We start from the raw sequence: 144,179 nt of genomic DNA on the forward strand, positions 1-144,179 counted from the left end.
ATGCTTGAAAGAGAAGAGGCTGACATTGAGTGTTTGACATTCAGTGCAATTAATTTATAAAAACCTGTTGTTTACTAAGCCCCCACCCCCTCCCCCTGTAAATGTACAGTAACTTACTAGGCCATGTACATTCAATGGTTGTGTACGGTAACGTTATATGTGTCATGTAAAACTGCAGTGAATATCTAATTATGTTGATCATTTCCATTTTCAAGCTACCAGATTGTTCAAGTCTGTCTTCTTTAGTTGTCAGTACTTGTCACTTATATTTGGTTTACGGTTATCCTTTCCTGACATTAACGCATGCCTTTGATCATCAGTGCTATTTTTAGACTGCAGCTGATCAACAAAACATGTGTCATCTGATAACGGGTATGGTTTAATACAATTAAGCAATATATCAGGAGGACATATTAAAACGGCATCTGTCTCAGAATATGTACAATAGACTGTCAGTTTACGAGTTGTTTTTAGTCCATGCAGTGTAGCCTACATTAGCCTTACGCTTGATTCAGTCACTGTCATGATCAGACTTGGTAGGCATACGAAAAACAATCATAATAAACAACAGCAATCTCAAATATTAGATAGCGAATAATACTAACACCCGCCGATATTGAACAACTTAAATACATAACTAGTCTCACTTACCGTTATTGCCGATTGTAACTTGAAAAGCGAAGCGGCTTTCAACATCAATCTGAACCGGTTCAAACCGGATACACAAGTGACACAACGTTACCATGCACATTCCTTCTACCAGATGGCGCTGTCGTATTGCATTCCTTTGTGCGGTTGAACGCCCCAAACAGCACACATTTCCACAATACACGCAAATCCCAAAAAATATTTGGATATCGTTGCAAGATTTATAAAACTTTTTTATAAATTCAAGTAATTATATAATGAAATAAACAGATTTTTCATAAATACGACCCATTTGTGAATGGTCCACTCGTCGATCCAGTCGGTCAGAAAAGCTTTGAAGGAAGGAGGCCCACAAGTCCCGAAATCTCGTCTGCCGTGGAAATTTACTGAGAACCTGCGAAATACCATCAATTTCCAAGAACGTCTTGTGGTCGTTCTGTATAATATTTCCAAAAACCAAAAATACCGTTTTGTTCAGAATTTACTTTTACTAATAATGTGTGGATTCTCAGTTTGTCAACTATGAGCGTTTGTTCGCTAGGACGAATTAAACAGAATCTAGCGATGAAAATGTCGATTTTTGCGTGTTTGACTCAAAATATCTTACTCAAATGAATTTTCGTACAGTCAACATCTATCTCAGTAGATAGATCACGCCAGGATTTACTAAAATTTAAATATCGTTTAAAAGTATCTGTCAGTTTCCTTATTACTCAACTTGCGGTTATAAGCGTGTTGATAGGTAAAAGTTGTCGTGTTAACATTCGTTCCGAAGGAACGATAACTCTGTTATCGCACCTTACGTCTCTCATTTCATATGAACTCCTTTTTCCAAAAATCTATATGAGAAAAAAAGTTTAATACAAGAAAATTTTGACTTCTCAGAGGTGTACATCCTTAAATATGAAAGACATGTTATGTCTTTTCATATTACAGAGTTACCTCCCTTGCTGGTAGGTATCCATTGTTACGTCATGATTTTGTGATCGCAATTCACGTCGTTTTCTCCGAAACGTATGACCTTACGCTCGAAAACGCATGGCGTCACAATGCGTCACAATCAACACCTACCCGCAAGTGCAGATAACTCTGTAATATGCAAATTCGGAATATTGTGTCCTAACAACCAAACAATTTCTTCGCATAACCTGGTTTTCCCCTACCGTATATCACTTTATCAAACATGTAATTAATCACTTACTGGTAGGGGTTGACGAACGAATATTACACACCTCTCACCCAGGTGATTATAAAACAAACAAGTCCTTGTGTATGATCTGTGTGTTAACATGACTCCTAGCAGGTCAACATGTAGAACACAGGAGATAATTCATGCCATATCACACAACGTTATCGCCAGGGGTTCGGTAACTTAAATCGTGATAACCTTGGAGGAGGTAAGTATAACTGTTTATGGTATTACAAAATGGAGCAAATGCTGATAACAACAACAAATAGCACAGTATTACTCTGTGATTTTTCATTATGAAATAGCTAACATAGATAACTCGTACTTTGCTATCTTCTTTAGTCGTGTTACCTAGTGTTATTATACAATCTGAATGGTGTATTGTACTCACTCAGCAGGCAATGGTTCAATGGCAAAAGGTTCATCAACATCATTCGTGGGATCCATGATATATTGACTTTTTAATATAATTTTGCCTCTATGCTATTAATTAAAATCATGCTTGACCTCTAAATTAAATTTCGTATAGTACTAATAAACAATATCTTTGTTCAATTCTGCTAAAAAATTTAAAGTAAATACTGTATCATTATTTTATTTGTGATTGGGTTTTTCGCGGTCAAATTCATTTTCGTCATTTCCGCGAATTTAAATACCCGCAAATAAAATGTAAAGAGTGGTAACTGAAATAACCTTTACTGGCAAGCAACCGATTCTCGCCATCGCATGTTTACTTGTATGATCACAGACGAATTCTGAGACATTTTTTGTAGAAATCAGCATGATAGTATCTTCTCTCACAAAAATGCTTTATTAGCTACATTTGCTTGGAAATCGTACAAATACAGATGTGATGGCGAGAATTGGTACTCGGCGAGACCTGGTCGCCTGCCAGTATAGTTTGTTACGTTCAGAAATTTGCAAATGCGCGAATATTTCTGAGAAAATCGCGAAAATAAATAACAATACAGTAAGAGCTTGTTTTACCTTCTAAACCAGACGTGAGACGTTACTATGGAGATCCGGAAGATCGAAGACAGAGGAGGGGAAGTGCTAGTCAGTAAACACTTTGACGGGATTAACTTTCCACCAAACGTACCCGGGAACGTTAAAGACCATCTGGAGGCAATAAGGAAGGTGAAGTACAAGGAAGGCGATGTATTTTTGGGCACTTTTCCTAAATGTGGTATGTAAATTACCAGTTATATAATTTATTATTATTTTAGGGCAAATGCCCTAAGGTATATTGCTGGGGTTACCATGATTTCCATATGGACAAATATGCAACGCAATGAGACAATTCCTTATCAATATATTGTAACGAAAATGCAAATATTGATACATTTCTACCGGCATTTTTTACAGATTAATGGCTGTATTAAAATTTGCTTTACAGGAACACACTGGGGCTTCGATGTCCTTTATATGTTGCAAAAAGGAAAGGCGGAGTACAATATTGGTAAAATAAGTCCGTTAGACTTTGACCCTGCCGACGCCATCGATATTTTAGAGAGTCCTAGAGTATTGGTGTCTCACTTCTACCCTCAACACATTCCTCAGTCACTCATAGACGAGAAATGTAAGATGGTCTACATATACAGGAACCCTAAAGACGCTACTGTATCAATGCAGTCTTTCATCAAGCGACTTCAGATAAGAGATTTGAAACCTTACAACGGCACGTGGGAGCACTACTTTGAGCTTTTCATCGCAAAGGATTGTAAGTATGTTTAATAGACTTCGAAGTTACTTACAGTACACTTAGATTGTTGTGTCATATTTTCATAACATTAAAATCCTTATTTGCAAACGTATTTGAGATGATACATATATGTAAAACATTTGTTATAATAATTCATGTTAGCATGTGGAATTAAGTTATATCATTTATGATTAATTGCAAGTTTATGTTTATATCTCATTGCGCTACTATTTTCTTGTTCATCATTATTGTTTGAAAGGTACAAACAGGTTTATAGCGCAACCCAATTTCCAAAGTTTCCAATGTACTGAAAACATGATAGCTTCTTCTCTAAACTGAAGTTTGAAACCTGTAAAAGTAATTATATATAGATATGCTGGGATTATATTTCTAATAATAAATGCATGCCTATAAATAGAACATTTCGTGTTTCAATGCTTTCCTACAGTACAATACAATTCCTGGTTCGAACACGTCAAGTCCTGGCTTGACTTCAGAAAGACACATCCAGATATACCAATGTTGTTTATGTCATTCGAGGACATGAAGCAGGTAATATCAAAACTTAAATTCTTTCTTTAAACATCTTTATTGGGTTCTCATATGACTTATATGTTATCACAACGTTTATCAACATCCACATATATTAGATATGCGAGGGCGGCGTTCTTTGACCAATGCTTTCCATGTGATTAATAAACACATAAGATATTGTTTTTTGACATTTCTTCAAGAAACAACATATCTAATATAAAAACTAAGAACTTTTGTTCCGGTCCATAAGGTGTTATATCGTCCTTGTAGAATTAAAAAATAATGACCTCGGGCATTAGTTAGTCTACTCGGGCGATATAACACCATGTGGCCTCAACAAAGGTCCATAATTGATGTATGTTAGAATATTTTATCATACAATGCGAATAGCCAAGAATCAACGACACTCGTATTGACAGTTGTTCCCGAAAACAAAAAGATGTTGATAAGCAATGAAACAATGTCGCCTGCTTAATAAAACTTATTAATTCTTAGGACTCACACTACCATTTTGCACTATTTATACATATACGATAGCGAGTGTTCATTGTATATGAGATTTTCTGAATCGAGTCAAAGACGTTTTGTATTTTTCCGAGCCTTGGCGAGATTAGTCCTACTTTTATACAGGGTGTATCTTATGATTACTAGATATCAGGCGAATTATGTGATAAAAGACCATTTGCGTATAGAGACCACTTTCCCCATTTTCCCCATTTTCCCTTTGGTGGTTATTATAGACAAAGTTTCTGTAAACGTACAGAAATAAACTAGTATTTCATGGAAATACATAAGTAATGACAATATTAATGAAAATAACATAGTTTTTATGAGTCGTATCGAACGTAATAAAAAACCTCCAATGAAGCATTTATGACCATTACATAACAAAGATTCAGATGCCCACATATATTTTGTATTTCTTAAATTTGCTGATGATAGTGAAAAACGTATTTTGTTTAGGATCTCCGAAGCTGCGTTCAGGAAATGGCGATTTTTTTAGGAGCAAAACAGGATCCTGAATTCCTTGATGAAGTTGCAAATAAATGTCAATTTAGCGCCATGTCCAAAGCGAAAAGTTCGAATAAGGATGAAACATTGTATAGTAAAGACGGCAGCAATCCATTTTACAGGAAAGGTAAGCTTTATTGTTGATATCGGGCATTAAGTAATTCAAATAAAGTTTACATGGTATCATTATTATTCAAGTATATACGGTTCTGTGATATACATGTAGCACTATGACATGGACAATAATTTCCACTATTGCAGAGACAATAGATACATACATACCGCAGCCTTCCAAAATATACAAATATGCACACAAACACATTGCATACGGTGAAAGCCGTCCTTAAACTTCCTTATATGTTAATAAAATAGGACGTAAGTAAAGCAACCAACCATCTAACACAATAAGCCTTCGATTTTGAAATTGAAAGTCGAAGCATGGTGATCTTCATTATTAGGTAAAGACTAATGCGATCTGGTCCAAATACAATGCTGCATAATAGTGATAAACATGAAACATCGGCTTTCATGTCAAAGACCACTGTGGTAGACAAAGGTGAAGAAAATGTGTGTGGATCTATGCCGCCTGGTCATTTTCCAATAAAGAAGACACTTTTCACATCGAAACATCACATAAGAAACTTCTCTGGGGTATACCAAATAACATAGCCTAACCATACACCAAGTAGAGGATTCTACTTCCTTTTCCAATTCCTTATCATTAATTACCTAAGAAACCTTTGAAACAACAAATACAAAATGATTATTTTATAATTTAATCCTAACTGATAAATAAAAAACACATACACCAATATGTATTTATATATTATAAATGGTTCGATTTGGATTTTTGTTTTCGTGCTATTCTATATTCTAGGTGAGGTGGGTGACTGGAAGAACTGGTTTACTGTCGCACAGAACGAAATGTTTGATAAGGTGTTTGGGGAAAAGATGGAGAATATTGATTTGGAAATCAAATACACAATATGATTTAAAGTGAATGGAATTACAATGACATACATATATAGCATTGTGAGGTAATGTGTATATTCAAGAACACAGCTAGTCTGCATTTTACATGAGACTGCAGTTGCCGTTTGCTGTTCTCTCCACTTCTTGGTTATGGGTTCGAAATCCACGAGCGTTACTGACCGCAAGTCGACGGGGTTTTCAAAGAAAGACATGTTTTGAAAAAAATCAATTTCCTAATTGTAAACTGCATATAATGAAAGTTTAGAAATATGCATATCGGTTTGTGATAAAAGCTCATACCAATGTTTATTGCATTAATTCCTGGTTACATATACATTACGTGGTCTTTCATATGTATATACATATGTAACTGTTTGTTTGATACCTAATAAGGAGGAGGTCTAAAAGAAACCTGTATCACGTGATGTGCTAACTAACACTGTAACTTATACCTTTACATATTATACACCATAGAAAACATTAATGCAAGGTCAATGCAGAGAGTATTTGCTCCATAAATTGCCATAAGCATTCTTGTCTGATTTGTTTTTCGTGTCAGCTTGCGTCGTTGGTTTGAAAACAGTTTAGGTAGACACCAATTCCAAAGTTCTAGGTGAATATACATTTTACAGGTATAACCGCCAAAGGAATGATACAGTAAGTGTTGTTGTTTTCCCAGAGTCATTATTTCGCGATTTGACCGAAAACGAGAGCATTGAATTTTAGAGGTTTCAAAATCGCATGGTATTTTCAGTATTTGTCCAGTATACGTAGTAGTTTCTTCACTAAGATCCCATAGTGTAGAATATCTGTTCGTGAGTCGTGGTCTCCGCCAATTGGGAACGGGTCCAAAATCAAGCTAGCGCGTGTCACAAGCTGTGTATGAAAGAAGACAGAAACGCGATATTATGCGAGAAATCTTTTAGGGTTATATACTATGAGTTAGCAAATTAATCTGTGTAATGGCTTCAGGAATATACATTGTGTTTGATGTAGCTTTTTTACAATGTTATAGTGATTCCATGAGTGTGTTAAGACGTTAAGGATATTTTGACTGCCTGCTTCTAAAGCTGAACAAACAATGCAAGTGACCACATCAGTCCATAGTCCGTTAGGTACTGGACAGGCCAACATTGAATGTTTGTTTCATTAGATAATGTCCTATTAACATTCAGGGTCATGTGAGTACAGCCTCCCATGAATCATGAATGCGGAGTATAACGTGTTTGAAGCGCAAGGAGCGTGTTTTGGGAGACTGCGGTATGTTCGTGTTATATAGTGGAACTGTTGCCCTTTATATAGTGCTATATCACTGAAGCATGCCGCAGAAGACACCAAGCAATACACCCACCCGGTCACATTATACTAGGTAACGCACAACTTTGCTAGACAAGAGTCAAAAATGAGTAGAATATATGGCTCAAGAGAGTTATTCAAACTGAGTAGATAAAATAAAATGTCGAACTGACAAGGCGGTCTTCCCCTTAATCAAGATACATATAAAACAGACACGACCATATATATCATTGATAATATAAGACGAAAAAGACTGAGGTAACACATAATATGATAAAGTTTTAGCAGCAGCCGAAGGCTGGATCAATCGTGGTTTAACCAAAATAAGGCTACAATGAAAACTGTTTAAATTGCCGAGATGTTTGAAACAAAAATCCAAACCTAATGAAGTATATCTACCCTTGTGTTGTCATTACTGATATGAACAGTTCTGTCGGATATGTTGCCATGGATAACATTCCTTCTGTGGAGAAATACGACTGCCTCCATTATCCTACTGGCGACCTGATGGGCTTGTCTCGGCGATAACTTCTTGTTGTGCGAGAAGTTTTCAAGGCTTAAAGAGTCAAGACGAGTTTTAAAGAGAGTACTAAAGTATATCTCTTTCAGACGATTGCTTTGATTGAAACCTGAAAATAACATAAAATACGATTAAGTTTTTCTCAGGAAATAGTATTGCGCCCTACTTTCATTTAAAACAATGTCATTCTTAATATTATGCTAATCAGACATTGCGAATCAGGGATGCGGCAAATATAATCAAACAATTCCTAATTTGACGATCTAACTATCGATCCTCAACTTCAACCATTAAAAGAAATTCTATCAAGATGTTACTTTATAAATACTACCTGCATTAGATGGTGACAGTGCCTAGTATGATAATCCGAGGGGTGACACTAGGCACTGTCACCCTATAATGCAGGTAGTATTTATTTTATTATACCAAAACCAAAAGTCTAGAAACAAAAGTAGTTTTCAAGTATTTACAATCTATTGAGACATTTTAACTGATTTTAGCAAAAGTCGAACAGTCACCGTCGGCAGTAGAATAGCATATCAGTTTCTACTCTATAGCGCTAACTAGCATTGCATTATAAAAAAAGAATACTCACAATAAGCATTTAGTGAAAATTCTTGTTGTCTTGTCTCCTGCGTTTGTTTAAATCTTAACGTTTTTGAAAATCTCAATGAATTTTGGTTTCGTCCCGTCGTCTGTTTACAACATTAACAATGTCACGAAGACGCTTGAAATCGCATGTCTTCCGTTCACCTAATCACCGACGGGTTCATAAAAACCAACATATAGCGCTTTGACGGTAAGCGAAAAGACGTGAACGGAAAGTTCCGTCCTTAATATGATTTTTTTATTGATAAACAGACTAATTTGGCAAAACTATTACTTAATAGCACCAGATAAAGTTTGAAGCGTCGCTTCAAAAACAAAGATGGCGTCGAAAAAGGAAAGGAGTGCGTATCTTTTTGGGCGGTTAATATTTTGCACTGTCAAAAATACACGATCACCCGTTGCTAGGGGGTTGCTACGAACGTGTCTATTGTTTCCTATTGTTCTAATGTTACCTCCTGTGTGATAGTGTAAAATACCAAATATCAGAATGCAGAATTCTCACTTGAGGTATAATAAAAAAAGATGTTAAATGGTGATGAAAATACTGTATCAGGTCAGTAATCGTTCTTCTACATGATACATATTTGTGGTGATATTTAACTGACAAAAGCCAAAAGGAAGATTGTTTTCCCGTCAAGAAACATTTTACTTGTGATAATCATGCTTTGATTGGAACCAACTTTCCGTCGATACAGATTTAATAAATACTTTTCAGACTAGGATTTGGAATTGTAAGATGTGCTTAGTTGAATTCTGCATAAAACTAATTACTTGCATGTAACGTTATTAAAGTAACGTTGGAAACTACTATTGCACACCTACAGATCGTAAGCTAGTAACTGGGTGTTACTGACTATAGATATATTATCTGATATCATCAATATATAACTCAAACTCATTTCGCATCCTTCAAAAATATAAGTATTGTGTAACATATCTTTATATACATTGGCGTGTTACCGACATTGACTATATATGTAACATTGTGCTTAAAGTACACCATTAAATATGTAGGTAGCACAATGTATCTCATAATAAGGCAACCGCCCCATTATTGGCAATGAATGGAAATCACATACCATCAGACGATGAGTTTGTACCCCTCGAAAGCTTCATTAGAGGATTTCCAGCTTTGAAAGCTGCCTGCAAAACAAATAGTTGTTGGCAAATAATTATTAATAAGTATATCAACGCAGTTACCAAATTATATGTGCTTGCAACAAGTCTGATTAAGCTGTCTCATGATATGTCAACAACCAGTATCTAAAAAGCGCTAAAAATTGGGCTAAGCAATGGCGTATGCTATATTAATAATGAAATCCAAACATTTAGGACATATTCAAGACATATTTAGGGAGACGTAACTGTATAAGTGTTATGATTTCATTGATTTTATATTATTGCATTGTCTTCCTTATATGGTTATAATGTTGGATAACGCTACAGCATACATCTACATGCAATAAACATGGGACGTATCAAAACCTTTCTAATCGAAGTTCATTTAAGTTTTCGTTCGTCTCTGTTACTAAATCGATGTGCCTTTTGAAAGTTGCACTATCGGAAGTTACACATGCATCACTCACACGTATTCCCAATCTACGTCTGATATTGATGAAGGTATAGATGACGGGGTTAACTGCCGAGTTGATTGGGAGTACGAACACCATCACCCATGCGTAAACGTCTGCAGATACAGAACCACCCAGCTGTGACCATACACCTGGATTAGGAAAGTAGAGAAACTGCTATATATCACGATGTGGCATTTCGACTACATTATTAACTAGAATATAATTATTCAGTATTCAATCATGCTGGCATTAAAATTAACCTTTTTACAGCAATACCAAAATAAAGAATGTTTTATAATTTCAATTTAGACTGCAACATCTTTGGTATACTGTTATTCGTAGTGGCGGGGTAAATTTTTGTATCAACAAAAACCGTGAAATGTGATAGGCTGTTTTCACATGCCGTAAAGATGATTCTTGGTAAAGGCAAAGTATCCAAATTCGATTTTTTTTTCATTTACCAATATCATTCTTACCGATGACAGCTATTGGGAACCAGCACAAGAAGTCGGTAGCTACTACCAGGAATAGCGATCGTGCAAGAGCCACTTCCTTTTTCCGGTTCTGAGTCGTGTTGATACTGCTGCTGTCTTTGCAGTTTCTATGTATGCAAGTTTGCAAGACTAGAATCGTCAGGAACATCAGACCGTTTAGTCCTATGAAGACCGCGACGGAGTACTCTTGTCCCGGCATGTGGCCTGCTGTTAGTGGAAGGGCGAGACAGACACCTGACCGCGAGTAGAATTCTCCTCTAAAGTAGCCGCGGAACATCGTTTGTGGTATGATAGCTAGCATCAGAGATATAATCCACAGTAGCGCAACAACATATAACGCAGCATTCCAGGTTATCTTCCGCAAGGATAATGGAAACACAATAGCGATAAATCGGTCTACAGTTATCATTAATATGGAAAATGCTGACATTTGACTTGACATAACTGACAAACATCCGGCGACGATACAAAGTGAGCTTTGTCTCCACTTCCGGTCATTCACAACGTACCTCCCACTTAGCTGAGTATCGACGGACGCAACAATCAACAGGTACACACCCATTATAAAATCAGAGACAGTGAGATTCAAAACAAAGATGGAATGACTTTTCTTAAAATTGTTTCTATCAATGATTACACGATATACAATGACGACGATGTTTCCCAGTAATGCAGACAGACCAATTATCCACAGACAATATCTCAGGAAATCGGACCCTATCAGGTTAGAACAGGATGATATAGCATCTTTGGGAGCGAAACAGTTCTCCTCAAGCACCGACATAGGTTTGATACAACACAACTTGTACGAGTCCGCGTATAGATATTGAAGATTTCTCAGACCATCAAACATAAACTCTTTCGCTTCGATATCAGTGTTTTGTATGTCTAAAACTTCTAAATTTGTAAGGTCAGTGAAACTCCCCACACCAAGATTATGAATGCCACTTGAACTCAAATTCAGAAAGGTTAATGCACGGAGACCACGGAACACACCGGACGCGATCATTTCCGAATGGATTTGTGATAAGTGTAAGCTTGATAGAGAGTAAAGTCTAGATAACGCATGGGTATCTATGTATACCAAAGGGTTGCCATCAAGTGTTAGTGTTTGTAATGAACTAAGCTTACTGAAAACACCGCCAGGTAATCTACCGATAAAGTTTGCTGACAGGTCTAGGTGTTCAAGAGATTGAAGTCCAGCAAACACATCAGAGCTTAGTTCGCTAATCTTCGAATGAGAAATTTTTAATATTTCAAGAGATTTTAAACCAGTGAAGACCTTATTGGAAATAGACCTAAGCGGGTTGTAGCTGATCATAAGAGTCCGTAAATCCGCTAGGTTCCTAAAAACATTTTCTGATAGTATTTGGATCTTGTTTGAAGAAACATCGAGAAACCTAAGAGCTGTAACGTTATTGAATATCGACTGGTCGCTCACTAGGAGTTTGTCAATTGAGCATGATTGAAGAATAAGAGTCGTAAGCAGCGGGAAAGATAAAGGTAAATGGTCAGTCAAGTTCTGCATATTGGCTTTCATGTTAATCCACCGAGCCAATTTTGGGATCGTTTTTAGGTAAATATCTCCACTCTCACCATCACAGTGAAAGGTCAGCGTCTGACACGTGCATCCGTCCGGACACACGTCATCACAATGGCTCTCATCGTCACCAAGGGGACATTGTCGTTCTCCGTCACACAGGTAGGGAAAAGGCACACAAGGACTGCCTGTTCGACATCTGTAGTGATTTGTACAGTTGGTAGACTCTAAGTAATGGAAGTCGACTGGTATAAACTACAGTATAACCATAAATAGATCATATGATAATACGAAAACCAGAAAACTGTACAATTATACATTAACCTTCATTATGAAAAAAGAGGAATAATGTCAAATAATGTAAACCAACTTAGTTTGGCACTTCTGTTCATTACGACCTATCCACGGTAGTTTGATTTCGCAATTACTATTCGAGGTCATTCATCATTCCAGAAACAAGCGATATTTAATCGAATACTACAAGAAGTTACAGTAATAAACATAATAAGGAATTACAATGAGCTTTATAATTTCTGTTTACCCAAAAGAGAAGAGTTCATAGACAAGTTTCAATCTTGAAAGATATACAATCGGTTATTGTACAATTTAATGTTTAATATGTTTACTAACCACAATCGAGTTCGTCCTCTCTATGTGGACAGTGGCTAACTCCGTCACAGATATACCTCATGTGCAGACAGAAGGACCCTGGGCACTTCACATAATGTTCCGGACATGTCATGTCTTCTAAAACCATCATATCAGAAAAAATGTTTTATAACAAAAAATGGAACTTTCACTTGAATTTTAAATTATGAATCATTGATGGTGTAGAGGAGCTTACATTGTTGACTTTGTAATATGAAAAGCGCAGAAGTACTATGAGCCACTTTCAGCCCCATAATGTTATAAAAATACAGCTTTCCACTGGGGTTAAGGTTGAGAATTCATATTTTTGAAATCAAAAGACTTTCCACTTCTAGGGCATATCATCAAACTATTTAAAGATTTTAATAAATTTCATATTACGTAGATACGCGTGCAAGATTATATTTATCAAATAATTAGGATTTATGAAAATGCAGACAAAACTTTCATTTTTGTGTGTGACGAAATCAGACATTAAATATTTATATAGGTGACTACCACAGAAACATACACAACTGTATTGAAGAAAATATTATTTATGGAAATTGAAATTGTATAGTAAAATTTCGATCCCACCTCACACCAAACGGTGACGATATTTCCGGACCGCCTGCTTCCGTTTACTTAATGACAATATCCCATCTTAATATTTCAGTTCGGACTGCAGTTTTCCGGACTAACGCCGTTCGGATTATCGCGGTTTAAGATAAAGTTATTGACAGAAGTTGAAACAAGATAACAAATCGACAAATAACATGCTTATTACAATATTACCACAATGCTCAAGATGGGTAAGGTCTCGGCAAGCAATTGGCTCCCCCGTAGGGTCAAAGTTCATCAAGCACCTCAATGAAGAATCATAACTGTGATGATTCTTGCAGTGAAGGGAACGGGATACATGATGTGTGGTGAGGGTGTGTCTATCTGAAAGTTAAACACAGTCACGCAAGATACGTGTATGGAAGTAGAAGCTTGAATTATACTTGTATTGAAGTAGTGAAATATATTTATTTATTTTATTTCTTAAAATTTTCAAAAATGTGGAACTACGTGTAGACCTGTATGAAATGTCTTATTTGTTGCTAACATCGTGACTGGTATTGTATATTTTTACAGAGATGTCATATGCATTCATGCTAATACTTACAACAATGGCCAATGCATTAGCAGGACACGGTAATAGCGAATGAAACAAATAAATCTTTCAGTGCATCACATCTGTTGTATGTATCTAAATATCAAAATATACTTAGCAATATGTTTACCTTCAGAACAGATTAAAGATGAGACCCCGAACACTGTAACAAACGATGTCCGCACGGCCATGATTGGTAGCTGTTGTTTGTTAGTTATCGCTATCCACCCGAATGCTTCACTCCCGTCAAAATACGGGCCAGTTACTGCATCATCTTGTGTGAAATACACAGAGCATTTGCTAAAATACAAGGAAAACAAACATTTTAACGCAGCCATTATCCAAGTTTAAAGTAACAGATAGCACACAACGCATAAATCATACAGCGAATTTTAATCCTATGTCAAAGTTTAAAAAAATACCAACACAACTGAAAAAAAAATAGTATATTGAACAACCAGTATATTTCGAATATCGATACTGCACCATCAACGAATGGTTATTTTGTATCCTTTAAAAACAGGAGCAATTGAATATTTGTCTTCAGGAACAAACAAAAATACTTACTTTACACTATTGCCATCAAAGTACGTCTTATTTGACTCAAATATTAAATTACTTAAATCAAAATAATTATTTGATTCCTGTAAAAAATATCCATGACACTATGCCCAATATGTAATGAACTACTGATTGCGCAAACACCAAAAGCGATGCCTAAATGATAAATATAGTGGTTCATCATATTCTGACAACAAATACTTTTTTATTTAATATTGGTCTGGGTACCTCCCCTATTTGTATATTGCGTGATTCTGAAAGAGAAGCTATTACAAACGTTTTTATGTAATCGGTATTTTTTTGACTTCAGTATTGAAATGACAAACTTCAACGGTGGATATTACGACAGTGAGAGTAAGAGTAATCTCTGGTATATCTGAGGGTGATATGATATACTCACTCTGGGCCTATGCAATATGCTGTACAGCCGTCATATTTATCGACTGTCATGCTGTGTATATCACCACCTCCATTCGTCCACTCCACGACTACCCCGGGTATATAGACAAAATAACTACAGAGGCGGATGTACTGTACACAGGTAGAACTGGACGATAACATGGCCTTCTGTTGGTATGGAGATAGGTAGTTTATCGCCTGGAACTGCCATTCTGTCTATTTAGTTTCGAACCAGAGAGCAGCAGATGAGACAGACGGAGTGTGGTATTTTATCGCTATATCTTGTTGTTGGGAAAATGGCCATGTTGTGTCGACCTTCCAGTCAGCAATACTGCATAGCACTTCCAGTCTTCCTGAAATACAGAGAAATTAACCAAATGAGGCAATTTGGATTTATAAAGTAATTGTGCATAAAATATTTGATGTAAGTAAATATGTCTAGTTCAGCAACAATTGTTGACGATTTTTGACAAAAATAATATTCACATCAAACCCGTCTCATATATGAATATTGTTAACTATTTTATTTTCGCAATACTCCGTCTTATCGCTGCTTGGTGCCTTCGGCGATATGTTTCAAGGAGATTGCACTATAAAAAGGACAAAGGCTTCTCTATTAAAAGGAGACAAGACATATACCGCAATCTCACAATCTACACTACATAAATACAATATAACATCATAAACATGGAAGACCGGCCTTGAATTACCCTAACTGATCGTAGGACGTTAACACAAGCTATTCTAAACATATTTGCGAATAAAAAATATGCGATCAAGGATTCTTACTGACAATATTACATTCATATATACATGAACGTTTCATACATTTTTGTGCAACATAATTACCATAATATGGCATATCATAGTCAACAGAAACCACAGACGAGTTGATGCCGTTCTCTGTTACGGCCCAAGATAAACACGAGTAGTATGTTATCCCTGCCGAGCAGGACGATTCGTCTGAACCAAATTTGTCCGAGCAATCTCTCACACCGTCACATTTTCTGGCCAGTGGAAGGGCGCGATCAGGTTCGTAACACCTGAACGTATAGTCGGTCGGCAGGGCGTTGTTATCTGTTAAAACAAATGTAAAAAGTGGTTAGTGTGTATGTTAATTAATTTTCTGTTTCATATTATTGGTATTTAAATTTACTTCAATCAGATAAAGCAATCACTATCTAGATTGCATACAAGTCCTAAACTTCTTACACCGTAGTTATTCATTATAGATAGAAATATTTTAATAAATATTTGAATTTATCAAAATAACCAAATGATATTTTATCTGAAGATGTTTGCCTATTACAGTTACAGGTAATTGTTTCATATATAATTGTTTTTTAACAAACGGAATGTCTTTCATAGTTATACCAATACAGAGCTCTTTAGCTTCGTCACTTCCGTCTACACATTCCACGTCACCATCACATACGTCATACACTGGTATACACTCTTTATTGGCACATTGCCAATACCCGTCCTGACAAGGTGGTAGATCTGTAAAAGCTTTGATGTGTGAACGTCTTCTTCTTAAATACTTATAATATTGTGAAATTAAAATGTATAAAACTATATAGCGTGCTACTTTTTGTATTTGACGATTTTCCATAGTTTTATATATATTCATCAACAGAAATTGATTAAGGTTAAGCCAGAGATGCTGATAATAATGTTGTTATCACATGAACACGTAACGATAAATAATTCTCAGAAAATGGATACAAATTTGCCATCTAAAACTATAATTTTACGAATTTCGTCTGTTACTGTGAAATCATATTTATTTTCGTTGGGCTCAATTTTCGTGGTTTCTAAAATTTTACAATTTCGTTTGCACTTAAATTCGTGGAGAAGACCTTACACATTACCGTTAAAATATACAGTCGACACTGTCATCTGTATTGTTTGATCTCTCAAGCGGAACTAAGCTCTACCACACAACACAGTTACAATCACAATCTAGAGTCGGTACTCAGCCAGTGTTTTTACAGATGTGTCCAACAAACAATAATCGTGTCACATTGATAGAGTCATGATATACCCAATCAATTATTTGTTGGTACATGTAGATGAAGTCTACGAAATTCTGAAAACTATCTTTGTTGGAACAATATTTCCAACTTTGAACTTGTCATGCTTGTCCCCGAAATAGACCTTATGTAGTTAGGTAATAATCATCCTACAATGTATGAACGCATAAACTTACATGACATTGGTAAAGGTATATATATTTTCGTGGGGATGTAAATTAATTGATTTTGGTCAAATAACGAAATTCACGGAAATTAAACCCCCACGAAAATTAATGATTTCACAGTATATAGCAATGACAAACAATGAAGGAATCCTTCAAATTTCAAATACTTCGGAATATCAATCTAAGATATAATACATCGTTGTGGATGAAAATCAAAGTAATGTTACATACGACGTCGTTATCTTTTAAATTATGAGGCGTCCAACCAATTAAAACGCTCGTTACAAAGACAGTTGAAATTCAAATAGAGATTGAACAGTGTTTTTATTGCGTTAAAGGAGGTATGAACGAAATGGGATACAGACATATTCAATGTAGCGCTATATGTAAAATATGTCTGTATCCGCCATATTTGATTTTCAACCGAGGAACGAGGAAAGTTACCGGGAAAGAGCCTATTGATGGTATGACCGTTGAGCTACTGAATGTTTGTCATGTATGTATCGGTCTAAGAATGTGATAAAGACTCAATTCTTCATAGTCTTGACTTTTATTTTATGGTACGGATGACAGACAAGTGATTGCGTGAGTGTAGGGGGTAAGGTAAAGCTGATGATACTGTTTCGTATAGGCAATCTGTAATGTTTTTTTCTTCTTCTGGAAACCTGTATAGCATCTGTTAACCTATTGTTCGCTTAGATGCTCCCAGAATTGTTCATCGACAATCAGATGTTCTGTATATTTAGGTGAGATGAGTGACCGTACACACATGTACTACTGAAGTAACTATGTAAATTCCCCGAACATTCCTGAGGAAAAGGGGCCGCGGTGGCCGAGTGGTTAAGATGTCCCGACATATTACCACAAGCCCTCCACCTCTGGGATGCGGGTTCGAATCCCATGTGGGGCAGTTGCCAGGTACTGACCGCTGGTCGGTGGTTTTTCTCCGGGTACTCCGGCTTTCCTCCACCAACAAACCTGGCACGTCCTTACATGACCCTGGCTGTTAATAGGACGTAAAAATAAATAAACCAAACTGAGGAAAGCCCTCTGGTTTTAGCCCCGACCAGCGAATCATTTTGTTGTTGGACATGCATATTTAATTGGATCAAAATAAAAATTCTTTATTGTTATATTGAAATCCGTCAACTTATGACGCAAAATCTTATCGAAGCGTGAACTACAAGTAGTCCGAACCTGTACTGCTTTTATATTCATACGTCGTTGCAATTACGTTAATTTGAACGCAACTTATTGACTATATAGGGGCATATGTAAATATATAATTATGATATACATATACACTTACTGCATAACAGTTCGTCTGAACCATCTGTACAGTCCTTGATAAAGTCACAAGTTTTTGATGCAGGAATACAATCTCCGAAATTACATTGAAATGTTGCTCCATCACACCCATGATCTATCAATAGATAACAATATAACCAGTCTTAATATACAATGCTTTTGATAATATAAACCCGCGAATAAGTCTAATGGGAAAACTTCTGTGGACATAGCCAACGGTATCACTAATGCTTTTTCACTGTAGTCCTTAATGATAACCATGAAATTGCAATGCAAGCGAGGCAATATTTTAGTTGACAACAAATGAATCATGGATGGCATCAATGCAACGACAGAAAATTGTTTCAAGGAATTTGAATTGAGTTTTATGGCATTGTTGAAATGAACTAGAACCTTTGTCTACGGTGTGAAAAAATACGGCTCTACCGATTGAACCAAGAAAGCAAGATCCGTCATCTAACTGACCAAATTCATAATATAATAATATAAATGTTATACTCCATGCAAGGCACGCTGACCTGTCCCATTTACATAAACAATATTGTTAATATAAATATATACGTATAACATCAACAAATGATTGAGGGATACATTTATGTAAGTTGTGCTATTTTGAGTCAATATATTTTGTAGTGCTTTAGAAGTTGTATTATTCAACAACAGGTAACTCATTCACTACTATAACTTTATAATGGGCGATTCCAACTTTAGTTTTGTGATGTTCAAAATGATTCTTCGATGTAATATATTCAGTTAGGATATACACCAGATACAAGTAATTAAGAGGCTCGAATACAGTTTACGTACATGTAGCCTTATAAAATCAACAAATTTAAGAAAACAACGAAATCTACTGATGCTAATAAAGATTCTGACAAAGCTATGATCTTACCACAATTAAGTTCATCCGATACGTCAACACAGTCAGCTGTCTTATCACAGACATATACGGCCGATATGTACTCTTCGGACGTACACTGAAACAAAGCTTTAGTTCCCAGGTAGGTTGACGTTCCGGCCGGTATACTCAGACCTGTGTAGAAATAGTAGTATGCTAAGTAATTTGGAAACTGATTTTAAAGGTGTTACTTGGCATGGAAACTGATTTTAAAGATTTTGCTTGGCAAAAAACAGAATGCCTCCGCTAGACTTTCCCCATCCGAACATACTGTTTCAAGGAATGTATCACAATTCAAGAATATTAATAGATATCGATACTGTTAGGATCAAATAATTGGGTCCACTGTCCTCAAAACTGCTTTGGGGGCAACCGTTATCTCTTTCTCCGTCGGAATGAAAGGGCATCTGTTGAAATAGTCAGGTTGCAATGGGCAATACATTTTTGGTAAGAAGTCTGAATGCAGGTGTTTTCAGACAAAAGCGAGAAAGACGTCAAATGCGCAATGTCGTTTTAGCCGGAAGCTTAAGGTTGGATGTTCCGTTATTCTTCCTTAAGTCATACACATATTGGTTGTATGTTAAATGAAGATAATGATCGTAGGCTAATTGACTGTTCTCTGAGTATTCTAGCCTTCGACCACGCACTTTCTTCAGTGAGTCTTGGTGTCAATAGCCTCTATAACTCAGACAAATAGACACATAATACAAAATTAGAGTAAGGTCGACTGTTAGTTTTCAGTTGAATTGTTCAGCTGGTTTCTTCCTTTAGTGTATCAGATTAAATATCAGATCCTTATTCTCCCTCCACTTCATAATGAATCTGACACCATTGCATTAGGGATCACGTTCTTGTGACAGAATGATTTTCGTGCATGAAGTCATCTCGCCTAATTGCATTATATTATATCAGCTGGCACGAAATTTCTTTTTCATGCCTTGTGGCCGAGTGGTTAAGATGTCCCGACATATTACCACAAGCCCTTCATCACTGGGTTGCGAGTTCGAATCCCATGTGGGACAGTTTCCATGTACTACCTGCTTGTCGTTGGCTTTCCTCACGGGTTCTCCGATTTTACTCCACCAACACAAATAGCATGTGCGTTAAACTTATAAACCAAACTAATGCTAGGTTTACACTATGTTCCCGGCGACCACGGTAGCCCCGTTTACCCGAAACGTGGTGCGCCGTGGAATTTTGGCTACTTTTGTCTCTGCATTCAAGTTGAACTAGGTCTTGTGAAGTTTTGCCACGGTATTTTACGGATTACGTGGTGGACCGTGGATATAGGGGGAAGTGCTATTCCCGGAGGTTAAAGGTACACTACGGCTATAGCACGGTCTATCAAGGATACCATTACGTTCTCTCTAGGCCTGTTACGATATGATGAGATCTGCTACGTTTTACACGTTTTGATCAAGCTCCGATACTTTTTTCACGGTCCGCCAAGGCTTACTAGGGATGAAAGTCTGATGCCGGGCTTTTTTGGAGCAAATGAAACAATATTTATTGCCGAAAATGTCATTTCAAACACGTTTTGATTACAAAATTATAATTATTATAGCCAATGGTTCTCACTTAATCTGCCTTTTGCAATAATAGTCTTGGTATGATTTTATGGTTTAAATGTGTTTGATAATGACTATTTCTATTTATTAATACAAATAACTCCATGAAGTAGCAAATATGTACCAGGTCAGGCAATGATACTCCATCATATATATCTTGCAACGTAAGACCGTAGTAAGACGCAACACGTCGTATCACGTCGGGCTTTCAACCGCTACAAGCCGTGATGTGCCTTTACAGAACGCATCGAAACGGCTATCTTTCACCTTGGCTTGCCGTCAAAACCTTGACAAACCTGGAAAAACGGCACAAAACGTGCAGCCAATCTGCATCAACCGTGATAAAACGTGGAAAAAACTCAACAGAACGTCACAAAACTTGAAATCACCGTGAGATTTCGGGGAACGTGCTTGCTGCCCGTTCCACCACGGACCGTCAGGAAGTTTTGTTACGGCCTCGTACGCACTGTTACGTTTTGTTACGTCAATCCCGTTTTATTACGTCCTGTGGCGTTCACCATCTTTACCGTGACTGCCGTGGCAAATTTTTTGACAGTTTAAAAATCTGGCAAGGCATCCACGGTATTCACGACCGCTTACGTTTGTCTATCACGTCCTTCTGCGCTGTCTCACGTTGTCTCGCGGTCACCACGTTCAGTCCACGGTGGTCTGAAACGGGGCTGCCGTGGCCGCGTTAAACTTATAAACCAAACTAAAGGAGTTTTCAGTAAATGTAGCAAGGTGGTAAAAATGCATTTCCAAACAAACAAACACACTTGATCTGAAGTTCAGGTGGTATGTAAAAACCACCGGATAACCATCCATAATGGGATGCTGTCAGATGCTCTATGGAATGCAGTGACGGTACAGATCTGTGTTTTAGCTAGATTGTTTTACAGTAAAGTCAGACTAGATATATCAGACCATATTACCTGCATGGTGGGACTTAAGTCGCCATTCACAAGCCACTTGACTATCATCTAAAGCTGGAACCCACGTTATATCTCCCATAGCCATTTTGTATCCCATGGCTAAAAATGTTGGGTAGGTCTCGAGGCAAACGATACACTCAGGGTCGTTTAAACTGGGAATTAAAAATTTAAATGTTTTGGCGGGAATCAAACCTTTTGTTTTCAATAGCTTAATGAAGATAAAATAGCATTTCAAAATGGTTCTCAGTTACGGGACATACATGAACCTTAAACATTTTGCATTAGATTTCTTCACAGATAAACCACGTTGTTTATTTGTTCAGATATGTTGTCTTTATCACAAGGAAGAGGAATATTTACATTTCTCTGTACGTTAGTGATGTGCCGTCCGTCCACAGGAAACTTTTCCAAGTAAGCGTACTGGTGGTCAGAATTAAGCCTGAATAAAACAAAACGTGCAAGCTTGGGTGTTATAATAAAACATATTATAGCAGTAAACTAAATGTGGTAGTTTAACCACATGTGGATTTGTGGCGAAATGTATATCTTGATAATACACAATTTACTAACGGTCTTTGCTAATATTATTCAAAATTATATATATACATGTATTAATAATAAAGCGCGTGCAAAACTTCCCACCCGGTCAACAGTCCAACTATTGATAGATCAATAGTTTCTAAGGATTTGTAAATATACAGCGATTTTAAATCAACTTCGTATGAAAGCAGTCTAACATATTATATCTGCATTTACATGTATATAGAGAGTCCGTTAACAATACACAATTGTTTCATGCTTTATTAGTCAGCAGTCAAAACTCTTTTGACGAGGTGTTGGGACAACCCACAAGAACTGGGCCAGAAGCGTTAATTTTGAAATTGGCTAGATTTGTATCATATAACGTCGTGCGAAATTGTACTTCCTGGAATTATTTTTTCCGTATTTATAGCGATTCTAATTTCCATATCTTTCTGTAACGATGTTTATATGGTATCAACAATTTAGCGCGTCCAAAACTTCTTCTCTGGTCAACAATCAAATTATTGACCGATCAATAGTTTCTGAGAATTTGTATATTTGTAAGGATTTTCATGCAATTTCATGTGAAGACAGTCGAAGATATTTTATTTATATTTGTATAGGAATTATAGCAAGTTTATTGTTTAATAATGATCGAATTGTTCGCGCTTACCGATATTAACAGGTGCTTAACGAATTTACCTATATCAAATGTACTTGCTGGTTATACATTATCGATATTAACATGTGCCTAGGGTGCCTACCTAAACTGATATATGATAAGCGAGCTTACAGATATTAGCGACTGTTTAGAGAGCTTACCAAGATTAACAGGTACTTCTATGTGAAGAACATGAAAGGCGAATCCGTATACCATGCTTGATTTGTGAGCAGTGTGAATAGATGCCAAAGTTCCATTTTGAGCTGCACATGACTTGGCACTTAATACCTCAATACAGCCTTCCCTTCAAAAACAAAGTAAAGATAAATAATCATGGTATGCAATTATTATTATTGTTTATAGTTTTTAGAAAGGTCGGTATTGAATTCAGATTTTTTTTGAAATCTTATAACTATAATGCGTATCTTATTAAAACAAAAATGCAACACCCTGCTATGAAATAAAATGAATTAATATACTGCTTTTCCACATGTATGGAAAGAAACTCTACTCTCACTTACCCAGCCACGTAGACGCCATTGTGTCTGCATGATTCTGAATCAGAAACGTCAATTACTACATGTTTTGAATCGACATATATCATACAATTAAAATTATTATTATCAAACTGATCAATTGAAGTAACATATATTGGAGTACATATGTACGCATAATATGAAATGGAAATAAATTAAAGATGCTCCATTGTTGACAAATGGTATTTTGTCTCTATCAAAAACAGGAGGAGGCGAATAAGTAATTTTCTTGAGTAACACAAGTTACTTAATTTACACCATTATTTGTACCACCATTGAAAAGTTTGCGTTTCGTATTTTACTCCAAGATAAAAATATTAAAAATACATAATTGTGTACCGGAAAAAATTAATAGCACTATGTCCTATATGGAATAAAGTACTAATTGCGCATGCACTAAAAGAAAAATAAACTATTTTATATTATTTTTGTGTTAGTTAACACATATATACACAAAACTTATTGTTCAAACATTGGGTATCGTTTATTCTCTGTGAGCGGCGGAGCATCTTTAATAAAAATTAACTTTAAATTTTAATGATTTAATAAACGATGGAAACAATTAAAGGAGCTTATTTTTGTAATTTATGTTGCACTTTTGAATGATATATATTTGTCTGTTTTAATGATCTTACATAAATTAATAAAATTTCTGCAATGAATGAATACAAATTCTATAAGTCAATGTAAATGTATTATTTTAAATTTTGTGACGAATTCTATGATGACACAAGGAAAAAATTACTGAAGATCTTTGCAGCCGACGGCTTATTTTAATAAAAAAAACATTTTATATAAACCATAAGGCTTGCATTGAAATCCAAAAAATAATGTAATTATAATCCTGTACTAGTCCTATAATGATAGTAAAGTGTTAATTTTGAAATATTTTCAATTTCTTGATATTTTATGAACAAAGAGATGTTTAAATGTCAATTGGAATAGACATCATGCATATGCTATTTTACCCTTCTTCTGATACCCATAGTACAAAGAAACAATACAAACATGAAACATATATACATGTACATGGTGATGTTTATAAGATAGCAGAAGGTAACTCCTTAATAAATAAAATGGTTAATAATATTTATTGTAACTGTAAATTAACATTTGTTTTTTTCATTTTTAATGTAACAGCCGAATTTTGACATGATTCTAAATACACTTGATAGTATGTATATGTTGTGATATTGGTTCTGTTCGCCACTATAAAGTCCATATGTGTATAACACATTAGCCATCCATTGATGGGAATCAAGAACCAATCTCACAAAATAGACAAGTTTGATTTGTGGAGTTACAATTGTTTTCATAAACACAAGTGTTTATCTACAATTAATTTAATAGGAGTTATCTCACTTAAATAATTAATGATATTAAGATAAACTAGAAATATGTCTGTTAGACATTAAGTACACCCTAACAATTCCTAAAACGTTAATTTCTAGAACGATATGCATCTACATTTATAAGGCTTCTGCGGTGAGATATTTTGCACGTACAAAACTGTAACACCTAATTAATGAATAACCCGCAGATATACATAAATACTCACAAGCTTATATGAAATTATCCACGGCAAAATGTATACGCACGTTGTACTATAGCTCATTATCCTTGGGAGATGGTTTATGACTTTGTGTTCTTTGTTACGTAAAAGTTTATTTGTTATCTATGTGCACGTGGTAACTTACCTGTGTCATGCTTGAATGACTTTCTGGGTGTTCGGCACCCCCACTGATATTGTATATATTTTTTTTATTCTGTTTCTCTTACGCAAGGCTGGGTGATTTTATAAATATATATTAGAACCGTAGCAAATGCGGTCTATGGTCACTGGGGTTAGTAAGCGATTGTACAACGTATATGTATACCTAGGAAAAATATAATCTGCTGAGTAACACTGTAAATGTCTTTGGCCGTTACTAAAAGTTATCCGTTTCGTCACTTTCTTTTATTGACTACATAAACCTCTAAACCTCTATACGCTCGCCCTAAAAAGAAGTTCATGTATATATAAACAGTGATACAATTTAAGATAAAGGCAAATTATGTGTCATATTAGTTAAACATTACGAAAAGTAATAATAATATCCGAGTCATACAGTACAATCATATTGTGATTTGCAATATTAAATGATATTCTCAACTTAAGGGATATATACATCGCTTCCCATGAGAAAGGTTTAGAAATGTACATCCTTTACACATCTAACATTTTCCTCAGGGTTTCAAAATGAACTTAACAGCTTCACTTACCGTACGAGACATCCAAGAAGAATGTTTGATTGTCATGTTGATGGCTGATTATTCCGGTGCATTCGAATAACGTACACGTATACCAACCCCTATGGATCAAAGACACTCTGGGTATATGGTGTGTAACGGACACCACGTCTTCACTTTCCTCTTGTACAGAGGGTAAAGGCAGCCATATTTCGGTGCGAATGCGCCGGAAGTACCATCGGTGTTGTTGGTTACCGTTGCTATAGCTACAGGTAATATTGAATTCTTCGTCTAGGTGGTAGATTGTACGTTCTGGCTTCAACACTGACGGGCCTGAAAATGAGTGCAAATACCATTCAGTAAATCACTTTATATTCGCGATACACAAATTTAGGACTGATTTTGGGAAAACGCTCGGGCGCGAAAATTATTTACGCGAAGATAAAATGCTTTACAGTACGTCGACATAAAACAGAAAATGAGTGACATGTAAGCCAAATGGCTTGTTGCTGTAGATATGATAGAAGTAAAGTTTACTTACGAAAGGAAATGTCTTCACATGGACCAACTTCGGTTACTGCAACTGTGCATCAAGTAAAAAATCAAAAACACGTAAAAAGGGCATGTAAAAGGCAAATAATAGCGGTGATCTGTTGGTTTTTTTCCCAAACAAACAAGAGACCCAGAGCGCCTGTATCGCTCACCTGTTTGTAATGTCAGGTAAAGTGCAATTTCATGGTTCCTTTTTTCAGGAAATTAAACATTTATCTCTAATTTTCCTATTTGAACCAATTATTCTGCTCCATGGGGTCAAAGCCAAAATTTATACAATCTCTGTTTTTCTCCCCCCAAGAATGTTTCTGGCCAAATTAAGTTACAATTCATGCAGAACACTATGATTAGCAACAAGTTAAAGAATTTATCTCTATTCTCCTATGATGCCCCACCCCTCCTGCCCCCGGGGGGATCAGAGCCAAAAATCATAGACTCTCGGTTCCTATTCCCAAGAGGATGTTTGGCCAAATTTGGTTATAATCTATGCAGAGCTCTATGTCAAGTAGCGATTTAAAGGATTTATCTATATTTTCATATTGGTATTGGGAGGGTCAGAGCCAGAATTAATACAAACTCTGTTCCCCTTCCCCCAGGAATGTATCTGGCCAAATCTGGTTACAATCTACGTATACTATATTATTAGTAGATAGTGTAGTGGATATACAGGAAATTCTGACAGACGGACGACGGTCGCCGCACAATGATATAAGCTCACTGGCCTATGTCTACTATGACAAAGTAACAGTTATTTCAAACAAAAAATAAAACAATACTTTCCTTAAATAGCGACCAGCAACGAATTAGAGGTCAGTTAGTTTACTTGTATTTTGGTTTGTAAAATTCATCGGGCCACATACGAATATAATAGTGAGTACTAGCAAGGCTAGATAACAATGCTCTTCCAATTATATGGTCAACAAGGTGTGCTAGCGTGCACCATTAAAAACGCATCTCAGAACTATTAAAACCAATACGTATATTTACAAATAAGCGAATGAATGACGTGAATTTAGACATAACATTGGTTCATCCGTTTAAATACAGAGAACAACGAACAGTGGACAGTCTAGAAGTATCATTTCCTGTTAGTTAATTAATTAATATTCTATAAACAACCAGGGCTAAGTAATTACGGCCCCCATGTATACTGTGTGTTGCGTGTATGAAGTGTCTGATGCGTGTGTTGGGAGACTGTTGTATATTGTTGTGCTATCTTGTATAGTGGAATTGTTGCCCATATTAATACTGCTAAATCACTGAAGCATGCTGCCGAAGACACTTAGGAACACACCCAAACGGGTTTCATTAGACTGACAACAGGCAAACCAGTTGTCCCACTCCCTGTATGCTGAGCACTAAGCAGAAGCAGAAGTTATCACTTGTATAGACTACGGTGTGTTTCGGCCAGGAGACAGAACTCAGAGCCTACAGGGGCAAGCGTTCAACAAAGATCATGAACATTTTCAAAATAAATGACGTAAAATCTAAATAACTTACCTGGAAGGATAACAATTTTGTTCATGAGACTGTTTTCTTTTAATTGGGAACATTCTTCTTGTGGTGTCTGGGAGGTGTCAGATGCCCAGCACCATATAGCGATGGGTTGTGTGAAGTAAGGAACAAATAACACTGCTGTTGATTCTCCTCTGGCGTTACAGCCGTCTGGTTCTATTACGGTGGTCGAAAAGGTTATCATAGACACCTCCGCCTCGACGTCCTGTAACAAGCAATACTGCATGTGACCAAGGATCCTTGTATTGACTAGGTGTCCAGAACACAACAAATGTTTCGGATATATAGGTATGGTCATTGGTATTTGTATAATTTATCAAACAATGTCCTAAGAACAGTCAGGGTCATCTTAGGACGGTCTCTCGTGTATGCAGTGAGTTGATTGTTTAATTTGCCTCATGCGTATTTTGGGAGGCGGTGGTATAGTCGTACAGTGTCTTGTGATAGAGCAATTCTTGCCCAATTTTACGTGGCTGAGGGGGTATAGATTGACCAACATTTGATCATGGAAGTCATACTATTAGTCCAGTACATGCTCCGTTCTTTGTTCAACAATAACGTATACTTTTTATAATATTTTATGATACAATGCAATGATATCTTACAATAATGTTGTTATGACATACAAAATACTTACTTCACACGGATTCCCATCAGTTGCGACATGCCATTTATGTGAGAGTCTGTCGCTGCCGATGGAGCCTGAACATGTGAGTGTTACTCTTGTTCCTACTGGGAACTCGTGCTGCTTATAACCGTTGATGTGTCCCTGAGGGGATACTTCTATGTCGTCAGTAAAGTAAGGTTCAACTGTAACGAAAACCAGAATTATCGGCAGAGTGGCCGACTAATAACCTCGCTGCACAAATTAAGCAATGACTCCATTAATAGGGGACATTTCATAACCCTATGTAGTTTAGCACTTAATTCCCCTTTATGTCCGGGTTCTGTGTACCAAAGTGTATTTAAATCTGGCAGGTAGTTTAGGAGGAGTTCTCCGGAAAACGCTGTGCCTACAGAGGGACAGACGCGATTCCAGTATACACCCCTCATTGCGGAGGTATAACAATACCAAATGTGTCTGATATATCGTTTTACATTTCACAGACATAACTTGTAGGCATAACATTATCCTTAATGACCTGGCCTTTGTGTAAAAGTAATAAATGTGTCTGGTATTCTCTTGTTGAGGAATTGAACTGAATCTATCATTGGTGGGCTTGTAGTTCAAACGGTGGGGCATCCGTAAGTCCCTGGTTCGAGGAATAAATATAAAATTGCATCTAAATATATGTGAATTAAACCGTGATTTAACTGGTTCGTAACAGGTGTGCAGCCGCTGCTATAACGCTAAAATGGAACGTGTTTTACCAGGCATACCATCCAGCCTTAGTGATTTGTTTAGGGAAGCGAACAAATTAGGTGCAAGATGGTAGAGTCATTATTTTAAATACTCTTGATATCGAGTTGTTTTGTATGTTGAAAAAAGGACATAACGCATTCATATTCAATGAATTACATAAATGTAATCAAAACGTATTGTAACGAATGTTCATTTGAGATCAGCTGACTGACGATCAGCTGTCTGTGTTTATGCTACTGAACTGTACCCCTGGTGTGTTTACATGGAATAAACGTGTATAACGGTTAAATTATAAATGAATAACAGTACATGTCAAATGGCAATGTTTTTATCTGTCTGACCATGCTATCAGATGGTAAATGTATGTAATATCAGATTGCATGTGAAATATTTTGTTAGCAAGTAGCGTATCACTGGCTACGATAGCCGCCATATTGGATCATGACTAAGCAGGCGGTCTGAATTTGAATTAGCTATTTTGTCTATGTAAGCTTCATGATCAATCTTATGATTTAATTCAGTGATCGTTAAGACAATAACAATACTATTCATCAAAATGTGTTTAATACGTACTTGTGGCGTACAAAGGTCGATTTCAAGACATATTCGGTCTGAGCAGTTGTACTGCTTTCACGGTGAAACTGTTGACGCTGACGTTCCGGTCGGTTTTTGTGTACATTTTTAAATACGGCTCGGAAACGGAATCAGAGACTTGTAACTATATTTTGTGTATTTACACATCATTTTTCAATCGATAAACAGATTGTTTACGCTATGTATAACATTTTCTTTGTGATTTCATTTTTGGCACTATATTGTGACGTCGGCAATATACAACTGTTATTGTTGTAAACAGTCTGGAGGGCCTCCACTTTGCCTCCACATTGCCTCTACTTTTTTCATATAAGGAAATGTGGACGCCCGGAGGGTATTTAAAACGGAGCGATAACCGTGATTTTTAACGTCTCCTCCCGGCATCGGATACGTATTCTTGCGCCATTTTGGTTCATTAGTAGCTAGACCTACAAAAGTTATCTCCCTTATATCAATTATAGGAAGTTGGCATAACTTATAATTCAAATCGAGTTACAAATATATCACAAGGTATTTATAGCTGAATCTTGTAATAAAGGAATTGATGACTTGATAAATTTCCATAAATAATTTGTACTTAGGATAATACAAGAGTCTAGTGTACTCTTGTATTTCTATTACAAGATATAGTAAATCTTGTAATAGTGAAATTGATTATTAATTGATCAATTTCTATAAATTATTCTTAAACTTTATAATATTTGAATAGGATAACACAAGAGTCTATTGTACTCTTGTATTTCTATTACAAGATACATTGTATAGTAAATCTTGTAATAGTGAAATTGATTATAAATTGATCAATTTCTATAAATTATTCTAAAATTCTATAATATTTGAATTGGATAACACAAGAGTCTATTCTACTCTTATATTTCTATTACAAGATATAGTAAATATTGTAATAGTGAAATTTATTATTACTTGATCAATTTCTATAAATTATTCTAAAATTCTATAATATTTGAATAGGATAATACAGATATAGATAGTTGTGTTTATTACAAACACAGTGGTTTAAAAGCCTTGAGTATTTCTATTACAAGATATTTGGATTGTGAATCTTATAATAGGGAAATTGATGCATTGGTCATTTTTCATAAATAATTGTAGATAATTACATGTGTTAATACAAGAGACTAGAGTTCTCTTGTATATCTGTTACAATATATTTGGGTTGAAATCTTGAAATAGAGAAATTGATGCATAGTGATCAATTTCTATAAACTGCTTACTATATATACAGAGTTGATATTATCTTTATTCTGTTGTCGCGATTGTTGCTATTGCATCTTAGTTATCATTTTGTTGTTTCTTTATTAAAAAGACAAGTCATATATTGTAAAAGGGAGTATAACCATCAATTTAGATAATTTTACATTTGTACTCGCTACCATTTATAACTTCTATATTCTGGCACAACCTCTAATTGTACAATAATTAGAGTGACAGAGAGTGTGATTACACATTGTGACTCTGCATCTGCAGAACCAGAAACTATATGTATGAACTTGTATTGAGTTATTCTTTCCAATAATTGGCTAATCAGATGATCTGTGATCACAACCCAGTATAATAGACTTGAGTGAGGAACCCTCAAGTAGAGACGAGGACGAAATTCGTTTCAGTATGTAAATAGCATGTAGGCCTGTATTAAATCATATTTATATTTGTTTAAGATAGAACACATTTTATATTCGAAGCGAATATAAATATAAACGCGTTTCATTATATACTGCTGTACCTATTCAGTGCAGCTGCTACATATTTGCTAATGGAATGTACGATAAGAGAAGTCACGAATGCAAAGGATTAATAATCACACAAGACTTACCTGGAGGGTAAAGTTCCATCCTCCTGCTGACAGATACAGCCGTTATCTGACTGTCCTCAGCTGTGACGGACATGATACATCTGTACTCCTGTGCATCGTGACACAGAGTTTCGGTAGGGTCAATGACCAATTCCAGGAAGCAGGGGTCCGAACTTATATCCGCCGATACGGTGACACCTCTTCTAGTCTGAAGTGTATCATCGTACCATTGAATCTCTGTGGTCGTATTTCCAATTGTCTTCACTGCAGATACCAGCTTTGTCATCATGTTCATAGAGGCGGAGCCAGTGCGGTACTGTCATAGAGAAATTTGAGATGTTCTTTGTTGTTATATAATTGTATATTTTACCTATAGATGTGTTGATCAGTTTAAAATCTACCCTAAGGCATTGTGGTCTTATTTTTGTGGAGTAACCACCAATTACATATAGTATTCACATGTCAAAGTGTTTATAATCTTCCTTGAGGCAATGGTGTCATTGATAAGCTTAAGTAGATATATTTTATATCAAACTGTCGATATATTGTCAAGTCGTTTAATTGTGATAATATCTTTATGCTATTAATCTTGATTACATCCGGGTATACCTATTGGACAATGGTCATTTTATTATAATAACCCATGCCTGATTTATGAACATCAGTTGGATTTCCAACCTTCAAAGCGGTCACTACGGATACATATTGGATTACCAGATAGTGAACTGTGTGTGAACATTATTCAAATAGCGGACTTTTAATATGTTGGATCGCCATCTACGGACAAATAATTCAGTATCTACGTTGGATTACCAATACGAGTGAACTTTCATTTTATTTCTATGTAATGTGCCACATATGTTTGATATATGAAAAAGAAATACAATACAAGAGAAAAGCAAATTCCACTTGAATTCTTCGTTTTGTGTCCTGCAATATATATCATTACCAACGGTCCGAACCGAACCTGACAATAACATACATTTTCTTTATTAAAATTGGTGAGAGAATTCGGAGTAACTTGCCACAGGTAAGCCAAGTTACGCACAAGATCCTCAGGAACCTCAGTGAGACCTAAACCTTGGAGCACCAAGACTAGTACTGTTGCCACAAATCTGCTCCGCATTTCAACAATGGATACCACATACCGAAATGAAATGTCGTACCAAAGAGCATTCCTCTCAACGACACGAACAACGTTTCTACCAAATCTACCTTTCAACCGAAGATGGACACGTTCATCCGACGACGCCTGCCAAACAACGGCTACAAGACACCAGGAACCCCCGATGTCATCTATCAGGCCAAAATCGTCGCATCGGAATCAGTGTTTTAGATGTGGTAAGTGGGTATTCCATTGTTATCAAGAGCACGTTAAAATCACTTGTCAGGCAAAATCAGCCCAATGTTTCAGATGTGGCAAATTCGGACATTTCTCACGGGCTTGTTTTTCAAAGCGCCCAATTTCGGACCAATCAAACCAAAATCATAAATCAAAAAGTAAATTTCATAAAAGCAGGGACGCAAAACGCATGTCAGAGTTCATCTCGCGAAAATCAATAGTATGTGAATTTCCATTTTCGGACCTTTCTGACTCAGAATTCACAAAAATAAACAAAAGAAATCAAATTCAAGTACAAATTGTACCACAGATCAAAAGCAAAATTGGCACAAATGAAAACGAGCTGGAAATTAAAGAGCTCAAAATCACCAATGACAATCTTGAAGCTGAAAATGAACGCTTGAAATTAGAACTAAACGAGAATCAAACTTATACTAATGAGTTAAGAGTCAGCTTTGCAGAAACGTTTAATTTGTATCAGAGTGAACATGAGCGTTTAAAACGGGAGAATGCATTTTTTGAAAAAAGAAACGATGATAAATCTGGTCAAATAGCTCGTCTTGAAAAAGACATCACAAAATATAAGGAAACAATCGCTAATCTTGAAAGCACGATTCAGAATTTCGAAAGAGAAAATTTGCTTGTAAATTCTCAAACGTCTCGACAAAATTGTCAAAATTACGCACCTCCCAATCATAACCAACCATTTCGGCCAAATCGAAGACGAGGAAATTTTGGAAACCAATTTGGTTACTATTAAGTTTTTAGCAGTTTTTGCTAACCCATGCTTAAGCTTAAGCTAATTATACTTCTAGATTTGAAGGAGTCAATGAAAACCAATAACAGTCTCTTGAAAACAACAGTATCCACTTTTATTACATGTGTGTTAATTTGATGGACAATCTATTGAATGAACGTTATACAGTTGAGAAAAGCCTAGGTGTATTTAGATTATCAACACTAACTTGTTTGACAAATAATTTAGACTCTGGGACAGAGTCTTCCTGAGCGAGAAGGAAGTTGTCATAGAGAAATTTGAGATGTTCTTTGTTGTTATATAATTGTATATTTTACCTATAGATGTGTTGATCAGTTTAAAATCTACCCTAAGGCATTGTGGTCTTATTTTTGTGGAGTAACCACCAATTACATATAGTATTCACATGTCAAAGTGTTTATAATCTTCCTTGAGGCAATGGTGTCATTGATAAGCTTAAGTAGATATATTTTATATCAAACTGTCGATATATTGTCAAGTCGTTTAATTGTGATAATATCTTTATGCTATTAATCTTGATTACATCCGGGTATACCTATTGGACAATGGTCATTTTATTATAATAACCCATGCCTGATTTATGAACATCAGTTGGATTTCCAACCTTCAAAGCGGTCACTACGGATACATATTGGATTACCAGATAGTGAACTGTGTGTGAACATTATTCAAATAGCGGACTTTTAATATGTTGGATCGCCATCTACGGACAAATAATTCAGTATCTACGTTGGATTACCAATACGAGTGAACTTTCATTTTATTTCTATGTAATGTGCCACATATGTTTGATATATGAAAAAGAAATACAATACAAGAGAAAAGCAAATTCCACTTGAATTCTTCGTTTTGTGTCCTGCAATATATATCATTACCAACGGTCCGAACCGAACCTGACAATAACATACATTTTCTTTATTAAAGTACAACGAGATAGTCTTCACTCCGAATATAGGGTAATCGTCTGAGAACGCCTTGCACAAAATCTCAACTCCTTCTGTCCCTGGGGTCAGTGTCTCGGGAATCAATCGGATGTCCATTGTTGTTAACAGACCTGCGATAAAATTTAAGGAGTTTAAAATTATATCACGCTTAACGTCCTATTATCAGTCAGGTTCATTTAAATACGGCCTTCCTTGTATATGTTGTGTGTTAATATCTGTATATCTGGGAGGCTGTGGTATATTGGTGCGCTGTATCTCTTTGTATTAGTCGGATTCACGACATCTTTGTTAATGCCCCTCTTCAGTGATATTTGTGTAAAAGTGGAATTATATGTATCTCTACTTTATTTACACGATATCAAATAAGCGGGTATTGACAAAACATGTTACATGTACTTACAGTTGTAATGTCGAATACCTGTATGTGGTTAACTTCTCAGAATTTCTCTAATATATATAAATCCAGTGTTATACCTAGAGGTAGATAATACAGACTATGGGGCAAATCAATATTTAAGTCAATTCATACTTGTAACGTTTGTATGTATCTGTATATAAAAACAGTTACATTATGGGGTTGGCGGATAAAGCAAGTCCCTGGTCCCGATTTCTCGAAACAAACTTAAGTCAAAAACTGACTTAAGTCATCAATTTCATATAAGTTACATAAGGAGAAAAACATCAGTTTTGACTTAAGTCTGCACTTAAGTTTCGAGAAATCGGGGCCTGTTATCCCTCAGACTTGTCCATTTCCATCGGCTTCGCCCCAGGAAAGAAAAGAAACTTGCCATATCCCACAATCCCCCCCATACTAACAATTTTAAAAGATGAAGTGTCATAACTTCTTTATTGTATTGTGATATTGCTGTATGTCAACGCACAATGTTAATCAGTAAATGATATTCTTCGGTGAATATGTACTGTCAATTATCGTGAATGAAAAAGCTTGTTACGTACATACAATAAATATTTATCGTTGTGTGATACCAATGATATTACAAACTAAACCAAGTCTAATCGTTCATTCTACTACACAATGCAGTGTTGAATGTACCAAACTAATCGTTAAATAACTTGCGTCTTGTATTTTTTTTCCAATAGTGATTTTTGTCAAATATATTTATATTCTGTGTTGTCCATTCTTATATATCAAAATTCCATCATATGCGTTTGCCTTTATATCAATATTGCAACATATCAGTGTAGGGAAATATGACCATGTAGATATGTACAGGATTTATAAATACGGCTGTCACCATTATTGATATATTTTGGCTTTTCTTTAGATGTATTTTTTATAAAAATAAAATAGGTCCTAAATGGTGATAAGCGTCATTCAATGTGACGTTACGGCAACGTCCTTTGTCGCTCAACAATGACGGATACGGCCTACTAAGGGTTACAAACTAAAATACTTTGATGGAGAAAAATATCGTCATTTGCCAACAAGGACATAATTAATTTACGTCTTTTCGGTAGCTAGAACGAGTGTTTTTTTCTACGGAAAGAGTCAAAACCGGACGTTCATCGCCATCAGTTTCAAACCAAGTCATCATTACAAATCAATACATACATATGTTATTACAAATAGCATTCGGCCGTAACAGTTTTTAGTCAAATCAATCAGGAAAGTAATGAAAGTAATAATTGAATATTTTCAGAATAAAAAACCCATCAAATATGTTAATAGTTGAAACGTTAAATAACGTTTTAACCAGTATTTGGGAAAACAGGTTAAACTATATTTTCCCGGCTATCATATAGTTGATTATTTACACGGGTAAAATTTAAATGTGATTTAATCTAAGAAGTGAATTATCAGGCCTGATTACATACAGTCTTTGACTATAATACTTAAAAGTATATGGAAATATTTGTTCATGGGAGGAACTACATTTGTAATCAAACTAAGTTTACTATCTTATAACAATGTTGAGTTTACCGATAATAACGGGTTAAATACAAATACATATCATAACAATTCTATCTAGGGTACTTACGTAGATTATAACAACATTATATAAGGTACTTACGTGGATTGTAACAATACTATATAAGGTACTTACGTGGATTGTAACAACACTATATATGGTACATACGTGGATTGTAACAACACTATATAAGGTACATACGTGGATTGTAACAACACTATATAAGGTACTTACGTGGATTGTAACAACACTACATAAGGTACTTACGTGGATTGTAACAATACTATATAAGGTACTTACGTGGATTGTAACAATACTATATAAGGTACTTACGTGGATTGTAACAACACTATATAAGGTACTTACGTGGATTGTAACAATACTATATAAGGTACTTACGTGGATTGTAACAACACTATATAAGGTACTTACGTGGATTGTAACAATACTATATAAGGTACTTACGTGGATTGTAACAATACTATATATGGTACATACGTGGATTGTAACAACCACTACATAAGTTACTTACGTGGATTGTAACAACACTATATAAGGTACTTACGTGGATTGTAACAATACTATATAAGGTACTTACGTGGATTGTAACAACACTATATAAGGTACTTACGTGGATTGTAACAACACTATATAAGGTACTTACGTGGATTGTAACAACACTATATAAGGGTACTTACGTGGATTGTAACAAGTTTAACAATACTATATAAGGTACTTACGTGGATTGTAACAACACTATATAAGGTACTTACGTGGATTGTAACAACACTATATAAGGTACTTACGTGGATTGTAACAACACTATATAAGGTACTTACGTGGATTGTAACAACACTATATAAGGTACTTACGTGGATTGTAACAACACTATATAAGGTACTTACGTGGATTGTAACAACACTATATAAGGTACTTACGTGGATTGTAACAACACTATATAAGGTACTTACGTGGATTGTAACAACACTATATAAGGTACTTACGTGGATTGTAAACAAACTATATAAGTACTTACGTGGATTGTAACAATACTATATAAGGTACTTACGTGGATGTAACAATACTATATATGGTACTACGTGGATTGTAACAATACTATATAAGGTACTTACGTGGATTGTAACAACACTAATATAAGTTACTTACGTGGATTGTAACAATACTTATAAGGTACTTACGTGGATTGTAACAATACTATATAAGGTACTTACGTGGATTGTAACAACACTATATAAGGTACTTACGTGGAATGTAACAATACTGTATAAGTTACTTACGTGGATTGTAACAGCACTATATAAGTTTAACAAACTATATAAGGTACTTACGTGGATTGTAACAACACTATATAAGGTACTGACGTGGATTGTAACAGCACTATATAAGTTTAAGAACACTATATAAGGTACTTACGTGGATTGTAACAGCACTATATAAGGTACTTACGTGGATTGTAACAATACTATATAAGGTACTTACGTGGATTGTAACAATACTATATAGGGTACTTACGTGGATTGTAACAACACTACATAAGGTACTTACGTGGATTGTAACAGCACTATATAAGTTTAACAATACTATATAAGGTACTTACGTGGATTGTAACAACACTATATAAGGTACTTACGTGGATTGTAACAATACTATATATGGTACTACGTGGATTGTAACAACACTAATAAGGTACTTACGTGGAATGTAACAACACTATAAGGTACTTACGTGGATTGTAACAACACTATATAAGGTACTTACGTGGATTGTAACAACACTATAAGGTACTTACGTGGATTGTAACAACACTATATAAGGTACTTACGTGGATTGTAACAACACTACATAAGGTACTTACGTGGATTGTAACAACACTATTAAGGTACTTACGTGGATTGTAACAACACTATTATAAGGTACTTACGTGGATTGTAACACACTATATAAGTTTAACAATACTATATAAGGTACTTACGTGGATTGTAACAAAACTATATAAGTTACTTACTTGGATTGTATTCCTTCTCGATCTTAATCACTTTGTCCACTGTATTTTCAAAACCATATAGAGCCGTAGTTATCCCTTCCACTATGATATTTCGAGTGGTCAAGTTGTTATTAGTTGCCTCAGTTGTCATGCTGTCGTTGATATTCCCTGATGTCTTGGTCAAGGAGTCCGTATTGTTCTGAATAATGTTAGTATCTGTTCCATTCAAGTACATTTTAGGTGTCTCGTTACCTGCTGGATTAGTCAATTCAACCATAGTTGAATAATTTGTCATTGAATCAACTAAACTTCCCGACGAATCTGTCTGCAGATCTGTGTCTTCTGTTCCCGTGTCATGATTTCCAGATACATTTGACGTCCATGTTACGTTGAAATATGTTTGGTATGTTGGTGTGATGTCTGTCTGAGTATCGTGGTCGGTAACACCGGGTAGAGATATTGTCATGAGTACTGTCTTATTTTTATCCGCATTATTTTGAATGACAAAAACAATTTGTAATAACAACAATCGTCTCCAAAACGATAAAAACATTTTCGGTGCAATTTCTTACCACGTACACGTTTTTCAATCGATGGCATACAACCTCGAGTGAACCGTTCCGTTATTGCAATCAAAGCCTGTGATATCAATGTATGTAAACTAAAAAGATACAAACATAAATAATTAATATAGCTTTCGATGTACTGCGCAAATCCGACCAATATACACAGAGTATTATATATCACCATGGTTACCAATACGGAAAAAAGGTTTTTATTTCAGTATTGTTGACTCTACATACAAATATTAATTATTAAAAACCTTGGCCCTTTTCCTGGTAGTAATGATGAGATAAAGCATAAATAAAAGAGGCTGTGATGGGAACTGCGGTTGTCATTTTTATAATGTTTGAACTTACCCATGCATGATGAAAACAATTTCATGAATAAATACAATACTTCCGACAAGATGATCTATCAATACTTTTAGACGATAAAAAAGCACAGTTCAGTGACATCTGTGACGCGATATAGCATAAAAACAAAACTTACTATTGAAAAAAACAGTCTGAAGGAATAAATAAAAAACGTTTTAATGCGCATGTTTTTTGGGTTTTTTTTGGTTTATTTTGTTTGCATTTTCTACAATTGTATATTTTTATTCAATGAAATTAAAGTTTGCTTTTGTGTCAAGATTATTTCATGACGCCACCACCATGGATTCTTGGAAGAAGAGCTCTTTCCGTTGATTATTATTTACGTAGACGTAAAATATAATGCGAACTATCGGAAAATATAAGACTCTGGATCTTGACCTATCTTACAATTCTCGAATTAAATATACGTCTTTTTATCACATAACTGGCCCGTCCAGCCATGTCATAAATTTCATAAGACACTGATTGTATCAGAAGACGGAAGCGTCATATCCAAGCCGGATTTCTACTGTTTTATATAGAGACGAAATTTAAAGTTTTGCTGATATTTCTATAAATAATTATTATGTGATAAATAGAATATTACACTCGTGACTATGTGATATGATTTTTTTTCAAAATCGTTTGATAATTTGATATGTATATATATATAGATATATTTCTACACGAAGTATGCAACCAATCAATCGAAATACTGATAACAATTATCACAAGAGTGTATTACAAAATCGAATGATTCAGATTACTCTGATTCTAAATGGTGTAAAAGGTACAATCAATAATAATGGGATTAAAATAAGTATTGAAGCGATGTTGCAAAAACGAGTTTTAGTCCTTCAGTACAAATCACCTGACACACACATAATTTCGGACGTAACATGCAGACATTATTGATACGGGTGCAGGATTTGCCGATAATCTGTAAAAACTAATCATTTGTTCTAGTTGATTCCCTAATATACATTAATCTGCTCATATGGTATCAACCGAGCCATGTTTATTTAAGGGTGTTTAAGACTATAAAGTTAAAGATGACATAGTTAAGGAATCAGCTTCCAAATTAGCCTAACAAATAATTAAAGTGTCAATGTATGAACGTCTGATTTAGTTCTTGTAATGAAGACCTAATGATTTTAAGCACATATAAAAGGGGTACACATCCAGATATTAGGGTTTGTAATGCTATGTGAGCAAGTGCAAAACTTAAAAGGAATCGCAAAACTGCAGGTTCTTACAGAAGAATTATTCCGGTATACAATGAGTTGCGTGTACGGATGTACGTTTTGGGAGGCTATGGTATGTCAGTGTTGTTTAATATATTATAATAATTGGACCATTACCATTTTATACTGCTACATCACTGAAGCATGTCGTTAGAGACAGGAAACGGGCACACCCCAATCAAGCATAGTATAATGGCACAGTGAAGCACTTTTAAGGTAACACGTACATGAAAATATAAGAAAAAACCAAACCTTCAAAATCCAATCCTACACACTGACAGCTTCAGTTTGCGGCCGCAATTTTGTATACCTATGAGGAAGGGAATCATTGGTAATTACCATTGATATGATGCTTTGCAGTAGGCTCATTATATAATCGGGCGGTTCAAACGCTCTTATGATCTGATATACGTAATCTTCATCTGGCAGAAGATCAGTACTATCGCTCTTTATTTGAAAGCGTTCAAGAAATATAGACCACCTTTCAATATAATCAGTTGACCAAAAACGTAATGTCCGTTACCGAAATAAAATTTCTTCGTTCTCGAATGGGGGTTTCCTTCTGAGTGAAGAGTTTTGCAAAAGGACAGAGTGGGAATATATATAAATACAAAAATAAACATAAAAATTTGGCTCCGTTTTCCCATAAATTGCACTTTTTAACTTCAATGGGTGCTGAAACATCTGGCTGCACTCTTTACGGCCTAGCATTCCATCATATTACTAATTTAAAAGATGGCCAAGCCAGTCGTCACATCTTATTTATGCCCTAAGCATGAGCAGAAACTACGGCTTTTGTAGGCAATTGTGTGTCTCGGCCTGATGCTACAACAAGGGACCTTCCTCACAGGTACGAGCGCGCTATACTGAAGGCCAAAAAGTAAGGTGGTACCGTTAGGAAGAAGAGATTCAAACCTTTGTCGCATTTTACATTCTATCGGGACATCAGATACTATTATAACGCCCTATTTGCTTTTGTCAGTAAGCGGTCAACAGGCTGCTGCTGTCAGAGAAGTGTACTGTGTACTATGTTTGAATCCTATGATTATCATGACGGCGTTATAATGAAAACACATTATCTATATCCATAAACCAACATACGGAAATGATTTCCATTGTTCAAACAAAGTTGTTTCTATATTATTTTCTAAATAAAAACTAAACATTAACAATGGTAAAGTATGTATAAGTATGAATTCCCATAGTTGAGACCTATATCCACATAATAAATGATATCTATTAGTATCACGATCATCAATTTGGTTGTAATATTTACTTAAAGTGCCTTGGGTCTGATGAAAAATTGAACAAAATATTGACACCACATGATAGTATATCCATTCCTGCAATTTTTTAATCGTAATAATGTGGTTTATATTATAATAATAATTATTGGATTTCATACACTTGCAATTATTCGGTATAACTTGATTTCTAATCAATGCTCGAAAATCGTTTCTGTCAACACCTTAACAAACATCTCGTTCTGTGCGACAGTGAACCAGTTCTTCCAGTCACCAATTTCACATTAAGCAGGAGCAATAATGTCATTAATACATTGTACAAATACAGTGACATATCCCATCTCATAATGAAACATGCGCCTAGATACGTAGGAAGCACAAAAAACCAAACTATTTTTTTATGAATTAAATTCATAAAAAAATATGCTTTATCACGGTAATCAACTTTTTAAACAATCATCTATTTTCATTTGGAAGTTATGAGAGGATGAATGCCAACATGACAACTCCAAATTATTTGTTAACATCAAACGTCTGCTCTATGAAGATGACTCATCGTATATTTTATAACTCTTCTTACTAGAGACTTAAGGCATTTTAATGTCAGTCTTCAAGTACATTTATTTATCAATCTTCTAAATATTAATAATAAACATATTGGCAGTTAATATCAAGGTTGTATGACATGGATACTATTGACACTAACTGAAGCTTCCTTGCTAACATATTTATATAGGATTTACCTGTTTGTTTCAGTTTTACGGCTCATTGACAACTAAGGTCTTTAGGGCCTAACTACAAGACATGCATCAGTTTTAAAGATCCAGATAGAAGTAAAATAATGACTGCAGCTTAAAGACCAGGATACGACATAGGCTAGTAAGAACTAAAACACAGAATGTAAATTTTTATTTTGTAAAATAATTGTACGAGATAAAAAATGTTGGCTAAAGCACACGAGAAAACCCATGTTGATAAAACGATAAAAGTCTGAGTTGACCCAATGGTAAGATGGAAAAATGTTCATATTGAGTTTAAAATGCTGATTTCTTTGAGGTAAATGGAAATAAGATTATGTCTTTCGACATGGAACAAAGTGTACATGATTGAGTCTCTCCGACTAGACAGTTTAACATGTTTATTACAGACGTATCTCCCATACTGGAAAATATTGAATGTGCAGTCATTTCTGTAAGCGAATATCGCGTCAATTTATCCGAAATCATATGGCATTAAGCTCGCAAACATATCACGTCAGAATCAATACCTCCCCGCAAGGACAGATAATGCGCACCGGCGGCATACTTAGCGAAAAGTATACTAAGTACAACCTATATAAGTGTGCAGGTCCTATGTAAATATATATGAGTTAGACTTAGATTAAGTTAGTGGTCAATGAAGCCGAAACAATAATGTACCAGTGCGGTACTCAGGTATATGATTTCCTTTCAGTTAGCTATGAGTACAAGTCATGCTGTATCGTACCAGTATTGTCATCATTTAATTGAGGATGTATCACGGTCAATTTATCGATTACAATGAACCTCAACATTGGTATATATATCACATACTGTAGAAATAGGTCAAATGTCTTATAAATTACAGGGCATTATATCTATGCCGATATTTAAAGCTACATGTTCCATAGCTTTGTTTGTTTGTTCTGTATATATTTTGTTATTTTGTAATATATAGTAAATCATCAAGTTTGGTTATTTAAGCTGTGACAAACAAATATGTATGATAACTAAACATTGGTTATAACACTGAATTTATGTACTGTATAAATCATGTTTTTCATTCCTGAAGTATGTTTAAATGAAAACATACATGCAGACATCACCTTACAATTACAAATAACACTGTCAAAAAGTAAAATAAAACTAAACCACAACTTCATTATTTGACCGTATATTCGGTTAGATTTGGTTTATTTTTATATTTTATTGCATAAAACATTTTACATGTAAACAACGTGAACATAGTCATCATTCACTAACTTTCTCAATTTTAGTTTTTAGCATTTTGTTATATATGATCGTCTTAACTTCAGCATATCATCGCACTATTCTTTCCTTTTGTTGTACAGATATCTCTCATTCTCTCTCATTTTTATTACAATTTCTCAAATACTATCGTTCTCTTACTTACTCCTCGTTCATTCAATATTATATCTAATATTTCCGTAACGCTTGTTATGTTGTATATTGTTTTACACCCCTCTCATTGACTCATTCTACATTCTCTCATTCTATTACAATCACACTTCATTTTCTAATATCGTAGTCAATTTTTCCAATGGCCCATCCAATCCAAATATGTTTGCTGTTCTGTTTAAATTATTTTTAGTGTGCCTGAATATAAAATTTTCGTCATTAGCTTAATTTAATGTTCTGTGCTTACTATTCTTTGTATAAGTTACCATTGAAAACCCTTACATTTTAATCTGCTATTGAATATTTGATTGGTTGCCAAATTAGTTCCCAATTCATATCCTCGTTATTAATGTAGTGTTCCCGTTTGTTCATTTATTTAGTTTTTGAGCTATTGCTATACAAAATGTGTTTAAAAACTTTTGAGGTCCTAGGTGTATTTATAATTTTCTCATTACATATTAGACATAGATCGTCGGTGATCTTGGTTATTTCTTGGGCATCTTCTTGTTGGTTTTCTAAGATTTGTAACCAGTTACTAGGTATTGCCTTCTTTTTTTAAGCAAATTCTGATATCCAGCTATGTCTGTTGATTATTTTATTGTGTAATGCTTCTGACGTTATAAATCTTTCTGTATTATTCCATACATGTTTGATTTTAGATATCCCGCTCTTACACCACTGTTTAAAGAAAAGTGGTTTGTGCTTAATTAATATTTTGCTATAGCCAAAAAGATTAATATTCAATATGCCTTACCGGGTTTGATTAGAACATGTCAGGATAATAAACTGTCATTGAATTAAGGCCTACTGGAATATGGTTGGTATTTTCCGGAGGTCTAACCATTTTGTGGTGCTACATTTGCAAAGAAAGTACTCAATGTTGAACGCTTTATCGTAAGTTTGGAGCCAGTATTTTCCTAAGATATTCTATGCCTCTGTTTCACTGTGGATAAGCTTATAGATTTGGTTTATCATTTTTACGTGTTATTAACAACCCAGGTCATTTGAGGACGCCCCTTATACATCTGTATGTGGTGTTTTATGCGTGTGAGGGGCATGTTTTGGAACACTGCGGTATATCCGGGTTGTGTCTTATATAGTGGAACTCGTTTTATAATGTTATAACACTTAATACATGTACATTTTTAAAGCGCATTTGCTAAAATTGCGTTTGGAAAAAATGTTCTAAACTCCCAAAGGCAGTATTCATTCAATGATGTTGGTTTCCTTTGCTAATCCAACAGATTGTTTTAAAATGTCGGCACCAATGCATTCGGAATCAATATTAAAGAAACAAAATTAAGAATGGCAGAAATCGTTTTCAGCTCGTATTTGTACTTTTTCAACTCATAGCTATACCTTATAAACTCTTCTTAATTCTTGAGTGTACAAATTCTGTCACATATAACTTTGAAAATGATAACTTTGATAATGCGTAAATAAGACATCTATCAATTACATGTTTATGTCAAGTTTGTTTGTATGGTAGAACCAATGGTGCGCATAAGATAAGCGCACCATGACAGACATGATTGAACACCAAAAGTATATTACACACCAATGCATGTCGAAAATATGACAACCTATGTTTATATTTGAAACTAGTTATTCCCGATTAAAGGGAAAATTGGTAAAGTGTTTGAAAATTCTAACAAATACGTTTGTATATTCAATTGAAAAAACAGCCAATGTTTTAACGGGAAAAAGTGGTTTCACGTATGTTGCCACGGACAACGACTTAACAATAACAGATGCTACCATAGTCATATTGATAAAGCTGATATACAAACATAAAAAACTACTTCAATCCATTGACAATAATATTAAACGAAATATATTTCCAACAATGTTTATATTGCAAATTTTCATACATTGGACTTAGTCGCAACATATAGGCAGTAAATACAACATTACAGGATCTACGAAGCTGTGTTCAGAAGATCGCAAAATATCTCGACACCAAGCAGGATCCAGAATTTCTCGACGAGGTGGCAGACAAATGGCAGTTTAGTGAAATGTCAAAAGCTAAAAACGAAAATGAAAGCGAGACTAAGATGGGGAATGACGGCAGAAATCTTTTCTACAGAAAAGGTAAAAAAATGTGACTATCTTCTTTAGACTTGCAACTTGTATGTGAAAAGGACATGCATTCCAATTTGACGAAAGCTTTATTATGTTGGTCTTTAGATTTTATAAGGCGTTTTTTTTATTCGATTTTCAAATACTTGTGCGCAACGAATTTTACGTGAATAATTATCAACAACACAAAACTATAACTGGCTTATGCTACATGTGTCGGTTTGGTCGACTAACTTATAGTACTTTTTTATAGCCAGTATCACGTAAGGACGGCCTCTTATGTAGAATATGTTTTGTAACGTGTGTCAAGTGCGTGGTGCGTGTTTTTGGAGACTGCGGTATGTTCGCTTGTGTCATCTTGTATAATAGAACTCTTGCCCTTTTAAAACTGCTTCTACATTTGAATATCTTTTTGAAGGAAAAATATAGGGCCAGTCAACAAATTGTGAACTTGACGTCTTCTGAGCGGTACGGTAAATATTAAGAACGGTGGTTATGTTTGTTTTGGACAAAAGTAATATATAAATGTATACGCATAAAATTTTTGGAAATCTACAAACGGTATGGAAATGTGTGCCCGAGTGATTTTCTGAGACAGTACACCACTAGGACACATTGGCACCCTTTCGCACCCGGCGGAAAGGTATAGTAGGCCGGGTACGTATATTCGCTCTAACCTTTGCCATGAACCTAGAAAAAGGCAACACTGCAATTACATTATTTCGGTGACTGTGACGTCACGTTTTAGCGGGAATGAATCGCATTTCATTCATTGGAAGGTTAAACTTCTGGGTCAAGTTAGAAAAAGTTTCGTCAAATGTTCATGATTTCACGTAATCGTATTGACGGATAAAGAACAGGTTAATTTGGAAGTAGTAATCGGTCAGTATGTGGGACAGTTGCAGGATAAATAGTGAATAAATGGATAGTATCTTACAATACAAGGTTTATTTTGGTGTGAGACTTAGGAAAGCCGAGATGAAAATGATGTATCATGCAGTAGTTATCGCTCAGTATGTGCGATAATGCAGAAAAATAATTATCTGCAGTTAGTAAAAATAAGCTGCGTATATATTGACATAGAATAGTGATTTGAAACATATTTAATAGATCTGTTATCATTTTTTAATAATGTGTTTGTTTGTTTATTTGATTAATTTACGCCCTACAAACAGCCAGGGCCAAGTAAGGATGTCCTCTCATGTATGTATATGTAGTGCGAGGTGCGCTTTTTTGGAGAATGCGGTATATTCATGTTACGTCGTCTTGTACAGTGGAACTGTTGCCTTTTTAAGTGCTATATCACTGAAGTGTGCCGCCGAAGACACCAAGCAACATACACAACCTGGTCACATTATACTGACAACGGGCGAACCAGTCGTCCCACTCCCTGTATGCTACATGGTATGCAGTAGCTTATGGGTCACTATATGCAGCATATTTAGGTATAATGATTTAGATATACGAGGTTATATAAAACTATTCGTGAACATGGGGAAGCATTTAGGCTTAAAATGGTTAAGACAAATATTCATGTTAATGAACTGTTGATTTCACATAATGTTTTATTACTTGCGTAACTTTCATTTAAACACTTAATTTGATTTTAGACAAGGTTTGTAATTTTCGTTTCTAATACTTAACAGTTTCATATTTGATTGACGTATTTCGTCAACTTCTTCCATCATTAATTTGACCTCCCATACATTTTCAAGTAAGAACAAACGACTTTTGATAATTTTTGGTAAATATATTTTCTTTAACAATATTAACAATACTCAGACCACCTGCAAAACTACTGGAAAATTAATGTTTAAAGCATGTTCCCATCAATGCGTCTGTCAATGGATATTTATAAAACATTTAATGTATTAAAGTAATTTAAAGATTATTGTTTTTTCTTAAAAAAAAAACAAATGGGATTTATCCTACTCTTCATTGACCATGACATCACTGGTTATAACCGTCAGATAGTTCTCGGTTAACCCATAATGTATGATACATTGCGCGCTCTCATCTTTTGAATCGAAAATACAGACCAAACAATGACATGCATATGATGAATTCATACTGTGATACCGTAATGTTTGTTTGTTTGATTAATTAACGTCCTATTAACAGCTATGGTCATGTAAGGCCGGCCTCCCATGTATGCGGTGTGTTGCGTGTATGTTGTGCGAGGTGCGTGTTTTGGGAGACTGCGGTATATTCATGTTGTGTCTTCTTGTATAGTGGAACTTTTGCCCTTTTTATAGTGCTATATCACTGAAGCATGCCGCCGAAGACACCAAGCAACACACCCCACCCGGTCACATTATACTGACAACCATGTCACAATTTTTGAGAGCAGTCGACTGACCAATATGGTCAAAGTTTATATTTGACTCGTATGACTTTTCATGCTGGATAACATTAGTTGAATTGACTGTATGCTGGATAACAACAGTTGAATTGACTGTATGATGGATAACAATAGTTGAATTGACTGTATGATGGATAACAATAGTTGCATTGACTGTATGCTGATAACAATAGTTGAATTGACTGTATGCTGGATAACAACAGTTGAATTGACTGTATGATGGATAACAATAGTTGAATTGACTGTATGATGGATAACAATAGTTGAATTGACTGTATGATGGATAACAATAGTTGAATTGACTGTATGATGGATAACAACAGTTGAATTGACTGTATGATGGATAACAATAGTTGAATTGACTGTATGATGGATAACAATAGTTGAATTGACTGTATGATGGATAACAATAGTTGAATTGACTGTATGATGGATAACAATAGTTGAATTGACTGTATGATGGATAACAATAGTTGAATTGACTGTATGATGGATAACAATAGTTGAATTGACTGTATGCTGATAACAATAGTTGAATTGACTGTATGATGGATAACGTTGACTCATTATGTTAAAAATGAAAAAATTCTAATTCATTCAAAGAAGTGTTTTCCATTAAATCACGCCATTATGACATGGTATCAGTCAATCCCAAACGAATTTACAAACAACAATTATGTCCCTTATTGACTAATAAAGTACATATTTAAGGCAATGAAAATGGTCGTTGTAGTTATATATAAATTGTGTTTATGTTTTCAATACACATATTCTATCATCATCCTGTCATATTCAAAATACTCTCTTTAAAGATTTAAAGTTTCTCCATCGCCGACACTAACAATAAGGATAATAATCGATGATATATTTTTTCCTTTCCCACATCTTGTACAGTTTGATACTTATCTCTAGCTTAAAACATAGCAAGACTTTGTGTTAATAAAGTACTCTTGTATTTCTAATATAAGCTAATTTTTCCCTTTGTCTATGATCTCTGGTAACTCTACTAATGTGCATTCAGTCATGAAAAATTCAATATAGACAATGGCAACATAAAATTACCTTTGCCTGTGTTATATGTGATGAATAGCATTCATTAAAGTGAATAGTCGGGCAAAGAAAACCAGTCTTAATGCGTTCATTGGCCTTCCAAAAGTTCTCACATATTAATACGACGGTCCAGTTCTGCTTATAGTTTCCCAATTTTGACCATTAAAGTAAAGAAAAGTTGAAAGCATTGAAAGCGAGGCTGCGTGGAAATGTAACTACGGACATAGTGAGCCGGGGGGATGTTTTAGAACTCCCAAACTTTAAATCAATTTCTTCGTACGCAGACAGATTTTGACGAGAGATTTTATTTTTCCATTTCATAAGAAATTATACTGGATACATTCACACCATTTTTACCGACTTTAGCCATCCTTGCCCGACTGTTCACTTTAACGGAATGCATGAAGCATGGTTTTGGGTTGGACAACTATCTGTAAAAGCATTTTCATCAAGTCCACCAACATTAATGGAGGGATATAACCTTCTAAATTTAAGCGATAAAATAAGGCTGTCATAGTAAAGTTTATTATTACTAAAATGACATTTCTTTCCAATGTCTGATGTAGTGAAGAAATGACATATGAAACTAGACTTTCAATTTAGGCGTTTGTTTGAAAGCGTCATGTGATTTCCAGGCTAGTTCAAAACAGTTGGTGCCAGTTCAGAAGATTTAAAATTTTGACCTCACTAGGGACAATCTTGGATGTATTAATACCATGTGCAATTTCATTCAACTAGCCAATGGAATTTAGGTGAAATTCTGAAATATTATTGAAACAATATCAAAATAATTGCAAAACTACAGTGTAGATGATTTGGAAATTTAAAATCAAAAGTATGTACAAAAAAATCAAAGATTCATAAAGCGGAATTTGAAGTTAATGTAATGCTGTACAGAAGAGTTAAGCGGAAATTGGAGTTAATGCTGTACAGAAGAGTTAAATGGTGAATTCGTAATAAAGGAGGAACACTGGGTCTGGGATATATACAGAAATTTTGTGGATGTGTTTAATTACGCATCAATAAAGGATTACATTAATTATATTCTTTTCATATTCATTGTGTGGAATATTTTCGTAATTTTGATTACAAAATAATTGAATATTCCGGCAGGTTGTGTGTTAACATAATTATGGGATTATGCCCGGAGACATATACTCACCCGTATTGTGTAACTCTCCCATATTCTACTTTTTACTGTCTTATAAGTGACTGTCTTATATTAGAGTCACATATAAGACAGTTAGGTAATCTATAGAACATTAAAAGGTAATCATCCGATAATCCGGGAGTTGAAGTACAAAAACAACAATAGATGACATCGCAGCTATGTTTTAAATGTGTATATATATGTGTGTTTGTGATAGCCTAATTGTAGCACATAACACATATAACATAATTATATTTAAATTAGCTTTTATTGTCTGCACATATGTGTGTCATATTCTATAAGTAGCCTAGCATCATATAGTTTTCGTTATGCAATTTATTATTTGAAATACACTGTTCATCTATACCTTCTTTAAATAGATCAAATAGCCATTCTTCGTCAGCATAGCAAAACTAAAATAGATTGAAATCGAGTATTTGATATGTGTTATATGTCTTATTTGTTCAGGAACACAATGGGCCTATGAAATTGTACGTATGTTACAAACCGGAAAAGCTGAATACAGCGTACACGCGGATCCGTCTATGGAATTTGGCGACATTGGCACTTTTGATAAATGCAATAGCCCAAGGATATTCAAATCCCACTTTTATCCACAACACCTCCCCACGTTTTTACTGGAAGGGAAGTGTAAGGTGATCTACGTCTATAGAAACCCCAAAGATACGGCCGTGTCTATGCGCTCCTTTCTAAAGCAGCTTCGCGTTCCGGGATTGAAAGTGTACAGGGGGAAATTGGAAAATTAACTTCATTGAATTATATGTCTGCGAAAAGAGTAAGTACATAAAATTAATAGTGTCCCTACAATGTTGAGAAAAATGTTTGAAAATGAAATCCTAAGGCCACTTACATGTTCCACTCCGATTGAACTAGCCGACATGAATGTTACAATTGTTTTCGACGCTGGAGTAACATGGAGAAAAGAAAAAAATGTCAGATATTGTACAACAAGCCAAATTACACGTTGTTTGATGGATGTAATCAATATTGTTTTGTGTACTTATTAATACTTTAAGATACTTGTTTTAACAGGAGTTCATGATAAAGCTGACAACACAAGTTAAAACGCATTCAATTCTTCAGATTTGTTTGTCTGATTATTTTAACGTCCTTTTAACAGCCAAGGTCATGTATGGACGGCATCCTATGTATGTAGTGTGTGTCGTCAATGTGTTTCCTAATGACGACGGGACGAAGCCGGAGATTTACGAAAATGTTAAAATTTCAACATTGCATGAGACTAGAAAACAATAATATACTTTTTGAATGATTTTTGTGAGGTTTGAAAATTACATCCCGCTTTATTTAAGCGTTGTGTACGCTAATTTGTTATTTTAATGTCGACGTTGATCTTTCGACTTTTAAGAAAAATAAGAAAAATATTCTACAGTACTTAATGCGTCTAACATTCCCTCAAACGTGTTTTAGATTCGTTTGCGTTTCTTTCGTTTAGTTTCGTTTCGTCGAACGTTTTTCGTTTGCGTTTCGCGTTTTCGTTCGTTTGCGTTTTTATTCGATTTTGTTTGCGTTCGTTTGCGTTTTGATTCGTTTTGGCTTTCGTTCGTTTGCGTTTGCGTGCGTTCCAATTCGTTTACCGGATGTTATTCATTGATATCAGATTAGGAATGGTTGACTGCGTATGTGTTGACTAAACTAAAAGTGGAGTCAAACGACGGTGAAGGCCGTTAAATTTACGTGTTCTGGACAATGTAGTAAACATACACAAATAATTTTTAAAAAAATCCTTTTGTAGCTAGACATTAATTACATTTGATACATGTAACCTACACACATTGTTTGATAGTAAGGATCATTTGTATACCTTTCTACAAGGTCTTACATAGTACTAGCTATACACGTGTATGTGCTGCAGGGGGACAGGTACAATATACTATTGTAACACCCGCGGGGCTCTAAAAAGTGGACTGAAGGATTACTGACAGGTGTGAACTCACGCCACAGGACGCCGTACTGCTGGTCATAATATATATATACATTGTAACTCACTGGTGCATTCATTATAAAAAGATACACACTATTCTAATAATAAAATAACACAATTAATAATATCTCAACCATAGAACGAATACTTTTTTTTACATATTTTATGTGAAATTAAGAACGTACCGAAGTCAATAGATATCAAATCATAATTGACTTATATATATATACATAATCGTCCAACACGAACTGACAGTAGATACATGTACATTCAACTGTATCTCTGTATTTACACGTATTCGCCATTGATATAATTGATCATGTATTTTATTGGTATGTTGATGTAACAAAACACACGAGGAATAAAACATCATAGAGCTGGTTTTCTGTAATAACTAGAATAACACAACATTGTTGTTTTTGTGATATGCTTTGGTACATGTACATGCACGGGGTCACGTACGCGTATTATACATCGTAGCCTAAATATACATGTGAGGGGCCGAGCGCGTCTGAGGCTATCAGTGAGCCATTGTTCAAGGGTGACTGCACTTGACCAGGTGTGATACAAGTTGACACAAAATCAAAATATGCCGCTGTCAAATAACAAATGGTATAAATGAAAGCAGGTAAATCGAGAGGGGGAGTGGGGATGGAGAGGGGTAGAGTGTTGTACATGTGTTGTCCATGAATTATAAAGCAAATTTATATAAGACCTCCAAATGGGTCGGGTAAATGCTACAGTGTCCACATTGATATCTATATAACGGGTACGGGGACCTCCTCTGGAGTCATATATATACATGTCATATATAACTACCTAACCGCTAGACCTAGGGTTTATACTTGCAGTAGTCAAACGTACATGTTCACAATACCTACACTGAAATAAGAAGTTCTTCTGAAGTGTTTTCTTTTCTAAAACTGATAATTTCTATAAAACAGTACTAGTATGTGTGACAAATTCAGAGCAGACTTATAAATACACATGCATGTTTTATAATTATTTTTAAAATCTCGCTTTATAAGTTGAAAAATGTATTAATGCTTGGATATATATACGTAATTACATACTCATTGGTAATATATTTATAACAATAGCATATTTTCTAAGACAAGATATATTTTTCATAATGATAAATCGTACTTAATCAAAATTGCGAACGTAAAATAGACATCGCTTTCAGAATCCAGATCACTAAGCTACCGGAGTCCCGATCGACATTTATGATTGCATTCTGGTCTTCCGGTCACGCTTCCACTTTGTTTACGTTTTTCGTTTGCGTTTTTCGTTTTGCGTTTAGCGCTTGACGAAACGCGTTTTTCGTTTTACGCTATTCGTTTTTCGTTTGCGTTTTCGTTCGTTTTCGTTTAACATTTCGTTTGCGTTTCGCGCTCGTTTCGAGGGAATGTTAGACGCATTAAGTACTGTAATAGAATGCAAATACTTGAAAACTAGTTTTGTTTCTAGATGTTTGGTATAGTTAAACCAATACTACATGTATCTGCATAAGATGGTTGCAGTGCCGAGTGTAAAACTCGTAATATCACTGTCATTCTCGCCTTGGGTAACAGTGAAATCCTCGTCACTACGCACTGTCGTTTCTAATGCAGGTAGTATTTATACAATACATAAATAGACATTCTATCGCATTACGGCATTAGACATCTTCTTATTTTTTTTTTTATGGATGAGCAGGTCAACACCTTTTTGGTTTCAATTCAAATATATTTCAGTTCCATACAATAGCTGGTTCCAGCATGTGAAGTCCTGGTTAGACTTCACGAAGACAAATCCGGATATACATGTACCTATTCTGATAATATCATACGGGGAGATGAAAAGGGTATGTATACATAATCAACGCCATATACTTGGTACTTAAATAAAAAAATTGTATATGAAGTTGACCCCTGTAAGTTTGTTTGGAATTACACAATATTCAGATTCTGAAATCTCGAAGACAGTTTTATTCATTGTTTGTTTGATTTATTAACGTCCTATTAACAGCTATGGTCATGTAAGGACGGCCTCCCATGCATGCGTGTATTGCGTGCATGTTGTGCAAGGTGCGTGTTTTGGGAGACTGCGGTACGTTCGTGTTGTGTCTTCTTGTATAGTGGAACTTTTGCCCTTTTTATAGTGCTATATCACTGAAGCATGCCGCCGAAGACACCAAGCAACACACCCCACCCGGTCACATTATACTGACAACGGGCGAACCAGTCGTCCCACTCCTTGTATGCTGAACGCTAAGCAGGAGCAGAAACTACCACTTTTATAGACTTTGGTGTGTCTCGGCCAGGGGACAGAACCCAGAGCCTTCCTCACAGTGGCGAACGCTCAACTCAAGGCCAAAAGTGAGGTGGTGCCAAGGGAGGCATTAGGAAAGATAAAGTCGGTTAGAAAGAAGAGAAAATATAAGATCCCAAATTTAGTCGCCTTTTACGATCATGCAATAGGGGCAGCAGGTACAATTCTAACGCCCTACCTGCAGGGCATGTCTAAATACCACACCCCAAACTAGACATTATGTATTACAATGTAATTGTCTCCCCTTAATGTTACCAATTACTTATGTTTATACCTTTATGGCTCTCGGCACTCCAATATGGCAGAGATGACTGACCCCCCAATTTCTTGATTTGACCGCTAATTCCTGGTTCACCTAAACTGGAACATGCATACAGTTCTGTGAACTAAATTCTGACAACTGAGGAGACCATGCACCGCGCACCCATGTGATCGTACCCATCTGATGTTAAACGCACATGTCACACGTTTACGGCCGTGCTAATTACCTGGATCTACGTTATATGTACCATTAACTTACTGGCAAATTCTAAATAAACTGCATGCATAGTCACAGTGACACATATTATTCTAAAACTTGGCGACTCACCTTTGTATCCATGGACTCACTCGGCTCCAGTGACTGACTCTTATACTTCCGGTTGCGTTCGCTATAGAGAGCAACCAACTAAATGATTTTACATAGACCACAGTGTTAAACTTTGTTAAAGTTTTGTACTGTATTATTAAAACAAAGAAATATTAGTTAGGTATTGTGTTCTATAATTAAAGTCTAGGTTCTCATATAACACTAGATAGAAAAAAAGTTTGGGTCCTTCTGCTCAAAGTCCAACCAGGGTAGCTTTATTGAAATCAGGCGCATGTTGCACTAAAATATCCTGAAATTCTAATGTTTTTACCTATTCATTATCAAAATTGATATTTTGAACCTAAATCTCAATATGAATTTCCAAATTGATATTATGGTTATCTAGGAATAATAACCTGTCAGAAAACATTTTTACTTTTGAAATTCATAATTAGCCAGCCAATCAGTGGCCGGGTTAAAATTCTATCCTGGGCTCAATCTTGTGTAAACACAGGGGCCATTTCGAAGGTCTTTTTTATTTAGTTGGTTGATCCCGATAACAGGATGAGAATACCGTCCCGTCTCAAGTTCCCAAAACGAAATTTGGCTAAGGTTTGTCGATGTTTATAGTTCATTATTAACGTCACATATGGTTCCGGAGCAAGATTATTTTTATACGTTCGGTAGGTCCTAAGTTTATTATCACGCACATGTACAATGATACTGCCCCCATTCTCATAAAGCCGTGCAAACACAGAAGGCAACGATTCTGCCCTCTTTTTTATGGCCATCTATCGATGGTCACCTTGAGGTACCTGTTAGCTTGATACTGTGGCTTACCTGTATGTTTGACAAGTTATAATTATTGGACCATGACGCAATATACGGTCAGATAACTTGCGGGTTGGGAAATAAACATATTGTGTTAACCGGTAATTAAGAATAAAAACAAAATGAATTGAGTACTTGTAGGTAGACTAGCCAACAATAAGTGTCGTTTGAAGACGATTTAATTCAAATTTCTGCATGATCTTTTAAAGACGTTCAGTTTTTATTAAGGTATGTAATTGAGCTATTTTTACGTACAATACTTTTAGAACTTAAAATAGCAAAGAAAGGTATTATAAAAGTGTATGTATTTTAATGCCGGACGATCTACAAGGCTATCGCTAGACAACGGATTGATAGGCACCAAATCTTTTTATTTAAAAGCTATGTATTACCAAGTATATGATCGTATTACTGATAGCTTATTATAAAAGAAAAAGTGTCTCAAAAGCACAATAGGACTGGTTTTTGCTGCAATTCAAAGTTGTTTTTGACTTGTGAAAATGCTTGTATTTACTATTTCATGTAAATATATATATATATATATATATATATATATGATAAATTTAAAGAAAAATCCTTACGGACGAAATCTATAAGAAATAAAAACAATAACGACTGACTAGTGAGCGCTTTCGCCCCATTCAAGGGAGCTCTTCAGACTGTTTATTGAAGACGTATTATGACGTCATAATTCATGACGTCATTTGCTAAGAGACAAGATATAAACAATCAATGAGGAAGAATACAAATAATACAATGTCGGATATATATATATATGTTTAACATCGATTAGTGTCCAAATCATTAATATTGTTTCATCACTCGGCGGTGGAGCATATTTGAATCCTGTAAAGGGTGTATATTGAAAGTGACAGAGTAAGGATATGTGTTATGATAACATAGATAAAAGAACATTTATATCAATAAATAATAAATCAATTATAAATGAAAAAATCTTAAGCTTGCTTTTAACGCGAATTTCTGTGACACAATCAGTGCATAAAGGACATAACTTCTACTTCAATTATATTTGCACATAATTATTTCCGATGTATATACACCTAACTTATTGGTACTGACTGCCGATAACTATTCACTCGTGCTGAGATGACGCTGATATCGGATGGACGTTTACGGGTTGATAATCAGGATGGTCGTTCAAGTATGTAATGTGTTGCCTGTGTGAAATGCGCGCGTGACTTGGGAGACTGCAATATGTAAGTGATGCCAAAGTTACAAAAGTTACTTACTTTACACCATTACCACCATTGAAAAGTTAAAGCTTCTAATTTTACTTCAAGTTAAAAATATGAAAAATAATTAATTGCATCCCGAAAAAATTCCGTGGCACTATATCCTTTATAGAATGAAGTAATGATTGAGCATGCACCAAAGGCAAAATAAATTATTTTATGTTATTTTTTCTGTTAATTAGGCATATATATATACACGATTTAACACCAATTATTGTTCAAATGATGAATATCATTTATGCTCTGTTGGCGATGGAGCATCTTTAAATAATACTGATTAAAATTGAAATCGTCAGAAATCTCTTAAGTTTCATTTCGATTAATTTAGCCAACAGTGCATTTTGTTTCAGTTATATCTGTAATTTGTAAGCATACACCTGTATATCGATGCTGAAACAGATTGGAGAAAAACAAAATGTCAGAGAAAACATTATAATAATTAATTGCACTGCATTTCAATTGTAACTGAAGCAAATGTCATCTCGGCTTTCCTTAATCTCGTACCAAAATAAATTTTGCATTGTAAGATACCAACCATGTATTTCTGTATTTTAATGCTACACATATATTTGTATTTTGTCGCTTTAAATGTATTTTTTTATGTTTGATTGAGCAAGTCAAAACCTTTTGTCCTTTCCACATTTTTACTTCCTATTTCAGTTCCATACAATAGCTGGTTCCAACAAGTGAAATCCTTGTTAGACTTCAAGAAGACAAATCCGGACATCTCAGTTCTCATAATATCATACGAGGATATGAAAAAGGTAGGTATACATAATCACATATCAACGCCATATACATGTACTTGTTACTTGAATTAATTTTGTATGTAAAGTTGATTCCTTAAATTTTGTTTGGAATCGAAAATGTTTTGAAATACTGCAGTCTTTATGTTTGGAAATTATTTCAAATTCCCGAAGGATGTTTCATTTAATGCTTTTGTTTTGCTTTGTTAATTAAGACTTTTCAATGTCGGCACCAACGCATTTGAACTCGTTATCATATATACAAACGAAAAACTGTTACCATGTGTGGAAACATTTTCTGTTTTTATGGAAAAACGAATATTGAAGCAACGAAATCAAAAATGTTTATCATGTATCGTAAACACTCAAGGTTGCTGGGCGTAAATTTTGACGTGCTATTTCATATATCGTGCAATATCATCTAAATGGATAGAAAAAACGTGTATTATGCTATTAAGTAAAAAACACTAGTTACATTACACTAAATACAGAATGTATGCACTGTAAAAATCATTTGTCTTATGCATGTTTATTAATCTGTAACTATCACTTAACAATTACTTATAACATACTTAAAAACAGAAACGAAATTGCAGACCATAATTTCGTTTCGTGGTCTGACCGTATATTTATACGCAATTCACTATCTCATACTGGATCTTTTGTGTTGTATTTCTTTGTGTTCATAAGCCCATGAACAGTTTGGTTTGGTTGATTAGATATAATGTCCTACCAGGTAGGGTTACTGTAATGTGTGCAAAGTGTTGGGTGTTTGTATCGACATTCTGGGTCATCTAGGGCCAAAGTTTAAAATTAAAGGGCAACATTGGTTTAACGGTGTAACTTTTAAAGTATATTAACGTAAAATGTATATATATAATTTTCTAAAATCCGTTATTGTCGTTAAATGTCCTTGTTTAAATATGACATAAGTGTATTGAAAAAAATGTAAACTTTATACTTTTTTTGTGTGTAATTCTATATGAATTCATCGTGCGACCTTGATAGAGGGACAGACAATCTATCTTTTCTAATACGTATACCTAGTATATCACCATGGTTATATCGACATTACAGGATCTACGAAGCTGTGTTCAGAAAATCTGAGAACATCTCGATGCCAACCAGGATCCTGCATTCCTCGACGAAGTGACAAGCAAATGTCAGTTTAGTGCAATGTCAAAAGCCAAGAACGAAAATGAAAGCGAGACTATGATGGGAAAGGACGGAAGAAATCCTTTCTACAGAAAAGGTAGGGATTTGTGTCCCTTTCAAATTGGATTTAAAATAAGCATTCATTTCAATTCGATGAATAATTTTATTTTATGTGATGATGTAGATAAGGCCGTTTTGAATTGGAGCACATGTTCATATGTGTCATCTACTACAATGTATGTTAAACTACAATCTATTTAAAATACAGATCCTTATTATCACTACGTTTGACTTAACGGAGTGATTATAAGGATCTGTATTTTAATCAGATTGGTTAAACTAAAACGTCGTAATTTTCTTTAGATATAAAAACCTAAACTATTTGTTTTTGTTTTGTTGTTTTAGGTGAGATGGGTGACTGGAAGAACTGGTTTACTGTCGCACAGAACGAAATGTTTGATAAGGTGATGGAGGAAAAAATGGCGGACATTGATCTTAAAATAGAATACACATTGTGATAAAAACACATCATGCGTTATTGATGATTAAAGAATTTAAACGAATTGTGATAAATGAACGTGTTTATAACATTTTAAGTAATTATCTAATTTTGAATATTGTATCTAAAATGCGTTAGCTACATATTATAATATTCGTGGTAGGTTTACATTGATAAAAACAAACGAAATTTTTATTTCAAATTAACAAAACAAATTAAAATTATTACATTATAAAATAAGATCGAATTTATAAGTTATAATTGTATTAAATGTTATAGTGACTTTACATAGCACAAGCGACCGAATGCAATGACGAATGTCTTTATAAAGTTTTTAAAGCATAATACACTTCGGGTCCGCAGTGTCCGAGTGGTTAAGATGTCCCGATATAAAACCACAAGCTCTTCACTTCTGGGAAGTGGGTTCGAATCCCATGTGGGCATTTGCCAGGTACTGAACGCTGGCCGATGGTTTTTCTCCGGGTACTGCAGCTTTCCTCCACCAACAAACATGGCCCTTCTTTACATGACCATGGCTGTTAGTAGGACGTTAAACTAAATAAAACCAAACCAATTATACACATAGTCTATTGAAGGGTATTTGGATATAAATCTGACTTTATCTGTTTACCCTCAGACTGGTTAAAAGTCTCTGAAATATTAAGTTTTGGTTTGATATTTTTTTTATCTCTGTGATATGTCTGTTTGTACTTTTCAAATTTCAAACTATGGGGAGATAATCTAGTATTTGGGATAGTCTAGTTCTGCTGAGGAAATCTTGATAACTTAGGGTCTGGTGGCAAGGATAATTTATCCAGTACTTTATGTTCATCGTGAATAAGTGTATATAGGCCCTTTTTATATAATATACTGATTAAGTAAACGTTCAAGTCACAAAACCATGGTAACATATTCTCGTTTTCCATTAAAATTCGAATTACTTTATCCTTGTACATACATACGAAATGTTAAGTTATAGCAATATTGGAGTTACCTCCATTCAATTAACATATATGACAATTTTATTGTTTGTTCATCTAAGATATGTGTGCGGAAATGATTGATACATAAAGTACAAGAGGTACATGTATCTGAAATATCGATCAATTACCAAATGCAAAGTCACCTTTTTATTTTATTAGCTTGTTTCCTTTTTTTGGAGGGTGGGGGCTGTTTTAATGTAAAGTTGTGCGAACGACGAAAACAATTCAAGACGATGAAGTTGACATCATTACAATCATTGCCTTACCAAATGTAATCGTCCGGATTTTTTAAAACAAAAAAGTGTGTATGTGTGTGTGTTTTATTTGTTATTGTTATCAAATTAACAATACCACTTTTATATGATTGGATAGTTATGTCCAATTCTATGTAAAACAACCAATGGATGAAAACAAAATACTTCTGGACATATATTGTGACGAAATAATTTAATTTGTCTATTTGGCGGTTGTTACTACCAGAAGTATGATAATATCACGGATATCAACGTTACTGCTACTATGACTTCGTGTCTTACAATATTTTAGTGACTAACGCAGAGAGTGGAAAATATTAGTTCTATATACTCAGTAAGTCGGAACATCATGGACGGATACTTATTCACTGCAACCACACTGTGTTACCTTACTCAACGAAGACGGTGTTGCTGAGTACATGAACTGTCATCCATTTATTGTGAAACGACCACGGAAAACGGCTTTTTCGAGCTGGACAATAGTATAATGTTTATCCATTATATATGCGAAATCTATCGAGATTTCATTAATTCAAACGTGCTATCAAACGGAAATGAAGTATTAAATTGCAGTCAGTTTACAATTGTGAGAGGCTTAAAGCCAACTGGACAATGGCAAATTTAATGTAGCGCGCTAGCGAAATGAGGCGCTAGCATGCATCATTAAATATGCTGTTGTTCACTTTGCTTTCATTCTCCTATAATTGCTAACCAAATTCAGGTAAATCCTGTGGAGGTATACACGTGAAAATGTGGCGTGAAAAGTGACGGTGTTAAGCATAACCTTTATTAGGATCAAATCCACAATTAATGTTTACTAGGAGACGATTCTATTCGACTCCAGCTCTCCCAAATATATTTAAATTGGTACTTTAGTTTGTGGGTCTTTTGTAGAAGTTCTTGGTACCAACAAAATCGTTGGACTGGATAACATATCCTCGGAATGACATGATGCTGAAATTGAATATTCTGGAAGTGATGTATATAGTCTGTTGAGAGGAGAACGTCCAATATAGCAAACTCGCATCCTTCACAGTTCATTGTAATAAGATCAACTTTCCTACTCTTTACAGATAACTTCTCAAAAAAACTTCGAAACATTTACAATTCTCGCTGCCTTCAAAGTATCACTTTTAGCTTTGACATTTCCAAATATATTGGCTCCATCATTTCTGTTACCGTCAATATAGAATTTCCCATCAGCTACGTCAACGCCAAACTTATAGATAATTACGTTTGGAGATGCTTTAAATTTCTCCTTTAAATGGCTATAAAACTCTGGCACCGGCTCAAGGACAATGTATATGCCAGGATGGTATCGGGTGTTGAACTGACCAGTATCAAGTCCTTTGTGACCACCTGCTTCTATCAAAAAACTTTTGTGGTCAAGATACGAGTGAATCGTCCAGCGTAAAGCTCGTCCAGCAAGCTCTTCTTTACGTCCAATTGCATGATCGTGTTCATGTGTCGACATACACTTCTTGATGCGAGCGTTCTGCTCTATTGTGAAAACACTGGTGAAGTCTATGTAAGTCATGTTGGTGTCACAAGTCCGAACCGGGTACCGTGGGGTGTAGACAAAACTTGAGTTAAACGATTCAGCATAAAATACAGTCTCGCTGATTACCTGAGCAGTTAGAATAGTCTTTGGTGGTGGCGGTATACGCTGAACTCCATTCCGTGTCATGGTGACCTTTCGTGGTATGTTAACAGCCCGTGGTATGCTTATGAATTGACACAACAAACCTATACTGAATGCGATCAGCATCAACATTACTGTTCGAAACTGTTCCATCATCTGAAATGTAAAAGAAAACAGAATTTATATATCATTATAAAAAATTATATACCTAAACTTAGTTGTGTATGGTTTTGTTTGCCCGTGTACCATTGAAGCTGCTGTTGTCATATATTGTCTTCTAATTTAATTATTTTATACCCTGCACATTTAATATTACATAGTCAAACGTAAAAGATATATATACATATTGTATTTATATATTAATGGAAATGTAAGTAATTTCGTATATATACAAAACAGTAGCAATCCGGTGCGGATGTGACAGTTCTGTATCTACGCCCCTCTGAGGTAGTCTCTGGGTTCTGTCCCCTGGCCGAGACACACCAAAGTAAAAAAAAGTAGTAGTTTCTAGTAGTTAGTAGTAGCTCCCGCTTAGTCCTTAGCATATCGGAATGGGGCGACTGTTTCGCCCTTTACCAGTATGTAACTATGTGAGGTGTAATGTTTGAAGTCTTCGGTGGCACGTGCGTGGCACGTGATATAACATGAAAAGAGTTTCACTATACAAGAAGACAAAACACCAATATACCACAGTCTCCCATAGCACGCACCACGCAATTCATACACGCAACACACCGTATGCATGGAAGGGCATCCTGACTTGACCATGGCTTTCAATAGGACGTTAATTTAATCAAACGAACAAACTACAGAGATAACAGTATATGTATAAAGATAAAGAATTTAATATTTTTTAATCTATGGTTCTAATCTATCTGGGATTCCATTACCTATGCTGAATTATGTAAGATAATTGTGTTTTCCCGTGTATCATTGAAGCTGTTGTTGCTATATCTTGTGGTTTCATTTGCACTATATAATGACGTCATTATCATTATGACGTCGTTGGCATTTTGCCATGAAATCCAGTTCGAATACCAACGCTGATCAGCTCCTTTAAAGTCAGACTATACGTAACTATCAACAAAAGCTCAAGTTAGATTCGACCCCGATATTGTATATATTTGTAGATGTAGCTGTAATTAAGTTATATCAAAGAATATGTATAATGATTTCTCAATAACTTTCGTACAGCAGTTGTTGAAAGTGGATACTTATAAACATGCCTTCATTTAAAACTGGTCGACATAGAAGTTATGATTATTGCCGAACGGAAGTCGGAAAGTTCATGACATGTTCTCGGAAGTGTTCGGGCAGGCGTTACAATATCGGCTAACTTCGTCTTGTTTGACTAAATGGGGCCCGCCTAGCGATGTTAAATATTTGTTATTTTTTTTATAAAAAAAATTCGAATCATTATCGTTCATTTTGACTTCGATTTAGCCCTGTCTCTATATAATTTACAACAGAATTTGTTTCTTTCAAAATTCTTCTAAATCTTAAAACATAAGACAGATACGGATATAGTTACTTAAATGCGAATACGCTAAAGTGTTTCCGTGTCATTTTCATTCTTTTTTTAATATATATAATATTTCTTACATCATGTGAGGCTAAATCATTATTGAATGAATTTTCATATTTAGTATTTAAAGAAGTTCCAACGCGGACACGTGGTTCTGATTTTATTTTTTATGAAAAACAGAAACAGAAGAATTGGTATTTTTCATCAGTTACAAATTTACTTACGTTACACCATTACCACAATCGATGAGTTTTCGCATCCTTAACACACTTTACATTTCGTATAACATAACCAAGAGTATCAGATGTTATGTATCACAGGCTCTGGGTTCTGTCCCCTGGCCGAGACACACCAAAGTCTATAAAAGTGGTAGTTTCTGCCCCTGCTTAGCGCTCAGCATACAGGGAGTGGGACGACTGGTTCGCCCGTTGTCAGTATATACTGACCGGGTGGGGTATGTAGCTTGGTGTCTTCGGCGGCATGCTTCAGTGATATAGCATTAAAAAGGGCAGCAGTTCCAATATACAAGAAGACACAACATGAATATTCCGCAGTCTCCCAAAACACGCACCTCGCACAACATACACGCAACACACAGCATACATTGGAGGCCGTCTTTACATGATCATAGCTGTTGATAGGAGGTTAATGAATCAAACAAAAATACAGAGTCAATATTCTATTACTTATACTTTAAATAAACAATTACCTGTTATTGATGCAAATGAAAATACGCTTCAACACGCAGTTCAAAATCTATCGGAATCACGAAATATTGATAATGACCAATACGAATCGCCGTAGGCATATACACACTGTACACGTTTGGATGTGTTAAAATAAAAGATTATCACCTGCCATGAAATTAATCACATTATTTATTTTCAATGTGAAACATGCATAATCTGCCTGTTATCCAGTGTCTCTGTCTGTGTAAGTTATATCTATGAACATTTGCTGAAAATAGGATGTTATAGAATCCAAGATAGCATGATAATTATTGTAGATCTTTCTGGGGCGATTTAACACCATATATACGAAAAGTGACACCACCCTGAGGATGTGGACAATATGACGTCATTATCGGAAAATTGACCGATTCCCTAAAACTTAAAACACCGAGTTGATATACAAAATATTGATTGGTATGTGACCATGTGAAAATTGGCTGCATAACGCATACAGACGATACAAACAATGACATGGAGATATGTCGCTTCTCGTTAACTGGCCATTCTCAAGAAATAATCCGAGTTTGATAAGACTTGGAAATAGAGTTGTCAAAGCAGCTTGACTACAAGGTCTGTGATTTTAAACAAAGCTTACACTAGCGCACAGAGGTGGAAGCTTCGCCCGACAGGTCGTCACTATCGGGACTTTGCCAATCTACTAAGCTAAGTACATAGTTTTAGCCTTACAAAAACGTATCACTTCAACAGGAAAATGCACTGAAACGTGTGATGCGTATACAATAGAATGAACGCTGACCATCAACCCCTAAACACTATAATGTTCCCGATGCAAGAACATGTTTTGTCGTATTTGAATGAACACAAATCGAACATTCGGTTTAGTTAATTCAAATAAAGCATTATTATGCAGAAACCTTGTGTCAACTGCAATAGGCATAACTATGGTCAGAAAGGTTTTACACGTATAATTTACAATCTGGTTTAAATACAGATAATTTTTATCACTACGTTTGAACGGAGTAATTACAAGGATCTGTATTTTTATCAGATTGGATGTTAGAGATAGATTTCTTTCGTAGTTTATGGGAATTAGAGGAAGCATAGACATTTTGATTATATTAACGTCCTTTTAACAGCAAGGGTCATTTAAGGATGACGAAAATACATGTTTTATCGCCCAGCCTATTCTATGGCCAGGGTATGGGTCCAGGGGTCATCCCCCTCATAAAAAAATGTGTCCACACAAGAGGGCTCTCAATAATCACACACACATTCATCACCACCTAAACACATAAACAACTAACAACCCTTTCATTCTCGTTGTTCTATTTTACTGGAGCATGCCACTGATGTCCAAAACACACCACATGCTATTTAAAGGCCATGGATACTGCCTGTCGGCTATCTTGTTGAACGTTCGAATAAAATTTAAAATCCATGATGGCTTCCTGTCGGCCTTCTCTTTGGCGCATTGGTCCTGAAATACTCACTTAGTTCCCTTTTTGACCCCCCTACCCAATCTGTCAAATTTTCATACTTGTTATATATAGTGATTAAAATGTTGTATATCACGGAATGTATATTTGCTATGGTAACCATCTTAGATATGCAAAAATTATGAACTGAACATGTGGAAATACAGTCAATTGTGGCAATTATTTGCTAGAAAGCATCTAGAAAGCATGGTCGCATCCTTGAATAAAATGTATTGTTCTCTTAAAGATGTATCTGAGGTACCAACATACTCTGCATAAATATTAAGTTTGTTCAAGATTGTGGTCTATTTTTGTTATTAGACAAAAACTACAAATAAATATAAATTTTCAAATTCAGTTAATTTATGCATATTTCGGATAGCTACCATGGCAATTTCAATCTGAAAAGTTAGAAAACGTTTATTAAAAGTAAACAGGGAGGTACTAAATATTTCAAATGCAACATTTTTTTATTTATACTTAGTTTAAAAAATCGATGGAATTTGGTGGCCAAAAGAAGCGTGTAAATGTTGCTATAAAACGAATTATTTACGAACGGATTATATCTGCAAAATATATGTATATATTTATAGATTAGATATGATGTGCTTTTCCATTGTTGTTAATATAGTCACGTGGATATATTATTAATCACATTGACTCGGTTTTCCGTTTTGAGAAAAACTAAATATTGCTATAGTAACACCACATTGCAAATTTCGAATTCCTCAGGGCGGTGTCGTAATGAATTCTCTATCATTTTAATCAACCTGATTAGAATACATATTCCTATTCTCTATCATTAAGACATTTTTAATCGCAAATAATTGTTTTAACATTTTAAATAATATGTTAATCTAATTTGAAAATTAAGGGTCTTTGATTCGTGATATGGTGATTTTAATACCAACTACAACAGATTCAAGTTTATTTGCCATACAGATTTGTGAATATTCTCATACCAAAAAACCAAGAGGCCCAGAGGGCCTTATAGTTCACCTGGTTTGTAATGCCAAGTAATGTTCTGAATACAGAATCATTGTTTTTTTCTGAAGGAATTTAATGTTTTAACGCCTCACCCCTCCTGCCCCCGGGGAAAATAGGGTTACAATCCATGTAGAACTCTATGACTTGTAACGATTTAAAAGATTTACCTCTTTTTCCCCTATTGGACCTCGCCCCGCCCCTTCTGCCCCCGTGGTAAGGGCCACAATAGATACAAATTCTGTTCCCTTTCCCAAAGGATGTTTATGGCCAAATTTAGTTACGATCCATGTAGAACTTTATGACAAGTAGCGAATTAAGGAAAATTTTGATGTACGGACGGACGGACGGACGACGGGCGACGCGCCTTCGGGCCAAGTGAGCTAAAGGAAAGTAGTTAATCTGAACATGGTAATTAAAGAAATATAATAGCACATACCTCTACTGTATGATCGTGATCAGACTTGCAGACCCCCTCCCTCTCAAACCTTGGTATGTATGTGAGCTAGCTAGAAGTCCAACAGGTTATTGTATGGTGTTCCGTGTGGTTTAATCTAATTGGCTTCTAATAGCTAAATACAATTAAACAATAGACAATAGTTGTTTTATTTTTCCGTGATGGTTGAGTGGTCGTCGGTTCAAGTACACATTCAATAATGGTAGGATATAGGTATGCAATAACTGATGAGCAAAAAATGTTGACAATTTGTTTTTTCTTCAGTTATCTATTGAAAACCATACGTGTTAATGCATTCAGATGTGAAAATCATTCGAAGATATCAGCAAACATATATGATGCTTTATAGGCATTTGCAAGAATACAAAATCTATTCACTGTAATAGTTTTGGTTTTTAATGTTTTATGTATGTTTAGATGAAATCACATCTGAAGAAGTCACTTTATAATTACTAATATTACATGAAAGCGTAGACCACAGCTTGGCTGCTTGGTTTGACCATGTGTACTCATGGCCAGGGGGCCGCGGTGGCCGGCTGGTTAAGGTGTCTCCACATATATAATGCAAGCCCTCCACCTCTGGGATGCGGGTTCGAATCCCAAGTGGGGAAGATGCCAAGTACTGACCGCTGGTCGTGGTTTTTTCTCCGGGTACTCCGGCTTTCCTCCACCAACAAACCTGGCACGTCCTTACATTACCCTGGCGGTTAATAACACATTAAACTAATAAAATCCAAAACCAGTACTCATTCCACTGCATTGTAGACATACATATCATGATGTTGGGCAGTACTGCCAAAATTCATTTTGAGCACTTAATTATCATACGTTTGTGAAATTTAATTATTTTCATTGTAAGCATTGTAGTTCCCGAAATTTTGGGACATTTTAGATTAAACATCATACTAAAATCTTCGTTAGCATATAAATTACGCGACAAATAATGTTAAGAGCAGACGTGAAACACACGTTAATTATTTTGGTGTGAAATCTGTTTTTCTGATTTGCTGAAAAAACATTGAGTATTAGTTTTTTTTGGTTTAAACATCATATTAAAATCTTCGTTAGCATAAAATTACGCGACAAATAATGTTAAGAGCAGACGTGAAACACCCATTAATTATTTTGGTGTGAAATTTGCTGAAAAAAACCATTGAGTTTTAGTTTTTTTGGTTTAAACATCATATTAAAATCTGCGTGAGTATAAAAGTTAGGCCATAGATAATGTTAAGAGCTGACGTGGAACACCCGGTAAATATTTTTGCGTGAAAGCTGTATTTCTGATTTGTTGAAAAAACGTTGATTATTGTCTTTTATACAAATGTATACTGTAAGACAAATCTTTTCACAATTTATATACAATAAGCTATATATACTTTAGGAGATATATAAATTGATCAAGTTGTTACTGCCTTTCTGACAAAACATGAATCAAGGCTTGACCAACGAGGCCAATACAATGATACTAAACTAAATGACCTGAAGTAATATGTACATTTTAATATATATTCCGTGTTTTGTAGATCGAGCGATGACAAAGTGAAATATATATACAGTGTAAATTGTCTAAACCGAATGTCACCAGAACAAGCATATTTGACCGATATAGCAAGGTTGACCGCATCTCGATGTGGGGTCCTTATTACGATGACCCAGGGCAACCACGATATTGACATATTAGGGAATAACAATCATAAATACTTTCATATCTCATGTTTATCTCATGAAACACATCACATGACAGTGAAATAAGACATCGTATGTCCCTAGGGCGCGTGCTCCTATGGTCTTTCACATGGAGTTATCTTCCCTTCCGATTGTACAATGACGGACGAAAAGTTTAACGTCACTTTTTACTCATCGCACTTATTATTTAACCCAGAGTAGCGAATCGTGAATTGTAGGTATAATAAACAAGCTCTCGGGTAATGACACATCATCGAGTAAATAAGCCTACATATCACACTGCCACGGGGGCCATAGATGCATAATATGACCCTTGGGATTTAATACTATGTAAATAAATTGCATGTATGTTGTGTGAACATGCCGAATCACATTGATTATATTATGTGTGCTTTACCCGAGTGAAATTTTAAAATCCTATTTTACGTCAGTAATCTATTGAAAACAATACATTTTGTTGAATAAAGCTGTGAAAATCATTCGAACGCACGAACAAACATGTGTGATTATTTACATGCATTTGCAAGAACATAGCATTTATGTACTGTAATAGTTCGTTTTTGAGCATTACGTTTCTTCATACCAAAACATATCTGAAGTCGCTTCGTAATTATTGATATTATACCATAAAAATATAAAATGAAACGTTAGATCACACACTGGCTTCTTGGTTTAACCGTGTGTGGTCTTTTCACTTAACTGTAGACTTTCTAAAATTAAACCCTATTTAATGTAAGTATTATTATTCTCAAAATATACATTGAAAGCTCTTCTTGATTCGTGAGTATGAAAATCACGCCACATATAACAATGATTGTACAATGTATAAGCTTGTATATAAGGATATCCCGGTGGACCAAAGTTCTCTCCTCTGGCCGAGACTCATAATAGTCGATAAAAGTGGTAGTTTTTACTCTTGCTTAGCGTTCAGCATTCAGGATAGAGGACGACTGCTTCTTCCGCTGTCAGTATAATGTGACCGAGTGGAATGTGTTGTGTTGTGTCTTCGGCAGCATGATTCAGTGATGTAGCACTATAAGAAGGGCTGCTGAATTTTTCATGGATGGTCTAGGAACGCTATACACATCAGATGATATTATTCATAGGAATATCTTTCATGTTGTTCTTGATAGACGAATGATAATGCTACTGTTTCGGATACATGTAACGTTATTTTCTGGGAACCTGTACGTGATCTTTTAACTTATTGTTCGTTAAGAAGCTTGCAAAATTGTTCTTCAATCAGATGTCCTGGATATTTAGATGAGAGGAGAGACCGTACACGTATACTGATGTACAATTCTTGAGGAAAGCCCCCGATTGGTTACAATGCTTGAACACAAAAAATATTCTGTTTTATTGTCAAATACATGTTTAATTAAATCAAATAGCAACTCTTTGTTATTTTGAATTTCGTCAACAAAAACTTTGCTAAGTTGGGTAACTACGGTTATAACAATGTCACATTTCAAGTATTTAAAAAAAATGTTATCAACAATGTCCATTTCGAAAACAATGGAGATATTAAACCGAAGGGGAATGACTATGTATATGGTTAAAAGAGTAGTGATGCGAGCATGATATTGTCTGTGCCGCCTAAGGGACAGTCTTAAGACCAATATAAGAAGGAAATCGTCGTTTATTTTATAATGAATTCAAAGCAAATCTGTGAAAAGGTAAAATGTAAACTACGCATTTAAAATTTTGTAAGACTATCATATGATGCAAAATCTTATCAGCGTAAATTAGAGGTAGTCCGATCATGCTATTGGTTTGTATTCATACGTCATTGCGATTACGCTGATTTGAACGCAACTACCCCTCTATTTGACTATATCGGGGCAAATGTAAATATATTTAGTATAAATACTTTGTTCCAAGATTTTATTATTGTCCATACATGATGATATGAGTTTATTGGTATTTAAAAAGACATTTAACTACAAGTAAAAATTTCAGTTTTTTTCCACACATGATGAGATTTCATTTAAAACGACTTTTGTCTTAAGGTAAAAATAATTACTATTTTCGGCTCCAACTTTCCCATACAAATTTAAACTGAAACTTTTGTTGATGTGTTAGTTGTAGAAGTTCCTGGTACCAACAGAACCGTTTGATAGGATAGCACAGTGATGGCAGGTTATGAGGCTGGAACTGAATATTCCGGAAATGATGTACGTAGTCTGTCGATAGGAGAAGGTCCAGTATAGCAAACTCACAGCCTTCACAATTCAACGTTATTAAATCAACATCTCGCTTCATTATGTACAACTTTTCAAAAAACCTAGACACTTTCACTATTTTCGCTGCTGTCAATGTTTCTTTACCAGAATGTTTCTTTGCAAATATATTCGCGCCATCATTATTGTCTTCGTTGACATAAAATACTCCATCCGTCACATCGACCCCGAACTTATAGATAACCACGTTAGGAGATGATTTGAATTTATCTTTAAGCACATTATAGAATTGCGTAACGGGCTCTAGGACAATATAGGTCCCTGGGTGATACCTGGAATTGAACTCACTGACGTCGAGCCCTTTGTGTCCTCCTGCCTCAATCATAAAACTGTTGTTGTTTAGATAGGAGTGAATGGACCATCTTAATTCCTGGTTAGCTCTGGCCTTTACTAGCCCGTCCTCAAAGTCCTGTTTATAAGTCGACACACAATTGTTAACACGGACGTGCTGCTCTGCTGTTAAAACACTACTGAAGTCTACGTATGTGTTGTTTGTTTCACAGGAACGAACTGGATATCGGGAAGTGGAGACAAACGTCGAACCAGGAGAGTCATCATCGAATACGTCCTCGCTTATCATGTTACCGGCTCCGTTAAAAACGACTGGTTCAGGGATCATGTGGAGGTCAATCAATGGCAAAGAAATATACTGACACATCCATCCCAGGGTGAAAGCTATTATCAACAGCAAGGATAATTTGGAAGTTTTCATTTTTTTCTGAAAATAAAAAGAAAACATATATTATATAACAACACAACAAATAACTAAATGTTAATTTTTTCCCGTTTATATCTTAATTTGTTTGTTTGTTTGTTTACTTAATTTACTTTCAGAGACTTCATTATTTGTTTGTTTGTTTGTTTGATTTATTAACGTCCTATTAACAGCTATGGTCATGTAAGGACGGCCTCCCATGTATGCGGTGTGTTGCGTGTATGTTGTGCGAGGTGCGCGTTTCGGGAGACTGCGGTATATTCATGTTGTGTCTTCTTGTATAGTGGAACTGTTGCCCTTTTTATAGTGCTATATCACTGAAGCATGCCGCCGAAGACACCAAGCAACACACCCCACCCGGTCACATTATACTGACAACGGGCGAACCAGTCGTCCCACTCCCTGTATGCTGAGCGCTAAGCAGGAGCAGAAACTACCACTTTTATAGACTTTGGTGTGTCTCGGCCAGGGGACAGAACACAGAGCCTTCCTCACAGGGGCGAACGCTCAACTCAAGGCCAAAAGTGAGGCGATGCCAAGGGAGGCATTAGGAAAGATAAAGTCAGTTAGGAAGAAGAGAAAAGATAAGATCCTAAATTTAGTCGCCTTTTACGATCATGCAATAGGGGCAGCAGGTACAATTCTAACGCCCTACCTGCAGGGCCAAGACTTCAGTAAGTGTGATTATTATATGTTATACATAGCAAGGATATCTTGGAAGCTTTTTTCTCAAATCAAACAGGAAACATAACAACACATCAAATAGCATACACATTAAAGTTTGTATTTATGAAAATATGTTATTCGGAACTCCTCGAGTGTGTCAAACAACGTTACAGATGAGCATGTATATTAAGTAAATTTCACCGGAAGTGCTTACAGGACAAACATTTGTTGAATTTGTAAATTGCAGTGTTCTTATTTCCTCTGAAATACACAACACGCATCATCGCACTGACGGGGTTTTAAGTAGGATATTGTTTGTGAAACCTCTCTCGTATCACGTCTGAGGTCAAATGTATATGTGCGTTTGTCAATGTACACCCAAGGGGTTTCAAGTTACTTTTAATTTGAATGTGTTAACTAGTTTTGGGTTAGTTATTGCACGTAGGTGGGTTATACAAATATATTTGGTTTATCATATTTACGTCCTATTGACAGATAATGATTGACATCCTTGTGATCATTGTGGATGTGGTGTCTTACGTGAGTGAAGTGCTTGTTTTGGGAGACTGCACTATATCCTTGTTGTGTCTTCTTGTATATTGTAATTTTGTTTTTTAGTGCCTTATTACTGAAACTAAAACATGCCGCCTAAAACACCAAGCAACACACAAAACCCGATTAACAGGAAAACCAGTAATTGTAATGGCTGTTTCAGCTATACAAGTATGTATTGTCATGCTACAATCATTTTACAAGTTGTCGCTTTAAAGGCAATCTACATTTGCGTCACAAAAATAAAAAAAAAATCCTAAAAAGAATGATGGCAATAGAAATTATATATCAACAACCTAAACTGAGGTTACAACACTACACACATGTAAAAATTTCTATGAACTCCACCAATGGGGATAAGTCGCCTTGCGCAGTTGTAGTCAACAACCGGGAAGTAATTGGCACGACATGCAGTGCAGCATTGGCGCTAATCTCTACAAAATTATCATATCGTTTTACATTCACAGTTTATAATATTAAGTTGGGTTTTGGTATATACCTTTCAATAAATTCATTGTCATGTAGCTCACGACTATGTATTTACAAAGACAGAAGACATTATTATATCAACCACGTTCAGTTAAACTGAAAAATAACAAGATCAACTCAATGTTAATATTGCTATATTTGATTTAAGCAAAACATTTGCTCATTGAGACGAGTTCCCCAAATACTTTTATTTTACCTGTAAATGGCTGTATGAAGTAAGCTATTCAAACACCTGTGACGGTAACGTCTTAATTGACTCTATTCAGAGCTTTGTGATTAAGGAGAAATGTCATTGTTATACATAAATATAAATTATATTGCATATGTTAAAAAGACTGGTCGATGTCATTCGACGTGATCTCTCTCACTCAGCTGCCAAAGCATGCTTCCAATGCGTGTTTCCAATGTGTTATGGGTGAATGTTTGTAGGTATCTGGAGGCTGTTGTTTTACTTTTCAATAATGGAAACGTTGCCCCTTTTCATGTTGCTACATCTCGCGCTTAAGTCGCTTAACTAAAGATGACAACAGTTCAACTGCACCTCACACACGCAACACACCGCATAGATGGGAGACCGTTACTGATATGAACCTCGTTGTTAATATGGCGTTAAACAATCAAACAAAAATTAAAATAGTTTTTTTCCAATCCCGATGTTTAATTTGCTTTAACTCGACAAAATGATCACATAAGAAAAGATTAATAGTCTAAGACAGAATTTGCGGAACAAGGTCTTTCATCCTGAAGCCATACTCTCTCACTCCGCATTTTTTCTCAATTACACAGTTGTAAAATAACATTTATCAGACGTCTTGCAATAACAAATGATTAACGTGGAGTTGAGACACTACCAAAACTTCAACTAACGGAACACAAATTTAACATCTGACATCACACCACAAAAGATCTGTAAATTCCTTAAATAAACGACACAAAATCTTAAAAAGGCAGGATAGTGGAGACAATGGTATGCTTCATTGATTACGGTATGTTACATTTTAAATGGTAAAAACAAGGGGAACAGCCTGGTTGATCATTCAATCCACACATCACGCCAACACGTGTCCATACTCGTGTTGATGATTATCATTTGCGTGTGTATGATTATCAGGTCAATGTCATTCCTGCCAATTTCAGACTTGGTTTGATATAATAATTACAATACTGAAGGGAGCAGTTAGGCGATATACAATATAATAGATATATTATTAAAATATAAAGGCACAATGCTAATTGTTTGTTTTTTGTTTGTTTGATAAACAATGCTAATTAATGCTAAGAATGGGATAGTGCACAATAAACATATTAAATACATCGCTGATTTAACATCGTGCATACTTAATGACTACAAAAATATAATATTTTGTTTGTTTGATTAATTAACGTCCTTTTAACAGCTATAGTCACGTAAGGACGGCCTCCCATGTATGCGGTGTGTTGTAATTATAATATATTTCTTAGTCTAAACATGTTTTACCGCCGACTTGGCATAGACAAAGACATCCACATACTGCAGTTAATTGTTTTAAATATGTTTAATCTAAAGTGAAATCAAAAGCTCAAACTTATAAATGATTGTATTACTGTAAAGCAAGTAGCTTATATTATTGAAGAACTAGAAATATGTCTGTTAGACAATGAGTGCTCGCTTAAGACTTCCTAACCTTAATTTCCGGTATGAAATCATCCTCTGCAGCATTGTAATAAATACTTTCCTTAACTTCATCAGAACTTTAAATGTGAAATTACTTTGAAGTTCGTTGTTACATAAAAGTGTGTTTATTATCATAACGATATGGATACGATACACTTGTTTCGCTTCTCAAAACAGTCGTCCGGTAGAACACCGTCCAGTCTCTGTACACGTAGTGATTCACCTGTGCAATGTTTGAACACCTTTCTTGGGTACATCAGATCTAGAGCTTAGACTGATATTTTATGATGTATTTTTTTATTCTGATTCTCTTACGTAAAGGTGTGTAAATTTATAAATATGAATTAGAACTGCAGCAAATGCGGTCTTTAATCACAGGGTTTAGTAAGCGATTGTGCAACGTACATCTAGAACCTAGGATAATGTGAAATAAATAAAATATGTGGACGGTACTAAAAGTTATCCGTCACTTTCCTTCATTGACTATATAAACATGAATCACATTGTATTGTTCCGGAAGTTCCCAAAGTCGATCAGATACTTAATATAATGACCGATGCAAGACTTTGTATGATACGCTTCTTGAAGTTTACACAAAACAAATGCGTTTAGCACTGTATAATGTTACTGTTGTTAATTTATAGTAGATTATCGCTGACAAGTATATCTTAATATATATGTTTTTGAATGTTTGGTGTCACTAAATCATAGCGGAATCTATTAAACGGTATAAGATACTGACTTTCGGTATCGCATGCACAGTTGGAATCTGCGCATAGCGAATGTACAGACTCTACATCAGACAAGCAAAACATAGTGCGAAACGCTCGCTCTAATAATAGTACGCTCGTACTAATAAAAATACTAATCCTTCTCCTCGTGTCTCTTAATAGACAAAAATATCCCTCATCCGTGTAGCACCTCTAAGGACAGCAAATAGAACTACTGAAAAATCTGAGACATTTTTTTTCCTAACAAATTAAATCGCCGCCACCACCATTGCATTCGGCATCCCCCGAAACCCCACTTTGTACACTTGTTCGACGAATATATGGATTTAAAACTTGCAGTGAAGGAGCTCGTGACGTCAACCGGTACAGACTTAAGGGTGCTTATTACTTTTATTGCATCCTGTGTCTTATGTTGTCTTACTGTGCAATATTGGTGCATACCGAACAACGCGCCGCCGCACTAAATAACATTCAAAACCGAGCAGCATATTCATCGAAATAACGAGAAATACATCTCATAAAGAAAGACTGAAGATGTGGTGAACCACTTAGTAATGACAAGGATGATGGGCTTTTATGGGTAAATCATGTCACAGTTATTTTACCATCTCATAAAGAAAGACTGAAGATGTGGTGAACCACTCGGTATTGACATAGATGATGGGCTTTCATTTGTAAATCATGTCACAGTTATTTTACCTAAAATAAGACAAAGATTAGGTAAACTGATATTTTAACTCATGTGTGTTTCCACATTTTAAAATTGTAGTACAGTATGGTGAGGATGTAACTTAAATTTGATGGATAAGCTTATCAAGTCCCAGAAGAGACAGCTAGGCTTATTGAAGTTGTATCATTTGATACACCATCTCATGACATGTTTTACATCTTTAAATACCTTAGACCAATATTTCAAATTCTAAAGACTTCGTATGTTTACATACATGCTTTAACCAGAATGTACCCGAATCTTGTACGAGACAGTCATAGTAGAAATAACAGATTCAAACTGTCTATACACACACTGTACTTTATTCTAAGCAATTCCTTGTTAACCGCATCAATGATTGGAATCATGTACCAAATGACATGAGGAAAATTCAAAGCTATCCAACGAAATCCTGTTCAGTACTGTATATCTCTAAATCACAGACCAGTATTATATTTTATTGTAAAGTCTGAGTATTTTTCTTCTATCTGAGCTTCTCATTTGAATTCCTTACTCTTCATACTTCTTTTAAGTTATGCTATATTAGCACACCACTATTTATTTTTTATTATTTGCTATATTATCATATATGTATACAAGACATATGCTTTTAAATTACGGAATAACTATGCATGATTTTTATGCATCCTGTGATAATTTTAAGTATATTTTTTGTGACATTCATTTTGTGATTGTTAAGTTTGCTTAATTTGTCTGTTATCTTAAATAACCAATAATTTTGTGTTTTACAAACATGAAGATCATGTGGAAGATAAGCCTTTGGCTTACCATGTTAATCCATCCTCAATAAATCAAGTTTATTATGATCATTTTGTTTGATAAAAGGATATGAAAACATCCCATTAGGATTCAAGTTTTTTATGACATTTGAAAATGGCTAATCAAATTGCTGATTCTTGACTGAGAACGACATTTCTTTCAAGTATACAAATACAAATGAGCTTTATTGTGCTCTTAGGGGGAAATGACTAAGTTCACGAAAATAATTCTGACAGCTTTTTGAAACTATCTCGTCGCCTGAAATTTACTTGAAATATTCTGCAGATTTGTTAGACAATAGCCGTAGTTAGCACTATATATCATAATGATATGGTTTAAGTAAGAGAAACATTTTAAACTGTAGATTAGTCAAGATAATGAATAATTCTCGGACCCCGAATTGTCCATTATCTTGACTTATCTATAGTTTGATTTTTTTCTCCGTACTTACATGCACATAAAACATAATGCAGGTTTACCTGTATCTCCATGTATATCAGTATGTATACATGTCTGTGCAGTATATTATATATTTACGGTTTAAAGAGACACAATTATTGCATTATGTATGTACTGTATGCATGTGTAAAACACTAAAACAAATCCCCTAAATATGTACTTAAAACATTGGAGTAAAGAATTACAACAAATGTAATTGATGTAAAATAGAAACAGAAATTATCGTTAATTTATTTCGCAATTGTGATGAAATTAACTCTTTGGTAGCATTTTATTAAATGGATTTAAAATACAATCATAAAAATGTAGATCTAGATCTAATTTGGGAAAACAAACAATTATCAAACTTACTTTCCTCTAAGTTTTCTGACACTTCATACAAAATACGCTGTCAATGTTTCTTCCAGAAAAGGTAATAAGCTTACTTTTAATGACTTTAACATATCGATTTAATGTTGAAAAAACAATTGTACAAAACTATAAGATTTGATCACTTCCTAACAAGCTATGGGAAGACTGGCAAACCATTTTCAGTTCATGATTTCTCCATCTATATGCATGTGTTTCGTATTGTGTTGTCATATTGATTCTAGTTTTTAGTTTATGTGACATCACTAGCTTTGCTAATCGATATGTTGTCCACGTTTACTTATACATATGGGTTCCTTTTCATGTGTGTAGTCAGTATGTTTGTTTGCCAGTTTGTTAGTACCAATATCATTATTACTATAAGTTGTTCATAATAACCGTACAAGTACATACAATTTTCACAAAATTTACCAAATATAGTAATTCCGTAGATTCATCATCACCAAAAGATATCAAACTTTTTTTCACCATACTGATAAATTTTTTTCTTGTGGTAGAAATGTAATGTACATATGTCCTGTGATATCTATATTGATCTCCCATGTATATATAAATACAAATTTGTAAATTATGCAAAAAATAGAGAAAAAATATATAAAAAAGACATTTATAGTATCTGTTAATTCCTTTGTGATCCCCAGCTTTTGCTTGATTTTAATCTAGGTATGATGGTTATATATTCCCTTAATTGACAATGCAATGAATAATTGAAAAAAAATATAAAAATGAAAAAAAAAAAAAATCAAAGCTTAGTATTAAATATTTTTAAAGCAACAACATTTTATTTATTGTAGAACTATATGCTACAAACAAAGAGTTTAAATACAGTGCATATTTTAACGTCTATTAACAGCCAGGGTCGTGTAAGGACGGTCTCCCATGTATTAGGCCGTAAAAGGTAACTTACACTCAACGGTACAATATGAATAACGAAAATCCAATATCAATATAGAATGGTCAGAGTTTATGTATATAATGTCAAAACTGGAAAATTGTACATGAACATTCCACACTTACAATTTGTGCTGAATGATGGTCATATGAGCCATCATAGACGACGGCCGGCTGATCATGAACTGGATAATTACACCGATACTCTAAAATCCATTGTTACACCGCAGATAAAAGTATACACTTAACCTGGGAGTAAATAGCCTGGTATTAATTTATCTGATATGCGCTAGAAAAAACCCCAAAGCCGTCCACTGTTTCCTTCACTTCTTTAATTTTGTTTGTTTGTTTTGTGTTTTACAACTTCGACAACTTTAGGACCAAATTACAAGTCATGCGACCATTTCAAGGACAAAATACAAGTCGTGATTGTATCTAAAAAAGCCCGTCATCCATATATAATTGTAACCCATTCAAGGATTAAGGAGGAGTAAGATTTTAGATTTTAAAGCCGAATTTCAGCAAATCTCCCATTTTGGACTCCCGCCGTTCCATCCCCATGTTTGCATGTTGTTTGCCATCCCTTAAAACCCCTATAGACCCATTTTCAGTGAGATCGGAGACCGAAACCTGAAAACATGAAGTGGGGCAGTGGCTATTTGGATTACCAAAATATCTATATAAAATATGATTGTCCTTCCCTAATGATGTTTTACACCAAATATGGAAAAAAAGCCACTCAAGGGTTAAGGAGTAGTATGATTTTAAAGCCAAATTTGATTTCATTTTTCCCCTTCTGAGCTCCATCCCTCTGTCCCCAGTGGTCAGACCTAACTCGTTCATATAAAATATGATTGTCCTTACCAAATGATGTTTTACACCAAAATTCCCCCTTTGGGGTCCCACTCCTCAGTCCCTAGGGGGTCAAGTAAGCTCATTTATATAAAATATGATTGCCCTTTGCCAATGATGTTTCATACACCAAATACGGATGAAATCCATCCAAGGATGAAGGAGGAGTAGGATTTTAAAGCTTAAATTAAGAAAATTTGCCCTTTTAAGGCCCCACCCCTCAGCCCCTAGGGGTCGGAGCAGGCTCATTAATTAAAAATATGATATCCCTTCCCCAATGATGTTTTCCGCCAAATATAGATGAAATTCACCCAAGGATGCAGGAGGAGTAGGATTTTAAAGCTTAAATTAAGAAAATTTGCCCTTTTGGGACCCCGCCCCTCTTCCCTTAGGGGTCGGACCTATCTCATTTATATAAAATGTGATTGTCCTTCCTCAATGATGTTTCACATCAAATATGGATGAAATCCATCCAAGGATGAAGGAGGAGTAGGATTGTAAAGCATAAAATCAAGAAAATTTGCCCCTTTGGGGCCCCGCTCCTCGGGGTCGGACCTATCTCATTTATATAAAATAAGATATATATTGGTTATATTCACGTATCGTGTAGAGCCATTTCCTTCAGCGGGATCTACACCCGTATTTCTCGGTTATTTTCTTTTATAATAATAATGGCCTTATTTTTTTCCAATATTATTTGTTTGTCTGTTTGATTAATTAACGTCCAATCAACAGCCAGGGTCATGGAAGGACCGCCTCCCGTGTATACGCTGTGTTGCGTATATGAAGGGCAAGTGTGTGTTTTGAGAGACTGTGGCATATTCATGGTGTGTTTTCTTGTATAGTGGAACTCTTGCCCTTTTATAGTGCTATATCACTGAAGCTTGCCGCCAAAGACACCAAGCAACACACTCTATGGGTCACATTATACTTACAACAAACTGAATAAAAGTCATGTGGTCGAACATGTAAAATGTACCATATTTACACCACAGCTATATAAAATGACAAATCAAGCTTCATAAAAGTGTCAATTATATCACGGGATACAATATTGATACCATAGATATACCCTCCATACATGTCGTCTGAATCATAATATAATTTTTAAAAAATGCTAATATAAATATATAATTAATGGCAACACGATTTTTATGTATATAGGTAATATTAAATGAAATAATAATTCAAAATGTTTTAATGTAATCAGATGGAATCAATATCTTAATTTATATATATATATATATTCAATGTCTGTAAATAATAGCAATTGTATGTAGAATTTTCAATGTTGATGATTTAATGATGCTCCACCGCTGACAAATGGTATTTTTTCCACTATCAAAAACAGGAGCAGACGATTTAGTATTTTTCTTCAGTTACAAAAGTGACTAACTTTACACCATTACCACCATTGAAATGTTTGAGCTTCTATTTTTATTTAAAGTTAAAAATATAATAAAATAATTAATTGCATCCCGAAAAAATTCCGTTGCACTATATCCTATATGGAATGAAGTAATGATTGCCCATGCACAAAAAGTAAAATAAATTATTTTATATTATTTTTGTGTTAATTAGATATATATATACATGATTAAACACCAATTATTGTTCAATTGATGAATATCATTTATGCTCTGTCGGCGGTGGAGCATCTTTAATATTTCAATATTTACAAATGTATATTATCAACTGTAATTCATATTTTCAATAGTTATATATATATTATTAATCTAATTAGTATTTTCAGTGTTAACATATACTGAACTCTAATTGGGACGCCATATAAGTGAAACTACATTTTACATTTGTACCATTTTTTATCTTAAAACATGTAAGCATGAATCATCAAACATAAAAAAATGTGTGAAAACATTGAGCTATTTGTCGAAGCGTTTGTCAAACACGAGTAAGTAAATATCACGAATCTAAATCAGTACAGTTTGCAATTCTTGTGTTAGTAATATTTACGCAAGGTCCGAATACCCGATTAACATGGAGCCAGGACGTACTTATAACCATAAACGTGTAGTCAATGTAGTGCTGTAATTATTGAAAGAGCAACCCGATTTTCATGATGTCTCGAAGACAGCGAAATAAAGAGAATACATTTTTATGCTCTATCCGTAAAATGCTTTTTTAAATTTTATTTAAGTATCACAAAACGTATATAATTTCGATAGATTGTTCAAACATAGTGTCACATGAAAATCTGTCTGTAGTACAACACGAAGACGTCCATCGAGAGTACAACATGTTGTATACTCTCGCAGCGGTTAGTGGGTATATTGTCTGTCCAGACAACTCCTCCTAAAAACTTTGCCGTAATGTTTGGCCCACGTGTAGATGTGCATGTAGGTTTGCGTTTGTCAATAATTTGGTTGCTCTGGTAACCAGGTCACTATAAACAGGTTTCTGTTAAAAGATATCCGGACAAGTCCTCCTACACTACTGCATCAATTAGAAAGCAGGAATTTTGGGGACTATTTACCATGACACTTCACATTACACAGGTTTTAATAAGTGTAACTAAAACCACATATTTATGGCTTATGTTTTTAAATACGAGGTGGTACATTACACTATATAATGCTCTATATATTAAACACATTATATTATTATCAAAACAAGCAGAAATCTCTGATAAAAGGAGGCGGATGTAATCGTCGATCATCGACTTACAGTTCTTATCGTTATTGGTAATCTTACACAATATGTAGTGTGATATGGCCTTTGTGCTATTGTAGCCGCCATTAGCTTACGACATGTTTTCTGCTTGACGATGAGGCAGATCGACTCTATGATTTTCATTACTGACCTTACAAAATACATGTACACATGAATGGTTTACTTGTGCTTTTAACATATGTTTTGAACAAAAATCTTCAAATACAGTCTAAACATACATTTTTGGTTGGTATTTCAGAACAGGTATCATTTTGTTACCGGCCACTGTACAAGACATGCAAAATATAGTTTTACTTAATAAACAAACCGATGTAATAAATACATTAATCAATATAAAAAAAATCATAAGCATTATAATAAAACTTCCTGGTCAATACAGGAATAAAATATTTCCAATGGAACAGAATTTTGTGATTTGTTTGTATTTCCTCTACGCGTAGCACATATTTAAGCTAACGTGATCAAACTTGTAATACAGGCATTGACTGCAGGTAGCATTGACATGGCTTCGTCAAAAAAAAAAAAAAAAAATAGAATAGCATATAATCTTAAATAACGTGTTCATCCAACATGGCAATGATATAGTATCTTTAAACACCTTAATCTTCCATTTTGGTGAATTTTGTAGGTGATATTTTTAACCAGTAGCGACTTCGATCACACAAACCAGCCTGGGTGTCATTCTTCCGCTTGACCTGCGCTAGAACGAATATACGTACCCAGCCAACTATACTAAACCAGCTTAAATCAGTCTGCTTGAGATCAGATTATGTTTTTTTATTTGATTTTTTTTTTCATTTTTTGAAAAAAAAAGATTTAACGTTTTGTATAATTGTTAACAATTATATGACTTCATTTGTTTTTTCAATGAGTAAAATAACCCAAATTATTTTATCGGCAGGTATATAGAGGTACATCTGTTACTTACACAATACAAACAAATAGTACACATTAAAAAAAAAGAAAAAAAAAGTTTTACAAATAGACACATATATCTATAAATATAAGTAAACTAATGGATAAGTGAAGCTTGAGATATATAATATCTTGAGACTTGGGAACCAATATAAAAATATAAATGACGAAATGAAATTATTTTGCCAGCCTTCCTATTCATTGTAAAAATAATTAATAACAATATTTGTCTGTTCAAGTGTTTTAACATAAATTCGTAAAGTAAATATTTTTAACATCCCTTTTCTTGAAGAAAGCCAGATAAGAATATCTTGTATGAAAATATTAAAAAATAGAAAAAAGAAAGTTTGACAACTATTGTTCCCCCAACCCCCAACAAGAGGCCCAGAGGGCCTGTATCGCTCACCTGGTTTGTAATGCCAAGTAATATTCTGAATACAGGTTCATTGTTTCTTTTCTGAAGGAATTTTAATATTAACCTCTAAATCCCCTATTGGGCCCCACCCCTCCCGCCCCCAGGGGGTCAGAGCCAAAATTTATACAAGTTCTGTTCCCCTTCCCCCAAGGATGTTTATGGCCAAATTTGGTTACATTCCATTCAGAACTCTATGACTAGTAGCGATTTAAAGGATTTACCTCTATTTCCCCTATTGGGCCCCGCCCCTCCTGCCCCCGGGGGACCAGAGTCAAAATTTATACAAGTTCTGTTCCCCTTCCCCCAAGGATGTTTGTGGCCGAATTTGGTTACAATTCATGTAGAACTCTATTACAAGTAGCGATATAAAGGATTTACCTCTATTTCCCCTATTGGGCCCCGCCCCTCCTGCCCCTGGGGGACCAGAGCCAAAATTTATACAAGTTCTGTTTCCCCTCCCCAAAGGATGTTTGTGGTCAAATTTGGTTACAATCCATGCAGAACTCTAGGACAAGTAGCGATTTATAGGATTTACCTCTATTTCCCCTATTGGGCCCCGCCCTTCCTGCCCCTGGGGGACCAGAGCCAAAATTTATACAAGTTCTGTTTCCCCTCCCCCAAGGATGTTTGTGGTCAAATTTGGTTACAATCCATGCAGAACTCTAGGACAAGTAGCGATTTATAGGATTTACCTCTATTTCCCCTATTGGGCCCCGCCCCTCCTGCCCCGGGGGGGGGGACAGAGCCAAAATTTATACAAGTTCTGTTCCCCCTCCCCCAAGGATGTTTGTGGCCAAATTTGGTTACAATCCATGCAGAACTCTATGACTAGTAGCGATTTAAAGGAAATGTTGACGGACGGACGGACGACGGACGACGGACGACGCGCCATGACATAAGCTCACCGGCCCTTCGGGCCAGGTGAGCTAAAAATTGACACTAGCTCTAGTTTATCAATTGTATTAGGTGACCATGGTGACCGATTGAGATAGTCTTTTGTCCGTCTTCGTGCGTCGTCCGTCGTGCGTCATCCGTGAACATTTCCTTGTGAACGCTAACTTGAGTAAATATGAAATGAGCTTTATGAAACTTATATGTAAACTAACATTGGGAAGATCTCGGACGAGCTCGAAAAAAACAGCGTGAAGCGAATTTAATTTACAAAGTTATTGCCCTTTGCACTAATAATTATAATTGGACATTGTGAACGCTATAACTTGAATTAATATAAACCGATCTTAATAAAACTTTGTATTTAGATTAACATTGAGAATATATCAAAATAGTTTGAAAAACAGCTTGATTCGAATGTAAATAAAGGAGTTATTGCCATTTGCGATAACAATTATCAATGGACCTTTTGAACACGATAAATTGAGTAAATATAAAGCGATTATACTGAAACTTTGTATGTAGACCAATATCGGAAAGATCTGGGACAAATTCAAAAATGCGTTTGATTCAACAGTTATTTACAGAGTTATTGCCTTTGCACTAATTATTATGATTGGACGTTGTGAATATGATAACTTGTGTAAGTATGCACCCAGCTTAATTTAAACTTTGTATGTAGCCTAACATTGGAAAGATCTCGGACGAGTTCGAAAATCAGCTTGATTCGACTTTAACTTAATTACGGAGTTATTGCCCTTTACAATAATGATTATTGAACCTTGTGAACACGATAATGTGATTTAATAGCTGCACCAGTGTTAATGAAAATTTGAATGTAGACTAACATTGGAAATATCTCGGACGAGTTCGAAAATCAGCTTGATTCGACTTTAACTTAATTACGGAGTTATTGCCCTTTACAATAATGATTATTGAACCTTGTGAACACGATAATGTGATTTAATAGCTGCACCAGTGTTAATGAAAATTTGAATGTAGACTAACATTGGAAATATCTCGGACGAGTTCGAAAATCAGCTTGATTCGACTTTAACTTAATTACGGAGTTATTGCCCTTTACAATAATGATTATTGAACCTTGTGAACACGATAATGTGATTTAATAGCTGCACCAGTGTTAATGAAAATTTGAATGTAGACTAACATTGGAAATATCTCGGACGAGTTCGAAAATCAGCTTGATTCGACTTTAACTTAATTACGGAGTTATTGCCCTTTACAATAATGATTATTGAACCTTGTGAACACGATAATGTGATTTAATAGCTGCACCAGTGTTAATGAAAATTTGAATATAGACTAACATTGGAAATATCTAGGACGAGTTTGAAAATCAGCTTGATTCGACTTTAACTTAATTACGGAGTTATTGCCCTTTACAATAATGATTATTGAACCTTGTGAACACGATAATGTGATTTAATAGCTGCACCAGTGTTAATGAAAATTTGAATGTAGACTAACATTGGAAATATCTCGGGACGTTTTAGATTAATGTTCATATTTCGTAAAAAAAAAAACACCAGTTGGCTATTAAATGACAACTATTTTTTATCAATTATCAAGTGAGTGTTAAGGCCCATGGGCCTCTTGTTTTAGTCAATCCAATTAAACTGTTGTCGAAGAGTTTTAATGTCATCATATTTCCAAAAAATAATGTATATTTTCGTTTCTTTTTTTACATAAAGGACCTTTCATTTGTTTCAAATACAAATGGGGCGGGGCCAAAAGAGGTCAATTTGGCTATTTCCATATACACGATTTCTTCTCTGAAAGTAAGCATAGGATAGTACTCATAATGCAATGGTAGTAGACTTATAGGGTGGGGATTTAAAATTATATAAACAATGAGGCTGACCTCCCGGGGGCCTGAGGGATGGGGTCAAAATAGATCAAATTTGCCTTTTTTCATATGAATAATTTCTTCTCTGAAATTTAGCATGTGATATCACTCACAATGCATTGGTAGGGTTCTTATAGGTTAGGGATTCACAATTGTATAAATGATAGGGCTGATCCCTGGGTCCTGAGACGCGGGGCCAAAAGGGTCAATGAAGCCACTATTTTCATATAAATTACTTCCTCTCTGAAACTTTGTTTTGGATAACACTCATAGTCGTATGGTATACATCGTTATATGGTTGGGATTCAAACTTAAACAGACCCTGGGGTCAATTTTGCTAATATTTCTAATTGTAAGATTCTTGGTAATAATTACTAAAAACAACAAGTGAGCGATAAGGCCCTCTGGACCTCTTGTTTACTAAGAAACTGTGTATAGTATACTGCCAATAGTCTATATGAATGTTGGGATTTAAAATGCCATTTCAATTCAGAAGTATTTTGTGTTGATTTAATCACATTTATATATCTTGATTTTATTTATTTGACAAAAAGAAAGTAGAAAAGAACAAGAGGCCTTGACGGTCACCTGAGTGCTGCATTGCAAAGTTGGTTCAAACTTATAAAAATATTTGCGAATTAAACAATTTTGAAAGTTGAACTTTTGTATTAGAATTTTTATTTTTTGTTTTTCATTTTAATAGTTAGTGTATTATGTTACCAAACCTTATGCTTAAAATTTCAATTTGCTTTGCTAACGTTAAACAACTAAACCAAACTAGCGTCAGTGATTTTATAAATTTCACTTTTTAATCTATGGAGATTATTTGGTTCCATCATACCTGTGAATTCAGAAGATTTTTGAAATTTTAGCCATTTGGACCCATTTTGGCCCCGCCTCTCTGGTCCCTGGGGGTCAGCCAGGACCAATATGGATATGGTGTTAAAATGCTATTTCAGGCTAATAATTCTAACCCAGTTTGACTCATTTCCAATTAAAACTAAGCAAATAATTTATGTTCATAAATGTGTTTTTCCTATATAGACTATAGTAAATTTTACCCCCTCCCCAGGGGAAAATCTGAGATCCCAGGGAGATGAAATTCACAATTTTTGTAAAGGACCCAAGACCTTTCCATCTATGAAGAGTATTTGATTCTATCAGTTCCAGAATTTCATAAGAAGATTTTTGAAGTTTTAGCTTATTTAACCCCTTTTGGCCCCACCCCTAAGGCCTCTGGGAGTCAGTCATGGAAAATTTGTTAATAGGATTAAATGGCTATTTCATAGGGATAATTCTGACAACATTTGACTCATTTCCTTTTACAAATGCTCAAAAATGTGTTTTCCCTATATAAACTATAGTAAACTTTACCCCCTCCTCAAGGGGAAACCTGAGACCCCAGGGTCATACAATTCACAATTTTTGTAAAGGACCTTTAGACCTTTCTATTTGTTAAGAATATTTGATTCCATCACATATGTGAGTGGAGAGGAAGATTTCTGAAATTATAGTCAATTTACCCCTTTTGGCCCCTCCCACAGCCCCCAGGGGGGTGGGGACCATATAATTCACAATTTTGATTTGCCTTATGCCTTAGAAGGTTTGTGCAAAATGTCATGGAATTTGCTTCAGCGGTTTTTGAGAAGAAGTCGAAAATGTCAATTATTTACGGACATACGACGCACGATGGACAAAACGGACAAAAGGCGATTAGAATAGGTCACTTGAGACTTCGTCTCAGTGACCTAAAAGAAACCTTGGATGGATTTCATTGTGGAATAAGTGAGTGTAGCAGATCGGTATATTGGTATTACTCGTGTTTTTATAACTGTTATCTTACCAAGATAAATAACTTTCATAAATTAGCTAAGTTTTTGGACCCTGTTTAAACTAGTGATTTTGTATGCCTATATACCAGTGTTTAGGTGTATTTGAATATAACTAGCATTTTGAACTCGTATATGGTTTTGCTGTTTTGTAAATTTTGGCAAAATATGCAAAAACAAAAATAGTCATACAAAATATCACTAGTTTAAACACGATTTTAAAACGAAAAATGTTTTAGCTAATGCTATGGTGAACTGATGCTATATTGTCTTCATAATTATAGTAATTATGATATTCCTTCCTTTTTGAGACGCCAACTGTTGTACCAATGGAGGTCCAGCTCCTGTAAATATCCAATCCATATAATATTAGTTTAATCTATATTTGCCTTTAATCCAGAACGAGAAAAAGGTCATCATCAAAGTATAAATGTTGAATAATCTGCATGTTAACTTTATATTTAATAAGGGTTGTCAATGTTAATACCATTCACATTCGGATTCAATTTAAAGTCCCATTATGTTTTCGGGGGTAAAATTACCGTCATCGAATTGCTAGGTATTGTTTTTAGTGTAAATATCCATGAAATGCCAAAACTTAACTTTGACAAAAAACTAATCAGACTAAAATCTTTGTTAAAAGTATGGAAAAGAAGATCTTTAACACCTATAGGAAAAATTCACATTATCAAATCCCTACTTATCTCACAATTCAACCATCTTTTTATATCTCTTCCCAATCCAGATAATAAATTTATAAGCAAACTCAATTCAGTATTATTTGACTATTTATGGAATGGGAAACCTGACAAAATTAAAAGGGAGACAACCACACAAAATTATGTTAATGGAGGATTGAAAATGATAAATACCATAGCTTTTATAAATTCTCTTAAACTTACATGGGTAAGAAGACTTTATCAGACTAAAGAGAAATGGCAGACAATTCTAAAAACTTTTATCAAAATATTGATCTTCTTTCAAATTGTGGTTCGGAATATATAAAGATGTGTGAAAATAAATGTAAAAATAAATTCTGGAGTGATGTTTTTAAATCGTGGTATATGTTAAGCTTAAAATATAACGAGAAAATCTGTCAGGAAAACATTTTGATGGCTCCTATTTGGTATAACAGTGATATTAAGGTGGATAGGAAGATAATCTTCTATAAAAACTATTATCAGAAAGGTGTGTGTATCATAAATGACATTGTTAAGAGTGTAGAAGGAAGTTTATTTACACATATCAAGAATTTATTCAGATTTACCAAGTAAACACAAATTTTTTACAGTACCAAGGTCTTGTTTCAGCTACCAAAAAACTAATTTCTTCATATGATTTACAAAGAAAACAAATTCATTATCCATATATGCCTATTAATCTGCAACTCTTTCTCAAAGATAGAAAAGGATCAAAACTGTTTTATAACTTTTTAAACAAGTCCGATATAATACCGTCTGGTCCTAGAAAATGGAATGCAATTTTTAACAATATAGATCATGAAACTTGGTGTAAAATATATAAAATTCCATTTAATGTTACAACAAATACTAAACTATAGTGGTTCCAATAAAGATTAATCCATTATATTTGGCAACAAATTCATTTTTGTTTAAAATCAGAGTAGTTATCTCCCCTATTTGTGTACTCTGCAATACTGAGCCTGAAACTATTACACACTTGTTATGGGAGTGTGAGGAAATGCAAGGATTACTTGAAAGTTTTGACACATTATTACAAGCTCTCTTAATTCCCTTTTCTGTTAATAAAAAATCCTTTCTTTTTGGACTCTTGCATGAAAATTATCTCCATAGTAATAGAGTGGACAATGAAATTATCATAATTATAAAGCAATACATTTACAGAATGAGATGTTTACACAACTCATTAAGCATCAACGCTCTTATCAACACAATTAAAGACCATTATACAATTCAAAAATATATTTCAAATAGTAAAGATGAAAAAGTAAAACTTAAATTTGAAAATGAATGGAGAAAATGGGAAAAACTAATCAAGTTATAATTGCACTTGGTCACACATTTACTTTATTTAACTTTTTAAATCCATATTTATTATTTATTTATTTTTTATTTCATTTTATTCCCCCCCTTCCCCTTTCCCTGCACAAAGCCGAAATTGCATTTTTTTTGTTTTTGTTTTTTTTTGTTTAAAGATTTTCTATACAGTTATAATTATTCCTCCGTCTCCATCCTACCTAGACTCTTTGTAATTTTTTTTCTTTCTTTTCCTTTTTCTTTCTTTATAACTCTATCACTCTTTCTTTTTTCTTCTAATCCTCTTTGACTCCTTTCCTTAATATTCAGTACAATATAATTTTTCTCCTCATCTCCAAACTCCTAATTCGTATTCGTATTTGTATGCATGTGAATGTATACTGTATGCATGTGTTAAATATATGAGTGTATTTTTAAGAAAGTATGTATGTGTTTGAGAGTCTATTGAGTGTATTTGTATATTTAATTGTACTGAATGAAAATCATGAATAAAAATATAATTATAAAAACAAAATTACCGTCATAAAGTATCAATCATTGCTGAATGATAGAGCATATACCCTTATGAAAGTATCCGCTAATGAAAAGTGTCCAACGTTTTTACATGTTTTTCAAAAACAACAGAAAACTCTTCGTATAAGAGGGTGTTTCCCGACTCCTTGCCACAGAGCATATACAGAGCTACAAAAAATCTAAACATATCGAGTTCGCATGCAGAAAAATGGAAATTTCCTAAACAAACGCTGTAGATGACGTACACGTGTACATTGTAAATTCTAAAATAAAACATAAAAAAATCACTGCCTTCGAACACAAATGGGCTCGTTAAAACAGGAGTAAGAACGAGTCAAACTCTAGTAACTACAACAATTTAGCGATCAATATAAAAAAAGTTCCTCGATCTCTGGTAAGCACTTCTATTTGACTGCACGCTTTATTGTACATAAAAATCGATCACGTATTTGTTAAGTGTTTCCTGAAGAGGGTGACTCGACATGTAAACAAATAAAGGGAACACAAGTACAAGTCAGGTAGTTTGCACGGAAGGTTGAAGAACAGATAAGTACAGCTGGATATAATTTAATTTCATTTATACTACTATATGGATGTATATCCAATCAGCCTTTCTATCATGCACACTGTATACACAAGAACTTGGCACGAATATGCATATATAAATACACTATTTGTATACTTACATGCATCGGGTCCAATTAAAATAATGTTTTAGGCTGTTTAAAATGTATATAATTATTTATATGCCTGAATGATGTATCTAAGTTGCGCATTATGAAATTATTAACAGTCCATCGATAAAAAGTATTGGCACATTTATAGTCATTTTACAACTGTTGAATGTATAATAATACATGTTAAATCATTAAATATTGTCACTTGTGCCGGATTAATAAACTTGAATTAACATATGTTTAATATCATATTGGAGCACTGGTTACTTCATTCCTAGCTCCAGTTGCTACATCATACTTATTGATGTATATCGTGTAATTGCACTTACTATGCAATTGACTTTTGTAAATTGGCGTCAGTATTTATCATTAATACGAATCATTTCATTAATACTGTTACAAGCAAGAATAACAGAAATGAGAAACTATCAGCTAAATTAAAAACACAATTTATTTATATATACAATATTATATAACAATTTATTTATATATACAATATTATATAAAGATGTTTTAGAATAATTGGTGGTGGTACAAGAGTAATACGATAATTTCAAGTGTTACATATCTGTATCCGAATATCCTGGTATAATCCTTGATCCCCCCCAGGTTCCGAATTAACAATAATCACAAATCCATGAGGAGAATGAATGTCCACAGATAATTTGTTAAGTTCCAGGCAATACGAATAAATCCACACAATATGTTGTAATAATCCACAGACAAAGTCACAATAGCTCTCCCAATAGAATCTAATATAGCGCTGTACAATTCATGATATGTCTTAACTACAGGTTTCAGAGTTCTAATTAGCCTGGGACAGCTGTAGTATCTATAGCTTAACCCTAATTCAACAATATTGGAAAACCTTGTACTTCTAGAAATATCCAACTAAAATCAGTAAATAATTAAACATTTCTATCGTTCTGGAAATAGATCATTATGTATCCCTACTTATAATCAACATGTTTACCAACATGTGCCATGCAGGTAGGGCGTAAGAATTGTACCTGCTGCCCCTATTGCATGATCATAAAAGGCGACTAAATTTAGGATCTTATCTTTTCTCTTCTCTAACTGACATATTTCCTAATGCCTCCCTTGGCACCGCCTCACTTTTGGCCTTGAGTTGAGCGTTCGCCCTTGTGAGGAAGGCTCTGGGTTCTGTCCCCTGGCCGAGACACACCAAAGTCTATAAAAGTGGTAGTTTCTGCTCCTGCTTAGCGCTCAGCATACAGGGAGTGGGACGACTGGTTCGCCCGTTGTCAGTATAATGTGACCGGGTGGGGTGTGTTGCTTGGTGTCTTCGGCGGCATGCTTCAGTGATATAGCACTATAAAAAGGGCAACACTTCCACTATACAAGAAGACACAACATGAATATACCGCAGTCTCCCAAATCATGCACCTCGCACAACATACACGCAACACACCGCATACATGGGAGGCCGTCCTTACATGACCATAGCTGTTTATAACACGTTAATAAATCAAAGAAACAAACCCTTAAAACATAAATGCCACAGAGCCCTCCCATCAAGTTTCTCTAGTCGATGGTGAACTTGTTGTACAAGCAAATACGACTAAAAGTAAAATACTGACATTAAAAGTTGGACTGATGCATTCATAATATATACGAGCATCTACCTAACATCAAACCCAGGTCATTCCCAGGGTATCCTTTAGATTGGGGGCCTTACATTCGAATGATATGGGTTTTTAACCAGTATGATGAACAATACAGACTCCGCAAATTTAGAGACCCTTCTTCATCTTGAGGATATATGGACACATAGCTTTGGTTGTTATATATGCAGTCAACGGGAGCCCATGCCCAGGGAAGCTCCTCTCATAACATAAATGTCCCTGTTACACCCAATAGTTGTGATTATAACTACAAGGGTTATTGCTCTCGGCAAGAATGTCATTATAAACATAAATGCATGCGTTGCAATGGGAATCAACCTTCAATAAAGTGTTGTGTCTCGCTGTCTCATGATAGCTCCCTCTTTCGATTGCGTGCTTCACAATCAAACAATAAGCAGTCAGGCTCGGGGGAAAAGCTCTGTCCCCACCACAAATTCTGTGGGCTCTGGGAAAGTCCCCAATTAACGTACATAACCTTTCGGTTATGCTTAAGGAGTATACTAACACGGAAGTAGCCTATACCCTGCTCTCTGGTTTTGAGGAAGGTTATTCGTCTCCAGTATGCTGGCTCTAGGATAACATCTGAGGCAAGAAACTTGTCATCTGCAGTGTCAAATTACAGAGAACTAAGTGATAAAATAGCTAAAGAAATAGATTTGGGTAGAATAGCCGGTCCTTTTGATAGTAAACCAATTTCAACTCTTCACATTTCGCCCATAGGTTTGGTCCCACAAAGAATGGGGGAATGCGTCTCATTACTCACTTATCTACCAGGGAACAGTATAAATGGCTTCATTGACCCTGTGATATGCTCAGTTTCTTACATTTCATTTAACAAGTTGTGGATAGGATTTCAAGGCTCGGTATAGGTTGTTTGATTGCTAAAAAGGACATAAAGTCAGCATTTCGTCTCCTACCTGTTAATTCAGCAGATTTTGATAGATTAGGCTTCAAATTTTTAAAACAAATATTCCATTGAAAATGTCTTCCCATGGGCTGTTCCATTTCACGTTCCTTGGTTGCAAAATTTGCTTCATTTTTAGAGTGGGCAGTTAGGCAGCAGTCTGGTTTGGATTCAGTTTACCATTACCTAGATGGCTTCATATTTGGGGGAAAAGTAAATTCAGATGAATGTGAGGTTTTAATGGGTACATTTGACAGTGTGTTCACATCTCGGGGTACCTATGAGCTTAAAGATGAAAACCTGAAGTGCTGATAGTATCTCGTATGTGTTTAAAATCAATACAATGCAATAAAACAAGCTGAGAGGAGAATCACATGGCATGTAGGAGGATCTTCCCCTCTCAATAGATAGGAATGTGTAAAATATGTGTGTCCAATTCGGAGCCGAGAGAGAACAAATAATATTGGACATTGTGAACGCGATAACTCTATTAAATATATACCGATCTTCATTAAATTTTGTATGTCATTAGTAAGATCTCGAACGAGCTCGAAAATCAGCGTGAGTTGACTTAAATGTAAGGAGCTATTGCCCTTTGCACCAATAATTATCCCTGGACCTTGTGAACGTTATAACATGAGTAAATATAAACCGAGCTTAATGAAATGGTGTATGTAGACTAACATTAGAAAGATCTCGGACGAGTTTGAAAATCAGCTTGATTTATTGCCCATTGCAATAATAATAATTGAACCTTGTGAACACTATAACTCGAGAAAATATTAACCGAGCTTAATGAAGTTTGTATTAAGACTAACAATGGAAATATCTCGGACAAGTTAAATATTAGCTTGATTCGACAGTAATTTACGGAGTTATTGCTCTTTTTCACTAATAGTTATGATGATTGGACATTGTGAATACCATAGCTTGAGTAAAATATGCACCCAGCTTAATTTAAAGAGGTAGTGTAATGTGGAAGCAAACCTTAAATAAAATCTTTAATAAACCATTAGAAATAGTATAACACGAAGCAAAATTTTTTTCCGGTGCGTCATTTCACATATACAAGGCGTAAAAGTAATCTTCGTTCAAAAACATACCTTTAGAATTTTCAACTTTAGGGAATTCCCCTTTTCACCGGAAGTGACGTACTGTGAGCAACGATGGCTTTGTGCTCGATGCGTCTCCATTTGAAAGCATCGCATTATAACTCATCGCCTCTTTATATTTGAATCTCTTTTTACGTACGTATACAGCTTTTGTATGCCTAAATTTTTTCACTACAAATGTGATAAAAATGGCAAGTTTTCGGCACAAAGGATGACGGTGCATTGTTGTAGCAGGCTGCAGCGGTATCAGGACATCTCGGCACTTTGAGACCTCGGCACGGCTATGCACTTGGGATAATTTTTCACCTCGACATTTTCCACGATATCTCGGCACTTGTCGGTATCTTTGTCGGTATAATGATATAAAGATACATCATTAGCCTAATCTTAAATGCCTCAATTATAAATCCTTGTCATATAAAACACTGCAGTACAGTAGGCCTACCCCTTTAATAATTATTTACAGAATACGAACATAAATTGTAAAAATTAAGATTGATCATAATTTTCGGCACTTGTTTATTTTGAGTTATCACAAATTTAAATACATGTACAAGTCTTAGAATATTTCTCTTTTCTTTAAAATTCTAAACAACGATGTAGATCTAAATTTTATGTCATAAACACACGTGTTCCGTGGTACAATAATAATGTACATTGTAGTTCAGACTTCCGAATGTGTCAATTTACGATATATTTATACATATAAATATTAATCATTTTTCTTTCAAGTCGGTTAAGATCTGCAATTATCTCTCATATCATACAATAGTTAGTTTACGGCAAATTAAATCCTTAAAAGTAGAGTCAATGATAAATGGTAAAAGATGCATGGAATATAAATAATGCTGTCGATAGACTTTTGAAGCGTGTAGTAACTTACAGAATATCGACTTAATCCCGACATCAAGTACTAGGCCTAGTTAATCGGTAAGAGAATAAAATATACTCCAATTTCTTGTTTTCGGCATTTTTGAAGATGCTCCACCGCTGACAAGTGTTTTTTTTTCTCTATCAAAAACAAGAGCAGACGACTTAGTATTACAAAAGTTACTCTACATTATCACCACCATTGAAAGTTTGAGTATCTAATTTTACTTCAAGATAAAGATATAAAAAAAATAATTGCATCCCGAAAAAATCCGTGGCACTATGTCCTATATGCAATGGAGTACTGATTACGTATGCACCAAAATCAAATTACATACGCGATTAAACACCAATTATAGTTCAAATGGTGAGTATCGTTTATACTCTGTCGGCGGTGGAGCATCTTTAATAAATTGACTGTAATTTATTTTTCTGATATTCTCAACTGGAATATTTGCAGCATATTGATCATCGTATCGCTATAAGTCTATAACAACATGATTAAAAGACATCTGACACGAACACATGCGTTTTTATGTAATAAATCTTGTACCGAAGTACATGTATATGGTTTTTGTAGGAGGTCGCCGTATAGTACTCATGCGACGACAGAGGCCCCGCCCTGCCATAGCATTGGCTACTAGCCTCGATGTTCACATGTCAGTCAATTATAATTATAGTCCAGTAATAATTATTATTATAATTATTACTGGATCGATTTTCATAATAATTTTTTTGTTTTTGTTAGATTAAAATTTTCTTTCAGAATAAATGAAGGAACATTTCCATTACACTACCTCTTTAAGCTTTGTATGTACACTAACATTTGAAAGACCTTGGACGAGTTGGAAAATAAACTTGATTCCACTCTAACTTAATTTCAGAGTTATTGTTCTTTGCGATAATAATTATTAAACCTTGTGAACACGATAATGTGAGTAAATATGTACCAGTCTTAATGAAACTTTGTTTGTAGACTTATAATAATTATGTTCTTATTTCATGAACGAAAGACATCAGTTGGCTAGTAAATCGTATAACTAGTTTTTATCAAATATCAGGTGACCGTTAAGGCCCATGGGCCTCATGTTTTATTTTGACAATAAAAACATATCCTGTATTTTGTTTTATCAAATATATATTTTGAATTACATTTCGATATCAAATGAAATCACTAATAAAGATGATAAAACATAATTGGAAAAAAATGTCCATATAATAAACTAAATATACTGACAACGGGCGAACCAGTCGTCCCACTCCCTGTGTACTGAACGCTAAGCAGGAGCAGAAACTACCACTTTTATAGACTTTGGTGTGTCTCGGCCAGGGGACAGAACCCAGAGCCTTCCTCACAAGGGCGAACGCTCAACTCAAGGCCAAAAGTGAGGCGGTGCCAAGGGAGGCATTAGGAAAGATAAAGTCAGTTAGGAAGAAAGAAAAGGAAAGATCCTAAATTTAGTCGCCTTTTACGATCATGCAATAGGGGCAGCAGGTACAATTCTAACGCCCTACCTGCAGGGCTATTATACATAAATAAATGAACAACACTTGACATAAAAATGTATACATGACATATGAAATCATGACATATGAAATATTGTTAAATTATTACATTAAACCTACAAACATTACAAAACTCTACAGCATATAAACTAACATACTGGATTGGATTTAATCATTTCTCACAAATCAAATACAACTTTTCTATTCTTCCTAACCGACTTTATCCTTCCTAATGCCTCCCTTGGCACCGCCTCACTTCTGTCCTCTGGCCGAGACACACCAAAGTCTGTAAAAGTGGTAGTTTCTGCTCCTGCTTAGCGCTCAGCAAAAAGGGAGTGGGACGACTGGTTCGCCCGTTGTCAGTATAATGTGACCGGGTGGGGGTGTGTTGCTTGGTGTCTTCGGCGGCATGCTTCAGTGATATAGCACTATAAAAAGGGCAAAAGTTCCACTATACAAGACACAACATGAATATACCGCAGTATCCCGAAACACGCACCTCGCACAACATACATGCAACACACCGCATACATGGGAGGCCGTCCTTACATGACCATAGCTGTTAATAGGACGTTAATTAAAAACAAGAGGCCCATGGGCCTTAGCGGTCACCTGAGTTCAGACATAGAATGAAACAAAGACATGCATATAAACGCTATAAATATATATTGGCCCATCAGGCCCTTGAAGTCAGTCGGTGATTTTATAAATTTTTAATCTATGAAGATTATTTGGTTCCATCAAATCTGTGAATTCAGGAGAAAGATTTTTGAAATGTTATCCATTTTGACCCCTTTTGGCCCCACCCCTCTCGCCTTAAGACCTTCCAATCTATCAAGAGTATCTGGTTCCATCAAATCTGTGAATTCAAAAAGAAGATTTTTGAAATTACCATTTTGACCCCTTTTTGGCTCCGCCCCTCTGGCCCCTGGGGGTCAGCCATGACCAGTATGGATATGATGTTAAAATGCTATTTCAGGCTAATAATTCTAACCCAGTTTGACTAATTTCCTATGAAAATTAGGCAAATAATGTTCATAAATGTGTTTTTCCTATATAAACTAAAGTAAACTTGACCCCCTCCCCAGGGGGAAACATGAGACCCCATGGTCATATTATTCACAATTTTTGTAAAGGACTTTAAGACCTTTCCATCTATGCAGAGTATTTGATTCTACCAGTTCCAGAATTTCCGAAGAAGATTTTTGAAGTTTTAGCCTATTTGACCGGTTTTGGGACCGCCCCTAAGGCCCCTAGGGATCAGTCATGGAAAATTTGGTAATAAGATTCAATGGCCATCACATAGGGATAATTCTGACTACAATTGACTAATTTCCTATTATAATGACTAAATAATGCTTAAAATTGTGTTTTCCATATATAAACTTATATATAGTAAACTTAACCCCCTCCCTAGGGGGAAACCTGAGACTCAAGGGTCATATAATTCACAATTTGCATAAAACACCTTAAGACCTGTCCATCTATGAAGAGTATTTGATTCTACCATTTCCAGTATTTAAGAAGAAGATTTTTAAAGTTTTAGCCTATTTGCCCATTTTGGCCCCGCCCCTCTGCCCCGAGGGGGTTGACCAGGACCAATATAGATATGATATTAAAATGTTATCTCATGCTTATAATTTTAAACAAGTTTGACTCATTTCGTATTAAAATTGAGCAAAAAATGCTCATAAATGTGTTTTCACTATATAAACTATAGTAAACTTGACCCCCTCCCCAGGGGGAAACGTGAGACCCCAGGGTCATATAATTCACAATTTTGGTAAAGGACCTCAAGACCTTTCCATCTATGGAGAGTATGTGATTCTACCATTTCCAGAATTTCAGAAGAAGATTTTTGAAGATATAGCCTATTTGACCCCTTTTGACCCCGCCCCTAAGGCCCCTGGGGGTCAGTCATGGAAAATTGGTTAATAGGATTCAATGGCAATCTCATACTGATAATTCTGACAATATTTGATCCATTTCCTATTACAAATGATCAAATAATACTCAAAAATGTGTTTTCCCTATATAAACTATAGTAAACTTAACCCCCTCCCCAGGGGGAAACCTGAGACCCCAGGGTCATATAATTCACAATTTTTGTAAAGGACCTAACAATGACCTTTCTATCTATGAAGAGTATTTAATTCCATCACATCTGTGAGTGGAGAAGAAGATTTTTGAAATTTTAGTCAATTTTACCCCTTTTGGCCCCTCCCATAGCTCCCTGGGGGGTGGGGACCATATAATTCACAATTTTGATTGGCCTTATGCCTTAGAAGGTTTGTGCAAAATTTCATTGAAATTGCTTCAGCAGTTTTGGAGAAGAAGTCGAAAATGTAAATTGTTTACGGACATACGACGGACGACGGACGACGGACGACGCACGACGGCGACGGACGACGACGGACAAAAGGCGATTAGAATAGGTCACTTGAGACTTCGTCTCAGGTGACCTAAAAAATACAATAAAACATCTAGAATTAAAGTTTTAGATGTTATTTGCACAGACTTATTCTTGAAAGCATGCCATCCCTGCCATGTTACCTTGTTGTATATCCCACAATTCTATCAACTTCCGGTTTGTTAAGGATATTCTTAGCAGAGTTACCCCCTTACCTTACAGAGATACATAGACAATATTTTGAGTTCAAATCCCAATCTGCCTAATTGATTTTTTTAAAACTATTTTTAACTATTTTTTTCACCTGGCTTCTGTCTTAATAACTTTCAAATAAATATTTTTGTATTGAAAAGTTTTTAAAAAAAATTATAAAAGAACAAATGACAATTCTACAAATAACTAAAAATATTTATTCAAATGTACATGCATAGCCAAACTGACCCCCTCCCAAAGTCTCATGAGTCACAGAATTCACAATTTATGCAAAGCATCTTAAGACCTATCAGTTTACTAAATCTAATTGTATCATATCTTCTAATTGAAAAGAAGAATTTAAGAATTTCTGTCATTTTGACCTTTTTGACCCCGCCCTGAAGCCCCTGGGCCATACATGGCCAATCTAGAAGTGATGTTCCAACTGTCATCTCACTATGATAATTCAAAGTCAATCAGGTGTGACATATTGAATACACAAAATGAACAAAATATTTGTTTTTCTTTTCATCATAACTGAAGTAAATTTCATCCCCTCCCCAGGGAAAAATCGGAGACCCTGGGGGTGATGAAATTCACGATTTTTGTACCAAACTAGAAGTCAGTCAGTGTCAGTGATTTTATAAATTTCACTTTTTAATTTATGGAGATTATTTGGTTCCATCAAACCTGTGAATTCAGAAGAAGATTTTTGAAATTTTAGCCATTTTGACCCATTTTGGCCCCGCCCCTCTAGTCCCTGGTGGTCAACCAGGACCAACATGGATATGGTGTTAAAATGCTATTTCAGGCTAGTAATTCAAACCCAGTTTGACTCATTTCCTATTAAAACTAAGCAAATAATGTTCACAAATGTGTTTTTCCTATATAGAATATAGTAAATTTGACCCCCTCCCCAGGGGAAAATCTGAGATCCCAGGGCCATGAAATTCACAATTTTAGTAAAGGGCCTTAACATCTTCCAATCTATGAAGAGTATTTAGTTCCATCAAATCTGTGAATTCAGAAGAAGATTTTTGAAGTTTTAGCCTATTTGACCCCTTTTTTTGGCCCGGCCCCTCAGGCCCCTGGGGGTCGGCCAGGACCAATATGGATATGATGTTAAATGCTATCTCAGGCTAATAATTCTAACCCAGTTTGACTAATTTCCTATGAAAAATAAGCAAATAACATTCATAAATGTGTTTTTCCTATATAAACTATAGTAAACTTGACCCCCTCCCCAGGGGGAAACACAAGACCCTAGGGTCATATAATTCACAATTTTTATAAAGGACCTTAAAACCTTTCCATCTATGAAGAGTATTATATTACTAGATCTACCAAGTTACCATAATATTCAGAAAGAAGATTATGGAAGTTATAGCCAATTTTGTAGCGCCCCTTTGGCCCCACCCATAAGGCCCCTTGGAGACATCTAAGGAAAATTTGTTAATAGGATTCCAAATGAACCGAATTCATAGAGAATAAGTTCCTGATTATAGACCATTTGACGCAATTCCTTATTACAAAATTGACCAAAATAAATAGCTCAAAAATGGTGTTTTCCCTCCTATTCCGCCTATATAAACTATAGAAAACTTAAACAGCCCCTCTCTCAAGGGAAAATACCAGAAGAACCAACCACCAGGGTTACGCATAGTAAAAATTCAACAATTTTTTGAAAGGGTACCTTTAGTTTACCTTTCTATCTAATTAAAGAGTAAATTGATTCCATCCACAATCTGAGAGTGGAGATGAAGGATTTTGAAATTAAAGAGTCAAATAAACTCTATTTTTGCTCCCTGCGCCTACGAGCCTGGTTCCCCCATGGGATTATGGGGAACCATATTAATTCACATTGGTTGAGTTGCCTTAATGATTGCCATAGAAGGTTTGTGGCACAATTTCATTTGAATATGTCTTCAGGTTGGTTTTTTGTGAGAAGAAGTATCTAAAAATGAAAATTTGTTTACGGACATACGACTCACATTCTGCCGGGACTGACGGCACGACTCACGGACGGACGCACAACGGCATGCCAGCGAGCGGACTGACGGACCGACATAAAGTGCGCGATTAGATGAGGTCCACTTGAGACTTTCGTTCTCCAGGTTGAGCGCTAAAAAAAGATGTTAAAATTATGTGAGATAATATCTGGCTATGTAAAAGTTTCTGTGTGTTATTGTATGTCTGGTTAGATAAGGTTTTTAACCTTTGTCGGTATTTTGATAATGTACGTAAAGTAAGTTTTTGCGAGTAAAGCGCACGGTGGCATTCACAGACCGTGGCAGCTGGCTAGATTCGGAGTAGGCTCTATAAATTCCTATGTTATATATGAAACGGAGTACTATCTACCACCTGTTTTAGATAGGGGTTACGGAAATATAAATCGTCCATAATTGGTGCTGGGACAGTGTAACGCCCTCTGTCCATTCTTTCAAACCAACATCACACGCGGATTTTTGTGGAGCAGATCGCATCAATGTCGAGATTTGGGCTCTATAAGAAGTAACAGTACGATTCGTGAGGGGAAAAAACCTTGCAACAGCCAGAGAACGGGAGGACCGTTTGCCAGAAGTGAGCAGAGTGGCAGCGTACTGCCAGGTTATTGGAGACGTAACGGGGCGGGCAGGGACAGGCCGGAGAATTGGGCGTAACGTGTTGCCGGAGCGCCATGGTACGAACTGCGAGGGCATATGTGGGAGTGTGGGCTAGAGGGGGCGATGGCGGAAGTAGGGTTGGCGCCTTACTGAGTTACTGGTTAGCACCCCGTATTCAACGCCAAGTCGCGTGTACTGTAGTAACGTTACAGCCCGTCATAGTGCGCCCTTTGTTGCGCAAGAATTTAACGCCCCCATTAGCCTAACATAACTAAGAGCCCGAACTCCCAGTGAATAAATACTCTTGATCAAGTGTTGTGGGTGTAACTAAATTAATTTGTGTGTATACAAACCGGCGTGCCAATAAATTAGTCATCAATGTTATAATATTTTGTTGTGGGGTTTTTTGTCTAGAAGGGATTGGATGTAACAAGACACTACGCCGCATAATACAACGAGAATGGATCCTTTACAGTTTTGATGTGGATACGATGGACCATGTTGACGAGACATTCATCAAAACGCTTAATACCACTATGATAGCTTATGTGTCGTGGGGGCATGATGACGGGATATTGTGCATCATTGTTTTTCCTTTCAGAGTAGGCAAGAAAATGAGTAAAAATGATTTAAATTACAAAACAAAGAGAGATACCCTTAGAGGTGATCTAGTCGGCCCTACCAAAGAAAGATCTCTGTCTGACAATTGATGAAAGATGGGATCTTTTTACCCGTGCTTTTCTAAGAAACATTTTTTCCAAAACACAATTACAAATAAAACAATTTTAGATTGACCAGAAACCGCTAATATATTTTTAAAAAAAACAAAAATAACTTTCAAAGAAAATATGTGTGGTATACATAAAACTCAACAATGAAATCTATAGATGCTGCCCGGTTGGTGAGCCATCTTGTTAACCACAGGCCGGAACAAGGGTCCGCGGAAAGGCATTATGCATCAGTCCTAAAATGTTGACAATGCACACAACTAAGGCGCATTGAGGAACAAGGGGTAACCTGCATATGAAATATTTTGATAAAGATCGCCTCGAGTATTCATTCAGCCAGAGAAAATAGCGTAACTGAGAAAAAGCTTTCTAATAACACTAATCAAGAATCCAATATTGGCCGTTCCGATATTCGTGACTCATCGAAGTTTACCGACACCGACACGATCGGATCCCAATAAACAATATGCAACAACTAGTGTCCTTTAGGTAACCGTACCAAGGCATGAAATTTGAAAACGACAAACCTTCATATGTACATCTTATTGAGGGAGAAATAAGCGGTTAACAAGTAACATTAACGATCAAAATCCAAGCCATCTTGTTTAAGCCGAATCGGTTCCAAAAGATGCAATAATGTCACCACTAGGGCCCCTATGGAAAGACCTATATCATGAAATTATTGAGAAGAGATCCCCTCAGTACTGTTTTGAGAAATATGCGGTAACAAACTTTAACTTGTCAAAATCCAAGATTGCCACCTGTCGGCCATCTAGGTTCACTGGCGATCGGTTCCCAAAATGTAGAATTAGCACAACTAGTGTTCCTTAGAGGGTAACACTGTCATAATGAAATTTGTAGAACAGATACCATCATTACCCGTTTTGAGAAATAGCGAGCTAAACAAACTTTAACTATCAAAATCCAAGAAGGCCTACCTGACTGGCCCACTAGTTGACCTAATCGGTCCCGAAAAATGCAATAATGCCAACAACTAGGGTTTCCTAGGGAGGAAACGTACCTAGTATAGAAATTTGAGAAAAGATCCCCTTCAGTACTTATCTGAGAAATAGCGGTAACCAAAAACGATTAACTGTCAAAATTCCATAATAGATGGCCACCTGGTCGGCATATCTTGATTCACCGATCGGTCCCAAAATGTAATATGCACAACTAGGGTCCTAGGGGAACCATGAATATTAAGATTTGAGAGAAGATCCCTGCAGCACTTTTTGAGAAATATCGGTAACAAACTTTAAACAATCAAAAAATCCCAAGATGCTGCCACCTGTCTGAGCCATTCATGATTGTACTCGCGATCAGCGTTCCATGGACCAGCGTCCCAAATGATTCAAATATGCACAAATGCACAACAAGAGTCCCTATGGGGAACACTACATTATGAAATTTGAGAAAGGATCCGCCGTTCAGTACTTTCTGACGAAATAGCTGTATAACAAACTTTAACTATCAAAAATCAAAGAAATGGCCGCCTGTCGGCCATTCTTGTTGACTCCGATCGGTCCCCAAAATGAGAAATTTGAAAAAATGAAAGATAGCGGTAAACAAACTTTAACTATCAAAAATCAAGATGGCCTGTCATACATCTTGTGTTGACCGATCGGTCCCAGAATGAAAATTTTTGATAAAGATCCCTTCAGCAAATTTCCTGAGAATTAACGGTAACAAGGACCGTTAACTGGACTACGGAATGTAGGGCGTAATTTGGATATAGCCCCACCATCATCACACCCATGCTGATGATGAGGATGGGAGCTAAAAATTCTGAATATCAGATTTAGTTGTTACCAAATGGGCCCCATCACAAAAAAAATCGTAGAATGGTCGTAGCCTCTGAAGTAGTCTCCGATAATTTTATAAGGATCTGCTAATTCTTGATCCAGATAAGAAGTCTAAACTATATGTAAACGTTTGGGCCTGCATGTCCTAGATGGGAGGTATAAGTGGAGTGTTCATAACGGGACTTTATGAACATGTTACAATTATTTCCAACAAACCTATTTCAATTTAGATGATTTTACAATCAAATTAGCTTAAGCTGAAAAGACCCGAGCTTGTCACTGGAAATCCAATAACCTCTGGTTTCTAAAATTTCTAATGGCAGATCCACGGTAATATAACAATTTACGATACACACTCCACTCCACATACAAGGAGCCATTTTATTATCCATTCCATATCGCATAATGAATCCTCCGTAGGACGAGAGCTTACATCGGTGCGGAAAAATCAAAAGATTTTCGAGACATATCAAAAACCTTAGATTCATGTCGAGATTGTAGAGAAAATGTTGTGCAATTACGAGGAATTTAAAAAAAAAAAACCCAGAATATAATAGGGATGTGTCATCTGAATACTAAGTCAAAATATATTTGCCAGTTAATCTCCTGTGATAAAAACATTGAGATGTAGAAGTAGGTCTTTAAACATCCTATAAGAGTTGGTAGGATTTCAGTATTATTTAAATCATTACAAGATATCTACAGTTTAATGCAATGCTTTGTTATTGCACATTTCATGTTTTATTTGTGCTATGCTCCTTGTGCGTTACATTGGCTTTTATTCCCAATCCAAATGAAATTGTGTATAAAGAAGTTGAATACAATTTTTATTTCATATATTTTTTTTTAATGGAATAGGTGGGTGTGAGTGACAAAAATTAAATATAGATGTTGTAGTTCAAGATTATCTGAATGGAGTCTTAGAAGATGGCCATAATAATTGAATGCTTTTAGTTTCCTCCTTAGATTCCGAATTGTCCTGGCCTTATGATTCCACCTTTAATAGAAGCTCTTTAAAAGCTTAAACAGGGATTAAGAATGTGTTATGTGTAATTTCAATCCAACCCGCAAACTAACATAATAGAAGGGAGTGTCTTGGTAAAGGAAAGGACAGGATAGGCCCAACATAAAAACTTACATATAAACATTGACTGATACAAGTGCAAATTTGTGGTAGTGAATATAAACGATGTACTTGATGAAAAAAAGATAAAAATACATTACATGAAGTGATGGTTTTTTACAAGATCTGAGATATAGAAAATAATTTGAATCAAGAAATAAGTTTGGAGTGAAAATATTGAGTCTGTCCCTTGAAATCACGCCACTTTGGATATAGAAACACCAGATATTGTTGTCTGGTAGTGGGAAGTCCATTTTTTTTTATAGAAAATTGTGGTAATAATAAAAAAGTAGGATTGAGATTTCACATATATTAAATGGTATATGTAAAAATATTTTCTCGAACAGTCTCCTTCTATTCTCTGAAAAGAGTACTCACAAGAAAAAGCAGGATATAACCTACAATCACAATTATTTTATGGCAATATCATGGATTCACACATGACAAACAGAAAGGTTATTACAGGAGTGTAAAATTTTAAGTATAGGATACTGTTGTTAACTTTAATCCAATTTATACCATGTGTAATTTAATTCCCTTTATTAGAGCATACAAAACTGTAAAGGTCTCCAAGATTTTAATTTATACCAAAGAGATAGTAAACTACAATAACTTAATGCACCCTTCATGTGGAAACCTGAAATGTAACAGTGTTATATGATGATTTATGATGAAAGTTGATTGGACTTAGTATATAACAAAATTCCCTTATCACACGACACCGAACTAACACTATGCTGTCAATTGGGTTTCAGTTCACTTATTTAGTTCATCATACTCTTGTGAACATAACAAATACTTCTTATTTGGGTTATAAATTGGGTCCCTGGTTTGACCTCCCGCTATGTGTATTCTTTTGTAACTCTGAAAGGAGACCCTCACAACATATTTTAATGGGAATTGCAATGAAGTCCAAACACTGTTACAAGATTTAGAAAGCACTATTACAAGCAATACTTATACCTTTTGCAGTGAAATGAAGAGTCCTTTCTTTTTGGACTGAATTCTGATAATTTTCCATACATTAATAAGGTTGATAATGAAATAATTATTGTTATTAAACAGTATATTTACAAAATGCGATGTTTTCACAGCTCATTACATGTTAATTCCTTAATTAAAACAATACAAGATCATTATCATGTTCAAAAATATATTGCTACTGGTAAAGGTGTTTCAATGAAGGAAAGGTTTGTTTTAGAGTGGAGTAAATGGAAAAAACTCATTGAATTTTCTTAATTTTATTTGTTTATATATTTATCTCTCTTGCTAACATGTTTATTTTACATATGGTGTACCATACAAAGTAAACCTTGACAAGGCCAAAAAAAAAAAAAAAAAAAAAAAAAAAAAAAAAAAAATAACTTGGCTAGCCTACCCTCCCCTCTTTATCTATTTCTCTCTGGTTATCTCTCTTCTTTTCTTCTTATCTCCTTTTTTCCTTCTTTGGTTTCTTTTCCTTCCTACTAAAAAGTGCAATACACATGTATTTATTTAATAGCTACCAATCGTTCCTTCAAAATAAGTTAAAGATAAATATGAATCAACAACTTCACTTTACAAAAAAAATGTTTGGAAATGAAAGAATGTGTGTAAGGTAGATGAAAATGATGATCTGAATGAATGCATATGTGAAGATCATAATGAATACTAAAGCAATGTTTAAGGAAATGGATGAATGAATATGGTTCTAACATATGCATGTTAATAATGACTTGAAGGATGTATGAAAATGTATGATAATGACATAGTATTTTGTATCGTATGGTTGAATAATTTTGAAGAGATAAGAGATGGTAAACGTGAGAATTGATAAGGAAATAATTATGTAATGTGTAGTTTGCAATATTGAAAAAACTGAATAAAAAATTAAGTTAATAAAAAAATATTTTTGCCAGTTTTGTATAAATGACAGTATTTACCTCACTACAGTTTCTAACATTTAAATCAAATGTGTTAGCTGTACGTTATTGGATGTGAAGTAATCCTTAGGTACAATGAATGATAAATCATCCGAGTGTATACGCGCCAGATATACCCACTCAGCAAAGTGGTTAGAATGAACAAACATACATATTTTGGTAAAAACATTTCCACTAAAATAATTCCAAACTATTTTTTTTTTTCAATGTCTACATAAACGGATCTTATACAAATCTTGATTAAAATTAACAGATCCTAACATTAACACTCGGTCACGAGCTTTCACTCACAGATGACCCATATACCACGTGAACTTCTTATCCAATACCATTTTACTTACACCTTGATCAAAAGAATTCCTGACAGTCTTTTTTCAAACTATTTGTCCCCCTTAAAATTAACTGTCAAGATTTTGTAGGTAGCAAATTTGGATTGGCCAATTCCAAAAGGTCCATCTGACATGATCCTATTTGGTATTATCACAGATCCTCTTATATATAATCGCTAAACAAATAAACAAGTGTTATCCAGTAATTACCAAAAGACAAATGTACTAGAAAACACTGACATAAATACACCGCAGCCTCCAAAATAACAAACAGACATCCACTATTGCGCATGGATGTGAAGTCGTCCTTTAAGCCCAGCCACAAAATCCTGTATCTTGAAGGGTCCGGAAATCAACAAGAGAAAAATAATGTACATACATTATACCAAGGTTATTGACTTTTCCACTACAAAGAATGTCCCAGAAATATGTCTTATCATGTTAGAAGGGACTTTTATGCATCGACTACAATATCGTATTCCAATCCCACATTAATTTCCCTACACTATTGTAGATATTACACATACCATAACGTGTAGCCTTTAGTGTGTAAAACAAGTTTGTCGAAATAGTAATACATTTACAGTCTGCAGACTACAAAGGTCACAAAGCAAGCGCATTTGACTTAGAAGGTTTTTTAGTATCATACAGAAGACAATACAATACCAATCTACAAAAACGATTACCAAAACCTACTTGACAATTGAAAATAATCAAAATAGCTAGTCTTAATTGAAAACTCTAAAAATGTCACATATTTGGAAAAACCAATATTCACAAATGCGATTACCTTTTGTACATTATTTTGAAATAAAATATCACCGCTTTAATGAAGAATGAACGTTTTTTTTTCGAACTTCGGAGACAGGATATTGATAAAGGTGACTTTGCTTTAAAGGAACTAAGCAGAACAAAACAAGAGTGTCTGTCTTCTTGGTAGACCTAAGGTAAGCAAAATCGCTAACAAAGATGGGAAAAATAGGAAAAAGAAAATATTATGCCTACTTGAGAACGTTGCTGACGAACAGATCAGGCCCGAACCAAACTAGACTTAAACAAAAATGGCATTTAAAAAGTGGTTTAGGTGCTAGCTTGTAAATTAGGAATGGAAGAAAAATGTACGCCAGGAGGATTTGTTATAGTATGTTATCAAATTTTTTAACGTTCCTATTAAGAATCCAAGGTAAGTGTAACTACGGTGCCTCCAATGTTTTGAGAGTGTTCTAGAGTGTGAGTGTGTGATAAATGTGGGGTCACAATGCCCACACAAAGATGAGGAATACGGCACTTGCTGGTCCAAAGCCGGCCTTTTGCAAGTGTCTACCACCACTTGCCCGTTCTCACAATTGAGCTGTTCTGATTCGTGACGGGACATCCGCTCTGGGGGCGAACGTCTTGGAGGGGTTTTGTGTGGGATCATCATTCATCGGACTACGAATTAAACTTCAAGTTACAAAGGCTCTACCTTATTATAGATATTAGGCATGTAGCTTGCTGGTAAGCATTCCTTCAATGTCATATTGGTGATATAAAATGTTTATCAGAATCTTAAAACTTTAATTTATTTTTCTACTTCTTCGATGTAATCAACAGCTTGATACATGTAGTTATCTCAATTTGTCTATAAATTTACGATAGACCAGTTCTGTCTTTTATACTAAATTGGTTCCCCTTCACCCATGGAAGCATCAGACTAAACTAGAAATCAATCCCTTCATTCCTACAGAAGAAGAAGGGTTTTTTTTATTATAAAAAATGCTATATTTCCCCTACTAGGCCCCTGGTTCCCCTTCACCCAGGGTTTGTTTGTTTGATTAATTAACGTCCTATTAACAGCTATGGTCATGTAAGGACGGCCTCGCCCATGGTATGTGGTTGTTTTGCGTGTATGTTTGGGTGGGGGGGGGGGATGTTGTGCGAGGTACGTGTTTTGGGAGACTGTGGTATATTCTTGTTGTGCCTTCTTGTATAGTTTGTTTAATTAACGTCCTATTAACAGCTATGGTCATGTAAGGACGGCCTCCCATGTATGCGGTGTTTTGCGTGTATGTTGTGCGAGGTGCGTGTTTTGGGAGGCTGCGGTATATTCATGTTGTGTCTTCTTGTATAGTGGAACTGTTGCCCTTTTTATAGTGCTATATCACTGAAGCATGCCGCCGAAGACACCAAGCAACACACCCCACCCGGTCACATTATACTGACAACGGGCGAACCAGTCGTCCCACTCCCTGTATGCTGAACGCTAAGCAGGATCAGAAACTACCACTTTTATAGACTTTGGTATGTCTCGGCCAGGGGACAGAACACAGTGAAATATATTCAACATCCAATGTTCATCTTCTCATCCACCTGACAGACAGAGTCTACTTTGTCCACATGGTGTTCATCATGTTTTTTAATCCGACCAGTCAATAATACTGTAATATTTAGTCTATGCGTTATGTTTAAGGTTTGTAATGTTATTATGGATTTAAAGATGCTCCATCGCTGACAAATGGCATTTATTCACTATCAAAAAGAGAAGCAGACGATTTAGTATTTTTCTTCAGTAACAAAAGTTACTTACTTTACACCATTACCACCTTTGAAAAGTTTGAGTTTCTAATTTTAATTCAAGTTCAAAAGATGAAAAATAATTAATTGCATCCCGAAAAAAAATCCATAGCACTATATCCTATATTGAATGAAGCACCGATTACGCATTCACCAAAGGCAAAATTAATTATTTTATATTATTTTTGTGTTAACTAGACCTATATATATACACGATTAAACACCTATTATTGTTTAAATGATGAATATCATTTATGCTCTGTCGGCTGTGGAGCATCTTTAATAAATGTGCTCTTGTATATATCATATCAAAGTGGTTTTTAGCTGTCATGGCGCGGCGTCCGTCGTTCCGTCAACATTTCCTTTAAATCGCTACTAGGGGAGGGGAAACAGAACTTGTATAAATTTTGGCTCTGACCCCCTGGGGGCAGGAGGGGAAATAGAGGTAAATCCTTAAATCGCTACTAGTCCATAGGATTTTCTACATGGATGTTAACTAAAATATGCCCACAACACAGTCCTTTTGGGGAAGAGGGAACATGAACTTGTATAAATTTTGTGCGTCTGATCCCCCTGGGGCCAGAAGGAGGCTTGGCCCAATATGGGGAAATAGTCGCAGGCAAATCTTTTTAAAATCGCTACGATTCATGTTCCAAAGAGTTTCTACATGGATTGGTAACCAATTTTTGCCACAAACAACCTAAGCGGAAGGGGGAACAGAACTGTAGTAAATAATCTCTGGCTCTAAGTCCCCCCGGGAGGTCAGTGACGCGATGGGGCCCTCAATAGGCGGGAAACAAGAGTGTAAATCCCTATAAATCTCATACTTGTCCTTACAGTCTATGCAAGTATTGTGTACCATATTTGGCAATAAATCACCCTTGAGGTGGGAAGTGGAACAGAACTTGTATAAATTTTGGCTCTCTCTGTACCGCCCTGGTGCGCAGGAGAGGGTGGGGCCGCCCAATAGGGGATATAGAGGTTAACAGTAAAATAATTTCTTTCAGAAAAGGAAACAATGAACCTGTAATATCCAGTCCACATTACATGAGAGCATTTACAGAAACCCAGTGTGAGCAGATACAAAGGCATTCTCCTAGGCCGTCTTGTTTATAATTTATCATGTATTCATAGCTCAAGAGGGGTCATGCTCAGCATTTCCTTCTGGAGATCATCCCGTGACGATGTTGTTAAATAGCTGCAATATAGTAGCTCAAAAGACTTTATCGATCAGAAAATGGTGTCGTCTTATAGCTACAATTGGATGGCCTATTATATGCAAACCATTAAAAAACGTTTGTTTGCATTTTTTATCTACTTGTTTGATATCGCTTTTACCGTACTAGTGCAATATAACTGGAACCACATAAAACATCAAATTGCCTCATCGAGGCATTTTATTTACATAATACGATCTATAAAAGGGAAATTTATACGGCCAGTCCACAAATTTTGATTTGACGTCCTGAGACGTACGGCAGATCTTAAGATGGAAAGTTAGTGTTGTTTTGACAAAAATGTATATCTTAATAAATGTTACACATAAATAATGGAAACCAACAAAAAAGTATAGAAAACCTAAGGCCCGAGTGATTTTCGGAGCAGTTGCTCCACTAACTACACAGTAGGGACCGGAATTCGTACCCCGGCACCCAAAAGGTTATAGTAGGCCGGGTACCATCACTATCTCGATATTTCATAAGCGTATGAATCGAGGAGATGAGCATTGAAGCTATAGACTGTATGCAAGAAACCAGGTTGGTCAGATTGCCAAAGGTCCATGTAAGGAACGAATGAGGCCTTCATCCATGTTATAGACGGTGTTCGCGTGGTATATGTTTGTTATAGCGAGGTTGTGTTTTATGGAGACTGTGGAAAAATCCTGTAGTTCTTCTTGTATAGTGTGTAACTGCATTGCCAACCTTGTTTCAACTGGGACTCATAAACAACTAAACAAACCCTGCCACACAGAAGACCACAAGCAATATACGCCCCACTCGCCGGATACACATTATACTGACAACGGGCGAACCCGATTCGTCCGGTCCTGGCCCCACATAAGCCTGAAGCGCTAAGAGCTTATAAATACTTTGTGGTGGTGGGTCTCGGCCCGAGGACGAGACACACCAGTATTACCAAACTATTCCAAACAGTACCAATGTTATTCCATCTTCTACTCTCTACCTAGACAGACAGCGATCTCCATTCGCGCAGTCCCACTCCTGGTAGTTATCAATACCAATAGCTTTATCCACATTCCGACAAGCTCAACTAATTTACGTTGAAATAATTAGTCCTAACAAGTTAATGTTTAAGGTTTTGTAATGTTAAATAATAGTGATTTACAATCCCTTGTGCCTCGCTTTTGATACTATCGTATCAAAGTGTTTTTTATTCTTATATATAAACAAACAGTCGTTACATAAATACTCACGATGTACAGTGCATCAAGATAACATTCTCTTACACTAAAGCGCGCCAATCCCCGTGAAACAGCATGATCGAGTGTCGAGGGAGCAACACGACACCATCATATACTCTGCGTGCTATGAACGAGAACCCCACGAGTGCAATTTGACAAAACCTTACCACGCACATCGAAAAGGAACGAGGAAGTGCAACTTGACAAATTAAATCTAATTATACACACACACACAATACAACAACGGCCAGCGCGCGACATGTAATTTTGAGACCACCCTATACTATACAATTATCATGCTGCGTATTGCCACACGAAAGCAGTTTCACATCGGGGACCCAAGAGGACTACTAAATCAGTCTCGTACTAACAATGTGAAACCTAAACCTTATACATTCCGGCCCCGGACTCATAAAGAACACAGTATCCACATCCCTCCATTGCAGCAAACGATATCGAAAGACACAAACCATTTGCAGCCTGCAAGATTAACTTGACCAAGTGACCTTGGCATAACCGAACTCTCAAGGTGTCTTCGGGCGGCAACTCCATACAGAATGATATAGCCCTAAAATAAAAAAGAGGCAACAGTTTTTCCATAGACCTATGTTATGTATAGATAAATAACGTCATATATAAACAGCAAAGCTCATGTAAAGACGACGCCTTCCCCTGTATGCTGTGGTTGCGTGTAATGGTTGTTGAGAGGGGCTTGTATAGGAATAACTGCAGTATATTCATCGTAATGTCTACTTGTATTAGTTCAATAATTCACTGAAAGCAAGGTCGCAAAAGGAACACCAATCACAAAAACCCCAACCCGGTCACGATAACTGACAATGGGAGAACCATTTGTCCACTCCCTGTATGCTGTAGCGCTAAGCAGGAGCAGAAACTAACTCACTTAATAGACTTTGGTAGTTTCTCGGCCAGTGGTACGGAACCCAGAGCCATCCTCACAGGCGCGAAAACGCTCAACGTCGTAGGTGCCAAAAGAGGAGGCGGTGCCGAGTGAGGCATTAGGGAAGGATAAAGACAGTTAGGAAAGAAGAGAACGATACAAATTCTAAATTCTACACGCCCTACAGAAGACACAACAGGGAGGAAAACCGAAATATTAATCAAAAGAGGGCGAAAAATAAATATTTTAAGCAATTATGGCAAGAATCAATAACTTAAAATAAACTTTAAAATGCATTCCATTACCGATAGAGTAGGAAGTCATATAAAATTACTTTAGGAGAAGTTATATTAGCCTTGATACACACAAAAGGCCGTCCGTGGTGTGTGGTCTGGTAATGAAAAGTGCAAGGAGCCAAACGTGTTGCGTATATCATACGTATCAGACGTTCCAAATTGTTTTAGTCTAGAACGTCAATTGTTTTCACCCTGTTCTATCATGTCCTGTAGAGCAAATGAGGGTATTATCGTCCGATTCATAGAGAATCAGATAACACGTCGAAGCTATCGTCAGATTTTCATGCATTAACTAACAACAATCGCTACTCCATCCAAGGACAACGATATATCGAGTCCCAGTATAGACTTCACAATTAGGTTTGGTTGTTTGGCCTAGATGATTTTCGTACATCACCACCATAATTCTGACGAGTTTTGTTATTTTTTATTTTTTTTTTCCAAACAATTTCGTCCCCTTAAGTTACGAAGTGGGTATTCTGATCCTCAGACCTTAGCTGGGAGAAGGATTGGGATACGAGGGTCAAAACAGAACCACGATATGATGTCACCAATGGGTGAACCTGGAGTTGTCACTTCAGGAGTTTGGCAGGTTAAGAAAAAAAAAAAAAAAACAAAACTGGAAAAAAAGCTTTTCATTTTCCTACTCACAGTCCGAAAAGTACAAGATGTTTATTTCACTCACTATCGAGTGCGTGCAGAAAGCGTATTATGTTTTTTTCACTTCACTATCGAACGTAACTTGCAAGCAGCGTGTTTTTTTATTCACTTAATACCAGTCAAGTAATTACCACATCTGAATATTTATAGAATTACTCATTCAAATAATACATGAATCATGCAACTAGCTCATCTAATACAAAGAGACATAGATAAAAAAAACTTTAGCACAGAACAACACAAACATTGTTACAGTAAAACATTGCATTGATAAAATTTAAAACATCAAAATACATAAGATTACATACCAAATAGCACGAGGGGGGGGGCGGCGATGGGGGGGGGGGGGGGGGATCTTACAAGCGAGCGAGGCAAACACCATCAGAATAGCCGTATCGTTGACATAACACAGTACTTGCAAATTTGTCTAGCCAAGCACGCGAACCGTGATCAGTCGATACAGGCTTATACTGTAGCTTGAGCAGACGCTGTCGCCCGGGAAAGTGGTGTACTAGCCGTATCACACCCGCATATTTTAGAATATAGAACAAACGCAATTCAACTGCTCAGCGACAATGAACGCTCCCACCCATAACACGATGTATGCGCGGTAAACTTTCACTCCCAACGGACGACAGAACCTCGACGAAAAAAAAAAGAACTAGCGACTACATCATGTTAACTATCACACCCACACGTACATACACAGACAAACCCTACACACACAAATGACACATCAAATTCACCGGATTAAGCAGACATGCGGTATGTACCAAATCGACACTCAAACAATCATTGCGCATCCATGAGCTGTCACAAACGATAACGGTGGAATTTTACGTGTCACCCGTGGAAAATTAATTGTACCCGAAAAAACAAACCACAATTGATAAACTACCATTATAAATTGTTATTAATAAAAGCATTGTTGAAAACAGATAAGAGGTTTATTTTATGCATTCCAACGGAACCAGATGTAACTTTTCCGCTTCACGAGTAGCAACTTTCTACATACCATCGACCGCCGTAAACAGTTGCTTGGTAGGTAATATCACATATTCGTATGACTGATAACAATGCTGTAGTCTAAATCACCCGCCTCACCGAAGTTCTAGAAGAATCTAGTACATTTTTCTGGTGAACCATATTTTAAAAAATCATAAAAAATGAGATGCCATTTATTTTAGAAACATGTCTAAACAAGTCTAATTGCTTGGGTCAATATTAGTACATTTATTTATATTTGAAAAAAAAAATTTTTTAATATTGTAAAAAAATATTTTTATTTTTTTTTTAACTTGTAATAAAACAAAAATTAACGCGTGTTTCTTGACAAAAACCCACCTAGTTTTTTTCTCAATCTTCTTGGTCTGTCCTATTGAATTTCTGTTTGAAAGTTATTTTCTTACTTGTTACAGACATTTTTTTCAAAAAACCAGAAAGGCTTTCGGCACAATCAATCGTACTAGAAGGTAATTTTTGTGCGATACCAGGGGCTTAAAGATCACTATCTTACGTCGATTGTGATATCTCCATTCACGATTGTCACTGCGCTTTCCGGTTAAATCCCGCATGCTCGGATGCTACAAACCACACGAACTAAATATAGCACAATCACACCACTCACTGTATCAGCTACCTGTGTCAGCCGTACTGATCACGGCGCGGCTAGACAAGTACGTTTGTCAACGGTATACAAGTCGCGACAATCTCGGAGTAAATTTCCGTGAATCTTCAGAAATATATCACCTCGATAGCATCATGAGGGGCACGTGGTATGTTCACGTGGTATTTACGTCATATTCCAATAATTGTCTGGGCCCATGTATTGGGCATGGGTAATCAAAAACCACGATGGAAAGCCCTTAACGGTTTTTGTATTGGATGTGTTTTTCTAGCACAAAAAACAATGCGTTGGCGGTCCGTATAAATGTTTCCTGAATAAACTCAGGAAATTTCCCCCCCAAAATCTGAAAGGGATGTTTGTTGATACACTTAAGAGATGGGGTGGTGGACCAGTTTGCAGTTTTCTGTAAGACCATCTTAGAAAAAGAAAGATGGCATATTTATTTGCGATATTGGTGATGGGGAATTAATAAACGATTAAAACACGTAATGAAAAGTATGAGATTAAGGCCTATTTTTTTTGTTCAAGGAGTCTCGTTTTTAAAATATTGCCAGTTTTCCGTTGAACCCACTTAATTTATTAGTATATCCGTAACCCAGGTTAATGTTTTTATTGCTAATGATTAGGTTTTTAGGTTTAGTTGCTTGTAAAAAGATTTAATCTATTGTTTTTTCATTGTTAACAATGTATAAAAGGACTTGAAAAAAGGTCATATTGAAAATTAGTATTTGCATGTTTGAGGGTTTGTTTTTTTTTTTTCAGGAAAGGGAGATGAAAAATTGATTTTTCCCACCAATCACAAAAGGGCAGGCTTAGGGAAATGAGGACATTACGTGTTTAAAATTCCTTGGGTGGGATTTTTTTCCGGTTGATTCCATATTTGCCTCTAAAAAAAAGAGGAAATAAACAAGGTTTTATTGGGCAACACAGGGGGAAAAAAAAAAGTAGCCTAGCACGTAGGAAATTACCACATTCTCAAAAAAATGGATTATGTTTAAAAGAAATTTTTCTTAATCCCATTTTGGGTATATATCTACATGGTTTTAAATCGTCCCTCAGTATATTCTGTTTATGGCATTAATGACAACCCCCCAAGAATAAATAAAATATTTCTTGTTTTTGAAATTAATATTTGATTATAGTTATAAAATTTGAATTATACTCGAAATGAAATGTAATAGGCAATGGACAGGCGAGTACAATTTTAACTTGCCTGTTAAAACAGGGTATTATATAGGTATATATTAATTTATTGTAAGTACTAAACTGTGACTATCATTTTAATTTAATTTATAAATCACTGCAATCTTGTTATTCCTAAGGAAAAGGATTTACCTTTTTTGCAAAAAAAAAAATACCATCAATTAAACATGACCAAAAAAAAATATCCAATATATCTTGCCATCAGGGGTTTTGGGGGATGTCTGTCCGAAAAAATACTTCATTTAAAACCATGTATAATCTGAATATGTGCTTTTGCGCAATGTGGTTGTTAAATGTATTGCATTTGCATGGTATGGAAAAATAAAAAACATTTTTATATATAAGTTTTAACCATTATTTTTTTTTTATTCAATATTTTTCATAGTTCTAAATTTTTTTTTTTTAACTGTTTTTGATATCTGGATCATTACCCAACCAAAAGTAAAATTGTAAAATACCTACTGAGCCCCCCCCTAAGGTATACCAATTTCGTTTTTTCAAATACTGGTGAATAGGGTATTTTTGTTTTGGGCAAGGGGGCCTATAATGGACAAATTGGGAACCTTTATTGGAACAGGCCATTGTAACTTATACACGTTTCCCAAAAAAAAATATGGAGATGGTCGCAAAAGTATTTGCCTCAACGCATTGTTATTGGTCTCTAGTCATCCAATAAAAAAACTAAGAAGGAAGACCTTTAACCCTATCAAGCGGAAAATCGGGGGTATTACAAGCATGAATGTATGAGGGGGGATTTCTGAATTTACATGAAATGCCCTAGATAATGGATTTTTTGTTTTTGCCATTGTTTATATATTTTTATTGTCCCCTCTTGAAAAGTGGTGTTCAGGGGGCAAATAAATTCTTCTCATTTTTTTTTTTTCATTTTGCATTTTATTTTTTTCTTAAACCCCATGGGGATTTTGCATTTTGAAATTCTGAGAGCCTTGGGAGGGGGGGGGGCAGTCTTAAGTGTTTAAAATAAAAAAGTCCCTGGTTTTAAGGTTTAATGGGGACTAAGGTCCGGAAAATAATTTACTTTTTGGAAAAAATTGGTCCATATAAAAGGGATCCCTTTGGCTTGATCAAAGGGGAAAAAAAACAAGCTTTAGTTTTTTTCCCCCAAAAAGTTTGTCTATTATGTTAGATTTATTTAGCTTCCATTAATATTACAAAAATTACCTTATATTTGTACTAAACCTTATTATTGGGAAAAAAAAACAACGGCATGAACAAATTCTTTTGTGGGGATAAGAATAGAAGTGTAAGGTGGCTCAATTTGACAAACAGTAAAAAAAAATATATTTTTAAAAGCTTGGAAAAATAAATTTCATTGCTTTTTATTTTATCTGCGTTCAAAATTTAGTTTACACCAGTTAGCTGATTTTTTCTCGTTCCAGGGTAAAATAAAAAGTTAATCTAAAAGATTTAAACCCACTGGAATAACAATGAGAATACTGTTTTGTTTTGGATTGGGGTGTGGTAAACCGCACATAGGGGCATTATAGAATAAAAATGGAAAAGAGATACAACAAAAAAAGGTTATAAAGGGGGGGGCGTTTCTGGATCCCCCTTTACTAAATAAGGGCAAACAAAACCCTTTTTAATACACCTGTGTGGTCCACTTTCGAAAAAGTGGGCCCTTACCAATCTTATGGATAATTGTTGAATAAAATTAAAACTGGTCAATATTACCATACCGAGTTTCATTTTCAGTAGGGTGGGGGGGTAACTTTTTTTAGTTAACCTAATTTGGACGACTTTTGAGATTTCACTAAAATTGGGAACATAAGAAAAAAACATACCAATTGCATTAAATCGATATGTACATAAAATAGGGGGGATAAAAAAGGTATTAAAAAATTCCAAAAAAAAGGATTTTCTGATTCTTCAAAAGGTAAATTTAGCATACCCCAGAGGTAACAAAACCTTTCTTACTTTAATTTAATATTATGGCAATAAAAACAAAAAAAAAAAAAAATTATATACTTGTTTTCTTTGTCACGGAAAAGTGTTTTCATTTGATAATTAAGTTTTACCAGTATGGTAATCGTTTTCCCTTCAGCCAAAAAAGGTACTTTGGTAAGAACTGTTAAAAAAAAAAAAAAAGGAACAAACTTTTTAAAATTAATGGTAAATTTAGTATTAATAATAAAGAGTGTAATAAGTGGAATTATAAAATACGTATTATACCCTGTTACTCCTTTATAATCTTTTTAGAAGGATAAAAGAACCCTCCAAACAAACTACAAGGGGAAATTTCTATAGGAGCTTGCAGTTTTGCATGTGAAAAAATGGGGCGTGACCCATGTTTAAAAAGGATATGGGGGACAAAAAATCTTATCAATAAACAAAGGGGACCACACCCTAACAATGGTCACAGAGTTTGGGAAATTTCCCCCATTTTTTGTTGGGGCCTAGTTTTTCCCTGTAATAAAATTTGTGTTTTTTTTTCTTGTGCTTTTTCTCTAGGTAACTCTTCTAAAGAATTTCTTCGGTTCCTGGCTTATTTAAATAACCATGCTAATCATATAATTAAAAAACCCACACCACCCACCAAGGCACCTATAACAAGTATCTGTTTTTTCTGTTGTAAACAACCTCCCACCAAAAAAAAACATTCCAAAACCAAAAAGGTAATAAAAAACACTAGGAGTTACAGGGGAAATATTCCTTAAATTTTAAAAATTCAAAAAATCCTTTGGTTCTTATTAATTCCTTAATGACTTTTTTTACCTTTTTCCTTTACAAATTTTCAAAAGATACATTGGATAACCCCAAGGTAAAATGGAAAACCATCCGCCAAGAGACCTGGGCGTACAAAATTTTGTAGGCAACACTTGTGTTAAGTGTAAAACCATTATTTTGTTTACATTGGGAAAATCATTTTTTCCCATTATGGACTTTGAAAAAAATAAAAAAATACCGGTTTATGCTTTTCAAGGCATTTCCTTTTCAAATTTATAATTGATTTAAACGTTAAGGATGTTTCAACATTTGAGCAATTAGTTGGTTGGGTATTTATTTGTTTTTAATTCTGCTTAGCAAACCAAAAAAAATCATTGTTATAAAACCACCTGTTTTTATTAATTTTTTTAAAAAAACCACCTTTTTTTTAAGTGTCTTAAAATGGGATGTTTATAAAAACCCACTAATTTTGGTCTGTTGTATTATAGTGTTAAAAGGGACTTTTTATTATAGATAAGTTGGGGGGGGGGGGGGGGGGGGGGGAGACTATTAAGGTTAAATTCAAATGTTAACACAATATAAAACAAACAGTACAAAAATCCACGGATTGTTTGGTACCTCTAGTATAAATTAGAAATTACTTTTTTACATTTAAAAAAAAAAATATGGTTTTTGAAGGGGGGCAAGGCGTGGTTCCTTCCAAGGTGTTTTCTCAAACAAAAAAACAAGTACTTTTTTACTTATCCTTTTCACCCTCTGGTGTCAAAAGTTGGAAAACCTTAATAGGGAAAAATAAATAAGCTTTACCTGTACCCCCCATGAGATTTACTGATCAATAGGTTTATTGGATTCTTCTTAAGATAAATTTCAGGGACGCTTTTTTGCCTCCAAAAAACTAACAAAAAAAAACAATGGACAAAGGTAATCTCACATGGTTTATACCAAATTTTAACATAGGTGGGGGGGCGTAAAAAAGCTCTTTGCAAATACTCACTTAGGGTAAGAGAAAAAAAATTGTTCACTCTCTTTTGGTGAGGGGAGATCTCGCCCCTCGGGATAAGATTTTTTATACTTTTTGTTTGACAACTTAAGAATTTTACTCCTTGGTTTGTTATTCTGTCTCAGCCCCAAGGGGTTTTATGATTTTATTACTTTTTAATATATATTGGTTCTTTGGTAGTATGCGTTAACGTTGGAAAAATAATACTGTATTATAAGTCCTAGGCCAATCAAATATAACCTAAAGATCCTTGGAGAGTCTGAAAAGAGTGTCCTCTACCAGATGTGAGGGAAACTTCTATATGTAGGGTCTTTAAGTCCAAGATCATATCTAATCATCTTATGATGTTTAGAAATATTAAGTTTGGGGAGTCTAATTGATACATACCAGTCGTCCGTGTTCGCTTATTTATACATACCTTTTAATATTGAAAATACAGAAAAACATGGTTAAAATTAACATGTGGAGAACAACAAAACAACTTTGTTATACAAATATACTTTCAGTAGTTTGTTATATGCAAATGGCGGTGGCCGACTGGTTAAGATGTCTCTGGCTTAATACCACAAGCCCTTCACTACTGAGTCACGAGTTCGAATCCAGGTAATGCCAGGTACAGGCCGCTGGTCAGTGGCTTTTCTCCGGGTACTCTTGCTTTTCTCCACCAACAAACCTGGCACGTCCTAACATGACACTATACAAGAAGACACAACACGAATATACCGCAGTCTCCCAAAACACGCACCTCGCACAACATACACGCAGCACACCGCATACATGGGAGGCCGTCCTGACATGACCATAGCTGTTAATAGGACGTTAATAAATAAAACAAACAAGTATTGCTACATATATATGAAGTGCACACTGTATACAGTGTATCCATTAAACTGACATGACTTTGCAAATCAAATCATGCTTTAATTCAGGATTTATTTTACAATTAAAACATTTAATCAAATTTTTTTTCATTTTTGTAGTGCACATAAAACTACCAGGTGTATTGTGGAAAGAGCTATTTGGCAATGAAAGAGAAGGTTCCATGTGCGCATGGAGAGACAAGATTGAGACCTGAGAGAGTCTGTAAATTAATCATGGTCTCCATGAAAGCTGGGTCCACGTCCCGAGACTGGGTGCACTGGTCTCTTGCGGATGCACACCACTTTTGGGGGTGTGATGTGCGTCCGCGTGATATCAGTGTAGCTGAAGGCTTTCACAGTAGCTCCAATTTGAGCCAACCTGTTTGCCGTGGGTTGCATCTCGTATCCGGGGGAAGAAGGTCCTGGTGGTTGAATAGGTTTTGCTCTTTTTTCTTCCTTTTTTTACTGCTACACACTACTTTGGCTTCAGACTCCGGTTAGACGAGAGGTAATATGGGCCCTGTATTATCAATCGGCTGGTCATGCCGAGCCCTTGGTTCGTAGATTTCCAAGAAGGCGGTGGCTTAGGGTCAATCGTGAGTTTAATTTGGATTGTCTTGATTCTGATCGCAGGCTTGTGGGATGTACAAATCTTTACGAAGGGCGTGCTGTCCGGCACGGCTGAAATTTTTGGGACAATTTACTTTTGTTGGTTCGAAAAAAAATTTTATTCTTTCCGGAGGGGTCATACTTATCTGGTTGTAAAAAAAAACCATGGGACACTTTGGGGGGGGGGGGGGGGACAACTTGGGTCAACCCATTTTGTTCTTTTCATTGGATTGATCCCCAATGTTGGGGTCTCCCGAGGGTTGGGTGGGGGGGCACTCAGGCTTAGCGAATTTGTATTAAATAAAACTCTAGAAAAAATAAGGATGGCTTTTCCAAAAAATACAAATCAAAATACATGAACTACAATAACCCAAAAAAAATCTCCCCAAAAAGGGGGGAAAATTTTACAACCAACAAAATCAACAAAACAAAAAAGGGCGGGTACAAATAAATCATAAAACCCCATTCCCAATACAGTTTCTGGTTTCCATGTTCCTTTATCCACAGTGTTGGCAAGACCATTGCCAGGTTTTATCCACCTTTTTTAATATATTGCAGATATAGGGGGGCATTCAAAGGCATTGCTGGAGAATGTCAAACTCTGTGAAAGCCTTGGGGGATTGGCGTGATCTATCCTAATCAGAGGTTTTTTCCGCAAAGCAACAAGCGGAGAGACCCTCCTTGGGAACCCTCAAAACAGTTTTGCCGGGGGCTCAGTGTGTGTGATTTAAAACCCACACTCTTCATTAAATTGCAGCAAGGGGGGGTAATCAGGCTGCCCAGCCTTGCGCATAAAATGACATTTTTGGGAGGGGCTGAACATTTTTACTGTTCATACTTTACATCACAAGAGGAGGAAAAAAACATTTTCCTCTCGGCTCCTCTCATGTTTAAAAAAAAAACGCATTCATTTGACGCGACAAAAAGTGGTGGCCGAGCTTGGTCCAACACACACACTTTTTATCTTAACATTCGCTACACCAACATTACCACAGAGCGTAATGTTGGATACCAAAAAAGTTTTTTAACAACTTGTCACATGTCTACATCCCTTAAATCCATAGTGAGGTTTGCCGTAGACTGCCCAGAAGGGTAACGGCCATATCATGAGAATAACAACTACACAATTGTAGACGGAAAATAACGGAATATGTCAGTTACTGTGGCCGTGAAGGTCACGACGGGGAAAAAAGACGAAAAATGTGACATTGATCAACCCGTGCACCACTGCGCTCAAATTGCGGGGGTGCACCAATGCTGCGTCTGCTCGGCACCTTGTTTCCCGCCTGCGGATCTCGGGGAGAGGGGGATTTATTACGGGAAGAATTACGGGTCAAATATACCCCAAAGGTGTCCTCTTTTCCCGAGGCTAAGGGAGGATTAGTCGCAGCGTTCAGACCCGAATGTCAGGGCAAGCCTGATGCCTCAGATCCACCCAGCGCAATAAAAAACGGGGGTGGCAAGCCTGTGGGGGGACAGTGTCACCGTCAAAAACATGCGTCGGGTCCACGGCCTTGGTGGGAAACAAAGCCTAACTGGGACATATGATGTGGCCCAGATATTGGGCTGATGCTATAGACCTGCAAAAATATTCATGGGGGACCCGGATAAAAAACAGGTTTCAAGTCTTCAAGGGTCCATATAAGCCCCAACTACCAAAACCACAATCAAATACCACAAAATAACAACAAAACCCATCTCTGGAGCTAAATACGCACCAACTCCCACTATAGCGGCGTTCCTCTCCAGGAGCCTTACCCAACAACCACCAACAAACCGTAACCGAACAGTTAAAAAAAAAGTTACCGACTGCGCTCGTAATAGACGCCTGCCATATTTAATCTTCACCGTCTAGTCTGGACAGTAAAAAAAACTTCACTGGAGGAAACCTATAGCGGACCCAGCTACTACACCACTATCGCAGAGAGCAACGCACCAGACAAAAACCACCAACGGTAAAGCTGGCGAGGCTCCCTGCACAATAAACCAACATAACCCAGTAAGGGATCATGGATGACCGACACCTATCCCTATTTCTATTAATTTTTTTAAATTGTTTCTTTTATTTCTGGACGGAACATCTATGATGTTCTATCGACGACAGCGGAGTTTGACAGTGTGACAACACATTTATCGCCACCAAACAAACCTACTTCAAAGTAGTCCTGTCGGTCCGACAGAAACTAATCCACAGGGACCAACATAGAGACAAAACACTATCATACAATGGAACTTACGCGGATTTAATAGCGAACATAGAAGGATTTTTAAAAAACATCTTAATACAAACAAAAAACCCATCCATATTCTGCCTTCAAGAATTAATGCTGAAAGACAACCATCAATCTCCGACAATTTTACACTATACACCAAAAATCCAACAACAGGTGGCTCGCCCATCAGGTGGTGTGTGTCTGTGTGGCGGTGGCGTGCATTAAAAAACGTTCTCACACGACCACATTTCAGCCATTGAGCTAAAATACCACCTTACATAAGCTGTTGCTATAAGCGCAACTCTTCACCGAAAAAATAACAGTCTGTTCTATATATTTACCTTCCAAATAACTCCATTATAGTTGTGAAGAACTTGAGTAACATCGTTATCACAAAACTACCTCAGTGCCCATAATATATTATCATGGGTGACTTTAACGCGTCATAATAGCTCCTGGGAGGGCCTCCCCAGGCACTGACGATAGAGGTAGACGTATCGAAGATTTTTATTAATACAAAACAGCTTATGTCTTTTATCAACACCAAAGCCACTAACCAACAGTATTAACACCATAGCCTGCCCTCTGCCTCGCTTAATACCAACACTTGAGTTAATATCTGTTGATGCCCATCCAATCAATTCTTTATGCGATATATGTTTTGTGGATGGTCAACGGCTTGAATCTCTGTGGGGAAGCGAATCAACTCTTACAATTAATACTTAAAAAACATTGAAGTCACCAAATCTTCGATGAGCCGATTCCTCTGTTGAATCTATCATAAGGCGGACTTGGTTCAATTTAGAAAATTTGTGGCGCAGAAGGAGCTCACTGAGGATAAATTTTTGAAATCCTCGATTGACCCCTATTAAAAATTTTCACAGAAGCGCCCTCTACTTCTAATCGTCCAACCTACAGAAAACCTATACTAACAACAAATCCGTGTCCAAACCTACTAAAGATCTCGTCTCTCCAAATGATTCAATTTAATCAATAGCATCTGGTAGAAATTCCGCACTAGATGCGCGTACTATAGCAGCTTCGCCAAAGCGATCTAAAAACTAATAACAATTTTAAAAGTTGGAGGAGACAAAAGCTCGAAAGGTGCTAATTCAAATCTGACAAGAAAAGTACTCTGTGAAACGCAAGTGTACGTCTCAAAATATTAATTCAATTACATCTTCGAAGAAAGTTTGGAGAAAATGATTTGGAAACATCAGTGGGAAAAAGAAAAGCACGAATCACCATCTCTCCAGTCCCTTCATTAACAACAATTAAAATATATTTTCTTCAAAATCTGAAATAGCGTGACGGACATATCGCCAAATAATTTACGCCCCTAAACCAATTCATACCATCAAAAATCAATCATTCAAAAAAGTTCAAAACAATTATCAACAAGCAGAAATAGGAAAAGAGACGTCTTAATTTTTAAAGTCCTTCCAATAGTGAAATTTACAATAGGCCTTTTCGAGTATACCAGAATTGCACTGAGTCCCTTGAGAAGATCAAGCGACTCGGCCAGCCTGAGGACCAGAAGACACATTCCCATATATGTATTTTAAAACAATAATACCAGACTCCTTCACTAAAATGCTCTTTCTAACTATATTTTAAATCAAAGATATACTCTCCTTCTGTTCGCAGAAATACCAGGAGTTCTGGAAGGAATAATACAATATAGACCCCCTTCTTACCGAACGCCCGCCGAAGATGCTACGGATGCTCAATCAACTCTATTCAGAACCCATGTTCATTTGACGAGTTTGTATTGTGCTAAACTCGTAAGAACTCGTAATGACTAAATACCAGATTAGTTTGGTTTCTTGGAATCAAAACAATAGTTTTAAGTCGCTTTGCAAACAGGGGGGGTCGGCTTAAGAAACGCCAAGTGGGAACGGTAGAGTCACCACACTTAGTTTTTATGACTAGAAACATTTATACGAGGAAGGCAAATTTGCAAGTAGATTCATAATTGTCGGACCGCTAAGTTACTGGTTGACCTTGAAAAGGAATACGGACAAAACGTGGCCAATATGGAATCCAATGAACGATCTCCCTCTGCTATGAGAGAGTATACGTAGGTATTCTGCCAAAAGTTTTTTATCAATATTGTATATCAGACGGAGGTCATTTCAAAAGTTCGAACCGGTTTCAAACTTATACCGAAACAGCACAACACAAGGACGCACTGGGCTATGGTGTGACGTCCCCTCAGGGTGGCGTATCCTTGCTTCCGTTCACAATAAATTTTTGTGACTCAAAAAATAAACAGCATAACCAAATGTCATTGGGCCAATCTACGACGGAAGGATCTCTATTTTGTTGCGTATGATTTTCTTGCATCAGTTTTACATGTGATCAAGAAAACAATGCACACTTATAGAACGAAACCATACAACACATGATTATATTAAAGTGCAAATTACAAAATTAGGTCCTCGCACGAAAATAGGTCTTTCAGCATACATTAATTTTTTTAGATCTCAAGATCAAAAAACTGTCTGAATTGGCACTTCATGTCAAAAAACGAAAATCAACACAATTAATGCCGGACCACAACGACACATATAGGACATTAAAAATTCAATGTAGTTTGAAACCAAACTAAATTTCCTGGGACAAATATTGCATTCGCAAACTGTCCTTTGTTCCACATATCAAACATCTGAAGGATACAGTGCTCGAAGGCTAGGCTGAACATTCTACGAGTTCATTCCCAATTCATGATCTGGGTACAGACCGATGATGAATTGCTTCTTACAGTATCTATCCGGGCAACCTTATCTAGATCAAAAACTTGACTACGGGAGCTCAAACTTGTCTATGGATCGAGCCTCGCAGCTACCATATCTAACAGATGCATGACCCTATATAGCAGAATCAGGGACATGACGTCTGGACACATTGGAGCTTTTCGAACAACACTCGCCGAGAGAGTCACCATTGCTGGATAGCTAATTGAGCCATCGTCTAGACGATCGACCGGAAGAAATCTTATCCTGGTACATGTAATGCCTGCACAAACTGAAATCCAACCACAAAAAATCCTGCATTTTTAACCTTGTTATTTCATATCTCAACCAACACCAAGAAAGTATTTACACACAACCTCTCAAAGCTCCTATACACAACTATTTGGCATCTAGAATTTCAAAGATTTATGCTGGAACTTAAATATAAGCTTCGACCCATTGACGAGTACACCGAATCGGATGTACCACCATGGCTCATTCAAACACCTGAGATCAATATATCCTCTACATGATAGGGCCAAATCCAGATGCATTACCCGAAGAACACAAATCCTCCTTTCGGGAGTGCATTAGGGCTTTCCCTGACCATGTTCAGATCTACACTGACGGATCAAAAGATGGTGATAAAGTTGCGGCAGCATGCTGTACATCTAATCACTGCTCCTCTATCCGACTCCCGGATATTGCCTCTATTTTCTCTGCGGAAGCATGTGCTATCGGTCTGGCGCTTGACCATATCGAAGAACACCGCATTGAAAAGGCAATCATCTGTTCAGACTCTCTTTCGGTTCTTCAGGCTTTGAAATCAAGATGCCCTAGAAATACTCTAATCCAAAATCTTTTAATCCGAACATTTCGATTATCTTCTAAAACTCAAATTACTTATCTCTGGATTCCCAGTCATGTGGGTATAAAGGGGAATGAACAGGCTGATGAAGCAGCTAAGACTGCTCTTCGCCTAGCACAAACAGATTTGAAACTACCATACACCGACATCAAACCTTCAATTCAGTCAGCCATCAAACACCATTGGCAACAAAGGTGGTCTACCGAAACAAACAATAAACTGTTTAAAATTCAACCTACACTTAATCCTAAACTGTCCAGTCGGAGAGACCGCAGAGAGGAAGTTGTACTCTCTCGGCTCCGAACTGGACACACATATTTTACACATTCCTATCTATTGAGAGGGGAGGATCCTCCTACATGCCATGCATGTGATTCTCCTCTCACAGTGGAGCATATTTTATTGCATTGTATTGATTTGACAGTTATTGAAAGATAACAATAACGATTTTGTGTTTAACGTTGTTTTAATAGCCAAATAGTATCTAGTCAAAGTTCAATTAATGGACATTTAAAATGACATTAGTCATTACAGTACATTTGTACATTGAGACTTATAAAGCAATATTTTGTTAAATATTTAAAAAAAAAAAGGAGATGTCATGTATATGTACATCCGTTATAATCCGACATCGGATCCGGCATTTAGTGCTACCCAATTATATGTGATTATTGGCCAATCAGAATTCAGAGTTTAATAAACCTCGTAGTTTCTCCCACACAACATGTGTTTGTGGTTGTCTAACATAACATAACGTCCTCTCCGTATTTGTCCTTGGCTTCGAGTGCTGTCCTGCGGAGACCATAAGTAGCTACAGCCGGAGACGGCGAATTCCCAAAAACGTGGACGTTCATTTGATACTCGATGAGTGGTTTTTCAAAGTCATTGTTTTCATGCCACAAGAATCTAAGATACCTTCTGCGGTCATGTTGGACGAGAAAGCAGTAAAACATTTGTTCAATGTCCACCATTATAGCTACTCTCTCTTTACGAAACCTCAACAGCACTCCTAGGAGGCTGTTCATCAAGTCTGGTCCGGACATCAGAACACTGTTCAGCGAGACTCCATTGACACTGGAGGATGAGTCGAAGACTCCACGTATACGGTCCTTTTTCTGGGGGTGGTACACCCCGAACAAGGGAAGATACCAGCGTTCCACAGCTGGATCCAGTGGCAGAGCAGGTTCAGCATGACCGGCATCGATAAGGGTTTGCATGAAAATGAGGAAATGACCCTTTTTAACTGGGTCCCGTCGAAGATTAATGTCAAGGCTTTTTGCTCTGTCTAATGCCTGCTTCCTGTTGTTTGGTAAACGTGGCCTATCTTCTTTCAGAGGTAGTGGGGCAATCCATTTACCACTATTATCTTTTTTCATTTCGGTATCCATTATGGACAGGAAACGACCGACATGCCAGGTTTGTTGTCATGGACTGTACGACGGAAGATATCAGACACTTGAAACTTGTTGTCGCACAGATCTAAGATAGACGCATGGCCCTCACTAGGATGTAGGGTCGGAATTTCCTGCCTATTGTTAGGAATTGCGTCACACTCTATCAAGTGTGGAAGTTCGAGCGTAGTTGTGCCGTCTAATGATTCGATCACAAATCCAGAAGACCGTCTCCCGCTGGTTTCTACGTTACCACTACACATTGAGAGTAGATATTCGTCGGAAGACGAGTTCGGATCAAAGGTGTTGAAAACTTCTGCACGACTGAGGGACTTATTACTTTGTTCGTCCAAGATAGCGTAGACACGAATGGAGCCACCGATGTTTGACTTGTGACGGAGATTTACCAAAACTAGTTTGGCGCAGGATTTTCCCTGAAAACCATGACCGCAGATTTCCGTGCAAATAGAGTTGACTTTAATCTTCTCCCCGTCGTTAGCTTTATCATTTTTGTCTGTGTTCTCCCCATCGTTAGGCTTGTTTTCTGCTGCAGGTTTATAGAAGTGCATAGCCGTACAGTGGCGGTTGCTGTTGGAAGTTTTGCAATGTAGAGTCACTTTGCACAGATTCCGCATGTGTTTTCCATCACATCACCGAAAACAGTGACCGTTACGATTAAGTAATTCTCTGCGTTCATCGACAGTTTTTCCTAGAAAGACCTTACAGTCATTTAAAGAGTGTCCTGACATCGCACCTTTTCGGTGTTTTCCTTTTCATCTATCACAACTGAGGTTTTGTTTGCTGATACGTGATTGCGGCCTCCTCTGTGTGTTGTTTGTGAAGCATCCGTGCTACGATCAATATCAAACCCTGAATCGTTTAAGGTTTCGGCTGTGTCTTGGATGAAAGTACAGAAGAACATGAACGGGGGGAAAACCACGCTGTTGTTACGTTTATAAGCGGTTGCTCATTCGCGCCATTTGTTCTGAATTCCTGTGGGAAGTTTCGATATGACTGGGTTTACTCCGACCGATGTGTCAAAGAAGCTTAGTACCATGCTATACTTCGGATCATGTTTAACCGCTAGTATTTCATTCAGTATGTCAACAAGCTCGAAGAGTTTTGCTTTGTTCTTGTATGTGAAGTTATTCAGTTTGTGTTTTAGAGCGTTTCTATCCGTTCCGGACTACCGTAAAAACTATCCAAGTCTTTCCCACGCTTGGTTCAATCCACGAGCCGCACCATTAGCGAAAGACGACTTAATGCTCATAGCTTGTTTTGATGAGATAGGGCCCAGCCACTTGACTAGCATGTCTAACTCTTCTGCCGGGGACGGGTCTATTTCGTTCATCACATCTTTGAAAGAATTTCTCCACGACATGTAAAACTCTGGTTGATCGGTAAATTTCAGCAGTCGGTTTGTAATCAAGTCGCATTTCAATAAATACTTAGAAATATCCAGTGCCGCGACTCCAGAATCTTTTCCCCTGTATGTGTCCTGAGGTGCACTCATTCCCCTGTATGTGTCCTGAGGTGCATTGGTAGGGGGCACAGATGTGTATGTGTTCTGAGGTACTATCGTAGTGGGCACAAACGTGTAAGTATTCTGGGTTGCACTCATTCCCCTGTATGTGTCCTGAGGTGCATTGGTAGGGGGCACAGACGTGAGTGTGTTCTGAGGTGCACTCGTAGTGGGCACAAACGTGTATGTATTCTGGGGTGCACTAGTTCGCCTGTATGTGCCCTGAGGTGCACTTGTTTGACGACTACAAATAAAGCCGGAAACCGGAGCAGAACCTAATATTCCGGAAATATTTTTTCCGTGTCAGAACAATATGTTTACTGCTATGCGCAATGCCATTTGTGTTTAGTTATTATCACATCATGCAAACATAACTCGACCCTCCGCAACGCCTACCTTCTGTAATTGGTGCTGTGTTTTGACTATTCCTGCATGTACACAAGTTGAAGGAACTAACTCTGTGATGGTATTTATTTGTCGCCATGTTGCTAGTGTCAGCATTTTGTAAAAAATATTTGAAACAGTAAGTGTTGACATGTCCTAACTTCTTTCACTGCCGAAAACCCAAAAGGTCTTCAGATATGGGACATAAATTTTGCAGGCAGTTCTTTCATTATCACTCTGATGAAAGCACTTCTGCCATGTTTTAATGATAACCATACTGACAATTGCCTAATCTGTGAAATTGTGGAGTGTACTGTGATGTAGGAAAAAACAGAGAACCAAACCATGTGATATTAATACACCATGATATATTGTCCCACGGTTTATCGTTGCTGCACTAACTGTAACTGTTGGGAGTAAACCTGCAATGTACACAACTTGTTCTTGTTCAACGATGCCTGATTGATGATACATTTGAACGTTTGTATTTATTTTTACAGGTAACTGTTAATGCAAAGGCCCTTAAAACAGTTGAAGAGGTAGAACATGTTAACCTTTATGGCCGTGGGACAGAAAAGAAGGAAGTGTGCATTGCAGACAAAACAAAATGTATAGAACTGGCTCTTTGGGCAGAGCACATAAACTGTGTGGAAAATGATCAATTCTACAGATTTGAAAATGTCCAGACACGAATATTCCAAAATGAAGCTAACAATAACACCAAAAACCAAAAGTTTGCCAATACCTGCATTCAGTAGTGTGTATGATGTTCCAGAAGATGAGAAGGAAGCATCCGATAAAGTGTCATGTGTCGCCACCGTCAAACACTGCACTGTGAAAATCAACAACAAGTGGTGCAGTTTCTGCAATAAACCTATACCCCACAATGCAGTTGGAAACGTTCTAACAAAATGTGGGAACTGCAATATGAATAAAAAAACATCTGATTTGTTCACTTCATGTGTAGAACAGATGAATCTTGAGGAAGTGTGGGGGGGGGGACCTCCACCGTGTATGCATCTTTGAAGACACTGTGAAAAACTTTCTCCACTCAGTTGACAAATTATCCCTGATGGAATCGTCGTCTGATCTTGAGGAATATCTTCTGCTTATGCCCCCTACAGAATTTAAACTCTGTAAAGATATTGTGGCCTCATTTGAACCTTTTCAAGCCGACCATATTTAAATGCCAGAGCATGCCTTGTTCACATCTTTGTCTCGTACTATTAAGCAATCTGATTAAAACACAGATCCTTATAACCACATCCGTTCAATAGAGGATCTGACAATATCCCATAAGGGGTCATGTCCAGATGACCTTTATACCACGTGTACTTCAGAGCAAATGTAGTTTCTACACCTAACAACGTCAATTGAAAATGTCTTTTCGACCAAGTATACATATATAATTAAGCTTTTGTTGTGCACTTCGGGCGAGATGGCTACACACACGAAAATAATTTGGACAGCTTTATCAAACTATTTCGTCCCCAGTCACGGTTCTGGCAGTGCCAAATTTGATTGGCCCATTTCAAAAGGTCATCTTGACGTGACCCCTAATGGGATGTTCTCAGATCCTCTTATCAAACGTAGTGATAATAAGGATCTGTATTTTAATCAGATTGATTATTAAGAAGACACTCTCCTTTTTATACATTTCATGGTTTAATGTACATATTTTATAGATTTCATTATCGTTTTGTTTCAGTCCACAACTATCAAAATCTGCCTTTAATTACTGCCAATCATATGAATCTTGAATCGGTTTCATCACACTATACTTGAAACCTTATTGTAGTGAATATATATATCAACAACTTGTATAATGGTTAACAATTTTCATACGTTGATCAACATTTTTGTTTAAAGTGCCAGTCTTAAGTTTTTTTATTTTATGTTTATTTTGTATTTGATTTCATAGATGTTCTAAGTCTTCCAAGTGTGAAAAACCTGAAATGCCAAATTATCTCAGTTGCAATAATAATATCATCTTCAGGAATATACCTGATTTGCTGATGTCCCTGGGTAAGATTCAACTTAGTAAGAATCTGGTTGACTTGTTAAACGTCTTCAACCAGAAGACAGCTTTAATGATCTTCAAAGTGACCTTTATATGCACATGTATGTATACCACACTATCACTCAGTGATGGCCTGATAGGCTTATGAGTTTTTGACCTTTTAGTATAATTCTTGTCAGCTAGTATAGATTTATCATTAATAATTTTAATGTGTAGTTTGCTATTTTATTATTTTGTGTATGATTTGGGAACAATAGATAATTGTTTGAGTTCAAACAACTTCAGTTTGTGCAATTACTGAACTTTCAATAACAACATGCCAGCTGTCATATCGTAAGAGTTGTTTCACATTTAAGGTTCATTATAAATTCCAAAAAATTACTCTATTAATTAGTACATGTCCCCTTCCTCAATAAGTGACTCAATAATCTCTGCTTAGGTATTGAAAGTTACCCTAATCATTGTTACAGTATTTGTGTTTTAGCAGCCATATTTAAATTACCCTATCATCTTTTTGTTTTGTCAACTTGTTTTTCTTCACAGTGATCCGTCTTTTTTCAACAAATACCTTTCAAATTATACACAGTGATCCGTCTTTTTTCAACAAATACCTTTAAAATAAATATATAAAATTACAGGATTTCTTGATGGACAATATTTTGTTAATGCATTTGATTAAAAATAAAGAGTTGATGCTCATGAATGCAACACATTTTTGTTTGATCTTTCTTTGCAATACCTGTGTGTATCTTAATTATAACCCCCGCAACAAAGTGGGGGGTTGGTTGGTTACTGGAAATCAGTCTGTCCGTCCGTGCGTCTGTAGACACAATTTTGTACCACCTACTCCTTCCACGTTTATGCATGATTTCAATGTAAATTTGTAGATTTCTTATATACAACATAACCTTGTACCTCCCAAAAAATTACATTTAAGACATAAAGACGATATCTAATGAACAAATATTACGAGGTTAGCCCATTTATTTACAGAGTTATTGCCCTTTTATTAAAATTTGTTTCTAGAACATAACATTTAAGAATTTTAGATGGGATGTTGAAATTTTGTATGTATATTCGAGACACAAAAACGATGTACGAAGAAAAAATATGGTTGGGCCCTTTATTTAGAGTTATTGCCTCTTTAAAAATTAGTTTCCGGAGCATAATTAATTCCTTTTGTATTTATGACAGATTGTTGAATTTTTAGGTCACCTGAGACGAAGTCTCAAGTGACCTATTCTAATCGCCTTTTGTCCGTCATCGTGCGTCGTACGTCGTGCGTCGTCCGCCGTCCATCGTATGGCGATAAACAATTTACTTTTTCGACTTCTTCTCCAAAACTACTGAACCAAATTTGTTGAAATTTTGCAGAAGCCTTCCATAGCCAAAGGTCAACCAAAATTGTGAATTTTATGGTCCCAGCCCCCCAGGGGCCTGAGGGGTGGGGCCAAAAGGGGTCAAACAGGCTTAAACTTCAAAAATCTTCTTCCGAAATTCCAGAAATGGTAGAATCAAATACTCTTCATAGATTAAAAGGTCTTGAGGTCCTTTACAAAAATTGTGAATTATATGACCCTTGGGTCTCACGTTCCTCCCTGGGGAGGGGGGTCAAGTTTACTATAGGTAGGGCGTTAGAATTGTACCTGCTGTCCCTATTGCATGATCGTAAAAGGCGACTAAATTTAGGATCTTATCTTTTCTCTTCTTCCTAACTGATTTTAACTTTCCTAATGCCTCCCTTGGCACCGAGCCTACACTTTTGTGCCTTGAGTTTGAGCTGTTTCGCACCTTTGAGGAAGGCTCTGGTTTCTGGTCCCCTTTGCCGAGCGACCACAAATCTGTAAAAGTGTTAGGTATTCTGCACCTGCATGGCCGCTCAGCCAAAAAGGGAGTGGGAACTGGTTCGCCCGAATTTCAGTAAAATGTGACCTGGGTTGGGGTGTGGTTTGCCCTGTGGTCTCTTCGGCGGCATGCTTCAGTGATAGTAAAAAACAATTATAAAAGGGCAACAAGTTTCCACTAATACAAGAAAGGACACAACATGAATATACCGCAGTCTTCACCAAAACACTAAACCTCGCACGAACATACACGCAGGCACACTCGCATGGAATAGGAGGCCGTCCTTCACATGACCATAGCTGTTAATAGGACGTTAATTAATCAAACAGACAAGTTTACTATAGTTTATACAGGGAAAAGACATTTTTGAGCATTATTTGGTCATTTGTAATAGGAAATAAGTCAAATGTTGTCAGAATTATCAGTATGAGAAGGCCATTGAATCCTATTAACAATTGTTCCACGACTGACCCTGACGACTGATCCCCAGGGGCCTGAGAGGTGGGGCCAAAAGGGGTCAAATAGGCTAAAACTTCAAAAATCTTATTCTGAAATTCCAGAAATGGCAGAATCAAATACTCTTCATAGATTGAAAGGTCTTGAGGTCCTTTACAAAATTTGTGAATTATATGACCCTGGGGTCTCGCGTTCCCCCCTGGGGAGGGGAGTCAAGTTTACTATAGTTTATATTGGGAAAACACATTTTTGAGCATTATTTGGTCATGTGTAATAGGAAATGAGTCAAACTTTGTTAGAATTATTAGCCTGAAATAGTATTTTAACATCATATCCATATTGGTCCTGGCCGACCCCCAGGGGCCAGAGGGTGGGGCCAAAATTGGTCAAAATGGCTAAAATTTCAAAAGTCTCCTTCTGAATTTACAAATTTGATGGAACTAAATACTCTTCATAGATTGGAAGGTCTTTTTAAGGCCCTTTACAAAAATTTTGAATTTCATGGCCCTGACATCTCAGACTTTCCCCTGATTAGGGGTCAAATCTATTTTAATTGATATTGGAAAAACACCTTTATGAGCATTATTTGCTTAATTTTCAGTAGGTCAAACTTGGTTAGAATTATGATCCTGTGATAGCATTTTAGCATCATATCCATATTGGTCCTGGCCAACCTCCAGGGGTAGATGGGCGGGGCCAAAACGGGTCAAAATGACTAAAATAAGAAAACAAAATCTTCTGAATTCACAGATTTGATGGAACCAGATAATCTTCATAGATTGAAAAGTCAGTTATAAAATCACTGACTGGTTTCAAGGGCCTGATGGGCCAATATATAGTGTTTTTGTGTCTTTGTTTCATTCTGTATCCGAACTCAGGTGACCGCTAAGGCGCATGGGCCTCTTGTTTAAGTTTTGTCCCTTTCAGCAAAAAAATCGTTTTAAGAGTATACATTTGTGTAAGCTTTTTGGTGTGCACTTTATAAATAGGGCAATTAATGAATGCCAATAAAATTATGTTATCATGGTGAATACAGCTAGAATGCGGGGGTATTGGGCAGCCCCAAGACGACAACTGTAGTTTGATACTGCTTATTTACTGTTAATCAGATACACGATGTATACACTTCTGTTTTAAAAAATATTTTTGTTTAAACATGTATAGCCAAGCATGGAATTGCTTTAGTAATAAAGATACAGTCCACCTTTAACATGTTGTTTTTCATCTAGTCTACCTTTTGATGTAGACAAAACTATTCCTAGCCCACCATCATTGCTGTTTGCACTACAGTACACACTTGTAACCTTGAGTACTCCTAAATTTTAATCAAATTTCATACACAAGCTTAAGACAGAAAACAAACAGAAGACCACTTGCATTTTGATGATCATTGTTGCTGCTATTTCTCAAAAATTAGTGAAAAGAGCTTTCTCTCAAATTACATTTCTTTGTCCCTAGCGGTTGACCGCATGGAAACAACCTGGTCAACAGACGGCCATCTTGAATTTTGACAATTATTGCTATTTCTCTGAAAGTACCAAAGGGATCTTCTTGAAATTTGAAGTCTATATTCATCTTAGTCCCCTGTTATACCTATTGCAATTTCCGTCTGATCTGAAAACAGGATTGTTGACTGGCAGCCATCTTAATTTTGACAAAGTTTGTTTTCACTATTTCTCAGAAAGTACCAATGATGCCTTTCTTAAATTGACTTTGTAGGATTTCAATGGTCCATATATATATGAAACAGATCCATTTTTGACAAAAATTCAACCTTAATTGAGCTGATTATGGCCATATTGAATTTTGACAACTGAAGTGTCTTGCTTCTATGCAGTCTTTATGCCCTGGATGTAACAAATATTTTAAAGGATGAGGGAAAAACAGAGAAACAATCATTCTTTGCTTTGACATAGATCACTCAATGGAGGGCACCAAGATCCCACTGGGATCTCTTGTTATTATGGCTTTAAAAATATCCTGCCTACATTTTCATATCTGCCTTTTTTTCCTTTTGGCATTCTAAAACTTGTTTTTATGCCACACTCACAGTGCCAAAATTCTAATAATTGAACCCTCGTCACGACAAAGTCAGGTTAGGGGATAAGTGTTCCATATACAATGTAATTGTAAGTTAACATTTTGCCGTCAAGTAAGCGAAAATGCTATTTATAGAACATCTTTGAAGGCAGGCACTGCTGAGACAAGTTATTTTGAAAATTGATCTTGATCACACACTTCATTCATACTATGAAATCTTGTTATCTCAAAGTCAATCGGACCATGAAGAAACTTTGAGATATAAAGTACACAAAGAATAAAATTAAACAATCGGAACAAAACATTTGGCTCAAGTGAAGTGAGGTCTGAGAGTTAAGATTTTCAGATAATGAGGCTTGACTGTAGCAGTTAAGTATAAGAATATTTTTAATTGGTCTAGTTGCCATCTGACCTGATTAAATCACAAAGATGCTTGAGAGGGGATTTGAATTGCTTGCAATATCTTCTTTAGTCTTCATCAAGCAACTATACATGTAAAACATGTACTGGGAAATTCCATTGTCAACAGTACAACTAGTGAGTAGATGTAATCATGCTCCACCTTGATTAAAAAGGGTAAATAATAGTATGTCAAATTCTATATATATATGGATATATTTTTTATGGAGTTGTGTACAGACAGCGTTATATACTGGCATCTTATTCATGAGGCTGAGGTGGCACTCAATGCAAGAAGTAATAATTTGGTTTTAAATCAATATAAGTAATCTTAAAGAGAAGCAATACTATATGATAAACTAAAACATGTATACATTGGAACAACTGTTTACTTTCACCATAATTGCTACAATGTCCAGGTGAGCGATACAGGCCCCATGGACCTCTTGTTTAGCATACGATTGCGAGATCGTTGCTTTCTAATATATTTTCTTACTTATATCTACTAGTGAAACCGCGATGTATTATTGGACAACAAGAAAATGACGTTATTGTAACAAATATTTGCATATATTTCCTTAACGATTTTCTTAATTTTCAATAGATGGTCACATTTTAATATTAACTGTGAATCCTACCATTTCGTTTCACAAGGACCTAGCACTAACATTTTAATACATGATTTTGTAACCATTATTACAACAATAGTAGGGCGTTAGAATTGTACCTGCTGCCCCTATTTTATGATCGTAAGAGGCGACTAAATTTAGGATCTTATCTTTTCTTTCTTCCTAAATTACCTTATTCTTCCTAACGTCTCCCTTGACACCACCTCACTTTTGGCCTTTAGTTGAGCGCTCGCCCCTGTGAGGAAGGCTCTGGGTTCTGTCCCCTGGCCGAGACACACCAAAGTCTATAAAAGTGGTAGTTTCTGCTCCTGCTTAGCGCTCAGGATAACGGGAGTGGGACGACTGGTTCGCCCGTTGTCAGTATAATGTGACCGGGTGGGGTGTGTTGCTTGGTGTCTTCGGCGGCATGCTTCAGTGATATAGCACTATAAAAAGGGCAACAGTTCCACTATACAAGAAGACATAACACGAATATACCGCAGTCTCCCAGAACACGCACCTCGCACAACATACACACAAGCACTGCATACATGGGAGGCCGTCCTTACATGACCATAGCTGTTAATAGGACGTTAATTAATCAAACAAAACAAACAAACAAACATGGTCGGGTCATTCGAGTTATCCCCCTTCTTCGATTTTACGTTCTTGGGGCGATATGACGAGTCTTGGGACATTGTGGTAGACAAATTTTGGGACATTGCGGCAATGAGGCGATATGTCATGCCTTTCCGCCCCAAATTATTTGGGACATTGTGACATACCCTTAGGGACATTATGAAAAAACCTTGGGGCGATATGAAAAAAAAAATGGGACTGTCTCATTGGGGGAACTGTCTAATCCCTCACCACATTCACTTTCACTAAAATAGAAAAGGTACGAGATTATGAAATACATGTATTGATCTGCAAGTGGTTGAGATGTTTCAAGATTTTTATTTCTCAGGTGTACGATTGCACTAACACTGAGAATTCTTAACAATACATGTATGGCTCTTGCTTAAAATGGTCTGTTGTCGTCAACTTCCAAACAATTATCATACTTTGAAATGTAATCGTGGATCATTTTCTGCTAGTCTAGGTAATGTTATAAGGAAGGATATATAAAAGCAAAATACTTATAAAGTGCCCTGGGCGGTAATTACGGCGAATAATATATATATTAATGTCCTTGATAACTATATACTCTGGATGGTCAGTCATTCTCTTATGACCGACGGTTTTCTTCTGTAAATTATGAATGAAACCATCAATTGCTAGTATTATTGTGATTATAATACTTTTTTTTTCTGCAGAGAAAATTTGAGAAGATTTTATTTTGTCACTTGACTCATCATTCCATAATAGTTATGAAATATATTACATATGTGGCACAATGTTATTACACACCAAAACCTATAAAAGTGGTAGTTTCTGCTCCTGCTTAGCGCTCAGCATACAGGGAATGGGACGACTGGTTGTGTTGCTTAGTGTCTTCGGCGACATGCATCAGTGATATAGCACTATAAAAAGGGCAACAGTTCCACTATACAAGACACAACACGAATATACCGCAATCTCCCAAAAAACGCACCTCGCACAACATACACGCTACACACCGCATACATGGGAGGCAGTCCTTACATGACCATAGCTGTTAATAGGACGTTAATTAAACAAACAAACAAGCCTTGATCATGCCTGTATTCCTTGCATGCTGAAAAATATTTACATAATTAAAAGAGATTAATGAATTTACAACCTGTCAAGTTTTCATTTATTTTTACATAATTTCATCATCATTATATCACGACACAGTTAATTATATTTCCAATGCAATAATCTTTAGATGATCATGAAAATCAAAAGTATAATTATTTACCTGAGTAGCATATATGGTGAAAGCCTCAATGGGACAGCTGCTAAAAAATCTGTTGTCTGACCGCTCCTGTGCACGAACCTTGCATCCATCTTTGTCGCCGTTCGGAAGCTTCGTAATGTGTTCTGCAGCAACCTTGAAACATAAAAGATTAGTATGTTAGAGTACTTGACGACTTAGGTGTCATTCATTGATTGTCAAAGTAGATATAAAGCTCTCGATCAAGATATGGAATACTGGAATATTCTTAGAAAACTTTTTTGTATACAACAGATCCCTAAAGGTGTCAACATTGGCCATCTTGGGATTTATCCAGATGACATGTCTACAAACCCGGTACTATCATCAATTAGTATGTATGTAAATAACAATTTTTGTTTCTGAAGGAAATAACTAGTGACCATATGAAAAAAAAACAACAACATTATACTGTGATATTCTCAATAATATAATAGTATTCTTGCTAATACCCTGCAAAAGCACAAACAAAAATGCAAATATCAATTTATTTTTTATACTATAATATACTCCATATACCCTGTGTTTCTGGTCTGGTGTTCCATTTTGTCGCAGAATACAGAAATCTCATCTGCTCTTGTTCTTTTCCACTCGACACGCTTCTCAATGCTGCCTGATGGGAAAGCTGGTGTCATATCGCATGGGAATGTCCTCTTTGAGAAATGTCCTGCCTCTAGGGTAGACCGTCTTGTCGAGAATTTTACAGTGAACGCATGCAGGTTATGAATGTGTTCATTAAGCATAAATAATGTTATTAAGTGTCCAGCTAATTGAATAATTGTTAACCATAAGGCTACCATACTTATAAACACGAAGCAGATATTTACCTCATTCAGAGCATTAGACTGAACACAAGTTCATAAATAGTCTAATCTAAGCAACACTTTCAAATCACAGTTAGTTTGTTTAATTTACGTCCTATTAACAGCCCATATATGCGGTATGTAGCGTGTATGTTGTGCGAGGTGCGTGGTTTGGAAGACTGCGGTATATTCATGTTGTGTCTTCTTGTATAGTGGAAGTGTTGCCCTTTTTATAGTGCTATATCACTGAAGCATTCGGCCGAAGACACCAAGCAACATACCCCACCCGATCATTATACTGACAACGGGCGAACCAGTCGTCCAACTCCCTGTATGCTGAGCGCTAAGCAGGAGCAAA

The 144,179-nt window shown here is 35.9% G+C and overlaps 4 protein-coding genes and 2 pseudogenes across 4 annotated transcripts; 2 read left to right on the plus strand and 4 right to left on the minus strand.

The window, feature by feature from the left end:
• Window positions 1–1,932: 1,932 nt before the first annotated feature.
• Window positions 1,933–6,571, plus strand: LOC138311213 (sulfotransferase 1B1-like). Its single transcript, XM_069252707.1, has 6 exons — window positions 1,933–2,045; window positions 2,837–3,023; window positions 3,234–3,557; window positions 3,988–4,091; window positions 5,037–5,211; window positions 5,962–6,571. The coding sequence occupies exons 2-6, from the start codon at window positions 2,852–2,854 to the stop codon at window positions 6,072–6,074; spliced, it is 888 nt and encodes a 295-aa protein (XP_069108808.1). The 5' UTR covers window positions 1,933–2,045; window positions 2,837–2,851; the 3' UTR covers window positions 6,075–6,571.
• A 70-nt stretch (window positions 6,572–6,641) lies between these two features.
• LOC138310123 (G-protein coupled receptor GRL101-like) lies at window positions 6,642–32,649 on the minus strand. The gene is given in 22 exon segments (XM_069251256.1): window positions 6,642–6,932; window positions 7,752–7,981; window positions 9,561–9,715; window positions 9,967–10,204; window positions 10,532–12,316; window positions 12,720–12,836; window positions 13,512–13,657; window positions 13,987–14,172; window positions 14,834–15,185; window positions 15,682–15,909; window positions 16,207–16,332; window positions 18,342–18,455; window positions 19,233–19,373; window positions 21,739–21,930; window positions 23,083–23,225; window positions 23,443–23,476; window positions 25,807–26,019; window positions 26,228–26,269; window positions 27,739–27,958; window positions 28,391–28,563; window positions 31,545–31,839; window positions 32,506–32,649. Coding segments are annotated over 22 exon segments (5,400 nt in total). The 3' UTR covers window positions 6,642–6,806.
• Window positions 32,650–43,340: 10,691 nt separating this feature from the next.
• Window positions 43,341–60,117, plus strand: LOC138310124 (sulfotransferase 1B1-like; annotated as a pseudogene).
• Window positions 60,118–60,331: 214 nt separating this feature from the next.
• Window positions 60,332–68,316, minus strand: LOC138310557 (uncharacterized; annotated as a pseudogene).
• A 2,660-nt stretch (window positions 68,317–70,976) lies between these two features.
• On the minus strand, window positions 70,977–73,640 carry LOC138310946 (uncharacterized). Its single transcript, XM_069252313.1, has 2 exons — window positions 73,587–73,640; window positions 70,977–72,709 (listed from the first exon to the last, which is right to left on the minus strand). The coding sequence occupies exon 2, from the start codon at window positions 72,701–72,703 to the stop codon at window positions 71,774–71,776; it is 930 nt and encodes a 309-aa protein (XP_069108414.1). The 5' UTR covers window positions 72,704–72,709; window positions 73,587–73,640; the 3' UTR covers window positions 70,977–71,773.
• A 57,556-nt stretch (window positions 73,641–131,196) lies between these two features.
• Window positions 131,197–131,844, minus strand: LOC138310125 (uncharacterized). Its single transcript, XM_069251257.1, has one exon. The coding sequence runs from the start codon at window positions 131,842–131,844 to the stop codon at window positions 131,197–131,199; it is 648 nt and encodes a 215-aa protein (XP_069107358.1).
• Window positions 131,845–144,179: the final 12,335 nt, after the last annotated feature.

Source organism: Argopecten irradians, chromosome 16 (assembly GCF_041381155.1).
Source record: "Argopecten irradians isolate NY chromosome 16, Ai_NY, whole genome shotgun sequence".
Taxonomy (NCBI): Eukaryota; Metazoa; Mollusca; class Bivalvia; order Pectinida; family Pectinidae; genus Argopecten; species Argopecten irradians.

Bases quoted from the DNA above. Each gene is read 5' to 3' on its own strand.
- LOC138311213 (XM_069252707.1), top strand. From the start codon at position 2,852: ATGGAGATCCGGAAGATCGAAGACAGAGGAGGGGAAGTGCTAGTCAGT. The intron at 3,024-3,233 runs GTATGTAAATTA...TTTGCTTTACAG, and splicing joins GGGCACTTTTCCTAAATGTG to GAACACACTGGGGCTTCGAT. The intron at 4,092-5,036 runs GTAATATCAAAA...TATTTTGTTTAG, and splicing joins CATTCGAGGACATGAAGCAG to GATCTCCGAAGCTGCGTTCA.
- LOC138310946 (XM_069252313.1), bottom strand. From the start codon at position 72,703: ATGAAAACTTCCAAATTATCCTTGCTGTTGATAATAGCTTTCACCCTG.
- LOC138310125 (XM_069251257.1), bottom strand. From the start codon at position 131,844: ATGGATACCGAAATGAAAAAAGATAATAGTGGTAAATGGATTGCCCCA.